Source organism: Peromyscus maniculatus, chromosome 1 (genome assembly GCF_049852395.1).
Source record: "Peromyscus maniculatus bairdii isolate BWxNUB_F1_BW_parent chromosome 1, HU_Pman_BW_mat_3.1, whole genome shotgun sequence".
NCBI classification, from domain to species: Eukaryota; Metazoa; Chordata; class Mammalia; order Rodentia; family Cricetidae; genus Peromyscus; species Peromyscus maniculatus.
The window spans coordinates 16,870,222-17,014,400 of NC_134852.1; the positions used below are offsets into that span (position 1 = coordinate 16,870,222).

The window sequence follows — 144,179 nt, forward strand, 5'->3', positions numbered from 1 at the left end:
ATGTGTTTCTTGTATGCAGCAGAAAGATGGGTCCTGCTTTCGTATCCATTCTGTAAGTCTATGTCTTTTTATAGGTGAATTAAGTCCGTTGATATTAAGGGATATTAATGACCAGTGATTCTTCATCCCTGTTATTTTTGGTGGTAGAGTGTGTGTACTTCTCTTCTTTGGGGTTTACTGTTGTGGCTTTATCTATTGCCTGTGTTTTCAAGTGTGTATCTGACTTCCCTCAGTTGGAATTTTCCTTCTAGTGCTTTCTGTAGGGCTGGGTTTGTGGATAGGTATTGTTTAAATCTGGCTTTGTCTTCGAATGTCTTGTTCCTTCCGTCTATGATGATTGAAAGTTTTGCTGGGTATATTAGTCTGGGCTGACATCCATGGTCTCTTAGTGTCTGCATTACATCTGTCCAGGTCCTTCTGGCTTTCAAAGTCTCCATTGAGAAATCGGGTGTTATTCTGATGGGTTTACCTTTATAGGTCACTTGGCCTTTTTCCTTGGCTGCTCTTAATATTCTTTCTTTATTCTGTACATTTAGTTGTTTAATTATTATGTGTCGAGGTGACTTTTTTTGGGGGTCTAGTCTGTTTGGTGTTCTATAGGCTTCTTGTATCTTCATAGGCATTTCCTTCTTTAAGTTGGGAAAGTTTTCTTCTATAATTTTGTTGAATATATTTTCTGTGCCTTTGAGTTGGTATTCTTCACCTTCTTCTATCCCTATAATTCGTAAGTTTGGTCTTTTTATGGTGTCCCAGATTTCTTGGACATTTTGGTTCATGACTTTGTTGGCTTTAGTGTTTCCTTCGACTGATGGAACTATTTCTTCTACTGTATCTTCAATGCCAGAAATCCTCTCTTCCATCTCTTGCATTCTGTTGGTTATACTTGCATCCGAAGTTCCTGATCTTTTACTCAGGTTTTCTATTTCCAGCATTCCCTCTGTTTGTGTCTTTTTTATTTTTTCAATTTCCTTTTTCAGTTCTTGGACTGTTTCCTTTGTTTGTTTCATTGCTTTTTCATGATTTTCTTTCAGTGCTTTATTGTTTTCTTCCAGGACTTTAATGTTTTCTTCCAGGACTTTATTGTTTTCTTGGAGGGCTTTATTGTTTTCTTCTAATTTGTTTGCCCTTTCCTCTAGTTGTTTACATCGTTCTTCCAATTTTCTTGTCTTTTCCTCTACACAAGCCTCTACCTTCTTCATGAAGTTACTCATAAGGCTACTTTCTTCTGCTTCTTCCAATTTTTGGTGTTCAGGTCTAGATGTTGGAGGCGAGCTAGGTTCTGGTGATGCTGTATTGCTCTTCATTTTGCTGTATGTACTTCTGCCTTGACGTCTGCCCATCTCCTTGTGGTTCCTTCTTGGTCTTATCGGTGTACTTGTTTCACAAAGAGCTGACAGACTCAGGAAGACTCTCTTGTCCAAAAGGGAGTTCTCTTGTCCAACTCTTTGGTCCAGAAGGGAAGTCAGGGGCAAGCTCTGGTCCAGAATGGCAGTCGGGGACAGGCTGGGAGCTGGGGGCCGGTCTCTAAGTCTCAGGAAGTGGCTGGGGTCTTGGGCAGATGGGCATGGGGGCAGGGCGCGGAGATTGCAGGGGCTTCGGGGGGGGGGCTGGAAAAGGGGATCCCTCCCGGTGGGGCTAGAAGGGGAGCTGCCCAGTGGCCAGAACCCGGCACCAAGCTGTGCAGGCCTCCCTGCAGTGGCTGGTGGCCAGGGATGGGGTCCGGGCTGGACCCGGGTACTCACCTCTGGGCCAGAAGGGAAGTCGGGGGCAGGCTGGGAGTTGGGGGCCGGTCTCTAAGTCTCAGGAAGTGGCTGGGGTCTCGGGCAGATGGGCGTGGGGGCAGGGCGCGGAGACTGCAGGGGTTGCTGGGGGCTTGGAAAAGGGGATCCCTCCCGGTGGGGCTAGAAGGGGAGCTGCCCGGTGGACAGAACCCGGCGCCAAGCTGTGCAGGCCTCCCCGGAGTGGCTGGTGCCCAGGGATGGGGTTCGGGTGGACCCGGGGACTCACCTCTGGTCCAGAAGGGAAGTCAGGGGCAGGCTGGGAGCTGGGGGCCGGTCTCTAAGTCTCAGGAAGTGGCTGGGGTCTCGGGCAGATGGGCGTGGGGGCAGGGCGCGGAGACTGCAGGGGCTGTCAGGGGGCTTGGAAAAGGGGATCCCTCCCGGTGGGGCTAGAAGGGGAGCTGTCCGGTGGCCAGAACCCAGCGCCAAGCTGTGCAGGCCTCCCCGCAGTGGCTGGTGCCCAGGGATGGGGTCCGAGCTGGACCCGGGGACTCACCTCTGGTCCAGAAGGGAAGTTGGGGGCAGGCTGGGAGCTGGGGGCCGGTCTCTAAGTCTCAGGAAGTGGCTGGAGTTTCGGGCAGATGGGCGTGGGGGCAGGGCGCGGAGACTGCAGGGGCCGTCGGGGGGCTTGGAAAAGGGGATCCCTCCCGGTGGGGCTAGAAGGGGAGCTGCCCAGTGGCCAGAACCCGGCGCCAAGCTGTGCAGGCCTCCCCGGGGTGGCTGGTGCCCAGGGATGGGGTCCGGGCTGGACCCGGGGACTCACTTCTGGTCCTGTTTGGTGTTTTTATCCAGGACAGTAAGAATATGTTAGTTACCAGTAAGTTGGGATCCTGGTGACTGAAATTGCTTGTGGCTGTTTCTCAGAATTCACCTGCAATGGTTTTTCTTTAGGGAAACAATGACCTTGTTCACTGTTTTTGTAAAACCTTTCCCAGAATTTAGTTAGTTATAGGATCAATTTGAGAGGTGTTTGATGGCCTCTGCATATTTACACCTCAAATTTTGCTTTCCACTAGGGCTGTATGTGAATGAGGATTTTTTTTCTCTTTATTAGAAATGTTTGAGTCGAGTGTCATATTGACAACATAATATCCTCCTCAGAGGGCATCAAGTCCAGCATTGTGAAAAGAGGAGCAAGTGTTAAACTGATGTTTCACTACCCATATTTCAAGTCCATGGATATTTGACTAACTGAGGGAAGGCAACTTTATGTTACTCAGGTCTGAGACCCCTGTTATTTCAACTTCCTCAAGACACATATGCCCATGTTCTGAAAACTTACTTTTTGTTTACTTGGTTTTTGAAACAGGCTCTTCTTACATAGTCCTGGCTTATCTGCAGCTTGTTGCATGGATCAGGCTAGCCTGAAAATTATACAATCCTCTTGATTCTACATAATATATGCTGAGATTAAAGGCAAGTGTCGCAATTATCAGCCCTGATACTGCTTTTGAATCAAATATTTCAGTTATTTTTGTGGTATCCCTTAGATCTACTGCATCAGTGGGTGACAATATAGTAATATCAGTCAGTTTTTGTAACATTTATAGTATCATTAGTTTATTTTTATATAAAGGTATGGTACTATTGTTCAATATTTCCATGTACTATATATTGTGCTTTAATTTTATTACAAACAGTTTAAGACTCTCAGCAGTAATCGTCCTTTGGAATTAATATATTATATGATCCTGCATTAAACACTACACAACTAATTGCTATTTACATTTTGTATCCATGATTATTTTCAATGAGTTTGTAAAAACAATACACAACAATTTAAGGATTAGGAAGTAACTTTGAAAATATTTAAAAGCAAACATAGATCAGCTATGTACTCAGATCTGTGTAAATGCAATTACATGTGACTGTGCTGACAAAGGAGAATTCAAATGTTTTCTCTCCTGATATCTGATGGTCATTCTCTTAGTTTGAGTTTTATTGCTGTGAAGAGACAAACCTTGTCCATGGCAATTCATACAAAGGAAAACACTTCATTGAGGCTTGCCATAGTTTCAGAGTTTTATTCCATTATTGCCACAGCTTAAAGCACGCCAACATGCAGCATGAAGGCAGACATACTACTGAAGAAGGAGATGAGAGTTCTACATCTTGATCTGCAGGCAACAAAATGATACTGTGCCACACCAACCAGATTTGAGCTTATAATACTTAAATCTCACTCACACAGTGACACTCTTCCTCCATTAAGATCACACCTATTCAAACAAGGGTAGCCCTCTTAATAGTATTATTCCTTATAGTCCAAGTATTCAAACATATGAGTCTATGGGGGGCATAGATTTTCAAATCAATGTAGTCACTATTTTCTTTTCTCATTTTTTATTACTCTGTATTTTTCTTCTCAAATTTGATTGTTTTTATTTTTCCCTACTGTTTATTTCCTTTTCATATAACTATGAGAAAATTGTGTCATGTATTTTGATCATGTTTATACCTCCTCAACTCCACCCAGATTTGCAATCTTTCTATACTCACCAACATTTGTGTCTCTTTAATTTTTTAATTCATGAATCACAGATTGTGCTTACCATGTGATATTGTGTGTATGACCATACACTACATCATTTTCAACCTATTAGTAATCACATTTTAAAGGAAGCTGACTCAAACTGTCCTAGTAGCTATCAGTTGTCAAAAGCATCTTAGTTATAGGTTACTACTTCCTCTGGAGCCACAGAGTGTCCTCTCTGGTAAGTCTCTGCCTTTTAATAGTTGCTGGATCCTTGGACACTTGAGTGTGTCTGCAACCAGGACTCTCATCTGAATGTAGCTTGATCATTGAACCCTATCACCATTGGATTTTGGATTTTAAAACTGCAATTACCTGTAATTATTTTGGAAAATATTAACCCCTATTAATGACAATATAAATTTTAACTTTTACCACAATATCCCAGTTAATTATCTGTGATTGAAACAACTGATGTTCGTTGAGATCTAGGTAACTTCCTCTTAGAGAGACACAATTTAACATTACTTATGAACATGAGTTGACAATGTCTATGCAGTGCATTGTTTGACTTGCTAAGAAGAAAATAGTCAAACTTGTTTCACGGGTGGCCTCTGGCCCTGATGTGCATTGACTCAGAACCATGACAGAATGACCTCCAGAGACATGGCTGTGGGGATCTTTTTCCTGTTCCTGACTTCACTGGGAATGCTGGGAAACTCAGTCTTGCTTTGTGGTTTTATCATTGCTGACTTCTCTGGAATCAGGGTGAAGAAGCCCACAGACCTGATTGTCAAACACCTGACCTCAGCCAACTTTGTAGTTCTCTTCAGAGGAGTTCAACAGACAGTGGCTGCTTTTAGTCACAGTTACTATCTAGATTCTGTTTCATGTAAACTTACCTTATATTTTCATAGAGTTTCCAGAGGAGTATCCCTTGGCTCCACATGCCTGCTGAGTGTCTTTCAGGCCATCACCATCAGCCCCAGTAATTCCAAGTGGGCACAGATCAAGATCAGAGCCCCCGGGATCATTGGTCCTTCCCTGGGCCTGTGCTGGGCCTCCCAGCTGTTGTTATATGGCTTCATTCCTGTATACACAACTGACTTATGGGGTGGGAGAAATGTTACTGGGATAAAAAATCTTGAATACTGTGTTTTTATGAATCCTGGGAGACTAATCAGCATACTAACTGTAATCCTGTACACATGCAATGATTTCATGTTTTTGGGAATGATGATGTGGGCCAGTGGCTACATGGTGTTTATCCTGCTCAACCACAAGCAAATGGTCAAACACATCCACAGATCACTGTCTCCCAGGTCATCACCTGAGAATAGAGCAACCCAAAGCATCCTCGCCCTAGTGAGCAGCTTTGTCATCTTCTATGTAGTCTCTATTGTCTTTACATCTTACCTGTCTGTCTTAGATATAACAACTAGGTGGCTGTCCAACACTGGTGTGGCTATGACAGCATGTTTTCCAGCATTCTGCCCCTTTCTGCTCCTCAGACACTACACCTCCATTTTCAGGCTCCACTGTACCTGTTCTTACAAGACAACAATCTTTACTCATGTATTCTGAAAGGTCTAAAAGTTGTGGTGTCTGCATGCTTATTTCCATTTTTTTTTCTTTGAAGTTCTCCTTTGTGTACACACTATCAATATTAACCTTCACAGTAGATGTGGAATATCTACAAACTTTCTTCCAAATACCGTTTGAAACCTAGGTTGGGACATAGGCAATACACAATGTATTTTGTGAGAGCTGAAATAATAACTAGTTATTATATCTATAGAAACTGTCACAGTAGGTGAGATAATTAAGCTGTGTAGATATGTGGATTATAGTGATTTAGGTGAGTTTCAATGATTATCGGGTGCCTATCATCATTCCTGATCCACCCAAAGTTAAGCATTGCAGGTCTGCTTCTAGATATGCTTCCTAAATTGCAAAGTCAGTGTTGGTGGATATCAGCAGAAAAGAACAAGTTAAAAAAGTTGAAAATCTTCAGAACAGTTTTGGGATGGTAATGAGCACAAGCAAGTTTTGGGCACTGAAGAGAATGTAGACTCAATAGATTCTGTGTTTCTAAAATCTAAAATATATTCACTACACTGGAAAGATTTTACATGGGACACAAATACATTTTTAAAAGTCAGCTTTAGATAAACTTTCAAATGAAAAGATTCACATTATAACTGCAGAAACTGCATATAAAATAATAAGCACTGGAGATATTTACTTATTTAAGTATCAGATTGATAGTTTGTTAAGTTGAATGACAGATGGGAGATTACATGCAGATTAGTGCATAGCACATACTTTGTTATCCTTGTTTTTGGGAGAGAGAAGGGGGAAGACTATATATTTGAGTCCACCCAAGGTGACATAGTGAACCTCTGAAACCAAAATACAAAGTAGAAATATTCTGGAGTCTAATATGAGCAAAATCTGGGTAAATAATTTAAAGACAACATTTATACCAACAATAGTTTTATAAAGTCTCTCTGAGGGAGTAACAGCAATAGTTTTATTTTAGGATTTTTGTTGTTATTGCCCATTAAATTCCAAAGCTAACTGAAGGAGAACACAACCTGGTCTGAAGAGAAGGGATTTCTGCCTGCACATGTCATGATTGCACAGAATACAGCATTGCTGTTTCTGTGGCCTCTAAGCTACCAGAACATTCCACAGAAATTTTACTTCCAGGCTCAGTCAAATGTTCCAGTTACTTAATCAACCTCTCCTTTCTCCCCATTTATTTATAGAATGTATGATTAACTGTAAAATATTAACTCCTCCACCCACAATCCATTTTTTAGGACTTACCCTGGGTCCATGAACTGGCTTTTTAGACCCCATTCCCTATGGTACAATGCCTTACTCTGTCTTGATACAGGAGGGAGGGGCTAGGTCTAGCCCCAACATGGTATAACAGCCTGCGTTGACTACCCAAGGAAGGCCTTACTCTCTATGGGGAAGGGATGGGGGTGGGATGGGGATGGAGGTGGGGAGTGAGAGAAGAGGAGGGAGGGGGAATGTGTTGGTATGTAAAAGAAAAGAAAATAGTTTTTTAATAAAAAATATATTGCCGGGCGGTGGTGGTGCACGCCTTTAATCCCAGCACTCGGGAGGCAGAGCCAGGCGGATCTCTGTGAGTTCAAGGCCAGCCTGGGCTACCAAGTGAGTTCCAGGAAAGGCGCAAAGCTACACAGAGAAACCCTGTCTCAAAAAAACCAAAACAAACAAACAAACAAATAAAAATATATTAAAAAGAATATTCTGGAATACACAGAAGAAACACCATCCATATAAAAATTAGTTAAATTTAACATAAAATAACTTTCTTGACTTGACTAAAATCTTATTATTAGGCAAATGTTTAAATTTTGCCCTTGAATTTGGATTCTGATGAAATGTTGGTAGTTTTGTCTATGTTATATAGTATAATGTTACACAAATCTGAAAGTGTTTGTAGAATATTTCCATAAACATAATGTATACTGTGGTATTCCAAACATTAAAACTATGAAAGAAATGCAAATATGCCTGCTTCTGTCTCTCTATTTGGTCTTTGTTCCTCTATTTCACTGAGTTTGTAGTTTTGCATATTTTTTCATAACTGTGAACTCACAAATACATATTTGCAGCTTGATGTGTTTTGTGGCATCTTTTCATATTTATTTATAATCTTATTTCTTCATAATCAGAAAAATAATAGCATGCTATGTTTCTTGTTTTCTGTTTTCTTTTTACATAAGGTTTATCTTTATGTTAACTTCATTTGTTGGGAGAGATAGAATGCTGTCACTAATCTTGTAGTTCTGGTGATTTACATTTTATAAGAGACCCCTATAGATATCACTTAAATAATTCCACTCTAAGATGTTATTCTTTTCACCCACAAGTATTTCACTTAAAACTTTTTCAAAACAAGAAAAGAAGGGGATGGAGCAACATCTCACTGGATATGAGCACTTGCTGTTCTTGTAGAGAACCTGGATTTGGTTCTCAGCACCCACATATTAGCTCATAACCATCAACAGTTTCTGATGCCTTCTGTCCTCTGCAGGCATTGATTGCACATGATTCACAGCCATACATTGAGGCCAACCCTAATACACATAAAATGCATGTTAAAAGAAGAATAGAAAATATGTCTTATAGAAACAGGAGAAATATATCTTTTAATGAGCCATATAAATTATGGGCTTGAAGAAACTAACATTTATTTCAAATTCCCTCTGTCTCAGTTAAAATATGTATCCCCATAATGTGCAAGTGATGAGTGGCATCAGCTTGGAAGTGGGGATTATGTTCTTTTATCCAGAATGGAGAGGAAATCATGGGAAACTCCTTGCTTTGAAAGAGCTCCCCTCAAAATAAAAAATAATCCCATGGCACTTCAGGAGAGGACTGTGAGGGGGCCTTTTGAAGAGTGATAATGGAAGTTAATCACAATATTTGAGTTTTGAGTATATTCATGAGTGGATTTCTAACCACTAATTTTTAGTTTAGTTATATTGGTCTCACTATGTATTCCTGGATGTTCTGGATCTCTATGTAGAACAGGCTTTTCTTTAACTAATAAAGATTTTCCTTCCTTTGTCTCTACAGTGCTGGGATTATAGTTATGCACCACTCTAGTTGACCATCCCCTTCTATTTAGAACACCAGAAAAAGTGAGGTGGGCCAAAAATTGGTAACATGGGAATGACAGTCATTTGCTGTATCTGGATAGGTGTGGTGTATGTTCATTCTTTAGGAAAGGGTGGATTTGGAAGCACAGATCTGTTGACCCAATCTTGAAGGGAGTTTATGGAATGAAACATCTCAGATACAGACATGGGTACATTTGTATGTGGGAATGTATATTCCATGCATGGAGAAAGTACAGAGGGTATACTGCAGGGATGCCTCAAATATGTTTAACTATTGAGGATACATTAGAAATGAAAACAGAAGCAAATAATAAAAATATTCTGAGTATTTCAAAAGGTCTGTAAAAAGTTAACATCGTGGTTTCATACTCAGAAATTTACTGTACTGAAATATTAAAATGAAAATAATTTTCTCCCAAGTTAAAAAAAATGTCCTACATATTACCATAGTGACTCTTTGATTACTTCTGTACAAAATGTTTTACATTCCTCATGACATACATGATATTAGAGAAACAGCTATTGTTCCCAGGTAAATACATGTTGTTGGATTATATGTGACAAAATAATGATTCATGTTGATAGTAATAGTCAATTCAAATACCTTGATTGCAACAGACTATCAGCATAGCATGTGAATTATGAAAAAGCTTTATTCCTTGGTCTGAGAGGAAAAGAGATCTGGAAGACTCAAATGTCACTGAGAATGATCTGATATGGGCTGAATGCTGGAAAACAAGATGCCAGAAGTACAGAGCTGCCCACTACACACTGCTCACATAATTCTTCAAGAATCATCCAAATGGTCAAACAAATGTAGACTGAATAGACGGCAGTAATGAAACTCATGAGGACCAGGGAGCTATATGTGTCTTTATTTTCATGAAAACTAATAGAGGAGGGGCTGTATCTTTGAATGTGCTGGACACCTTGCTTGTGTCTGTGAAGAACAATGGTCACAATACATGGTCACAGACCAACAGAATCAAATTCATCATTTAAAGGAAAAGTATAAAATAGTGCATACTGAAGTGCATGTATCTGGCATTGTCCCAGAGCAATACATATTATTACTTTCTAAACTGAAATTTTTGTCATTCAATGAACCATTCACTACAAATGGAAGAAATGAATTCATCAGGAGATGTAGGAACCAGGTGAATCGACAGCAGTAGACAATCAACTCTAGGGACTGAATCAGGTTCATCCACGTGACTTCCTGAGGAAGTAACATCTATATGTCATCCCTTATCAGATGGAGCAGAATATGAAGTTAAAAATGGTGAAACTTTACATAGGGTTTTTAAACTTTTCCCCAATTATGAATTAGGGAAATTCCAGATTCTTAACACACTATGCAATTAAGAAATGCTTGGCACACCAGAAAGACCTGATATAGCAGTTTAGAATATTCAGGTGCACACTCATATTCCTCCATTGTCACCAGGCTCTGAATGGTTATAGAATATTGAAAAGATGAATTAAGGATCATAAAAGAAATGAAGTCATATGACTGAAGTGAGGTAGAGAAGTAACCTGAGAGGAAGGGAAAGACTGAGGGACATATGGCAAGTAAATTCTGAAATAAATATAAATAAAGACAGCTGACTCAGGAAAGGAATTTTGAATTAAGGTTTGTTGTAAAACCTGTTCTGCAAGACAAACCTAAAATCTCTTTGTGGACTTGACTCCTTTTCATAATTCAGTGCAGAAATTCACACACAAGTGGAAGACTCAGAACTCTTGCTGATCACAGGAATGTGAAGAACAGAAGGGATGAGTGATATCAGTGCCATGGGCCTCACACAGAGATCAGAACATACTCACCTTGCAGAGTTTTTCATTTAAGTAATGTTTTGCTTTCCATGAAAAGTTTCCAGAAGTGCTAAGAGTAACATTAGTAGTATATTAAAAAAGCACCTCACTGAGTGAACCTTGTTACAAAGCAAGGTAATGTTTAACTTCAGCATTGACATGTTAAAATCCCTCGTTGGATTCTCTTTCTTCCCACCATCTCACTGCCACCAAATACTCATTAACCATATGTGTCTTTATGTAATCCTTTCTTCTTTACCACAAAGAACTGAAGGAGCTTTCTTGACCTATGCATACATGTTTCCTTTTTTAAAAAAATACCATAAAGTTTAAAAATATAATTACAGTCTCCCTTGGGACCATATATACTCCCTACATCTTAAGAAGAAATAAAGGAAAAGCCAAAGCCCAAACATAGCAGCTCCTCCCATTCAGGGTCAGTTGACTGCTTAGCATGTAAGTACTTATCTTCTTTCTCATGGCTTCATTACAAAAAACTTAGTATCAGTGGAGTAATTATGGTGTCTTTAGTCTTGGAATAATGAAGAAATTTAAGGAAGGACTGTAACAAGGAAGAGAAGAGAGATATCATTTTGACCCTGTGCAGGAATTTTCTAAAAGATGTCTATCCTGTATCTCTTTCTCTCTTCCCAACACCATCTACGCATATGTCCATGAACTTCTTGACACTTTGTGTATGTGTTCTTGTCCATAATACTTTATTATAAGTCACAAACAAAGACTTACATTACTGTTTTCAAAGACACACAGCCTTACAGTTTTGTTTGTGTGCTGAGAGGTTTTTGCTCCCTTTTAAACCAAATAAAAATTTTCTTCAACTGAATGGTGTGTACATGTTGGCCACAGAAGAAAGGCCTGGAAACCTACTTGTGATAGGAATATTGCTGGGATTAGGGACCAAACATCAGTTTATTCTGTTGTTTTGATCTTTATTGTGCAAACTCAATGAACATGAACCAGTTTCACAAGAGGATTTTTCATAGGCACATGGGGTTTTATTTACAACAATATATTTTCCTGAATATTTCCCTCATATTCTCCAGCTTCCTTTTTCTGTTTGCCCTCATTATTTCCCTTGACAGCTTCTTCCATGTGTTTATGAAAAGTATATGCCTCAATAATTTTAAGTACTTTAATAACATTTCTGAACAACAAACAAGGAAAGAACACCAGTAACTACATTTTCTTATTCTTTCTTTCTTTTATGTTATTTTATATTTCCTCTGGGATAGGGTCTCTCTACAAAGCAGTGGCTGTCCTAGAACTCACAACATAGAACAAGCTGATCTAGATAATACAAATCTGCCTGTTTTCCTCAAGAGTGCTGGGATTAAAGAATGCACTACCACACCAGGACTGTAATTGTTTTTCCTATGGCTAGTTTTGTTTACTTAATACAATTCTCTCTTTTTCTATGGCTGGCTTTAATCACTTAACATAATTACTTCTCTGCATCCACTTCCCTAAAAGCAACACGACTTTCTCCTACTTAGTGATAGAAAAGGAAGTCTTTTATACATTTATATCACATTTTTCTGGATTTTGTCTGTGTTTGTTTAAAGGCTAATAATGACTGAATAAAGCCAATTTGGAAATGCTTCTTCGTTAGGCAGGGAAAAATGCCTGATGCTGGAAACCTACCTGATTACCAAAGACAGGTGAGGTCATGGATTTTCCAGGAGAATCTGATACTGCTATGTTACTAAACCTGCATGATTCCTAGCCACATTGTAAATATATATCATTAAATGACAGGGAAGTATAGGTCTCAACCCTTGTCAAATAAATGTGACTTGCAACAGATGGAGACCATTACAGACAGCAAAAACAAATCAAATTGCTGAGAACAAGCATCCACTTGGTGGTCAGCCCCATCAGATATGTCTAAACCCAACAGCATTAAAGGCTCAGGGATCATAGTGGAAGTGAGATTGGAAAGATTGCAAGAGCCACAAGAACAGGGAGCTTGTTGTGAGAATGCATCCCCTGCAATTGTCAGAAATGTTATATGGATAAATTCTCACCAATGTGGCTTCCTAAACAAAACCTCAATAAGAATAATACTGATAGACATGCTAACATTGAAGAGCTAAATGTCCTGAGGCCTCAACTATAGACAGAGAACTACACTACAGAAAACCAAGGAATGATGAGATTTGGAGAAATAGTCTTGCAAAGTGATGAAACTCCCAATTGGTTTGCATTACCATATCCTCTGCAATGAAATTTTATAGATAAAAGTTACACTGTATGTACTAAGCAGGTTGTAATTACATATATGTGAGGGTGTGACTGTGTGTGGATAAAGTGAGTGTAGTTTAAGAAATACAGCCCATGCATTTAAATGAAAGTATGGTGTATGTATTGGAGGGCTTGGAGGGAGGAATAAGAAGGGGAAATGATGTGATTATATATAATTTAAATAGTAAAGAATATTTCTTAGAATTAAAAGATTTTGTTTCACAAGTACAATATTTTTTCATTTTCTCAGAATATTTAGTGACATTATGATAATGTTAATTTGTATTGTACTTACTAAGTGTTCTAATGATCTCCTATCTTATATGTGACATCATGTTTCCCCCTTTCCTTGCCCGTTTGGAGGAGTGGATGGGGAACAGGTTGGGTGGGAAGCTGGTGAGGTAGTGGGAGGAGAGAGGGGAAGGGGAACTATGATTGGTATATGTAATATGAATATTTGTATATGTAATATGAATAAAATATTTTTTAAAAAATTAAATTAAAACAATAAATAGAGGCCATGTATTTAAATGAGATTATGGTGTATGCATGAGAAGAATTGGAGGGAGGTATGAGAAGGGGAAATGATATGATTACATTTAAATAAGTAATAAAGAATACTTATTAAAATTAAAAATGTTTGTTTCACAAGGACTATATTTTTTCATTTTCTCCAAATATTTTAATGCCATTATGATAACATTAGTTTGTATTATATTTTACTATGTGATCTCCAATGCTAATTGTAACATGTTTTCACCTTTTCTACCATATCTCTAGATATTTTTCTCACATTGGCTGACTTTGTTACTCTGCCTAATACTATAAAATGGGGCTATTATATGCTTGAAAGTTAAAAAAATACATTGAGGAGAAATAAGCAAAATATCAATAGCTTGTAGTCTGTAGAGGCCTATGTTTGCAAGATGGTAAGACCACATTGCAAAAGATACCATACACTTGAGTCAAAGAACATGAAGAAATCAAAGTGTGAGTTCCATCTCTACTACATAATTTTTCCAGTGGTGGAGGTAATAATAAATATTACCCAGGTATGAACTCTGAGAGTTATAACAGCAAGCATGGTGCAATAGTTCATGAATATTATGGGTGTAATAACTACTTCTTTATAAAAATGAAGGCTCAATTCACAAGATGGAAACATTTTCTGGTATAATTATTAGGATCAATAATATGGGCTTCATATAGACCCTGGAGAAGAATATACTTCTTCATACTATTACTCAGCTAAAAGGACATAGTAATGAACTGCCCAATAAACACTTACTTTTTATACCGGGGATTAGTCTATCCCTCAACCCTCATCAGAGCAACTTCTTTTTTGCAGTCTATGGTGATTAACACAGAATCCCACAATCATTCAAGTTGCTGAAAATAAGAGACTCTGGAGGGCCCAGAAAAATTGGGACATCTATATCACAGCTCTTCCTCTCAAGACTTAGGGGTCATCATCGAAGAAGAGGTCGAAAGTGTGTAAGAACTAGAGGTGGTAGATGATTCCAAGAAAACAGGATTTGTTCAGAAAGAACAGGGCACTTGCACTTGTGAGTTCACTTGTTACAACCGAACACACAAATCCTGCTCAGGAAGGCATAACTCAAGCAGAGTAGAGGTCATCAGGAAGTCCCACTTCCAGCTGAAGAGTTGTTGCTCATTTCTGACTTCTGTTAGAGGAAGTGTCAGGTTCCAGGATCCAATCTTTGTGTGAGAGAGAGAGGCTACCCTTGCTTTCATGGATGCCCAGGCACTGAACATCAATATGCAGACTGTTTTCCTTCCTTCCTTCCTTCCTTCCTTCCTTCCTTCCTTCCTTCCTTCCTTCCTTCCTTCCTTCCTTCCTTCCTTCTTAGCGAGCACTTGATATTGGGAGGGAAGAGCTTTGTAGGATGAGGAAAAATTGGAAAGTAGATGATGAGTAGACTTGTCTCAAACACACATGCAGGAATAAAATGCATCAAGAAATATTTAAGTAGCAAATGTTATAACTCTTTTCTTTTGGTTTTTCGAGACAGGGTTTCTCTGTGTAGCTTTGTGCCTCTCCTGGAACTCACTTGGTAGCCCAGGCTGACCTCGCCTACCAAGTGCTGGGATTAAAGGTGTGTGCCACCACCGCCCAGCATAACTCTTTTAAAAAGCAAAGAAAACCAGATAGATTTGTTTGGTACAATTCAGAGAAACTGAGATCCAATGGGACATAGAGATTTCTCTAACTTTCTCACAAATTTTACATCAAAGTTTCGAGCACCTTCGACACTTCAGAGATTATGAAAATTCAATACCTCTTCAAAACAGCATGTCTCTTTGGAGACAGTCACAGGAAGATCTTAAGTATCTTTGTTAATTATCAACTGGAAAAAATTTCATAAACTATTTTGATCCCACAGCCAGTGCTGTCTTTGCAACTGCATGTAAAATGAAAATTGCAGTTCTGGAGGGAGGTGAGGTCACAGGGTCACAGTCCTCTACCTCAGGCTTGAGCTGACTGCCACACAACCCTGGTTATTAAAAGTCAGGATCTGCCCAATGAACCCCCAATCCTGCAGAGACAAGACGCCAGGTGAGTACTTTGTATTTCATTCTGAGTGGCAAATCCAGCAAAGAAGGGAAGCCTGTACAGTTGCTCATGTTTAATAATGGGAATATTTGTTAGAAGCAGATCTAAGGAACACATGGAAAAGTGACATGAATAGTTCCATAGTAAGAAAGAAAGAAATATTCATAACAGCGAGTCAGTCTCTGTTGGTTCTGACTATAAGTCCACTGCTAAGGGTGACTGCAGGTAACACCAGGGTAATACATGCCTGTGAAGGTGCTTAAGGATTATGGTAAAAACTCAATGTGATAATTCACTTTACATTACATGATATGTTGACTTATGTACGTGATATGCAGTACTATTGTTTCAGGTCAACTTACCATAGTTTCAAACTCATAGCAAAAACTTGAATGAAAAGATAAGAAGCACTCAATCCTGGACAATATAGTTGTAATTCTTTTTTTTTTCTGGAGTAAAAGGCATTCTTATATAACACAACTGTTATTAATTAGAAGCAATAACTGAGTCTGTGTTGAATGACCAGTGGTAAAATGAATGGCTTGGAGCCTCTCTTGTACTTGGGATTGAGTTATCTTCCCTGTTTCAGTTATACTCTAATGATAAGCATAAAGGGATGCCATGAATTCCCTTACAGTTTATCATTGTTGCGAACAGAACATAGGCTTTATGAGTTCCTCTATGATTTACCATTATAGCATTTACCCCTAAAATGAAAACAAATCATATTTCCAGTGGCATCATAAACATTAGGTCCATCTTGTGCTTTGGAAATCAAATTTGGGTAATAGAACAGTTTTCTGTCATGACAGACCACACTTAGAGAACATCCCATTTTAGAAGATTCTCCAAAGCCTTATTTGCACTTTGCATTTGCCTATGGGAAAAAAATCTTTATTTAAAAAATAAAAACTCTTTTTAAAATATTTCTTTTTTTAGTCTATTTTTGAATTGTGTACATGAATGTTTTGCCTCTATGTACATATGTGCACTATGAGACTGTGGTGCCTGCAGAGTCATGAAGTTGTCTGAACCTCCTTAAACTGCAGTTACAGGCAGTTTTGATCCACCATGTAGGTCCTGGAAACCAAGACAGCTCTTCTCCAACAGCAAGAAGTGTTGCTTATGACTGGTCCATCTGTATAGTCCTCCCAAACCAAAACTTTTTAAAATCAAAAGCATACAATAAATATCAACAAAGTGAAAAATGTTACTTGGGGAAGACAAAGTGCTTTTAAGACTGGAGTATATTGTAAATGTATCTCGTTGCTTCATAATCAGGAAACAAGGGTATATGTTTGCACCATTCTGGCTGTGTGCAAGACCTACTAGATCCACTGTGACTCACACACAGCTTTTGAACTGAAAGAGTCACTTACCCTTTGAGTTACTAAGGTCAGGTATTGACAGTGGAAATAACGCTCCTGTCCACAAGAGACAGTGATAAAGTAAAAAAGATATCAACCTGACAGGACAGCAGTGCTGCATAAATTGCTACTGCTGTTGGGCAATTATACACATAACTAATAAAAAAGCTACATCTGCCATTTCCTGTAACTTTAAGGATGCAAGAGGAGAGAATACCAAAAAAAGCAGTAGAAAACAACCAGGAAGTCCAATTTGTAATGCACAGAAAGAGATTTACATGTGAGTATGGAGATAGGTTATTTATCAGTACAGGATACTAGGGAATTAAGGAAAACTCTTATCTGAACTACACTGGGGAGTCTTCAGAACAAGAAAGGAAAGAATCTCTTATAGCCTGGCTAATGAGGTCACTGAAAATGAATCTGATGTGATGAGTGTGAGAGCTTTGGAAGCACAGAAATTGAAGAGTGCATCTCACCACCTCTCCTTGAGACAAAGGATGCACATAGGAGTCAATATAAGAAAAATAATTCCCTGAGTGTCTGGCTCTTATGAGTTACTAGGGACATGTTTTTATTTCTTGGTGATATTTCGGTGAATATGAGTGACTGGAAGATGATAAAAGATTGTCAGGCATGATTGGGGGAACTGGACACCTGAGAGGAAGCTTTGTTGTCCAGTTCACTTTGTGGAACAGGACTATGTTCACTGTTGAGTTAGAGAGAAATCAAAGCAGTGGGGGCCTCAGCTCTGGCTTTGGTCTTCAGGTCTGTATTGATCCACAGCATGAGACGTGATCTGGTAAGGAAGGCTGTAGGACTGGAGTAACACAGATCTTTACACATTCAATAAAAATAAATATATCTATAGAAGTTGTTTTTCCATTATACATTTAACTCTTATCAAAAATAGAATGAAGTGAATATTTAAACATGAGAATGATATTAACGGATGTGACCAGTATCACACACAGAACTTTCTTGTGCAGATTCCTGTGGCTAGGAAGAAGCACTTTCCCTGGACATTTACAAAGAGAGATAGCCATGATTTGAGTTCTCTACTTCACTCTTCCTGTGTCTTCTGTCATTCTCTGTCTGTCATGTGAACCTCTGTCTAGCTGAATGATAACTTGTGGATCTGTCTTACCTGACTCTTTCTGGCTCTGTGTTTGCCCCACAAAAGACTATGCTTTGTATTTATTGGCATGAAGGCTTCACATGGATGAAGTAATGAGGGATAGTTTACAAAAATCTTTAAAAGGGTTTTACAAGAGAGTAAATCTCTGACCCCAATTGCACCCAGCTAACCCACATAACAAACATCACTGCACACAGATTTATCAGCCTATATCCATGTCATTTCCATAATTTTTGGTGGCTGTTTGTTTCATAAGGTAGTTTTCTAATTACTTGCTGTTTTAAGCATTTAATACCATGACATACACCCACCCCTGTGCTACTCCTGGGTCAGGGCCATGGAAGACTGCAAGTGTTAACATTCAATCTATGCATTACCTTAGGTTTCAAAAGCTGATTACACGGTGAGTCCAGTCCAAGACAAGTAAGGTTGATTGTTACATGACTGTATTAAAAGCAGGTTGAACAAAGTGGCTGAGTGCACAGTTGGAAGGCAGTCTTACATCTTAAATGAACTCATGGTTCATTAATTCTGGCTGGGTGGTCCAGGAACTTCCAGTCTCTTAAAATGTAAGAGATACTTTCATAAAGATTCATCCCCACATAAAAGCACACTTTCAACTTCACACTTTGTCCTTGGTCCCTGCTCCCTAGAAGGCAAAGCCTGTCTGGTTCTCCTACCTAGGCATCAGCTTATGACATCACAGGAGGAAAGAGTCATTTTAAAATTCTACCTTGTGCCTCTAAGAAATCCACTGCTCACCTAAAGGTTTTTCTTGCTGGTTGATGGACAAAAAGTGTTTTTCAAAGGTGATGTCCTCATCCTCAGCATAACTATCATTGTGTCCTCCTGTGCCATGGTACTGTCATCCCTTGTGGGGAAGAGCTTGGAGTACACTCTGTCATAATCTTTTGGATTGCAGCCAACTTTATAGTCATATGAGGTTTGTAGGTTTCACATGGCAACTGAGCCCATATCTAGCACTCATCATCACAGATGCATCCTACATTGACAGGTGAGTGTGTTTCCTTCAGGTATCCTGTCTTCAGAGGACAGGGCAATCTCTGGAAGGTGGGTGAGTGCAGAGCTCTGAACTGATCCTCCTCTTTCAGGGAACACCTTCTGCACAGTTCAAAGACTCATATGAAGGATCAGACTGAGTCCTGAACTCAACATCATTTGATGGAGGCTACAGGTGAGAGACACTAACCTGGATTCCTATTGTTTGGTGTTCTTATCCAGGACAGTGAGAGTGTGTCAGCTCTCAGGAAGGTGAAATCCTGGTAACTTATACAGTTTGTGACTGTTTCTCAGAATTCACCTGCAATTATTTATGAACCTTATCACTGTGTTGGTAAAACCTTTCCCAGTATTTAGTTAGTTACAGGAGCAATTTGAGAGCTGTTTGATGGCCTCTGCATATTTACACCTAACATTCTCCTTTCCACTAGGGCTTCACCTGGATGAGGATTTTCTCTTTATTAGAAATGATTGAGTAAAGTACCATACTGAGAACATAATATCCTTCTTAGGGGGCTTCCAATTCAGGGTTGCAAAAAGAGAAGTAAGTGCTAAACTGATGTTTCACTATCCAAATTTCAAGTCCATGGGCATTTGACTAACTGAGGAAATGCACCTTCATGTCACTCAGGTCTGAAACCCCTCAACTTTCAACTTCCCCAAGACACATTCTTCCATGTCCCCCAAACTTAGTTTTTACTCATTTGGTTTTGAAACAGGCTTTCTTTACATACTCCTGGCTGTTTTGCAGGTTGTTACTTAGAGCAGGCTAGCCTGAAACTCACTGGATTCTCCTGCTTCTACCTAATAATTAAAGGCATGTGTCAAGATTATCAGCCCAGATATTGCTTTTGAATTAAACAGATATGGCGGTTAATATTGTGCTATGTGTTAGGTGTCCATTGCATCATTTGGTGACAGTATACTAGTAACAGTCAATTTCTGTTACATTTAGTTTTATAATTTTATTTTTTTATATAGTGGTATACTGTTAATGTTCAGTATTTCCATTTAGTCTATACTGTGCTTTTTCTAGAATCTCCCCATCAATCCTCCTATGGAATAAATGTATTATAATTCTGCCCCAAACACTTCACAACTAAGTGCTAGTCACATTTTTGTAGACATGATTATATTTGATGTGTTTTTAAAAATAATACACGGCAATTTAAAGCTTAGGAAGCAATTTTGAAAATATTTAAAAGCAAACATATCACATATATGTACACAGACATATGTAAATGCAATTACATGTGGGTGTGCTGACAAAGGAGAATTTAAATGTTTTCTCTCCTGATATCTGATGGTCATTCTCTTCATTTGGGTTTTATTGCTGTGAAGAGACAAACCTTATCCACAGAAACTCATACAAAGGAAAACATTTCATTGAGGCTTGCCATAGTTCTAGAGTTTTATTCCATTATTGCTGTGGCTTGAAGCATGCCAGCATGCAGCATGAAGGCAGACATACTGCTGAAGAAGGAGATGAGATTTCTACATCTTGATCTGCAGGCAGCAAAAGGATACTGTGCCACACAAGCCATACTTGAGCTTACAATACTTAAATCCTACCCCCATAGTGACACACTTCCTTCATTAAGGTCTCATCTATTCAAACAAGGCTAGCCCTCTTAAAAATGTTATTCCTTATGGGCCAAGCATTCAAATACATGAGTCTATGGGGGACATACCCATTCAAACCACCACAGTCCCTATTTTCTTTTCTTTTATTACCCCCTATTTTTATTCTCAAATTTGATTGTTTTTATTTTTCTCTATTATCTATTTCCTTTTTATATAAGTATTATGAATTTGCATCATATATTTTTATCGTTTAAACCTCCCCAACTCCACTGAGATTTACCATCATTCTATACTCACCCACATTTATGTCCTTTTAATTATTTTAACTCACAACCTCAGAGTATGGTGCCCATATGATCTTGGGTGTGTGACCATCTACTATGTCATTGTCAACCATTTGAGGCCATATTTTAAAGGAAGCTGATTCAAAGTATCCTAGTAGTTATCAGTTGTCAATAGCATCTTAGTTAGGCATTACTATTTCCTCTGGTTCCAGACAGTTTCCTTTCTGACAAGTCTCTGCCTTTTAGCAGTTGCTGGTTCCTTGGAAACCTGAGTATGTCGCACCCAGGATACTCATGTGAATGTAGCTTTATCATTGGACGCTATCAACAGTGGATTTTTGGATTTTTAAACTGCAATTAACTGTAAAGCATTTGGAAAGTATTAATCCCTATTAATGACAATATAAATTTTAACTTTTACCACAATGTCCCAGTTAATTCTCTCCAATTGAAACAATTTATGTTCATTGAGATCTAGGAAACTTCTTCCTAGAGAGACACACTTTAACATTACAATGAAAATGAATTGATAGTGTCTATGCAGTACATTGTTTGACTTGCTAAGAAGAAAATAGTCCAAATTGTTTCATAAGTGGCTTCTGGACTTGATGTATATTGACCCAAAACCATGACAGAATGACCTCCAGAGACATGGCTGTGGTGACCTTCTTTCTCTTCCAGACTGTACTGGGAATGCTGGGGAACTCAGCCTTGCTTTGTGGTTTTATCATTGCTTACTTCTCTGGAATCAGGGTGAAGAAGCCCACAGACCTGATTGTCAAACAGCCTACCTCAGCTAACTTTGTAGTTCTCTTCAGAGGAGTCCAACAGACAGTGGCTGCTTTTAGTCAGAGTTACTATCTAGATTCTGTTTCATGTAAACTCACCTTATACTTTCATAGAGTGGCTAGAGGAGTATCCCTTGGCTCCACATCCCTTCTGAGTGTCTTTCAGGCCATCACCATCAGTCCCAGTGATTCCAAGTTGGCACAGATCAAGATCAGAGCCCCCGGGATCATTGGTCCTTCCCTGGGCCTGTGCTGGGCCTCCCAGCTGTTGTTACATGGCTTCATTCCTGTATATGTAACTGACATAAGTGGTGAAAACAATGTTACTGGAATAAAAAATCTTGAATACTGTGTTTTTATGAATCCTGGGAGACTAATCAGCACACTAACTGTAATCCTGTATACATGCAATGATTTCATGTTTTTGGGAATGATGATGTGGGCCAGTGGCTACATGGTATTTATCCTGCTCAATCACAAGCAAAAGGTCAAAGGATCATTGCCTGAGACCAGAGCCACCCAAAGCATTCTCACCCTAGTGAGCAGCTTTGTGGTCTTCTATATAATTTCTATTGTCTTTACATTATGCCTGTCTCTCCTAGATATAACCACCAGGTTGCTGTACAGCACTGCTGTGGCTATGTCAGCATGCTTCCCAGCATTCAGCCCCTTTCTGCTCATTAGACACTACACCCCCCTTTTCAGACTCTGCTGTACCTCTTCTTACTAGACAACACTCTGTGTTTTTGTGTTCTGAGAGTTCTAAAAGCCCTGGTGTCTGCATCCCTCTTTCCATTTCTTCTATGAAGTTCTCTTTTGTGTACACACTATCAACATGAACCTTCACTGTAGCTGCTGATTATCTACAAATGTTCTTCCAAATACTGATTGTAATTTAGCCTGGGACACAGGCAATCAATGCTGCATTTTGTGAGTGCTGAAACAGTCACCACTTATTATTTCCATGGAGAATATCACAGTGGGTGTGATAAATAAGCTCTGGGGATATGTGAATTACAGTGATGTAGGTGAGCTTCTGTGAGAATGGGATGCCAAACAGTATTCCACTTTCCATCCAAAAGTTAACCAGTGCAGATCTGCATCTAGATCTGCCTCCTAAATTACAAGTCAGTGTTGGTAGATGTGAGTAGAAAAGACCAAGTTTAAAAAGATGAACATTTTCAGAACAGTTCTGGGATAGTAATGGACACATGCAAGTTTTGGGCACTGAAGGGAATGTTGACTCTCTATAAGTTGTATTTCTTAAATCTAACATATATTCACATGACTGCAGATATTATTCATGGGACACACACATATTTTTAAAAGTTAGAGTTATATAAATTTTCAAGTGACAGTGTTTAGAATTGAACAATAGAAACTGAATACAAAATAATAAGCCCCAGCAATATTTGGTTAGGTAAGCATAAAATTGACAGTTTAAGTTAGGTTTAAGGACAAATTGGAGATTACAAGTAGATTAGCGGGTAGCATATACTTTGTTATCCCTATTCTTGGAAAAGAGAAGTTGAAAGATTATGTATTTGAGTCCAGCTTAGGTGATATAGTGAAACTCTGAAACCAAAAAACTAACAAAACAAATACAAACCAAAGTTGGAATTTTGTGGAGTCTGATCTGAGGAAAATCAGGATACATAATTTAAAGAAAACATTTAAACCAATTATGGTGCTATAAAGTGTCTCTGGGTGAGTAACATCACTAGTTTTATGTTAAGATTTTTGTTGTGATTGACCATTAACTTCCAAAATTAACTGAAGTAAAACATTAACCTGGTCTGAAGACAAGAGAATTCTGTTTGCACTTCCCTAGGGCACAGAATGCAGCATGGTTGTTTCCAAGGCTCCTAGACTACCAGCACACTCCACAGAAATTGTACTTTCAAGCTCAGTCAAATATTTCAGTTTTTTATCACCCCTTTCTCTCTTCCCATTTATTTTAAAGTATATAATATTAAGTGTAAGAGATTAAATCATCATGCGCAATCCCTTTTTTAATGTAAATTTATATTTCACTTTATCTATATCTTTGTTTCATATGGGAAATGATCCACAGTTACCATGCTTCCAGTTTTGAAAAGTGAATTTATTAAGCACAAACCCAAGAGCACTGAAAGAACAACTCCATAAGTAGCTGGAAAGCTGTAACATTCAAGATAAGACAGGTGCTCACAGCATCCAGGGTACCCTGACACAGATGGCCCATGAAACATAAGAATCAGTGGGAGGAGGGGAATGGTGGGGCAGGAGAACATGGAGGAGTGTTAGGGAGGAGAAGCTACCCTCAGGATGTAATATATGAGAGAAGAATTCAAAAAATGTTTTTGGTAAATAAGTCAGACATACACATTGGAAAAAGAAATGCATTAATGAATACTGCTGATCTGGATATCAAGATGTACAATTATCCAGCCTGATCCATATTTGTCACCTTGTGCAAAACTCAAGCCCAAATGGATCAAAGACCTCAACATAAAATGAAACACTGCACTTGACAGAACAGAAAGTAGGGAAAACCGTTAAATGCATCAGCACTAGAGACAAGATCCTAAACAGAACACTGATATTACAGATACTAGGATTGACAATTAACAAATGGAATGTCATAAATTCAAAAAGTATCTATACAGCAAAGGACAACTTCAATAGGACAAATGTCATCCTACAGATGGAAAACAGTTTTCATCAATAGAGGACTGATATCCAAAATATGAATAGAACTCAAGAAACCAGACTTCAACTGCCCAGTCCTGCCCCACCAGAAACTTAGGTCACCTCTGAAGAGGTGACCTGGAGCAGAGGAAAGGTAAGTGCACTGCTCACCCGTTTCCCAGCCTTCCTCTTACCTGGAGACAATCAGATGCAGTGGGGAGTCAAGTCAAGCAAGAACTCGTTTATTGATAGGCAGTAAGCTTCTTTTATACCAGAAAACCTCAGAACCCTTGGAGGGGTAGAAGGAACCAACCAATCATTTTAAAGATTACCCTATACTCATTTTCTTATTTACGAGTTGTTTATGCACTGACATCATCTCCTGATCTTTATATCTTGTCTCAGCTTAAGCAACTTGAGTTAACTTCCTCTGGGCATCATTTGTATCTAATCTCTGCTAAATAACTTGAGCTAACTTCCTCTCAACCCCATTTGTATCTAATTTCTGTGTGAACAATTTAGTAGGCTAACTTCCTCTCATCACTGTGTTTGTAGCTCATGTATGCCCTAAAGATTCCCCCTTTTTGTTTTTTAACTAAGTCCACCTTATTTTCACGCTCAGGCTTAGGGCACCTCTTTATGAAGTTTACCCATTTGTCAACCCCCCTCCTCTTTTTTTCATGTCAAACCTAATATTTGTTGAGAACACAGGAAATCAGTTGGCAGATCAGCCCTACTTCAATTCAGCAAAGTGAGGCCTGGCTCAGTGAAGTGTGACCAGCCCTGAAGTCATACTACTCCCAGTGCGAAACCAGCTCTGGGAGAAGGGCTGTTGACCTTCTAGGCCTAACTGAGGTCTCTGATGGAAGAATCTCTAAAAGCCAGTGCTTCAGCCTGGATTTTAAGGGGTCCGCAGGTGTTTATAGGGGGCAAAGAACTGAGCTCAGGCAACAAGTCAGGGTGGGTGTCCAGACAAGCCAGGTGACTCTGCTCCAGGCCAATGGCCTCAGGTGAGTGCTTGTAATTTTCAGAGCCACACTGGCAGGTGAAATACTTGCTCTTGATATCCTAGAATCGGTCACCATAGTCAAACCCCAGCTCTTCCCCAGTCTGGATGTCCCTGGAATTGAAGAAGGTAATGCATGGAGACTGTAGGTCTTGGTGCATCATGAAGCCCTGGACAGAAATGAAGTTGGGGTCACACAGGTGGTTGATGAAGTAGCTGATGTTGCTATAATCCTCAGGGCATGGCTTGCCATCCACACCATTGACTCAGGGAATGGACACATTCTTGTATCCTCTTGCAATGTCCTGGCAGATGACCTTTTCAGTATGGACAGCCTGGTTCCCTACCCTGAGCCTAAGCCTATGGTTGAGCTGCAGTGTAAACCATACATCAGGACACCCTGGGGTCAGGTCCCATGCTGTGTCTCCTTTCTTGTTTTGAAGCTCAGGGTTGGCTCTACGAGACATGAACAACAGACCATAGTCATGGTGGCTATCCATGGCAGTGATGTGTAGGGATTTGTCCCCATGGTAGTTGACAGCATGGAGGTCGCACTGGGCATTCAGGAGGACCTCAGCAATGGCAGCACTGCCAGTAAAGGAGGTACAGTGCTGGCAGACGTTTTCCTCATTGTCAGTTAGGGTGACATCAGTACCCTGGGTCAGCAGCATCCAGATCATGTCAATATATTTGCGCTCGGCTGCCCAGATGATGGGCATTCATCCCCTACTGTCCTGCGCATTCACATGTCTTGTGTTCAGCAGTAGGCTAACAATCTCCAAGTTTCCAATTTTGGCTGAATGATAGAGATAGGTGGAGCCATCCTCTTCCTTGCTATAGACACAGCTACCTAGCTGCACCATGTAATGCACCACCTCCAGGTGGTTGTTCACCATGGCCTCCATCAGTGGTGAATGTTGTTGCTGATTTATGGCATTGATGTTGGCTCTTGCCTGCAGCAGCGCATGACAGATCTCCATGGAGCCCTTTTGCATAGCTGCATGCAGGGGTGTGTACTTGCTCTGTTGATCACTCTGGAAGTTGGGGTCCAGGTTGTCTAGCAGCACAAGGATCACCTTCTGTAGCTCTCCCTGCTTCACTGACAGGTACAGCTGCTGTGGGTGGAAATGGAGCTTCTTCTGCCTCTCTGACTCCTGAATGACCAAAGCCTTCTTCAGGGCTTCATGGCCTGGCCATGGGGTCAGACTCACAGCTGAGAGGCAGCCCCCATTAGACAGGGTTAGTGTAGGCCCTCAGCTGTCGATGGTATCTGTCAGGAGATCACAGGGCAGTTGCCAGGGGCTCTCCATGCCCTCACATTTGTGCACTGGGCTAAGAGGTATCTGCTCGCCCTGGGGTCCCTCTGAGCTGCAGGGTGCTGAGGGAAGTGTGAGTCTCCAAGGAAAAGAAATCAAGGGAACCATTAAGCCTAGCAGCTAAAATCCTCCTGTCCAGGAAGACAAGGGCTGTGATGCCTGAGGAGACCGCCTTGTTGCTGCAGCAGAGCACCCCTTCAATGGCATTCCACACCTCCAGCAGGCCACTGCTTCATCCAACTATGATGAGGTGGTCTTGCAGCTCCAAGCTCCAGATAGAGCTGGCTGTGCTGGGAGACCCAGTAAGAGGAGGGGAGCTCTTCATGGGTGCAGCCCCCTCTTCTTGAGAAGCCTGGGCCATTGGAGATCCTGAGAGGGTGGGCGCATGGGTGGCACATGGCAGCCTGGCCCTCCTCCTTGTATATACATTGCACTAGCCAACTGAAATTATAGCTAGAGTCCCTAGAGCTGCCACAGCCTGCCTGGTGCCAAGGTTTGGGTTGAGTAGGCTTTGGGGTTAGCTGCACTGAGAAGTTGGTGTTGATCAGGTGAGGTCTGACTTGTGCCTGAAGAGGGAAAGTGGTGGAGGCCCTCAGGGGCAGTGTCACAGCAGAGGGCTGTCCCTAGGCTCCTCAGGGCTAGTTTTGCCACCATCTGACAGCTTTTCCCAGGTCTCCTGGGCTTCAAAAGCTCTGCCTCTGCAGCTGTCCTGGCATGGCCCTGGGTGCAGGATGTACGTAAGGCAGTCCACAGTCTGTGCGTCCCACATGCAGACTTGGCCTGCCAGGCAGCAGCATCCCATCACTAGCCAGACATTCCATGTCCAAAAGGTACCCTCATAGCACCAGTGGTGTAATCTCCCTCTCAGGCAATGCATAGTTGTAGTAATCACAGGGCATCTCTCCCCATCTTCACATGCTGTGACCACCACTGGGTTGCTCATAGTTCCATGGGCAGAGCACCCGGTAGAGGCAGAGCAAGAGCAGCATGAGGACAATGCCTGCTGCCAGGCCAAGCACTGCTGCCATGGGCTTGTGTTCCACCTGGCCCCTTAGGTCTGGCCTTTCACCAGTACCATTTTTGTGGTCTATTAGAGCCAGGGGACATATTAACAAGAAATGCCTGGGGTTTCTGTTCTCAAGGCCCTTGCCTTGTCTCCCTTGGGGGCCCAATCTGGGTAATATAGGCCTCTGCATAAGTTGGTTCATTGGCTCCGTGATCCCCAGCTAATGGCCCGTCATAGGTATCCCAGTCATGTACGTCCCTTCTGAGGGTAGTGTATGGAGAGGAGCATTTCCCTGTTTCAGGGATGTAAGAGGGGGCTGCTCCTTCAGGGCGCATGACTCACAAGGTGCAGAGGGCATGACTTTTACTTTTGTGTAACACTTGGTCTCTTCACCCTCATGGTCCTCTTTGTCTTCTTTGGCCTCCCATAGCTCTTGGGGATCTTTTGGAAAATTTGCATTACCCACACTGACGGCTTCACTTACACTGGATGACCACTTGGCCTTGGGCAAATGTACTTTCAAGCTCCATGTTGACATGCCATTTGTGGGGTCCTGCCCCACCAGGAATTTAGGTCACCTCTGAAGAGGTGACCTGACCTGGAGCAGAGGAAAGGTAAGTGCACTGATCACCCGTTTCCCAGCCTTTCTCTTACCTGGGGACAATCAGACGCAGCAGGGAGTCAAGTCAAGCAAGAACTCGTTTATTGTTAGGCAGTAAGCCTCTTTTATAGCAAAAACCTCAGAACCCTAGGAACGGCTGAAGGAACCAAGCAATCCTTTTCAATGTTACACTATACTCATTTTCTTGTTTATGAGTTGTTGTTTATACACTGACATCATCTCCTGATCTTTGTATCTTATCTCAGTTTAAGCAAGTTGAGCTAACTTCCTCTGGGTACCATTTGCATCTAATATCTGTTAAACAACTTGAGCTAACTTCCTTTCAGCCCCATTTGTGTCTAATCTCTGTGTAAAAAACTTAGTAGGCTAACTTCCTCTCAGCACCATCTTTGTAGATCATGTATGCCCCACAATCAACAAACACAATAATACAATTTAAAAATAGTGTACAGATGTAACAGAAAATTCAACATAGAGGAATGTCAGCGTAAAACATCTCTTAAACAAATATTCATCATTCTTAGCCATCAGGGAAACACAAATCAAAACTGTTTTGAGATTCCATCTTACACCTATCAGAATTGCTAAGAACAATAACAAATTGAAAGTTTATGCTGGGATGGATGTGGATTGAGGGGGACACTCTTCCAATGTTTGTGGAAGTGTGAAAACTTGTATATCCACTATAGAAATCAATATGGCAGTTCCTCAGAATATTGGGAAACAATTTGCCTCAAGATACTACCACTCTTGGAAATAACCTAAATGACTCCCCATTCTAGCAAAGTACATTTGCTCTGCTAGGTTCAGAATAGCTTTATTCATAATACCCAGAAACAGGAAAAAACCTGATGTCCCTAAAAAAAGAATGAATAAAGAAACTGTGGTATATTTTCACAATGGAATATTACTCAGCTGTTAGACAAAATGACATCATGAAATTTGTAGACAGATGGAAGGAACTAGAAAAAAAATCATCCTGAAAAAGGCAACCCAGACAAAAGAAGACAAACATGATATGTATTCATTTATAAGTAGATGTTAGCTGTTAAGTAATGGATAATCACATTACAATAAACAGACCCAGATAAGTTAGAAAAAGAAAAGAGTTCTAGGAGGGATGCATGGACCATCATAGGAAGGGGAAATAGAATAGATTTTGTGGGTGGACTGTGTCTTGGAACAGAAGAGATCAGATAGGGAAGGAGGGAGATAGTATGGAGACAGATGACAAAAACAAATGAGTGTTAGGTGCAATACTACATTTGCAGTGTTTCACCCAAACCTAGAATTGGAAATGTATTTCAAATACATTAGTTACTTAGTGAGAAAAGGTTTTTTAAATGTTTTATTAATTCCTGAGTATTTCATGCATAACAATTTGATGATTTTTACCTCCCACTTCTCGAACTTTTCAAAGATCCACTGCTACTCCCTTATTCCCAACTGTGAGTCCTCTTTAAAAAATATACACCTAGGTGTGGGCAGTCCAAAAGTGTGTTGTCAACTTACCAGGTCCCACAACATTGAAGAAAACTGACTCTCCACCAGAAGTTGTCAAATAAGCAATCATAGGTCCTCAGATAGACATGGAGGTGAGAAATTGCATGTTAAGAGCATGACTTGGGTGACAGGGATGATAATTACTCAAGACAGGGTTGTTATACTTAGATATTTTTATTGAAACATGAAATAGTATGCACGCCAGTGTCAGAACTTCTTGAGTACTATAAAAGAAATACAAATATGTGCTTCCATCTCTCTACACCATTTGATCTTTGTTTCCTTATGTTCCTGAGTTTATAGTTCTGCATATATTTATCATAACTGTGCACTCACAAATACATATTTGCAGCTTGATGTGTTTGGGTCATCTTTTCTTTTCTTTTTCTTTTTAGTTTTTTTGAGACAGGGTTTCTCTGTGTAGTTTTTGTGCCTGTCCTGGATATCACTCTGTAGACCAGGCTGCCCTCAAACTCACAGAGATCCACCTGGCTCTGCATCCTGAGTGCTGGGATTAAAGGCATGCACCACTGCCGCCTGGCTGGGTCATCTTTTCATACTGATTTATATTTTTACTTCCTCATAATCATAAGAAAATCATAGTAAACTATGGTTCTTGTTTTCTGTTATCTTTTTTTTAATTATGGTTTATCTTCAGGGTGACTTTGTTGTTTGGGAGAGATGCATATTTTCACTTAATTTTGTAGCTCTGGGGACTTACATTGTCAAAGATAATCCTATAGATATCACTTAAATTGATTGTCAGATCTTATTTAAACCACAAATATTTATGTTGGAGACCGACTCTGGACAGCTGTGTCTTGAACCTTGTGTTACCTGCCACGATTTATCAAGCCTCGTGTAAATAGGAGGCTTTTAGTCTAACCTAGGAATGTAGGATTAAATAAACCTCTTTAAATCAGCTAGCTGCAGGGGCCTGGGACCAAAGAGACCTCCTGCTGACCCTCCTTAGGAATTTTCTTTGTCCTCTCCTCACTCCTGCTCCCCCTCCCTACCTGAAGCCCTGTTTATAAGCTCTAACACCAGTCAATAAAGTGAGGCCTTGACGCAACTCAGACTGCTTTGTCTTTCTTCACGCGCTTGGTCTCCTTTCCCTCTCACCCCCCATTGATTCACAGGTGGTCCCTCCTCGAGACCCTCGAATAACCTGGCCTGCTGGACGGGTCAAGTGGCGCCCGAACGTGGGGCTCGAGGCACGGCGGCTCACTACTGGACGGCGAAGAGAAAACGTGGTCTGGCCAGACTCACTAGGGTAGAGGTGCCCCAACAGCATCACTCGTGCGCCGTGGGCAGCCTTGAGGTAAGTGCCGTTCATCAATCAATGGGTAAAGCACTCTCTAAAGAGGCTCTCTTCATTAAGGAAATGAAGAAATCAGGGAGAGGGGAATAAGAGTCAAAAAGAAAGAAAGAAAAAAAAGATTTAATTAAGTTTTTCTATTTTGTGGAAGAAAAATGTCCCTGGCTGGTTATTAATGGCCCGGGCATCCACACTTTGACGTGGAATAAAGTTGGAAAGGCTATCAATAACTTGCTTAAGGATGGAGAGTACGTCCCCGATGCATTCTTTAGTTTCTATGGAGTAATCAGAGATGTTTTAAAGGATTCAGAAAAGGATAGTAGGGTGTCACATCTTCTGGCACTTGCTGAGGACCTATTAAACGATGTGTCCATCCCAGAAGACGGTAAGAGTGAGGTTGTCACAAATCACATTGAACAAAAGACCAAAAGACCCACAGGGACCCTCAAGGGTCCAGAGGTTTATTGACATCTACCGGTAAGAGCGCTCTCTGTCTTGTCTCTGTCTCTGTCTTGTCTCGTTAAGTTTTGTGCCAGTCGACTGATTTATACTTTGCAGGCTCTCACTGGGACAGACGTGTCCGGACAGTGATCCTGGGAGGGAAAGAGAGACGTCTCATTCCCTGATTTGGGCAAGGGACCCCCTAGTCCCGAGCCATTTGGGGCCACCTCAGAGGTGACCATTTGATTTTAGGAGTCTCCTCCAGGGAGTGCTCAGGAGAGGAGCATTTTTGGGTACCTTTCCCCATGGTGGGAGGAAGTGCCACTTTGTATTTTGTTCCGGGAAATTGTTAGAGCCATTTTGTGGGGGATTTTTTTTGTTGTTGTATGTTTTATTGTGGTCATTGTTACTTTACACTCTGTTTCTCTTCCAAGAAATAAGGTACATGTCTGACTGACAGGGATGTGAAAGCCCCCTGATGTCTGTTTGATCTGGATTGTTTTTGGTGTGATTGAGCCTGGAGGGTCACTCTCCACAGAGCACATCAGGCTGTCATTGTTCTTGGAGCTTTGTTGGTTGTGTCGTTGGGGCAAAGTTTTTCTTTCATGTGCCCTTGGTCTTGTGTGTAGTGTGTTAACTGTTTTCATTGTTGACTTGACTGTGACGGACGCTATGGGACAGTCCCCTTCTTCTCCACTAGACCTTTGCCTAGCCCACCAGAAGGATGTGCGAGCCACAATCGAGGGGCTTGCTTGCTGTGAGTGAGGCCATCATCATCTCAGTGCTGATGTGCTGGCACTTGGATTGTCTGTGTAAATGTCATCTGTTTCTACTACTCATCTCTCTTATTTTCCTGCGGGGAGGAGAGAGAGGCACAGCGAGGGCCACCTCCCTCCCTCCCTAGCTCTCTTGCTATCAGGACTGCAGGCAGCTGGCTGCTCTCACGAAGGTGGGGGTGCGTGCTCTGGGTACAGGTGGGCTAAGAGTCTCATGTCCTGCTCTGGACAGGGCAATGGCTGCCTGCAACTGACAAAACTGTGTGAACACTGAACAGAGAATCTGACTTTAGTCAGAGGAGTTAACAAAAACTTTTTTTCAGGAACACTGGCAGCCAAGGAGATACTTTATGACCACTGCTCCCCCTCCCTTCCTTTACTGTGATAACTTCAAAGTCTCTTCTGCCAGCTAGGAATTTCTCTTGTTAACCCTTCTCTGTCCTGATTGTGAAACCTCAGTAACCTCCCCCCCCACAACTTCATCCCCTACAGACAAAGAGAAGCTAAAACCAGGATTCTTAAATGTAGATAAGAACTTAGACGCCTTTTTCCAGGTGGCTTTATCAACTACAGAAACTTAAGAAAATACAGAGTTAGGATATATGACCATCTGACAGAGACTAAGTGGTCATAAAACATCCCAAACTCCCCAAACTCCCCAAACCCGGGAGACAGCTCATAAAACTCCTAAACACGGTTGCTAAACAAATGAAAAATAAAGATAACATGAAAAACTACTGATATGAACCTAAAGAGGGACACGGGCAGTGGGAGATGAATTATGTGGTCTGTATTAGCCTCACAAAGAAAGGCGTGTGCTCCTTCCAACCTCCCTGCTGTGTGTGAGAGGTTTGGAACTAGCCCCCCTGCCAAGGCTTGTAAACTTCATTTGTATAAACCTTGTTTTTGCATTCTGTACCTGAGGTCTCCAGTGGCTTCTTTGGGGATGTGATCTGTGCATAACACTGATATTGCTTGATAAAAAAATGTTAAATTATCAGTTCAAGATACTAGGAAAATTATGCTTTTGTTTCCACAGGAAAAGTAAAAATTTACATGGGTTTTGGTCATTTGAGTTCAATGTGTTACAAATACTTGCCATCATTTAAGAAAATTGGTTTCAAATTATTGTTGGTTAAAATAAAAGTTTAGATAAATGATTTTTGATATGAGGAAGCAGTTTAAGATATAAAAATTTAAAGGCTTAAGCATGTCGTGAGGGTTTGAAAAAAAATATAATAAAACTTTAAGGTCTAACTTTAAACTTTAAGTAAACATGTTTCAGATTTCTTTCTCTTGCTATTCTGCTGCTTCATGGAGACTCCAAAGGGTCATTTTTTTAAAAATGTCTGTCTATTCTACAGGTATGAATGAAAATGTGGCCACATGTATGTTTGGTTTTGAATGTCTGAGTTTGCATGCATGTCCTTCTGTGTTAAGGAATACAAGTTAATACTAGTCATCTGGCTATCCAGATACTAGTTTAAAGCATAAACGGTTCTATTTAAATAAAAACAAACTGAGAGGTATATTTGACTAATGTATCTATAGGAGAAAAAATTAGCCTGGTCATTATTACCAAACTTAGAGATATTTTCAAGATTAGGCCTAGATTTGTTTGGCTCAGATACATTTAATAGATAATGGTCCTCAAACCTGTCAATGACCTGATGAATATGACATTTAAATTATTTGATTAAAAACTTACTATCGGAAACAGAGACTCCCAGCTCTCCAGCTCCTAGCAATGACTTCCAAGGTCTCCAAAAAAGATATTGGATGACAAAAGATGCCACCTGAATTGTGAACAACACTGACCACAGGACAAGATGCCCCAATTCAATGCCTGCCTCCAGGACCCAGCCCAGACTATGGACAAGTAGTAGGACACTGTCAGTCTTCCGTGTCTCTATTCCACAGAAAAGGTACTCTGCCTTATGGGCTTGATGGTGATAGAAGATTGATGTTGTTCTGACTGGTACCTCCAACACTATAGAGACCTGGGTGGGGATTGATCACTGTAATTTATAGGATTGGAAGCTTCTTGGTCTGCACTCAGATATAGTTTATCTTTCTCAGATTTCTGATAGTACTGATGGCTAGCTCTAACTTTGTCAGCATGGCAGCGTCAACCAGATCCTTCTGCAAGGCCATAGCTAGCCTTTTAGCTCACTTTAAAAGAAAATGTTCTAAGATGTAAAAATTTAAATAAATCATAAAGGTTCGGGTATGAGTCTAAAATAAGATATGTTTCAGATTACTCTCCTGTTCTATGGTTCAGAGCTTAACATTTAGGAGTCCTGATGAGCTGATAGAGCAATGACCACTTACTGTCCAGTCACAAGCTCAACATTTTGGATTTGTTTTAGATGTCATATAGATATGTCTAATGTAAGCCTAAAAGTGCTTTTCACCAGGCTTAAAATCTCTGTCCAACTTACACCTGGCTTTCTGGACAGAAGTAAAATGCCCAAATCTGTAGTTCTTGTTGGGACTCAAAGGTATAAGTCTACTTCTGCTGTTTTACAGATACCCTTTATCTGCTTTGTCTACAATATGGATTTCAGTACAGATTGGTAATACTAATGTATCTAAAACTTTTATGTCATTCTACAAAAAGGCCTCAAAGGATTAAAAGAGTCATAAAAACATAGACCCACTTCACAGAGGTCGAAAGGACCCCAGATAAGTAGTCCTAAAGATGGTATTTTTCCTTTCTCCTGGTCTTGGGATTAGTGCTTTCCCCATTACTAAGGATATGGACCTAAGGTTTCAAATAAGTTCATAAATTTTAACCTCTGTTCCTAGTTTAAATCTGTCTCAACAGATTTCTACTTGGCTGGCAGACACCTCCAAGTTTCAGTTGCTGACTGCACCACTCCAGACGACTGTGGACTCCGGACGTGCTAAAGGCTAACGTGGACCAGCCCAGCTAACATGATTCTTCTCTGTCACTATGGTGTCAGGCAGCTACATGCTACTGACAAATGCCCCCTGCCCAGTCTTTGACCAGCTTTTCAGCCTTTTGGGGGAGGGGCCCTGATAACGACGCCCCAATGCCAGCTTGAAGCAGTTCCAGAAAGAAAATACATCGTCCCATTTTCCTTGTTCAAAAAAGGCTGAAATGCTGGGTCAAAAGAAAACTCCCTGGCATAGAGACCAGATGGCTAATTATACATGAACTATGCATGGCCATTACAGGCCATGAGTTACTAAAATAGGCCATGAGGTACCAAATGTAATGCCATAATTTTAAGATTAAAATTTGCCAAAAAGAAATGGGGGAGTGAAAGACCCTAGCCCTTCAGGCTTACACCCCCAAGCCTCAGGAAAAGAGAAAACTTCAAGCACCAGGAAATGAGAAACTAAAAATCTAGTTCCAAGAGCAACCTGACTTAGCCATTGTTCAATCTCCCCTGCAACCATATAACAATGTAAAGAGATTTCTGTTAAGAGATGTGCTCAACTGTGACTGGGATAGTTGCAAGTGTTCCAGGAAGGACCACTGTGACCTTTGTGTAAGCTCCACTCCCACCTTGATACCCCCCCCCTTGAGGTTTCAGGAAAAATGTACCTGTTGACACAAATTACCCGCCTGTGATCACTCTGTACCCAGACCATGATCTTGTGAAATGAAATTGTATGGGAATTGTAATCTTATGGGTTTTTCCTTTATTATCCTTTATGGGGCTTCAGTAAGATGCGGCTCTTGCTCTTAGGAGCAGGGTTTGCCCTTCTATATAGAAGCTTTAAAGAATCCCCTTGGCCTTCTACCCTGATCCCCACCCTCCTGGCCCCCCTGATTATTTTCCTTCTCCTTCTCATTACCTTTGGTCCCTGGGCCTTTCAGCAGTTGACTCGGTTTATCAAAAATCAGATTGATTCGGCCTTACCACGACACGTCTCAATTCATTATCACAGAGTAGATTCCAAGGAGGCTGGCCAGGAGCCCCATCAAGGACTCAGATTCAGTGTCCTAAAGCCCTAACATCCCCACGGTCTTGCTAGAGAGTACTCAATGACGGGAATAGTACAGGGCCCACGCAGGAGACAACAGCGTACAGAGGTCGTTGAGACTGGCTCAACATGGCACCTGCCATGCGTGGGAGTCCCCCTGTATAGCCTAAGACAGAGGCTCTCTCGGACCTCCGCAACCCCGATCACATGGACTTGGTCCATTTTTGAGAAAAGAGGGGGAACTGTTGGAGACCGACTCTGGACAGCTGTGTCTTGAACCTTGTGTTACCTGCCACGATTTATCAAGCCTCGTGTAAATAGGAGGCTTTTAGTCTAACCTAGGAATGTAGGATTAAATAAACCTCTTTAAATCAGCTAGCTGCAGGGGCCTGGGACCAAAGCGACCTCCTGCTGACCCTCCTTAGGAATTTTCTTTGTCCTCTCCTCACTCCTGCTCCCCCTCCCTACCTGAAGCCCTGTTTATAAGCTCTAACACCAGTCAATAAAGTGAGGCCTTGACGCAACTCAGACTGCTTTGTCTTTCTTCACGCGCTTGGTCTCCTTTCCCTCTCGCCCCCCATTGATTCACAGGTGGTCCCTCCTCGAGACCCTCGAATAACCTGGCCTGCTGGATGGGTCATATTTACTTTAAAACCTATTCAAAACCAGAAAAGAATGGGATAGAAAGATGCATCAATGATTAGGAGCACTTGCTGCTCTTACAGAGAATCTGGGTTTAGCTCTCAGGACCCACATAGTAGCTCATAACTATCCAGGACATCTGATGCCTTCTCATCTCTGCAGGCACTGATTGCACATGGTGCACAGACACAGACACACACAGGCAAATACTAATGCACATAAAATAAATACTAAAAAACAGAAAATATATCTTAGAAAAACAGGAGAAACATGTCATTTCTTCTGTCTCAAGTTAAAAATCTGTATCTGCTGATGTGGAAGTGATGAGTGACATCAGTTTGGATGTGGGGACTATCTTCTTTACACAGACTGGAGAGGGCATTATGGAAAACTCCTTGTGTTTCTTTCTGTATAGCTTCACTTTTCTCACTGGACGAGATAAACCCACAGACCTGATCCTCAAACAACTGGCCTTTGCCAACATCTTAGTTTTGTTTTATAGAAGGATCCATCAGACAATTTCAGCCTTTGGATGGAAGGATTTCCTGGGTGATGCTGAGTGTCAAGTTGTTTTATACCTTCAGTGAATAGCCTGGAGTATTCTTCTTACCACCATCTGCCTTCTTAGTGGATTTCAGGCCAACAAGCTTTGTCTCAGTTTCTCTTGTAGCTCAGAAAGAGATGCCCATGGTGTTTTGGTCTGTGGCTTCTATTTTTGGATATTGCAAGTCATGGTGAATATCTATATTCCTATATGAGTAATTGGCCAAAGGACAGTCAAAATATAAATATAAACACAGATTATGTGTACTGTTTCTTATCATACCACAAAAAAATTACAATTTTATCATAAGAAGTCTTGTTTTTTGCCATTGATGTTATTTGGTGTTCATGGCTTATTCTGGCAGTTCCATGATCCCTGTCCTTAACAGAAACAAGGAGCAAGTTTAACACATACACAGCCATAGCCTTTCCCTGAGACCTGCTCCTTGGGACAGAAGCCCATGTACATCTTGAGCCTGTTGACCTTGTTTGCTTTCTTCTTCTGTATCTCTTCCACTTCAACTCTTTGTCTTTTCTTATCAGGAACCCAAACCAGTGCCTGATTGATGCTGCTGTCTTACTGCCTGCATGATCCCCTGCATTTAGCCTTCCCACCCCCTTTTTTTCATCAGCAGTGAGACCCATGTCTCCTAAATCTTTGATTTCTGCAGAAGATGGAAAAAAAACCTCTCCTAATCTGGGCAATTAGCTATCTTTTTGCTAGTTTCTAATGTTGGAACATTACTTGATTTCATTTTTACATTTAATTTTTAATATATTAGTGTTTCTGTGTATGTGCATCTGTGCACCACCTCTGTGCTGGTGATTTAGAGGCAAGAAGAAGTTAGTGGATCCCCTTGGACTGGAATTACAGACTGTTGTGAACTGCTATGTGTATACCAGAAGTTGAACCCAGGTTCCTAGGAAGAGCTGCCTGTACTTTTGACTACTGACATCTCTCCATCCTCCCATTTTATTTTATGTATATGGTTGCTATGACTGCTTATTTGGCTATGCACCACATGCATTCAGTGCCAATGGATGTCATAAGAAGGCATCAGATCCCCTGATCTGGAGGTACAAATGGCTGTTATCTGACATGTGGGTGCTGGGAATTGAATTCAGTTCTTCTGAAAGAGCAGACAGTACTCATAACCACTGTGCTATTTATCCAGTTCCTGTTTTTTTTTTTACACAGATTCTATCATTCTAATTCTAGGAATCTTTGGTAAAACTGAGAGTGGTAGATAACTTTCTGTCATGTGCAGGGCCCATACAGAAAACAAAATAGAATAAAAAAATTAAAAATCATGTTTGTCTAAAAATTAATAGCCAGAACACAAACAGTTTTAGCACAATCATACAATATTTCATGTTTGTTATTTTCATTTCTTTTTAATAATATATATATATATTTTTATTTATGTGCATGTGTGTGTTGGTATATATGTGTTGGCACACATAGAGCCTTGAACTGGGTGTCAGATACCCTAGACCTTAGAAATGGAGTTCCATGTGCTTGTCAGCTTCCTGCCATTGGTGTTGGGAAGTGAACTTGGGCCCACTAGAGGAGCAACAAGTGCCCTTAACCACTGAACTATATCTCACATCCTTTTTTTCTTTTGTAGACAAACACATGTAGTCAAGACTACTTTTGAGCTCACTGTGTAGCCAAGTCTAGCCTTGAACTCATGATCCTTTTGCTTCCAATTGCTGAGCATAAGGACTTCAGTCATGTGTCAGCATATTTAGCTATGTGAGATTAATATAATTTTATACATTATATAATATTCAGCACTGAGAAAGTTTTTAATGAATATAATGAATCAAACCAAACTGAAATATGCAAGACAGAGTTAAAATAGAAAATCAATTAGATTTAAGTCCTCTTTCAGGACCAAAGTGTCCATTTTCCAACCTTTAGCAATTCCTCATCCCCTAATATTCATGTTTTTTTTCATTCTCCTTTTTACATGATAAATATACATATTTTCCTGCTTTTTATGTAATGCATTTTGATCATATTTATCTCTGTCATACCCATGACATTCTCCTTGCACTTCCTCTGGACCATTTATCAATACATCTCTCTCTTACTTTCATAATTATTGAAGATAACTCACCAGTTTTAGGTATGACTGCTGTATGTGCATGGATGTGGCCTTATCCACTGGGTCACAGCTGATGTAAGAGGAGACACACACGTGTCCTCTGTGCCTTAAGAGTTGACGTATTGTCATACAGAAGACAGGAAAACACTTGTTTAGGTTTCAGCACAGAGCAGTGTTGGTCCTGAACACTGTTTCTGTTGCTGTTAACTGGAAACAGTTTGTCAGGTAGAAGTTGGGCAACTCTTTAACACTTTTACCAAAAATAATGATAGTAAACTGAGAGGTGTTTAAAGTAATTTCCACAGTTTACACATAGGTCAAAACACTACATTGTAGACCAGAAATACACACATTACTATTGATCAATTATCCAATCACTTGAAAAAGCAAATGTATTTAAATGAAAACAAAAGCAAACAGAATAAAAACTTCCAAGAATTCCACAAGGCTTCAAGTGAAAGATATTCCCAAATTTGAACTCAGAAATTTCATACAATGAAATTATAAAGATGAGAAATTTCTGCAAGGGAAATAAATGCAAGCATTAACATGAATACACTCTGTTTTATTGTGGACATTTTTCAACACTCCTTTATAACATGAGCAACATTAGATAAACAGATTTTTCCCCTATGACATCCATATTATGGGTGCAAAAATATTAATATTTCTTATAGTAATATTCAAGTACCTGAAAAGCAGTAGGCTTCTAGAAGATGATCAGGAAAATTTATTGCTTCATGTTATACAGAAAAAAAACAGACCCAAGAGACTCTGGTATGTAGTCAGAAGTTTTCCTGTGTCTCGTCTAGTCCCACAGCTGCTCAGATCCAAGTAAACACACAGAGGCTTATATTAATTACAAACTGGATAGCCTATGGCTCAAGCTTCTTTTTAGCTAGCTCTTATAACTGAACCCATTTCTATTAATCTATAAGTTGTCATGTGGCTGTGGCAATACCAGATGCTTGCATCTTGCTACTCCTTTGGTGGTGGGTGCAATCTCTCTTTTCTCTCCTTCCTCCTCTCACTGTGATGTCACTGAGGATGAGCACATGGGGACTGAGTGCTAGAAAACAAGATGCCGGAAGGACATAGCTGTTCAGTACACACTGGCCCTGTTTTTTTTTGTTTATTTGTTTGTTTACCAAGATCACCAAAGGGTCAAACTAATGTAGATAGAATAGAAGGCTTTAAAGAAGCACACCAGGATCAGGATTTTACATATGGTCTGTCTTCATGGGAAACACTAGAGGAGAAGCCATGGCTCTGAATGTGCTAGACTCTCTGCTTGTATCTGTGAAGCACAATGATCACCAATATGCTGGCCCTGGTCATAAAAATCAAACCCAGCATATCCAGAAAAAGAAATGAATTCAGGAGATGTAGGAACCAAGTCATGTGATAGCAGTAGCCCATGAACTCCAGTGATTGAATGTTGAGCTCAATCCACCTACACATCCTGAGTTTTATTTTAATAGCCTGGAAGTGATTGAGAGTGACAGTGCTAAAGGACACCAAAGTGGCAACTCTATAACAATAGAAGACAAATTTGCAACTTATATCATTCATGAAACATTTTCATCCCAATTTTATCATTTTCTGTGTTGTATCTTTACACAAGAAAATACCATTAAGTTGGTCAGAAGTAGTTGACTGAGAACCAGATCTATAGGTCTCATGTGATGTTCAGTGAGTAGAGGGAAGATATACAGGGAGGGAGGGAGGGATTTCCCATGATGTCAATGACAGTTTGTATGAGGAGTGTAAGCCCAATATTCAAACTCACCAAATAGATTTTATCATCACCAAGAGGATACTGATTTTGATAGAGTCAGAAGAATGAAGGAGTTAAACCAATAACACTTGACCATCATATTTCTTTCAGTATTTATTCTTGTTTGTGTGTTCTTACTTTAAATAGTCATAGAATATTTCTTGTGTGTACAGATTCAACTTAATGAAGATGGGTATTTTAGGTTCCCTCAATATGTATAGATAGGGTTAATTAGTGCAGAGCACTGAGGTCCACAGCTGAAGGAATGCTTTCACAGGAGAGGGAATCTTTTTGCACAGATATAGGTGTTACTACTTAGGAGATATGCTGTGTGGCAAGGGCAAGATTCGGGACCTGAGCACCAAATACTTCCTTCTTGGGTTAAAGTTTGTAGCTGTAAATATAAGGGCAAGGTTTTACTGGTTGGAAGGGTAGAAATATAAGCTTCATATTATAGTATAATGTATTATTTGAATGCATAAAATATTCATACAGTCCCCCTAGAATCTTTGATCACATCAGATGAAAATGAACAACTTTAAAATGTAAATGAAATACTAGTGGAATCAAGTCTTACAAATTTAATGTATATGACCTTAGAATATGTAATTCCAATAATTTCAGACCCACAATTATACAAAAAACTGTAAACTATTGCCCACAGACATACTTGCAACTACAACAGTTAGTAATATATAGTATACTATTCGTGAATTTGGTGAAGAAAATTTTTGAGAATAATCTAAAGGACAATGTAAGAATATGAGCCTACATAACTCAAAGAATAATAAATATTCTTTGTGAATATAGGTTCAACTATTTTTAAGGTAACATTTGATATTTATCTTCAGTGAAGCAGAATAGAAATAGAAAGTATTGGCAGAGCTATGTCAAGTACAGAGAAAGTAAACATTATCCATTCCCAAAATGGTGTTGAATATGAAGATAAAAAAGGAACTTAACCAAGTATTGTTAAAACTTTTTCCATAATTAAGAAATTGGAAAAGCTCCAGATCATGAAATTGAGAAATGAAGTTACCCCAGAAGAACTGGCATATCATGTCAGAGCATTCATATGCATGTTCACATTCCTCTTTTATTATAAGGACTTTTCAGACTGTGTGATGTGCCTTTTGTCATTCTGAAGGGCTACAGAGTATTGAAAAGATAATTGAAGATGCAGAGGAAAGTGAAGTCAAGTGACAGAAACAAAGCCAGAAGAAAATGAGAAGAAGGAGAAGAGCGTGGGACATCAGTGAGGCAAATTGGAAATGAAAATGAGTAAAGGCAGCTGGATCTTGAGAGGAATTTCAAAGTTTGTTATGAAGTCTGTTCTGGAAGACAGAACTGGAGTCATACATTTTCTACTCATAATACAGAAATTCACAGTAAGTGTCAGGATTTCTACTAATCCCAGGAATCTAGAGAGAGCAGGGGATGTGTGACATCAGTGCCCTGGGCCTCACACAGCATGGGAACCTGCTGAACCAGTGAGGTCTTGTGTTGAAATAATGTTTTTATTTTCTGAAAAATTTCCAGAAGATCTAAGAGTAACATTCATAGCAGAAAGAAAATAGAACCACACTGCCCAAATTTGGTTACAAACCAACATAAATGGTTAATTCTAGCACTGACTTGTCAAAATCCCTCCTTGGATTCTCTCATTTTCCCCACAACATCACTTCCACCAAACAACCATTAACAATTTGGCTTTTATAGAAGTCTTTTTTCCTATTTATCATGGAGAAATGAATGACCTTTCTTGACCTATGCATAAATGTTATCTTTCTTTTAAAGCAACATAAACTTTAGAAATACAATAGCAGGATCCCTCAGGCACATATATTCACCTTAAAGGTTTTGTTTTGTTTTGTTGCTGTTGATGTTTTGAGACAGGGTTTCTCTGTGTAGTTTTGGTGCCTGTCCTAGATCTCACTCTGTAGACCAGGCTGGCTTGAACTCACCGACATCAGCCTAGTTCTGCCTCCCATAAAGTTGAAGAAGAAAGGGGGTAGGTGGTGGTGGAACATGGCCTTAATCCCAGCAATCAGGATGCAGAGCCAGGTGGATTTTTTGAGTTTGAGGCCAGAGTGGTCCACAGAGTGAGTTCCAGGACAGACAGGAAAGCCACACAGAGGAACCCTGTTTCAAAAAACAAAACCAAAAAGAAGAAGGAGGAGGAGGAGGAAAAAGAGGAGGAGAAGAAGAAGAGGAGAAAAGAAGAAGAAGAAGAAGAAGAAGAAGAAGAAGAAGAAGAAGAAGAAGAAGAAAGCAAAAGCAGGAACACATACCAGCCACTTCCACTCACACACAGTTGAATGCTTAGCATGTAAGAGCTTATCTTCTGTATCATGACTCCACCCATGTATAAGCTATGAAACCTTAGTGTGGATGGAGTGATGAGGGCATCTTTAGTCTTGGATAAAAGATAAAAATTTTGGCACGGCTATAAAAAGGAAGATAAGGAAGTTGCTGTTCTGACCCTGTGCAGGGAGCAAGTTGATAAAACAACAGGGATTTTCTAAAAGATGTTTATCTAGTCTCTCTTCCCAACACCTCTATCTATCTGTGCCTCCATCCCTCTTCTTTTTCTTTGTGTTTTCTTGTTCACAATTCTATATTCTAAGTCACAGATTTATATTACTATAGTCTAAGCCACACAGACTTACAGCTTCTTGCACCTGCTTGAACCAAATGAAACCTCTACAACAGAAGAGTGGACAAAGTGTAACCATGGAAGCTAGGTACTCAGGGCACCATCATATTTCATGTACAGTTATTGTATGATTTTGGAATTGGTGTTATGCCTGTGATTCTGCCTTTCCTGATGGGTACTTTTATGAATCAGTTTGAACAACTGTGAAAAAATGTGTACAGCCTGTGAATTTTTTTGCAGTCAGGTATATGTTCTGTTCATAGTAGACAGACAATAACAGGTTTTACAAATTTACACAAAAGTCATAAAGGACCTGCAGATGTTTGTTTATATCATTAACGGAAGCTGGTGAGGGAGATTATTAAAGCTAAGCAAAAGTGTGAAAGGCTCACTTTACACACACAGACATATACACACAGACACACAGACACACAGACACACACACACACACACACACACACACACACACACACCACTTGAATAAACTCCCTAACTTCAATTCTGAAGATTCCAAATCTACAACAAACAAAACACAGAGGGCAGAATGAATAATGGAAGATAAATTTCATAATTTCCATGAACCAGTTATGCAAGATTTAGAAATATCAGATTAAAATTTATCACACTGCCAGGCCCACTAAATACCTACTTTTGAGTGCATGATATCCAGGCATTGCTTGCTGGATTGCTGTATGCAGGTATGGAATGGAGCCTCTGATATATGTTTGTGATGGAATGATCTCACCTCCTTAGTGGGAAATTATCATAATTTCCTCTACAAATTCCTTGACAGAATCTGTATGGGGACTTAAGATTATCTGCAGAGGACTCTGTGCATTGTGCAAGTCCCCAATTGCTACTGAAAATGGTCAATAGTGATACCAGTCAGAAGGTGCAGAACTGGTTTCCTGAGATAAAATCTCAAAATACACAATACTGACACAGATTTCATGAAGAACTTGGGGAATCATCTCATGAGTACTACAAGAAGTTGAGCAGCTGCCCCCGACAACTTCCCTTCTGGACCAGAGACCCCAGCCACTTCCTGAGACTTAGAGACCGGGCCCCCAGCTCCCAGCCTGCCCCCGACAACTTCCCTTCTTGACCAGAGGTGAGTACCCGGGTCCAACCCGGACCCCATTCCTGGGCACCAGCCACTCCTGAGAGGCCTGCCCAGCTTGGCACCGGGTTCTGGCCACCAGGCAGCTCCCCTTCTAGCCCCACCGGGAGGGATCCCCTTTTCCAAGCCCCCGGCAGCCCCTGCAGTCTCCGCGCCCTGCCCCCACGCCCATCTGCCCAAGACCCCAGCCACTTCCTGAGACTTAGAGACCGGCCCCCAGCTCCCAGCCTGCCCCCGACAACTTCCCTTCTGGACCAGAGGTGAGTGCCTGGATCCAGCCCGGGCCCCATCCCTGGCCACCAGCCACCCGGGAGGACCTGCCCAACTTGGCACCAGGTTCTGGCCACCGGGCAGCTCCCCTTCTAGCCCCACCGGGAGGGATCCCCATTTCCAAGCCCCCGGCAGCCCCTGCAGTCTCCGCGCCCTGCCCCCACGCCCATCTGCCCAAGACCCCAGCCACTTCCTGAGACTTAGAGACCGGCCCCCAGCTCCCAGCCTGCCCCCGACAACTTCCCTTCTGGACCAGAGGTGAGTGCCTGGGTCCAGCCCGGGCCCCATCCCTGGCCACCAGCCACCCCGGGAGGACCTGCCCAACTTGGCACCAGGTTCTGGCCACCGGGCAGCTCCCCTTCTAGCCCCACCGGGAGGGATCCCCATTTCCAAGCCCCCTGCAGCCCCTGCAGTCTCCGCGCCCTGCCCCCACGCCCATCTGCCCAAGACCCCAGCCACTTCCTGAGACTTAGAGACCGGCCCCCAGCTCCCAGCCTGTCCCCGACTGCCATTCTGGACCAGAGCTTGCCCCTGACTTCCCTTCTGGACCAAAGAGTTGGACAAGAGAACTCCCTTTTGGACAAGAGAGAGAGTCTTCCTGAGTCTGTCAGCTCTTTGTGAAACAAGTCCACTGATAAGACCAAGAAGGAACCACAAGGAGATGGGCAGACCTCAAAGCAGAAGTACATACAGCAAAATGAAGAGCAATACAGCATCACCAGAACCTAGCTCGCCTCCAACATCTAGACCTGAACACCAAAAATTGGAAGAAGCAGAAGAAAGTAGCCTTATGAGTAACTTCATGAAGAAGGTAGAGGCTTGTGTAGAGGAAAAGACAAGAAAATTGGAAGAACGCTGTAAACAACTAGAGGAAAGGGCAAACAAATTAGAAGAAAACAATAAAGCCCTCCAAGAAAACAATAAAGTCCTGGAAGAAAACATTAAAATCCTGGAAGAAAACAATAAAGCACTGAAAGAAAATCATGAAAAAGCAATGAAACAAACAAAGGAAACAGTCCAAGAACTGAAAAGGGAAATTGAAAAAATGAAAAAGACACAAACAGAGGGAATGCTGGAAATAGAAAACCTGAGTAAAAGATCAGGAACTTCGGATGCAAGTATAACCAACAGAATGCAAGAGATGGAAGAGAGGATTTCTGGCATTGAAGATACAGTAGAAGAAATAGTTCCATCAGTCGAAGGAAACACTAAAGCCAACAAAGTCATGAACCTAAATGTCCAAGAAATCTGGGACACCATAAAAAGACCAAACCTACGAATTATAGGGATAGAAGAAGGTGAAGAATACCAACTCAAAAGCACAGAAAATATATTCAACAAAATTATAGAAGAAAACTTTCCCAACTTAAAGAAGGAAATGCCTATGAAGATACAAGAAGCCTATAGAACACCAAACAGACTAGACCCCCCAAAAAAGTCCCCTCGACACATAATAATTAAACAACTAAATGTACAGAATAAAGAAAGAATATTAAGAGCAGCCAAGGAAAAAGGCCAAGTGACCTATAAAGGTAAACCCATCAGAATAACACCCGATTTCTCAATGGAGACTTTGAAAGCCAGAAGGACCTGGACAGATGTAATGCAGACACTAAGAGACCATGGATGTCAGCCCAGACTAATATACCCAGCAAAACTTTCAATCATCATAGACGGAAGGAACAAGACATTCGAAGACAAAGCCAGATTTAAACAATACCTATCCACAAACCCAGCCCTACAGAAAGCACTAGAAGGAAAATTCCAACCGAGGGAAGTCAGATACACACTTGAAAACACAGGCAATAGATAAAGCCACAACAGTAAACCCAAAGAAGAGAAGTACACACACACTACCACCAAAAATAACAGAGATGAAGAATCACTGGTCATTAATATCCCTTAATATCAACGGACTTAATTCACCTATAAAAAGACATAGACTTAAAGAATGGATACGAAAGCAGGACCCATCTTTCTGCTGCATACAAGAAACACATCTCAAATTCAAAGATAGACACTACCTAAGAATAAAAGGCTGGGAAAAGACTTTTCAATCAAATGGTCTTAAGAAACAAGCAGGGGTAGCCATCCTGATATCCAACAAAATAGACTTCAAACTAAAATCAATCAAAAGAGATCAAGAAGGACATTACATCCTCGTCACAGGAAAGATCGACCAAGATGAAGTTTCAATTCTGAACATATATGCCCCAAACATAAGGGTACCCACATATGTAAAAGAAACATTACTAAAGCTTAAACCACATATAAAACCCCACACATTAATAGTGGGAGATCTCAACACCCCACTTTCACCACTGGACAGATCTCCCAAATCGAAACTTAACAGAGAAATAAAGGACTTAACCGATGTCATGACCCAATTGGACCTAATAGATATCTACAGAACATTCCATCCTAACAAGAAAGAATATAATTTCTTCTCAGCACCCCATGGAACTTTCTCTAAAATCGACCACATACTTGGCCACAAAGCGAATCTCAACAGATACAAAACAATCAGAATAACCTCCTGTGTTCTATCAGATCACCATGGTTTAAAGCTAGATTTCAACAACAACAAAAACTACAGAAAACCTACAACCTCATGGAAACTGAATAATGCTCAACTGAATCACCAATGCGTTAAGGAAGAAATAAAGAAAGAAATTAAAGACTTCCTAGAGATCAATGAAAATGAAGACACCACATACCCAAACTTATGGGACACTATGAAAGCAGTGTTAAGAGGGAAATTCATAGCACTAAATGCCCACATAAAGAAGTTGGAGAAATCGCACACTAGTGAATTAACAGCACATCTGAAAGCTCTAGAACAAGAAGAAGCAAAGTCTCCCAGGAAGAATAGACGCCAGGAAATTATCAAAGTGAGAGGTGAAATTAATAAATTAGAAACTAAGAGAATAATACAAAAAATTAATGAAACAAAGAGTTGGTTCTTTGAGAAAATCAACAAGATAGACAAGCCCTTATCCAAACTAACCAAAAGACAGAGAGAGAGAATCCAAATCAACAAAATCAGAAATGAAAAGGGGGACATAACAACAGACATTGAGGAAATCCAGAGAATTATAAGGTCATATTTCAAAAACCTCTACTCCACAAAACTGGAAAACCTAAAAGAAATGGACATTTTTCTGGATAGATACCACATACCTAAGTTTAATCAAGACCAGATAAACTATTTAAATAGTCCAATAACCCCTAAGGAAATAGAAACAGTCATTAAAGGTCTCCCAACCAAAAAAAGCCCAGGACCAGATGGTTTCAGCGCAGAATTCTACCAGATCTTCAAAGAAGAGTTAATACCAATACTCTCTAAATTGTTCCACATAATAGAAACAGAAGGAACATTACCAAACTCCTTCTATGAGGCTACAATTACCCTGATTCCTAAACCAAACAAGGATGCAACAAAGAAAGAGGACTACAGACCGATCTCCCTCATGAACATTGATGCAAAAATACTCAATAAAATACTGGCAAACAGACTCCAAGAACACATCAGAACAATTATCCACCATGATCAAGTAGGCTTCATCCCAGGGATGCAAGGGTGGTTCAACATACGAAAGTCCATTAATGTAATACACCATATAAACAAACTCAAAGAAAAAAACCACATGATCATCTCACTAGATGCAGAAAAGGCATTTGACAAAATCCAACACCCCTTCATGATAAAAGTCTTGGAGCGATCAGGAATACAGGGAACATACCTAAACATAATAAAGGCAATATATAGCAAACCAACAGCCAACATCAAATTAAATGGAGAGAAACTCAAAGCAATTCCACTAAAATCAGGAACGAGACAAGGCTGTCCACTCTCCCCATACTTATTCAATATAGTACTTGAAGTTCTAGCCAGAGCAATAAGACAACATAAGGAGATTAAGGGGATTCAAATTGGAAAGGAAGAAGTCAAGCTTTCCCTATTTGCAGATGACATGATAGTATACTTGAGTGACCCCAAAGATTCCACCCAGGAATTGATAAAGCTTATAAACACCTTCAGCAACATAGCAGGATACAAAATCAACTCAAAAAAATCAGTAGCCCTCCTATATACAATGGACAAAGAAGCTGAGAAGGCAATTAGAGATACATCACCCTTTACAATAGCCAAAAATGACATAAAATACCTTGGGGTAACACTAACCAAGCAAGTGAAGGACCTATATGACAAGAACTTTAAGTCCCTGAAAAAAGAAATTGAAGAAGATCTCAGAAAATGGAAAGATCTCCCATGCTCATGGATAGGCAGGGTTAACATAGTAAAAATGGCAATCTTACCAAAAGCAATCTACAGATTCAATGCAATCCCCATCAAAATACCAACACAATTCTTCACAGATCTGGAAAGAACAATACTCAACTTCATATGGAAAAACAAAAAACCCAGGATAGCTAAAAGAAACCTGTACAATAAAACAACTTCTGGAGGCATCACAATCCCCGACTTCAAGCTCTACTATAGAGCTACAGTAATAAAAACAGCCTGGTATTGGCATAAAAACCGACATGTGGACCAATGGAATCGAATTGAAGACCCTGACATTAACCCACACACCTATGGACATATAATTTTTGACAAAGAAGCCAAAAGTGTACAATGGAAAAAAGAAAGCATCTTCAACAAATGGTGCTGGCATAACTGGATATCAGCGTGTAGAAGGCTGCAAATAGATCCATATCTGTCACCGTGCACAAAACTTAAGTCCAAGTGGATCAAAGACCTCAACATAAATCCAGCTACTCTGAACCTGCTAGAAGAGAAAGTAGGAAATAGTCTTGAACGCCTTGGCATAGGAGATCACTTCCTAAATATAACACCAGTAGCGCAGACACTGAGACAAACAATCAATCAATGGGACCTCTTGAAACTGAGAAGCTTTTGTAGAGCAAAGGATATGGTCAACAAGGCAAAGCGACAGCCTACAGAATGGGAAAAGATCTTCACCAACCCCACATCTGACAGAGGACTGATATCCAGAATATATAAGGAACTCAAGAAATTAGACATCAAAAGGACCAACAGTCCAATTGAGAAATGGGCTTTAGAACTAAACAGAGAATTCTCAACAGAGGAATCCCAAATGGCTGAAAGACATTTAAGGAATTGCTCAACTTCCCTAATCATCAGGGAAATGCAAATCAAGACAACTCTGAGATACCACCTTACGCCTGTCAGAGTGGCTAAGATCAAAAACACTGAAGACACTTTATGCTGGAGAGGATGTGGAACTAGGGGAACTCTCCTCCACTGCTGGTGGGAATGCAAGCTTGTACAACCACTTTGGAAATCAATATGGCGCTTTCTTAGAAAATTGGGAATCAATCTCCCCCAAGATCCAGCTATACCACTCCTGGGCATATACCCAAGAAATGCTCAATCATACCACAAGAGCACTTGCTCAGCTATGTTCATATCAGCATTGTTTGTAATAGCCAAAACCTGGAAACAACCTAGATGCCCTTCAACTGAAGAATGGATAAATAAATTGTGGCACATATACACAATGGAATACTACTCAGCAGAGAAAAACAACGACATCACACGGTTTGCAGGCAAATGGATGGATCTAGAAAAAATCATCCTGAGTGAGGTAACCCAGACTCAGAAAGACAAATATGGTATGTACTCACTCATAGGAAGATGCTAGATGTGGAACAAGGATGACTAGACTGCTACTCACATCACCAGTGAGGCTACCTGGAAAACGGGACCCCAAAAAAAGACACGGAGAAATGGACGAGATCTACATGAAGAGCCTGGTCATGAGTGGGAACAATGAAGGGCGACAGTCGAGGGAAAGAGTGGGAGATCCTAGCTGGATCAAGAAAAGAGAGGGAGAACAAGGAATAGGAGACCATGGTAAATGAAGACCACATGAGAAGGTGAGAAGGGGAGGAAGCAGAGAGCTAGGGAGGCCCACGGAGATTCACAAAGATACCCCCTCAAAAGACTGCTGGCAATGGTCGCGAGACGGCAGGAACTGACCTACTCTGGTGATGGGATGGCCAGACACCCAGATAGTGGTGCCATAAACCCCATCCAAGGACTGAGGAATCTGAAGGCAGACATCCACGGCTGGGCCCCTGGTGGAGCACTGGGAGTCTAATTAGTGAGTAAGAAGAGGGTTTATATGAGCGAGAATTGTTGAAGCCAAGGTTGGATAAAGCACCGGGACAAATAACCAAATGAATGGAAGCACAGGATCTATGAACCAAAGGCTGAGGGGCCCCCAACTGGATCAGGCCACCTGAACGGGTGAGACAGTCATTTGGCTTGATCTGTTTGGGAGGCAGCTGTGCATTGGTGCCAGGTCCTGGGCTCGTTGCATGAGTTGGCTGTTTGAATCCTGGGACTTATGCAGGGACACTTGGCTCGGTCTGGGAGGGGGGAATGGACCTGCCTGGACTGAGTCTACCAGGTCAACCCCGGTCCTCGGGGGAGACCTTGATCTGGAGGAGGTGGGAATGGGGGGTGTGCTGGGGGGAGGGGTGGGCGAGAGGGGGAGAACAGGGGATTCTGTGGCTATTATGTTGAACTGAATGGTGTTGTAAAATAATAATAATAATAATAATAATAAAAAAAAACCAAAAAAAAAGAAGTTGAGCACACGGCAATCACTGAGTTTTAATTATCTTGGTAATTGGAGCTTCAAGACAATTTTGAGAATGCCAAAACCATGCTATCTCTCTTCAGTTTCCTGAAGTCACACCATATCAGTGATTCTTCCTGGAGTGTGGTGGCTAATGAAGACTTGTGTAAGCAGGGTGACTTCCAAGGTATCTGTCTGCTATGGAGATATTTGCATATTGTTTCAGAATGCTGCCTTTATGACATCATGGGGTTCCATACTGAGAGAAGGGAGCATTGTCAAATGGATTATAGAAACTTTGCATCTGTGGGTTGTAGAGGTACCTAATGTGAAACAAAGAAAATAAAGAAGAATTTACCTGATATGTGAGTGTTGAACTGCATCTTGGACATAATCAAGCTTGAAGAGGAATCTAAAGGTATATGGGTCAGTTTAGAACTCAGTTTGATGATGATAATGATGATGATTATGATGATGATGATGATGATTATGATAAATGAGAGAAAGAACACAGTTCTCAAAGATATAGGTCTTGCAATACCAGTTTCACAAGAGTATTAGGATTTGGCTTCTGATAAGAAAGAAAAGACAATGGTGACAACATATATAAGCCACTAGAGGCACACAAGTCTCCTGGACACTCCCCTGAGAACCTCCAACTGCCATGTTGCACTCAGAGGACACTCTAACTGCCCTAGAGGCTAGAACCAGACCCTACTATACAAAGTAAAAAGCACAAGGTCTGGACATGAAATCCCAACTACGTTGGTCTTTGGTGGTATCCATACTTAGGTGTGTCATGGCATTCCTATCTTTGATGAGAAGACATGTCTTTCATATCTCCCCAGGAAAAATTTGTTACACTACAACTGGCATTTTGTTAGTCTACCATAATCCCTTACCACGTCAGACCCACAGATAAATATAAGTGATATTCCTCATCAAATGAGCTTCTCCTTTCCCTCAAACAGGACCATCACAGAAAAACTACAACTGTACACAATGCAGAGATCAACAAATTGTGGAAAGCCCAGCTCCAGTGGGTACATCTACACCACAGGTCCTGCATGTAGGACTCAGGGAGCACCACAGGAAAGGGAACAGAAAGAGCCAGAACACCAGAAAGACTGCTGTGAGGCTGGGTCTCCCCAAATGGTTGTTCTTAACAATGGCAATATCAGTAGACATAAATGTGGAAGAGAGATTTTTTGCAGCCACACCCATGGACAAGGAGCTGCAGGCTACTGATAACTACAGAAGGTGGTAGAGCTTGCCTCTCCCCAGGGACAAGCTCTCTGATTGTCTAATAGAAAGTGGTCAGTTCTGGAATCATATACACAGAAATGCGAAAATAGACTTAGTAAGATGTATTTTTATATTTGTTTATATATACACATATAGGTATGTACATGTAACATTAGTAATTGGGGAAGAAGAAAGTATCAATTTTTGAAAGGCAGGGCATGGAAGGAGTTGAAGAGGGGAAACTTGAAAAAGTCTGGAGCAGGGAAGCAAAGAGGAAGTGACAAAATTATTTTAGTTCAAATGTATTAAAAAAGACCAAAAATAGTGATATTTTTATTCAACATGAAAGCACATTGGATCCAAGTATTTCTTGTCTTCAATATGGATCTGTTGTTCAGAAATAAATGATAATTGTAACTAATAAAGATAGAGCATCAAGAATCTACCAGGTTGAACTCAATCCTTGAGGGAGTCCTTGCCATGGAGGAGATGGGAATGGGGGTGGGCTGGGGGGAAGGTGGGGGGTGGGGGGTAGGAGGGGGGAGAACAAGGGAATCTGTGGCTGATTTGTAAAATTAAATTTCATAAATAAATTTTAAAAAATGAAAAAAAGATAGAGCATCAAGTAGGTTAAAGAAAATGATACCATTGACATATTTGAACCATTTAGAATATTTGAAAGTATGTGACATGTTTAAAAATCAAATAATGAGATTTAATTCTATTTATTAGTGTTGAAATTACATGTAAGTTAGGAGGATTAGATATCCATTATGGTATCCCTAAGCTCTGTCTTTCGTAAGCCATGCTCTTGATTTTTTTTCAGGAAATGAATATATAGAGATGTTTGTGCTGCAAGGTAATATATAAAATTTGCACATAGTAGGATAGTACCATATTATTTATTACATTTTAATATGTTTTTCTTTATCTGTCTTATGTGCATGTTGGAGAAATTCATGTTGTATGTGTGCATGTCATAAGAAAATTGGTAAGAGTTGATTCTCTGCTTTCACCAAGTAGTTCTTGGTAGTCAATCCAAATATTCAGACTTTACAGCAAGCACCTTTATCTCTAGTCCATCATTATTAAATTTTATATGTATTATGTTAGTGTATGTTATCTATACATGATTCTAAATAAGTCTTCTGTTCAAATCTAGTGCTTTGAACTTAACATTGAACTAAATAAATTAAATATGTGGACAGAGGTCAGAAAACTTGTTCAGTTAATTAAAAATCTATGTGTGCTGTGAGAAGTAAAGGATCCCAGCACTCTGGTGGCAGAGGTAGGTGGATCTCTGTGAGTTCAAGGCCAGGTTTGTCTACAGAGCAAATTCCAGGACAGAATTCAAAACTACACAGAGAAATCTTGTCTCACAAAAATTAAAAAATGAAGTAAATTGAACACCTTTTTGCTAAGTTTTAATCTCTCTCTCTCTCTCTCTCTCTCTCTCTCTATATATATATATATATATATATATATATATATATATATATATAAATTTTCAATAGACAGGAATTTGCCTTCACTAATATCTTCACCTCAGGCAAGATAGTAAATGGTGAGGGAAGAAAAAATATGTACTCCTCATGTCTCCTAGGAAACAAAGTGAGGAAAGGGAGAATGGCCAGGATTCTAATTTCTTCAAATGTCTGTCCTAAATGGCCCAAGTTCCCACTAATAATCTGTACCTTCAGAAGTTTCCAGTACCTCCAAGTACAGCACTGCAGGGTGGTGACTAAGGCTTTATCACACAGGATTTTGGATCACACTGAGTGGGAAGACAGGGGATTGTGCAGAGGGACTGGGAAGGGAAGAGGGAGAGGAATCAGTAGCTGTGATGAAAACAAACAAACAAACAAACAAATAAATATATAAATAATTTTTTAGAAAATAAACAAATGAATTTTGAAAAGAGCAGCCCATGCTGTGGCATAGTGCTTAGTTCTTGTGCAGTGTATCAAGATGCTGGCATCAATTTCCAAAACTTCAAAATTAAATGAAGGCAAAATTGAAATTGCCTTGGTTGCACAAGACAGTTGCTGAAGAGTATGAAGAAGAAGGACCAAGGAATCAAGGGCATTTGGGTCTGCACTGACTTCCTTTGATTCTGGAAACACTGTGACAGACATAAGGGTACCATTAGCTTCTATCTATGGCAAATGATTGAAGAGAGTTGACCAACAACTATCAAACTATGGGAGTAACAGCCAAAAACCTACTTTATTAGCAATGTAAAATAAGAAATGTTACAAAGCAGAACTAGGAAAAAATTCAGAATATATGGATTAAACAGGTTGTCTTTATGCATTTGATAACACATATGTATACATATGTATGTATGCACATATGTGAGTGTATGTATGTGTGCCCATGTGTGCCTTGTAACACCAATTAAATGAAGCTAGACTGATAATTTGAGGAAGATTGAAGATGTCCACAGGAAGGAGTTGAGGGAGGAAACTGGAAGGGGAAATAATATAATTACATTTACATTTCAAAAATAAAAAAAGATCTTTTTAATGATTTAAAAAGTTTGTTTCCCAGCATAGTCCATATTTTTTTATTTTTCCCATTATATTTTCATACCATCACTATACAATCCATTTGTATTTCATTGTCCTAAGAGTTCTAATTGATCTGCATTACTCACTGTGACTTCATGCTTTTCCTTTTATTCCTACTTCATTGGATAGTCTCCCCAGAACTGACTATTTCCTCTGCTGAGTACTCTAAACTGGATCAGTGTCAGAGCTTGAAAGTTAAGAAATCAATTGAAGATAAACAAGAAGATTGTCAATAGCCTGTAATGTTTAGTAGTCTATTGTCCATAGGAAGTAAGACCCTATTGCAGAAGGTACCATATACTTGAGTCATAGAACATGGAGAAGTCAAGATGGCAGCTTTAAACCTACTGAATAGATTTCACAGAGCTGGAAGCAATCATCAATAGTACCCAAATATGAACTCTGAGAGCTGAAACAACAACAAGCTTGGTGCAATTGTGTCATGAACGTCATAGGATTAACCAACCACTTGATTGAATTGAAGCCCCACATCACAACATGGAACACATGAAAGGACCATCATCATGGACTAGAATATGTAGCTAGAGAGTTATATAGACTCTAGGGAAGAACTTAATATTATAATTTTACTAAATGAATGCATTAGTAAACTGTCCAATAAGCTCCTGTTTTTGTACTTAGAGATTTACTCTCTCCCTCAATCCTCATCAGAAAAGTTTCTTTTTTTTCAGTCGGTGATGATTAACACACAGGCCCACAATAATTCAAGGTGCTAAGAATAAGAGACTCTGTAGATCCAAGCTAAAAATGATACATCCATACCACAACTTTCCCTCTAATACTCAGGGATCATCATGGAAGAAGAGGCAGAAAGAATGTAAGAACCAGCAGTGGTAGATGATTCCAACGAAAAAGGGTTTGTTCAGAAAGAACAGAGCACTTACACATGTGAATTTACACGTTAGGACAGAGGGCAGAAAACCTGCACAAAATCAAGTTAGACAAAATCCAAGCTGAGTGGAGGTGGTCATGAAGTCTCACACCTAGCTGAAGAGGTATTGGGAACAGAAGACCTCAGGAAAGAAAGTGTCACATTTCAGTAAGGATTTCACTTTTGAGAGTCTACAAATGCTTTCAAAGATGCCCATACACTAATCACATATTACCTTCATTAAATATTCTCAGTGTTTTTCCCTTTGTTTGTTTGTTTTGTTTTTTGAATGGATACATGATATTTAGAGGGAATAGTGGGGTGGGGGTAAATTTTAGAAAGGAGATAATGTGGAGTGGGGTTGACTAAAACACAAATGCATGTATATTAACACTTAAGGAAACATTAAGTAGTAAATATTCTAAAATTTTAAAAAGCAATTAAGTTGACTGTGGTGGAAGAAGTCAGAGAAACCTGGGTCCAATGGGACATAGAGACTTCTGTAACTTTGCCATGAATCTGACCTCCAACTCTCTAGCACCTTCCATAGGACACCAGTCAACCCTCAGAGGTGATGAAAACTCAATGCCCTTCAAAACACCTTGCCTCTTTGGAGATATTCACAAAAAAAGTCTCAAGTGCCTTTGTTAATTACCAACTGGAAAATGGTTTGCCTAAACAAATGATTTGGTCTCCCAAAGCCAGTCTGTCATTCCCACTGTAGGTGAACTGAAAATTGTAGTCCTATAGGGAGGTGAGGTCACAGAGTCACAGACCTCTACTTCTGGCTTGAGGTGACTCTCACACAGCTCTGCTTATTAAGAGTCAGGCTCTGCCAAATGAACCCACCATGCTGCAGAGGTCCAAAGTCAGGTGAGTACTTTGAATTTCAGTCTGTGCAGCAGACCTAGCAAAGGAAAGAAGCTCAAGTATGTGCTCATGTCTGGCAATGGGAATCTAGGGCAGAGAATTTTCTTTGCTGATGGGTGAGACCTACAGCATGGATGGATTGCTGAGAATAGAAGGAAATAATCTTCTCCAGGGAAGAATCCCCTAATTTGTTATCCAGTACCAATGGGTGAACCCTGAAATCAGACAAATACAATTGACATTAAATAGACAACATGCACACAGACACACACAAACACACATATTAATGTGAAAACAATAAGCAAATGTCTGAGGTCATGAATATGAGAGGAAGTTTATGTGTTATTACTTGGAAGGAGATGGAGGAAAAAATGGTAAAATTATGTTTCCAAAAACTAAAGACATTGATCTATAGATTAAAAATATTACTTATATTTGAACCACAAATTAAATTGTAATCATATATTTCTCAGAAAAAAAATTAAGAAATGAATAGAGCATTGTAAAAAATAAAAAGGAGTATGAATACTGGTGTGTAGAATTACATTAGCTCAACTTAAGTGGATATAACCTATTTTCAAACTTCTGTCACAGGACATTCACATACATTGCCATGGCATATGATCTCTAGTTCATCCAAATGCACACCAAAATTTAGTAATTTTAATATTTTCTTCATTATTTTTAATTGATGATTATTATGTTTGGTTTGTTTTTTTATTCTCTATGCTTTATTTGTTTAAAAAGTAGCAATTTTCCTTAAGGCATTTTCTTACTTCCTGTTTTTTATTGGCCCCAAATTCTCCCCTTCTGCCATTCCACAGTTCTCTTCTCTTGTATAATATTAGAGGGACCAGCCATAATATTATACATCCTAGGGGCTCAGGAGAGAGAACTACTAACGGCAAGGACTATTTTCAGGAAATAGAATCTTGCCTCACCGAGCTCTATAGTCCATTTGCTTTAAATTCCTCTAGCATAATATCCTTTATACACAGCTTCAGTTCTGTTCTTGTGCCTAGCCCCTTTCTTGCCTGATTTCTCTCTACACTTATCTAAGTTCTATCTTAATTCTCTCATCTTAATTCTGCCTCACCTAGGTCCTTTTCAGCTTGTTCTTACCCAGCTAGTACTTCCCCATCTGGCTTTTCCTCATCTTCCATCTCATTCCTCTAGTACTCTCTTCTGGTCCTTCAATCTAGTTCTTCCCCATCTCAGTTTGTTCCTCACAAGTTCTTACCCATCTAGTTCTTTCATACCCTTTTCTCTTCTCCATCCCTTGTGCCCTGGAAGTCCTGGTATATAAATCCAGGCTTCCAGGGTCAAATGGAGGGATGATAAGAATCACACTGAGAGGCAATAACAGTTCATTATCATTTACAACCCCAAAGGGAAGTGACCAATGGGGAAATGAATTAACTAAAGGCTAAATTTGGGTAATATCTAAGAAGAGGGAATCTTATGTGCTCAACTATAGTCTTAAACGTGATTAGTAGAAACTGTTAAGAATCTATAAGTTGCTAGGTCAATGGGAGAAAATAAAACTGTCTGCTTTGTTCCTGTGGCTCCTATTAGTCCAAGCTATCTGACATTTTTCTGCACGGTGGGGGCAAGTGTGCTCAGTCGCTAGGCAACCTGTGTACAGCTAGATGCCTCTGGTGATAGTTAAAGGGAGATCTGGAACTAAAGGTAAGGTTTGGGAAAGGAGGAAGCAATGCTTAATTGGCACATCCCCCAGGCCTTCTCAAATGGGTAGCCTGGATGCTTAAGTCTGTTCTTAGAGAGTACAGAGGTATCTCTGATAAGGTACTTCCCTCCAACGGGGGATGTACCTGGCTGGATGCTGTCAATTATGATAATTACAGGGAGGTTTGAACTGGGGCTCTGGCTGAGTATAGGTGTTAACACACAGTTTATCTAAATATTCCTAGAAGTGGTTAGGTAAGGAGTTAGAAGTCTATAAAGTTAGTAAGGAGTAAGAAAGGAGGGTCCGAGCTAAATTGTGTAAAGCTATTACTGAGCATCCACCTGACCTAGGCGGTGTCTCTTTGTGGAATTTACCTTAAATTAGGAGACTTTCATGTGGATTGTTATTACTGCTAGTCATTGAAAATGGCTAAAGGAGGTATCTGATTCTAGAGAAAGGCTTTCCTGAGGCTGTTCTCCAAATACCTGGAATGTGATCAGTCCACACTGTTAGTCCTTCTTAGGGAAAAATCAATTGGGAAAACTATGAAGGCACACATGATTTTCATAACAGAAGGCAGCTGATATATAACAAGCCAAGTACACCAAAAGCTTCTTGGAATTTGGCTTCCTCTGAAGGAATTCCTTGATCTCTCCAGGTAGTGACATTGCCATAACCAGCAGAGTTCTTATGATATATTTCTGTGGCCAGCAGCACACTTCCAAGCTTATAATGTCCTCTGTCCATTATTCCTTCTTTCCCTTCCAGAATACACGTACTGTTTACCCTCCTCATCCCACACTGAAACCCTCTAATGTCTCAATTTTTCTGCCCTCTACACACACTCACTTTTACATAAGCACACCTATCCAAAAGTTAGAAGCTGTGAAATCACACTTGGCACAGTGATATCTGTTTTTATGAACTTGGATTATATCACCTAATAGAGTGGTTTCTATTTCTTCTGTAACCATTTCCTAGGGTGTTCAACAATGCCAGTGAATGGGGAAGGGGAGACTGTAATTATCTGGTAGTTTCTTAGGATCTCAGCTCATTTTCCCACTCTGCTTAAACTACTCAATTTCCACTGTTAGTTCTTTCCCAGCTCTAGCTGTCTGTCTCTGAATGATTGTTGAGTGTGAAAAGGCAAAAGTGTCCATCCTGGGGATGCTTGGTTCAGCCTGGTACTAATTCACAAATGCACTGCCTGCTTCTGCAGTGGACCTTATCTGACTAGAGAAGGGTTAACAGACTCCTTCTTTTACAGGAACAGTGTATGGTATCCTGATAATTTTCTCCTTCTGCACTGATGGGCTGTCTGACCCACTGCCTGTCTTCCTTTAATTTCTACCCTAGATTTTGGAGAGATGCATGATTATCCCAGACACCGTTTCAATAGATCAGTATGACTCTATTACCCCAGTAGCTATCATTTATCAGATATTATCTTTATCTGTGACTCTTTTCCTGGAATATTTTGTCTATGTTTGTTCTGTTATACATTTTTTGAGATTTCATAAACTTAGATGTCCCCTCCTCTCTAAGATACCTAACCAGATGTGCACATATGCATGTGTTGTCTATGTGCTGTGAATTTTCATAATAGATAGCTCTTAAATTATTTGGATGTAAGTTTTCACTTGAACACTCATTCCTATGTTTTGTGTTCTTAGTAATTTTTTTCATACATAAGACAATTACAAGTTTGAGACCCGAAGACCATTCAGGAACATCAAAGTTTAAATTGAGAGTCAACAGTAAGAAACTGCGTGAAGAGAAGCATTCCTCACATAGCTGCCTCAAATGCATTTTACAATGAGCTTTAAAAGACAAAGAACTAAGAAAATGTATATCCTCATTAGCAATTGGCAGGGGGAATTAAAGCTAACTAGCAGTTTAACATAATTCAAACACATACAGTTAACTACACATTATGACTGCCAATTTTTAGAAAAGGGTTGGATACTTTCCCAAGAGATGATGAAGGTTGTGAGAAAGGGAAGTTCAGTGTGGGTGAAATAAAAAATGCCTCCACCTTAGAAAAGAGGGAGGAATCTTTGCCCTGTAACAGGACCATAGATACATTCTAATTGGTATTTTAAATTTCTCATTACTTTTGTTTTAATTTTAGTTAAGCTATACAATAATAATCAATATAATTAAATTATGTAGGCTTTATTGAATTTGTATTCTTTTACATAATGATTAGCAAATATCAGTATTTTCCAGAATAATGTGTGTTTATATGGGCTTTAACTTTTCTTTGTTTCTCACAGGCAAAAATCATATTGTCCTGAATTTTGGATTTTCTATGAAAACTAATGTTTCTTCTTCCATTAATATGTGCATTCTGAGGTATTGAGCAAATTCATAGTGACATACACAGAAAGTGATGACTTCTATCAAAACTTTTGGGATGAGATCTTTTTATGTGCTCTAGGCTGGCCATGAATTTCTTACTTTAAATGGCCCTCTGCTTAAGCTAATCAGAAGCTCCATGGTTTAAAGGTGCTTTCTTTTTACCACAAGCTATAAGCATTTGTTTTTATTCATTTTGACCAGAGAACTAGCTGGGACATAAACTAAAGGACATTGTTCTGAATCACAGAATGGACTTCTGGATTCTGGTAATCAGAATTATTTTCTTATCACAAACTACAATTGGAATTCTGGGAAATGTTTCTCTTATGTTCTACTATCTAGTCCTTTACTATAGAGAATGCACATTAAAGCCCACAGATTTGATTCTCCTACACCTAATGACAGCCAATTCTATGACCATAATCTCTTTAGGAGTGCCCCACACAATGGCAGCTTTTGGGTTGATGCAGTTCTTCAATGATTTGGTGTGCAGGATCCTAATATACATTCAAACAGTTGGCCGGAGTGTGTCCATTGGCACCACCTGTCTCTTAAGCGTCTTCCAGGCCATGACTGTCAGACCCAGGGAATTATGTTGGAAAGATTATAAAGTCAAAGCTGAAAATGTTATTGGCTGTTCCATTTCCCTCCTCTGGGGCTTCTACATGTTAATACATTTCGTTTTATTTGTGTACCCATTTATCAAACTTAATAGCAAAAATATAACAGGAAAACGAGATTTTGGATACTGCTCTACTATAGGGAGTGATGAGATCAGTGACTCATTATATGCAGCAATGGTGGTGTCTCTTGAAGTTTTCTTTTCTGTGCTGATTACCTGGTCCAGCAGCTCCATGATTGTTATTCTGTACAGACACAAGAAAAGGGTTCAACATATCCGCAGCTCTCATGGTTACAATAGAACATCACCTGAGTCCAGAGCCACCCAGAAGATTCTGGTCTTGGTGTCTACCTTTCTTGCATTTTATAGTCTCTCCTTGATCTTACGAGGCTGCATTGCTCTTTTGTATAATCACAGTTGGTGGCTGGTGAACATCACTCCCTTCATTTCTCTGTGTTTTCCATCTTTTGGACCCTTTGTTCTTATGAATCCTTGCTCCATTATCTACAGGCTTACCTTGATATGAATTAGGAAGAAAAATAATTTAATCTTCTTTAAAGTACATGAATAATGATATTTCTGTGGGAGATCCAGTTTTCTACATAACATCACCCTCAGAAGATCAATACAGAAACTTAAGTAGGTAGCACCTTGTCTTTCTAAGATTAATCAAAGTGAACATGCAATTTTTGTCAGCTGGTTAAATTAGGAGCCTCCATGAGAGTTACAGCTACTAGATTATTCCTGTCGCCCACCTGACATGCACATGAGCTAGCCAATCAGATAATAAAACCAATCAAACTGCACTTCTTGAGGCTTTCATTCTGTCAGGGCATCTTGACTGCTTGGTGATTCCACAGACACCTTCATAGATGCACATTCTAACTGCAAGGAAGACTGAAACCATGATTGGCCATAAACTTGTGTTCTAGAGACCCTGGTCCATCCACTACTTCCTCATACACCAGTATCAGAAAAATTATTTAGCCTTTTCTTCTCTGAAAGACAGCTTGCAGTTCTTCTGCAGAAATACCTGTTGAGTTATTCTGAACATCCAAAGAATTTAGAATATGCCTTTTCATGTTTGTTTGTTTCTTCACTCATTTGAGCAGTATTTGTAGCACTTAAAAATACCTTTAAAATTCTGCTATGGATCTACGAAAATAAAAGATCTTTTTAGCTGAAACATTTTGTAAAATTACTACTTCAGTTTTTCTCATAAATTGGGTTGCTATAGCTTTGCTAGTTCATGTCCAGGTTCTCCATACTGTTCTCCAGGTTTGACTGGTTTTATGCCATGCCAAACTGTCATTTTCACTTTGACTCTGTAGTATAATTTGATGTCAAGTTTTGTGATTTTCTAGCTTGTTTTAGCTCCATTTGATTGCCTTAGGTATTTAAAGTGTTTTGTGACTTCTTAAAAATTGTGGTAGTTTATTTTCTATATGTGTATTATGTCAGCAGAACTTTGATTGGCATTATCTTAAAATAATAGGTTAACATTTTTTGAAAAAAATCCTTGTATTGAAAACAGATTATTTTTTGTTAAATAATATATCCCTTATATATTTACTTCCCTATACTTTTAACAGTTTCCCTCACTTCCCCTCTAATCTGGATCCACTTCTGTTCTAACTCTCAATAGAAAAAACAGGTTTCTAAGGCATAATAATAAATAAAATGAGATAAAATGAACCTAACATATTGTGATTAGAGAAGACAAACATACAGAAAAAAAAAACAGCCAATGAGCACACATAAGAATCAGAGACCCACTTGTTCCTACACTCAGGAATCCAACAAAAACATAAAACTGAAAGTTATAAAATACAGTAAAATACCAGGTTCAGACACATTCACTTCTTGTGCATACCCCTAAGTCTCTGTGAGTTCATATGAACTCTTTTCTTGGTGTGCTCCTACTCCTTCGGCTCATATACTTTCTCAGTCTCTTTGTTTGAAGGGTTCCATGAGCCTTCAGAGAAGGCATTTGCTAGAGACATCCCCTTTAGGGATGTAAGGTCCAAGGTCTGTCTGTCTGTCTGTCTGTCTCTGTCTCTGTCTCTGTCTCTGTCTCTGTCTCTGTCTCTGTCTCTGTCTCTCTCTCTCTCCCTCTCTCTTCATAATATTGGGCTGTGGGTATTTGTTTCCTTTTTTTCAAGAGGAAGCTCCTATGATAAGATAAAGATAGATCAAGGTACTGGACTATAATTATAGCAGAATTTCCTCAGAAGTAATTTTATTGCTACTTTTCTTTAAAGCAATATTGCTGGATTTTACCTAGGTCTATTTAGCTTCTGGAATTAGCATCAAAATAAATGTTGTATATGGGTTCTATCTGGCAGAATTGGCCTTAGGTTAAATCTGATATTAGTTGATTACACCCCAAGCTTTGTACTACTATGGCCCTAGCATAATTTGCAGATAGATCATTATTGTATATCAAAGATTTTGTAGCTGACTGGTGATTTCCTTCCTCATTTGGTAGCCTTTTGTGTATTTCTCTGTATCAATGACACTATATCATGAATGTGAAGGCTCTGTTCAAGTACTAGCTCAACTTCTCCATATTCAAAGTGATGTGTATATGTTCTCTTCATAAATGGGTCCTTACCATAATCTTGTGTAGAATTGCCTATATACTTGGCAGAATCCTGGTTTGTTTGGGAATTCCTCTGGAATCCTTTTGGCCACCAACTCAAATAGATGCAATCTAATCATAGTACAGGAGGCTTCATTTGGTCACAAGTGTGATCATGTGAGACTCTGTCTTCTCTATTATTTGGTTATTTCACTTAGATCATCTTCAAATATATAAACTGTTTCCCTCAAAAGGCCTTTATTCCAGGTGACTTTCACTATATTCCCTCTATTGCTCTGCTCATCTTTCTCTATTCAAACTTGTTCCTTATGTCCCATATCCCTATCCATCCCTAATGATATATTGTGTTTCTATTTGCTAATGAGTTATATCTTTACCCTCTGGTCCATTTTGTTATACCATACTTAACCTCTATGTATCTATGGATTGTAGCCTTTGTTTCATTGGCTTAAAAGGTAATATCCTCATGTAAAATAATGCATACCATATCTTCTTTCTGCAATGGAATACGCCACTCAGGATGAATTTTTGTGGAATCGTTCTTTTTACCTGTGATTTACATGATATCTTTTTTGGCTGAATAATACTGAATTGTGTAAATAAATCACATTTTCTTCATCCTTTATTCTGTTGAGGGAATTCTAAGATTTTTTTCTATTAAAAACAGAGCAGTAATGAATTTGGTTGCAGAGGCATCTCTGTGGTTTGATGAAGTATATTCTGGTTATATGCCCATGAGTTGTATGCAGTATTTTGAAAGTAATTTGCTCCCATAATCTCACAGGGAGTGGCACTATTAGGAGGTGTGGCATTGTTGGAGTGGGTATGGCATTGTGGGAGGAAGTGTATCACTGTGGGGCTGGCCATTGAGTTTTTCTATGCACAGGATACTGTCTAGTGAGTCAGTCAAATTCCTGTTGCCTGAAAGATGTAGGACTCTCAGCTATTTCTCCAGCCTCACATATCTATGCCTGAATGCTACCCTGCTCTCCACCATGATAATAATGGACTGAATCTCTGAAACTGTAAGCAAGCAACCACAATTAAATGTTTCATTTGTATGGGTTGCTATGATCAAGTTGTCTCTTAACAGCAATACAAAGTTTAATTAAGACAGAAGTTGGTACCAGGAGTGGGGTACTGTTGTCAAATGCCTGTTCATGCATTTGTTTGGTCTGTGAATAGAAAAGCAGTTGAACATTTTAAGTGCTGCTTAATTAGACATATTATCAGCTTGAAATACAGTGGTGCTGGGTGTGGTTTGATGCACTATCTTGGGTTCACACAAATATTTTCAGAAGAGAAAAATTCAGTGTGTTTCCCAGAGATCAATAGTGATATTTTGATGAAGAATGTCACTGCCTTTTGCCATTGTCTAAGGAGTCTGCCTGAGACTTAATTGAAGAGTTTTGGAGTAATTCTGTAGGCAGAAGAAATCTCAAAAACCCCTTGTATAGACTCCATTGTGTGGATATTAGTGGTAACTCTAATGAAGATGTATAAAAAAAGGAGCAAGCTGGGCAGGATACAGTATAAAAAGTAAAATTTTAGGAGAAAAAGACTACCAGGAAGTTGGATGGAGCTAATTCCTGTGTTCAAGGAGGTAAATGGATTAGGAAATTGAACAAAGGGAGTTGTGATCTCAGGTCAACATCCTCCTCAGCTAAGTTGTCAGTTTGTAGAAAGAAACTGAAGAGTATCTTAGAGCTGAGTGTGGTGAGACACAATTTTAATCTCCACATTGGGAAGTCAGAGACTTGCGAATCTCTTAGCTTAAGGTTATGGTTGTCCACAGATCAATATTTAGGAGAGCTAAGCTCAGGCAGTGAAAGACAGAAAGCTGGAGATGATGCAATTGAATGAGGGGGTCATGTTGAGCCATGACAAGCACAAGAATTTGGCAGATATGGACACATTGTTCTGGGTTTAGAATTCAGGATAAAACAAAGGAGTTATGGAACAAAGTCACTGAAGCCATGGGTGTCCAGTAATGGAGGCTCAGAGAGGCCATTGGGCAAAGCTGTGAAGATGAAGCCTGGTTTGCTTTGGAGACCCTAAGATGTTAGAGATGCCAGAGTCTTAGAATACCTGCCAAGAATAGGAGTGGAACCAGGCCAAAAGAAAGAAGTGTGTTGCAGGCACAAAGCTGAATGGAGTTGTAAATCTGATGAATATTTTGACATCAGACATGGAGTTTCATTGACGAGATTATCCAGCTGGTTTTTGGTCGATCTTTAGGCCAATAATTCCTGACTTGGTTCCCTCGTCTAAGTTTTGGAATAGTAATACATATACTGGGCTATAATATTGTGGAATTATGTGATCTGTTTATTGTATTTAGATTTTATAGGGAATAAATGTTAAGAGAGTGCATAAATCTCAAAAGTGATTTTGAACATTAAACTTTTTTTAAATTTTATTCTGTAATTTAATTTAATTTTACATATCTGCCATGGATTCCCATGTTCTCCTCCCTCCCGTACCCCCCCCTTGTTTTCCCCCCAGACCACACCCCATTCCCACCTACTCCATGGCAAAGACTCCCCTGAGGATTGAGTTCAACTTGGTAGATTCAGTCCAGGCAGGTCCAGTCCCCTCCACCCAGGCTGAGCCAAGTATCCCTGTATAAGCCCCAGGTTCCAAACAGCCAGTTCATACACTGAGGACAGGTCTCTGTCCCACTGCCTGGATGCCTCCCAAACTGATCAAGCTAATTAACTGTCTCACTTATCCAGAGAGTCTGATCCAGTTGGGGGTTCCTCAGCCATTGGTTCATAGGTCATGTGTTTCAATTCGTTTGGCTATTTGTCCTTGTTCTTTTTCCATCCTTGGTCTCAACAATTCTCACTCATACAAACCCTCCTTTTTCTCACCAATTGGACCCCTGTAGCTCCACCTGGGGCCTGACCATGGATCTCTGCATCCAGTTCCCTCAGTCATTGGATGAGGTTTCTAGAACAACAATTATGGTGTTTGGCCAGTCTGTCACCAGAGCAGGTCATTTCGGGCTGTCTCTCAATCATTGCCAGCAGTCTATTGTGGGGGTATCTTTGTGGATTTCTGTGGGCCTCTCTAGCACCCTGCTTCTTCCTATTTTCATGTGGTCTCCATTTACCATGGTCTTTTATTCCTTGTTCTCCCCCTCTGTTCTTGATCCAGCTGGGATCTCCCGCTACCCCAAGCTCTCTTTCCCTCAACCCTTGCCCTTCATTACCCCCACTCATGTCCAGGTTGTCCGTGTAGATCTCATCCATTTCTCTGTCATTCTCTGGTGATCCCAGTGTCTTTCTCAGGGTCCTGCTCTCTAGGTAGCCTCCCTGGAGTTGTGAGTAGCAGTCTAGTCATCCCTGCTTGACATCTAGTATCCTCCTATGAGTGAGTACATACCATGTTTGTCTTTCTGAGTCTGGGTGACCTCACTCAGGATGATTTTTTTCTAGATCCATCCATTTGCCTACAAACCTCATGATGTTATTGTTTTTCCCTGCTAAGTAGTATTCCATTGTGTATATGTACTACATTTTATTTATCCATTCTTTAGTTGATGGGCATCTAGGTTGTTTCCAGGTTCTGGCTATTACAAACAATGCTGATATCAACATAGCTGAGCAAGGGTCCTAGTGGTGAGATTGAGCATTCCTTGGGTATATGCCCAAGAGTGGTATAACTAGATCTTGGAGGAGATTGATTCCCAATTTTCTAAGAAAGCACCATATTGATTTCCAAAGTGGTTGTACAGGCTTGCTTTCCCACCAGCAGTGAAGGAGAGTTCCCCTAGCTCCACATCCTCTCCAGCATAAGCTGTCTTCAGTGTTTTTGATCTTAGCCATTCTGACAGGCGTAAGGTGGTATCTCAGAGTTTTTTTGATTTGCATTTCCCTGATGATTAGGGATGTTGAACAATTCCTTAAATGTCTTTCAGCCATTTGAGTTTCCTCTGTTGAGAATTCTCTGTTTAGTTCTATAGCCCATTTTTAATTGGACTGCTGAGCATTTTGATGTCTAATTTCTTGAGTTCTTTATAAATTCTGGATATCAGTCCTCTGTCAGATGTGGGGTTGGTGAAGGCCTTTTCCCATTCTGGAGGCTTCTGTCGCTTTGCCTTGTTGACCGTATCCTTTGCTCTATAAAAGCTTCTCAGTTTCAAGAGGTCCCATTGATTGATTGTTTCTCTCAGTGTCTGTGCTACTGGTGTTATATTTAGGAAGTGATCTCTTATGCCAATGCGTTCAAGACTACTTCCTACTTTCTCTTCTAGCAGGTTCAGAGTAGCTGGATATATGTTGAGGTCTTTGATCCACTTGGACTTAAGTTTTGTGCACAGTGACAGATATGGATCTATTTGCAGCCTTCTACACTTTGATATCCAGTTATGCCAGCACTATTTGTTGAAGATGCTTTCTTTTTTCCAGTGTATAGGTTTGTCTTCTTTGTCAATAATTATATGTTCATAGGTGTGCAGATTAATGTCAGGGTCTTCCTCTCAGAGGTGAGTGCCTGTGCTCAGACCTAGAGAGGAACATGAAACTTTTAAACATTATTGAGACTATTATAGAACATGGGAACTTTAGAATTGGCCTAAATGCAATTTTCATTGTGATATTGTTACAGTCTTTGGCAGTCAGGGAGTGGAATGTGGTAGATTGAATGTAATTGGCATAATCTCATAGAGAGTAGCATTATTAAGATGCTTGGGTTTACTGAAGTGTGTATGAGCTTGTTGGAGGAAGTATGTTACTATGGGACGAATTTTGATGTTTCCTATGTTTAGAATACCACCCAGGGATTCAGTTGATTTCCCGTTGCCTGCAAGATGCAAGACTTTCAGCTACTGCTCCAACACCAGGTCTGTCTGTATGCCACCATGTTCGCTGTCATGATGATAATGGACTGAACCACTGAAACTGTAAATGAGCCACCCCAAATAAATATTTTCTTTTTAAGAGTTGCACTGGGCCGGGCGGTGGTGGCGCACGCCTTTAATCCCAGCACTCGGGAGGCAGAGGCAGGCGGATCTCTGTGAGTTCGAGGCCAGCCTGGGCTACCAAGTGAGTCCCAGGAAAGGCACAAAGCTACACAGAGAAACCCTGTCTCGAAAAACCAAAAAAAAAAAAAAAAAAAAAAAAGAGTTGCACTGATCATGGTGTCTCTTCACAGCAATAACACCTTAACTTAGACAGTGGTATAAACTGATATTTTGGCAGATAGATTTAGTCTTTCCTAGAATTATCACACTGATTTCCATATTGGTTCTGGAAGTTTGCACTCTCAATAGCAATGGATGAAGTTTTCTCTTATTCTAAAACCTCCTGTACATGAGCTCTTATTGGTTTCATTGACTTTAGCCATTCTGACAGGTATATGGTAAAATCTCAAAATAGTTTTGATTTGCAGAACTGAATTCTGCCAGCACAGCACATACAGAATACAGACTTAGTAACTCCTGGGTCTTCAATCTACCAGCCCATTCCACAGAAATTGTACTTCCAGCCTCAGTCAAACCATCTGTCTCCCCTTAAGACCTCTCCTTTTATCCCCATTCTTTAAAGTTGCAGAAAATTGTCACTGCAAGTGTGTAATTCATCAACATACAACTCCTGTTTGCAATCTAAATTTGTGTTTGAGTTTGTATATATGCATATTTTGTATGGGGAATACTTCACAATTGCTGATATTTTTGTTTGAAGAATTGAATTTACTAAATATGCACTGAGCAGTGAAAGAATAAAAAATCAAACAAGGAATGCAGTAAAGTTTCATATCAGACAGATGTTCATGACATCCAGTGGCCACTGACCAGGAAAGCCCAGAGCATAAAGCACTATGAATAGGATCCTGTGTATCTGACTTCAAAATGAAACAAGAGTTTCAGTGTTATAACAACCATGCTATTAATGTACAGGAAGGAGTAATTTCTTTTTCTTCTTTCTCTTTTAATTTTTTGTCTTCATTCTCCTCTTCCTCCTTTATTACTTCCAGAAGGGGTATTTCTGTATAGGCCTGGCTGGCCTGAAACTCACTTCACAGAAGAGGCTGGGTGCAACTCACAGACCTGCCTACTTTAGGCACTTGAGAGCAGGGATTAAATATTATCATCATTCCCAGCTTGGGTAAAACTTCCTTATAGGTAGTTATTGTAGTTTTCATTGTTCAGAGTTGGGTAAGAATATTGATACCTTTTCCTCCATAGAAGCCTGCCCTAAAATCTATGAAAGTTAACATGGAGGGAGGAGTTTTTTGGCTTAATTACATCTTGATATTTCTATATTTAGCAATGAACATGCATCTAAATACTCTGTCCAGACCTCATGTTAAAACAGTGATTACTTCTAGTAGATAAATGATGTTACTCCATATTTGTTTCCTTTAAGTTGATGTGTTTGTAGAAAATTACAGCAAATTTTTATTCACATCTTCAAAGTTTTACACTTTTTACCTGTTTTTAAATAACAAGTTGTGTTGCAAATCAAGTTTATTTAAAATATTTTATCTCTATTTACAAAGTTTTCATCTATGCAATTTACTCTTGTTATTATTCAGTCTTATAAAACAGATAGTACAGAATTATTATAATTAAAATATGTATATAATCTATATATAAACATATATGCAGTACATGTGTGTTTGTGTTTGTGTGTGTGTGTGTGTGTGTGTGTGTGTGTGTGTGTGTGTGTAATTTCTATATGCCATAGAACATGTGGAGGTAAGAGGACATTGTGTGTCTAGGTTGGTTCTGTCCTTCTATCCTTTAGGTTCTAGGAGATTGAACTCCACATCTACACCTGCTGAACAATCTTGCTCACCTTAGAAATCTAAATTTAATGCATTTACCCTCACAACACAAGAACATTTAAAATAATCTTATGAAACCTCTGTATGTGGATATGGAGAACATGTGTCTACCACGGTTAGAGAAAATTTCTAAGATTCATTTATTTTTATTTGATGCCTATTAATGGTTTGCCTCCATGTTATGTCTTTGTAGCACATGTTTGATATGCACAGCTGGAAGAGAAGAGGGAGTTGGAACATCTAGAACTGGAGTTCCACACTGCTGTTATCTGGACTTTTTGCTGGGAACTGAACACAGGTCTTCTAAAAGAGCAGCCAAGGCTCGCAACCTCTGAGCCATCTCTCCATCCACAGAAAAAAAATTCCTTTACAGCTGCCCAAGTTCGTTCACATCACTAATTGACTGATAAGTAAGATGTTTTCCTCATATAAATTTTGTGAACAAAGGACATAATAAATGCACCTACTTAGAATATTCACTTCATGTAAGTATCATTATCCAATTTTCCCTTCATTCTACTCACTTCATCACTGCCCTCTGTGCTAACCAAGTTCTAATATTTTCTGTCACTTAATATTTACTCTTTCTTAGTTCTACTCTGTGGTTAATTTGTCTTTTTGATACGAGGTCTTTCTATATTATCCTGGATGTCCTGGAACTCACTATGTAGATCTGACCTAGCCTTAAACTCAGATGTCCTCCTGCCTCTTTCTCCTGAGTGCTGAGGTTAAATGTGTGTGCCACCACACTTGGCCTTAAAGTTTTCTAATTTCATTTAGTTCATGTGTGTGGTCACGTGTAGATCAGCTTCCAACTCACTTTATTGAGGTCTCTCCCTCTAGGATGTGGCTCCTCAGTATATAATTCAAGTCATCAGGCCTGATGGTAGGTGCCTTTACTCACTGAGTTTGCTGATCAACCCTCTGTCTTTCTTGAATACAACTTTTGTGAATACAAGCATGTTTTTGTTTGGCATTTTAATTTTTTTTCTTGAGACAGGATCTCACACAGTAGCCAAATCTGGCTTACAATTCTCTATGTAACTCAGATTGGCATTGAACTCAAGTCTATCCTCCACTTTCAACCTCTGAGCACTAGAACTAAAGCCATGAGTTATTATATTCTGCTTCTGTTCCATTTCTTTCTTGAAATAAAAAAAAATGATTTTATTGTTTCAAATTTTGTGCGTTCTTGCTTTGCCTGAATGTATGTTTGTGCATCACATGGACAGAGAGTGCTTGCATAGTCCAAAAGCTGGCATCAGATCCCTGAAACTGGAGCTACAGAGGGTTGTTATTCTCAGAATAGGTGCTGGGAATCCAACTCAGATCTTCTAGAAGAGCAGCCAGTGTCCCTAAATGATGAGTTGTCTCTGTAACTCCTTTCTCCCATTGCTTAATAAGATTTGTACAACTATGAACTTGTTTAAAACTGACTGATGATAGTAATTGGCTAAAGCAGTGAGTGTCCACCACATTATAGATATTCTGGGGGTTTGGGCCATATTTTAACTTTTTGGAAACAATCTGTCCTTAACTGAGTAGTATTCACAAATAAACACTTGGGGTTTTTTATTTTTTATTTTTTTAGACAGTTTTATGCTCTGTACCCAACACTCGTCTTGAATTTATGATTCTGCAGCCTTTGGTCCTCGTTACAGAGAATACAGGCATGTAACACCAGCTTTGACTAAAAAATAACAATCATGTTTGGAAGACAAACAAGGTGGCAAGTTTTCAGACAGCAAGTCTTTAGCTTCATTATCACGTTAAAACTTATTTCTTCTGTTCAGTTTTCAGTGGTATTTCCTCAAATGTGTGTGTGTGTGTGTGTGTGTGTGTGTGTGTGTGTATGTGTGTGTCTTTGTGCAGACATAGGCATGCACACTCCTGTAGAGGCCAGAGGTGCTGTCCAGTGTCTTCGTCATTCACTTTCCAACTTAAGTTTGGGACAGGGTTGTTCGATGAACTCAGATCTCTCTATTTAAGCTAGGCTGGCTGGTTACTGAGCCTTTGGGATCCCATTATTTCTGTCATGGCATACCAGAAGAAGAACATTTTGTACAAACATTTTGTGGGAGTGCTTGGGATCCTAACTCAGGGTCTGCTGCTTACCCAGTGATCTCTTTGTCCCCTAAGACTCCTCCCCAGCCCACAAATGCCATTTTCAATGCACCTATGGAATAGTTTCAGGTAATGTTTGGGGTGACATACTCTGCAGGCAGGCAGAGTCTATTTGCATGCACTTCCTTGGCTCTTAGTTTTAGCATGAATCTTAAAGAGTCTTTATTAATAAAACAAACCTGGAGCCAAGTATTGGGGTGAACAGTGGAAAATCAGAGAGACAGAACAAACCACAGCTAATCTCATCTGGCCAACTTCTCAGTTGATCTTGTTTCCTCAGAATGGAAGCCTTTTTTGTCCTCATATCCAAATGGCTCTCAGCTGAATTGTGCTGCTCAAAACCTAAACGCTTAACCAGCCAAAATGCTTAATCAGCCAAATGCTTCTAGTTTCTCTTCCTCACGCCTTATATACCTTTCTGCTTTCTACCATCACTCCCTGGGATTAAAGGCTTGCTTTCTGGGATTAAAGGCATGAGTCACCATGCTTGGCTGTATCCTTGAACAGATGGATTTCTGCCTCTGGAATGCTAGGATTAAAGACGTGTGCTACCACTGCCTATCCTAAGTATCTAGTGGCTTTTCTGTTCCTGACCCCAGATAAATTTATTAGGGTACACAATATTTTGGGGAACACAATACCAACATACTTAGTCCCTTTCCCCTAGAATACAAGCTTTTTCTAGTCCCATCCAAGGATGTCCTCAGCCCTTCATAGAACAAGAGAGAAGAGTCATTTCCACAATTCTATTCTGCCCCACCTCATCCTATGTGATGCTCATCATTCAATTAAAGGATTTTATTATTTACTGATGGTTATAAGGCTTTCTCAGGGCTCATATTGACTCCCTCAGGAGACACCTCTTGGAGCCAGCCAATTAGTCGACTATGGCAGCTAAGTGGGGCATGAGGCTGAGGCAAAAACAAAGAATGAAGAATAGTTGGAGACAAAAAATTATTGTTGGGAGGGCTTCTGGTCAATAGAAGCAAGGCCTGAGTTTATTTCACAGCCCACCTATATAGAAACTGAAAGGCTAAAGTGGAACAAAGCACAGCACAGGCATTCTAGCCTGTCCTTGAATCAAACATATGCCACCTGCTAACATCAGCAGCCTGCCAGAATTGGGCATTTGCTAAATGATTAGTTCTTTCCCACAAAGCTAATCAGGTCTTTAGCTCCTGTATGTTTTCCAGGAGCCTTTTCAGAACTTTCTCACAGCCTGTAAAGAGGTTGGAGCAAGCAAGCTTTGAACTCTTTTCAGTCAGAAAGTACTTCAACTTCAAGCTGAATCACAGTGGGGAAACTAAGTCACTGTGGGTTCCCACAGGCAACCCCTGACAAGATTCTGTCATTGTCTCGGGGAATTATCTCTGAGAATATTCAGGCTTCATCTTAGGGGTTGCCATAAAATTCATAGACATATAAGGTTTGTAGGTCTCACTAACCTCTGATCCACATCCAGCAGTATTAGAGATGCATCTGAGACACATGGCTGAGTTTCGTTCTTTTAGGCACCCTGTTTCAGAGGACAGGACAATGTTCAGGAGTCTGGTTCAGTACAGACTTCTTAGTTAGCCTCTTACTCTCTGCAGCTATTAGATGTCCATTTCATTTAACTTAGGGTTTACTGTTTTCTTTGGAACAAGTCTAAGTATTGCTTAATATCTGTCTTTCCAATGTGGGAGGCGAGTTCCTACTTTTTGTAGGTTCTTATCAGGAGGAGAGAGGGATAAGAAAATATTAGATAGAAAGATAGTGAAGAAGTGAAAGAAACACAGGTAGCTTTGGGAGGGCCTGGCTCAATGCCCAATGGCTTTTTCCATTTATTCAAAAGAGCTTTTTATAACAATGCCTAGGTGCAAGGGAAAAGACCTCCCTCTTGCTAGATCGAAGAACACTGCACAGTCAAGGTAGACCCTTCCAAACACCTGCTAACCATGCCCATGTTCAAATCATCCCCTTCTGCAGCCTTGCTGGGTAAAACAAGCTCAGATTCCCAGACACCGAGTAAGTTCTCACTGGGAAACCATTGTATGTCTCTGTAGCTTTCAATTATTATTATTTTTAAAAGGCCCTTCAGACCCCTCAGATACAGTGTGTCTATCTTATGTCATCTACTTCACTAATTAGCCTTACTCATTATGGAGATACACTTACCATCATGTGTACTCTGTCTTAGGTTGCAAGCTAGCAAGGACTCTAAATCAAGTCCCCAGTAAGAGATTACATGTAGCAGGAATAATCACAGCAATTCCTATGGCTGCCACACCCCCTTAGTAAAGAAGTAGAGGATGACAAAGATGGAACGTCCTTTTTGAATGGGTCCAAGTTGTCTATAGCAGCCTCAGCTGCACCAAGCCCATTTTTAAGTCAAAAAACTCTTGATGCAACAATATCAAATAAATAAATAATCTCCTGATGCAACTGCATCAAACCTAAAAACTCCCTTAGCTTCACCAAACCATTGTTCACCAATAGAAATAGCTTAACATAATTCTAACATAAATATTACTATACATGTTTACAATTCTTACAAACTTACATCAAAAGCAAACTCTCAATATGACTACACTTTACAAACTTTAGCAAACATCTAAAAGTGATCTCTCAACAAAACTATTTACATTTTCTTCTATCAAGATTGAAGGTAAATGAATTGTGAGTAACCATGATTAAAATTGCAGGTGACATCAAAATTGTCCCATTGCAATTGAATCATTCCTGTCTATCTCATTTCTTATGTCTGAAAATTTAAAAAAGAAAGTTCTAGTACCAGTCTTAATGTTCCATTGGAAGCTTTCTGATATCAGTCTTAAAGTTCCAAATACAAAGACAACCACAACCAAAGCCTTTTTGCAGTTCCCCTGAATACAACAATTCAGTTCAAACAATCTCTGAAACTTTCATTCTCAGCTCTTGTCTGGGCTTTGCAGTCCATAGCCTTACCCTAAGGCAATTTTACTCCATGGCAAAAGCTATTAACTCCACAATATCTGGCTTGTGCAGAGTCCTCACAAAAGATACCTTTTCACAGCTAGCAAACAGAAACTGCATGTCTTAAAAAAAACATCCAAGTCTATCTGTGCCTCCTATTTCTAGAAGTTCCAACCTAGAGAACCAGTACATCCTGAAGCCCTAAGAGCTCTCTTATGCCTCATGCTGCACAGCTAAATGCCACCATGCTGCTACAAACCATGGTACTCAAGAAGCCCTCCTGGGTCTGGGAGGAAACCCAGTTGGGAAGAAAACTAGTTGTGGCCAGTAATGGCTGCTGCACCCTGGCTCTGTTATATGGTTTGCTGGAGATTTCTGCTCTGCCCACTGAGCTGCTTGCATGACTGAATGCTGGCCCCAGGGTAGCTGCACAGCTCTCCCTCATTCTGTGAACGTAGATTGCTCTAGGTTCCAGCATCACTGCCATTCAGACTGGAGCATGGCTTTGCATCAACTCAGCATTTCTTGCTGACATTCCACTCAGGGGCATGTCTCTGCTGCCCCATCCAGCTGCTGCTACTCCTGCAGAATCTCTGCTGTGTGCTCACTGCCAGGGTCTGCTCTTTATGCTGCATTCCAAGCTGCCGCTGCAGCTGCCTGACATTCACCTCTCTTGTGGCATGGTGTTTCTGCTTTGTTCCTCAGTGCAGCCGCTTCTGGGCACGAAACTTATAGAACCCTTCTGCTTTCACTGGTTCTTGGTTTCTGCTCCCTGGGAAACTATAACACCCCATAGGTTTCAGATGAAAATACCTGGCTGGGGCAACCATGTTCTGCTGCTGCTGCTGCTGCTGCTGCTGCTGCTGCTGCTGCTGCTTTCTGACACTGGCAGTCTCTGAAGTGGCTTTTCAGTTTTAGACTGCCAGGTTTGCAGTGTCTGTTCAGTCCTGGATGTTGCTCTGTTCACCCCAGGTCCTACTCAGGAAAATCTGCTCTTACCCTAAGTGGCTTCCTTATAAAACATTCACAATATCCCTAGAGCTAAAACTTTTTCTACCCTAATATACCTAAGCCTACATTTCTCAAATTAAACCTCACAAAACTTTTTTACAACTTTAGAGATAGAGAAACATAGACAGAGACTGTGACAGGGACAGAGAGAGATACTACTTGCTGTAACTTAACTTTATATTTACAATTTTACTCCCAAAGAATATAATACCACCACTTAACCTTTAATTTATAACGAGACATGTCCAACTGCTTCTGCTATGCCCTGTTTTCTCCCTTACTTATCTCCTGTGTACCCAAGTCCCAAGTTCTGGGAGGTCAGCTCCTACTTTTTCATGGGTTCTTATGAGGAGGAGAGAGGGATAAGGAAATATTAGATAGAAAGCTAGTGAAAAGGAGAAAGACAGAAACACAGGATAATTTCAGGAGGACTTGGATCATTACCTAATGGCATTTTCTGTTTATTCAAGGGGTCTTTTTATAACAATGCCAAAGGGCAGGGCCAAAGACATCTCTATTGCTAGATCAAAGAACACCACACAGCCAAGTGTAGACACATTCAAACATCTTGTCAAATTATCCCCTTTCCAGCCCTGTTGTGTTAAGAAAGCTCAGATACCCAGACCCTCAGTAAATTCTCACTAGGAAACCTGTATGGGTCTCTAAATTCCAGTGGTTAGATCTTGGGAACCTGTAGTGTGTGTGAACACAGGACCCTCATCTGAATGTAATTGATCAAACCCACTCACAGGGATGTTGTGGGTTTTAAAATCAGCTACTGATTTAAAACATTGTGAATAATGCTGACACCTACTAATGGCAATACAAAGTTTTGATTTTACCACAATGTCATGGCTAATTACCTGTAACTCAAATAATAGGAAATCCATTGAGACTTGGAAACACCTTAGTAAAAAGACATATTTTATCATTACCAATGAATTGAAACTTGTGATCACTATGCAGCATAGTATTTGGTGTACTATGAAGAATGTATTCATGCATGTCTACCAAGATTTTCTGGGTCTTATTTGGAGTGACCAAGGGACATGGCAGAATGTCATCAAGAGACTTGGCCCTAAGAATCTTCTTCCCTGACTGATTCTGTGGAATCATAGCTGCAGGATATTAATGACTTAGGGCAACAGGAGAATATCTAAGAGAAGTTTCAGTTATGGTCAGTATCAATAGTGTAGCAGAAGCCTGAAGCGCTGACCCAGACCAACAAGTCATAGCAATGTACATTTACAAGGAAAGCTGAGTGGACACAAGGTATACTGTGTGACATACCTCATCTCTCAATACCCCTAAGATGAATGAAGAGATGTTGAGAGGAGGTAAAGATACAGGGGCAAAATGGGTTGTTTTTGTTTTGTTTTGTTTTTAAATAATATTTTATATTTTCTTTTGGGAGAAAACTATAAGGGTGATGGAAGATATGGAGGGAAAAGGAAATAAATAGGATTGGGGTACATTATGAGAAATACTTGGAGAATCAATAAAGTTATGTTAAAATTTTTAACCATAAATTAAGGGGTGGTGTCTGTCAATACAGATTGATACCATCATTGTTCATGAATATATACTCTTAGTCATATGGATAGACTACTTCAATATTTCTTGGCTGAGACACATGTATTATTTAGGTTATTTCTAATGTTTATGGCTGTTATAATCAAACTACAAAAGAAATATTACAGTGATTTTTTTTTTTTTTGGTTTTTCGAGACAGGGTTTCTCTGTGTAGCTTTGCGCCTTTCCTGGAACTCACTTGGTAGTCCAGGCTGGCCTCGAACTCACAGAGATCCGCCTGCCTCTGCCTCCCAAGTGCTGGGATTAAAGGCGTGCGCCACCACGCCCGGCTACAGTGATATTTGTAATAGGATTTCCCCCAATGTTAATATTTAGAAGCAGATTATTGAGTCTATTAAATTTCACATTTTATATTCTATTTAAAAAAGAATTCTCTTCTTGTCTCAGACTATACTAGAAATGCTGGGGAACTAGGCCATGCTTTGTTGCCTTATACTTGTTGAGTTCACTGGGATTAGGGCAAATTCTATAAATACCATTTTCAAATGTCAAATTTAGCCTTACTTCATGGTCTGTTCTGTGAAGGAATACCACAGAAATGGCTGCTAAGTAACCCAACAGATTCCAGAGGTTCTTTGGTCTTCACTTCTCATCCTGCCAATGGAGCAGTGCAGTTCTACACATGAAGCACTACATCTGGGTTTTCATGGGTTCTGGCAATCTGCAAGCAGATCCTCTTGTTTGTGCAACAAGCAATGTATCCCCTGAGCAGACTCCCCAGAGTCAGAATGCCAAACAAGCTGAGAGTTTCTTTCTAAACACCATTTAAAATACTAATTTAATCTCCAATTCACTATCAGTGTAACAAAGCATTATTATCATATAATTCCAGAAATATCATTATAGCCATACCCTATAATGTGTCACACACATGACTGCATCACTGATGACATCACTAATTTGGGAAGTGATCTCAGGTTGGTTTTGCTCATAATCATCAAAAAAAAAATCTTTAAACACCTATCCCCCATCTTTCCAGTTTTATCACCTTTTCTAGGGAGTTGAGTAATGTGAATCACTACCCACTTTATATCAGTTGCAGTGCAGCTAATATTCTTCATTAAAGCATGTCTCTCCTTTTTTCCCTACTTTTGATCTTTTTCAAAAATGAACTGGATCATATGTTTGGGGGTAATTTCCAACATTCTGCTAGCTCATAGAGCCCTTACAGCCTTCCTTGACTTGTAAAAACTGATCAGCAAGTCTAAATACTTTTTAAAATCCATATTTCACCTGACAGCCATCCCGTTGTGTCAGCTCTCCCCCATGACCATTAAGCGGATCTTTTCATGTTCTGTTTGTATTTCTAAATTTTCACATGTAATCTTTATTGGGGAATTTTTTATTTTATATTTGGTTACTACAAAATATTGTCTATACTGTTAAGAAAGGAGAAAGAGGTAGGGCAGGGCTAGTTACAGAGGGGATGATCAGTTGCTTGGTGTTGGGTGGTGGACTGGCTCTTGGGGGACATGAATCCAGTGCTGGTGGTGCTGCAGTCTTGAGGCAGGTCTTTCATGTGATTGCTGGCTGCTGGGGACTATCTAGAGCAGTGGAGTTCTACCCGGGTTGATGGCAGGACCCAACTGCCTTATTGGTGCTGAAATGGGCATGTGAGGTTCACAGGACATGCCCTGGAGTTTAGGGTCTGGATGTTGGGACATTTTATATGGGAGGTCAGACACTTACCTGTTCTTATAACTGGTTTGGGTTGTGCCTGCAACTGTGTAGTCTGCTGTGGTTGCAGGGGAGGGCTAGCCACCTGGATAATTACCAGGTAGGTGGGATAGGATAGAAGAGGATGTCTTGAAGGAACAGAATTAAGGGGGTAGCAGGAGTGGTGATGCAGCCTGGAGACAGGTCTCTCATCTGCTTGCTGGCTGCTGGGGACTGCCTCTACATCATTTTTAATTTAATTATTTGGTTTATTGATGTCAAGTTTCTTGAATTTATATATTTAAATATTAAACACTTTCCTGGATGAGAAGTTGAGCGAAATCTTTTTCAATCTGTAGGCTGCTGTTTGTTCTATTGACAGTGTCCTTTTCATTACAGATACTTGTTAAGTTCATGGGTTCCCATTTATAATTGTGCCTGTGATTTTGGTGTTCTGTTTAGGAAACTGTCCTTAGTGTAGATCCATTTAATGCTATTCCCTACATTTTCTTCCATCATGTTCAGTGTCTCGTTTTATGTTGAGGTCTTTGATGTACTTGGGCCTGATTTTGGTTCACATTAATGAATAAGAATCTATTTGCATTCCTCTACAAGCAGGCATACAGATAGACCAACAATATTTATAGAAGATGCCTTTCCTCCAAATGTGTATTTCTGATATATTTATAAAAATTATTTTAGCCGGATGGTGGTGGCTCACGCCTTTAATCCCAGCACTTGGGAGGCAGAGGCAGGCGGATCTCTGTGTGAGTTCGAGGCCAGCCTGGGCTACCAAGTGAGTTCCAGGAAAGGTGCAAAGCTACACAGAGAAACCCTGTTTCGAAAAACCAAAAACAACAAAAAAAATTATTTTAAAAATCCTGTCTTAAACATTGCATTCCAAGGGCAGTTTCCCATTGTTAACTTCTCATGGTTCCCTCCCAAGCATTCTGCTCCTTCCTCCTACTGATTGTATGTTTCATATGCTATTTTATTGGGTCAGTGTACCCTGGACACTGTGATCATCTGTCTTATCTGGAACTTCACTGCCTTCCAGGTATTTGCTGTTTTGTTCTTTCACTGCTGATGACCCTGTACTTAATAAACCAAGATTTTAAACCTGAAAGCATGACAGTTTTCAGTCATTCCCCACACAAAACTTAGAAATACATGAAACAAAATATAAATGTAGATTAGAAAAGGAATTGTAGATTGATGAGTTAAGACTTTACAGTAACAACTACATACTGCTTTAAATCAATGTGGGTGGGAGGGGAGAATGGTTAAAGAGCAACACATTTTGACTGAGTATAGAAGTGTAATTTCTGTGGAATGTGCTAGTAGCTGAGAGACCATAGAAGCACCAATGCTGCATTCTCCAACCCTATGCAATGTGCTGTCTGAATTCCCTTCGCTTTTTTTTATTTTATTTTACAATACTATTCAGTTCTACATAACAGCCACAGATTCCCTTGTTCTTCCCTTTCCTGCTCCCCTCCCCTTCCCCCGAGCCTACCCCCCCTTCCCACCTCCTCCAGAGCAAGGTCTCCCCCGAGGACTGAGACTGACCTGATAGACTCAGTCCAGGCAGGTCCAGTCCCCTCCTTCCAGATTGAGCCAAGCGTCCCTGCATAAGTCCCAGGTTTCAAACAGCTAACTCATGCATCGAGTCCAGGACCTGATACCACTGCCTAGATGCCTCATAAACAGATCAAGCCAGTCAACTGTCTCACCTATTCAGAGGGCCTGATCCAGTTGGGGGCCCCTCAGCCTTTGGTTCATAGTTCATGTGTTTCCATGCATTTGGTTATTTGTCCCTGTGCTTTATCCAACCTTGGTTTCAACAGTTCTCGCTCATATATACTCTCCTCTTTCTCACTAATTAGACTCCCAGCACTCCACCCGGGGCCTAGCCATGGATGTCTGCATCCAGATTCCTCAAAATTCCCTTCTCTTATAAGCAAGTCCTTGTTTTAGGTCACACAACTTTGGAAGTTAATGGACTGTAATAAGAACAATCTTAAAGTAAAACAAAGGAAGTTACTCACCCAGAGATATTTTATATCAATATAATAGGCTTAAGTGTTCTCATTAAATTATGTATCCCAGTTTTCTTCAGATCAGACCCCAGAACAGTTCACCACTTTTATTTTATTTTAGTTTATTATTTTATTTGTGATGGAGTTCCACTATGTCACCTAGGTTGAACACAAACACAATCTTTCTACTCCTTTCTCTCAAGAATAGGGACAACAAAGTGTGTGCTACCCAATAACCCACTTGTGGTCTCCTCTGTCATTCATCTTAATTTAAACTAGCAATCTGGTGATTACAAATGTAAATGTATCCAGCATTTATTATTTTGTATGCATATTCTACAGATCGATTTGAACACTTCATTTGAAACTTTATAGAAATATGTGTTTTAACCATGTTTTCATATTTCATGGTTAATCTTTCCTGAATTCTGAATATACTTTATGCTTAAGAAATATAGCATCTACTGAGTCTACATTCTTTCCAGTGCCCAACACTTTCATGCCTTCATTACTATCCCCAAGCTGTTCTTATCATTTTCATATTTTTCTTTTTTCCCCCTGAATTCAGTAGATTTAATTTGATCTGACCAGTTAATTATAAATACAGTGATCACAAGGCTGAATCAACTGGGAAGAAAAATCGACTAGAAGGATCCTATACACTGTATATATTCTCAGCCATGTTCTAACACGGAGTTTCTCATCAGTCACCAAGGAGTTGTACAAGGCCTTTCATATGGCATTCATATTTTAAAATAATTTAATTTAGCAAATTTATTTAAGAATATGGATTTATTGTTTGGACAGTCTTAAATATTTTTTTTCCATTTTTCTTTTTAAGAAACTTTTGACTCAACATACCACCCACAGATCCCACCTTCTCCTCCTCCCACTTCTCAGCCTTTTGTCAGAATCCTTCCCACATCCCAACATCCGCCAAATCAAAGTCTCCCATGGGGATTCAGCAGAGTCTGGCACACAGACCCTAGGCAGGTCCTATCCCCTTCCCACTGCACCAAGACTGCACAAGGCGTCACATCATAGGCACTGGATACCCAAAAGCTTGTCCATGCACCAGGGATGGATCCTGATCCCCCTGCCTGGGTTCCCCCAAAACAGTTTGAGCCAAACAACCATCTTCCATATCCAGAGGGCCTAGTCTAGTCCCATGGGGGCTCCACAGCCACTAGTCTACAGTTTATTGGCTTCCACTAGTGTGGCTGGTCATCTCTGCATGTCTTCCCATCATGATCTCAATGTCCCCCACCTGCAGAATCCCTCCTACCTCTCATGGATTGGATTTCTGGAGCTCAGCCAGGTGCCTGGCCATAGATCTCTGCATCTGCCTCCATCAGTTACTGGACAAGGGTTCTATGATGACAGTAGGGTATTTGCTAGACTGGCCACCAGAGTAGACCTGTCCAGGGACCCTCTGGACCACTGCCAGCAGACCAATGTGGGGTCATCCTTGTGGATTCCTGAGAGCCTCCCCAGCACCCTGCCTCTTCCTATTCCCATGATGTCCTCATCTCTCACTGTATCTTTCTCCCTACCCATCCCACTCTGTCCTTGCTTCACCTAGACCCTCCAATTTTCCTATGTTCTCATCCACCACACCTTGCACTCCAGAGAGAGAGAGAGAGAGAGAGAGAGAGAGAGAGAGAGAGAGAGAGAGAGAGAGAGGGAGGGGAGAGGGAGGGGGAGGGGGAGGGAGAGGGGAGGGGGAGGGAGAGGGAGAGGGAGAGGGAGAGAGAGAGAGAGAGAGAGAGAGAGAGAGAGAGAGAGAGAGAGAGAGAGAGACTGCTCATGTAGATCTCATCCACTTCTCATTCACAGGGTCATCCTTGTGTCCCTCCTAGTGTCTTTCCCTGTTAGCTAGGCTCTCTGGAACTGTGGGTTACAGTCTGGCCATCCCTTCCCTCACATCTAGTGTCCACTTATCAGTGAGTACATACTATGTTTGTCCTTTTGAGTCTGGGTTACCTCACTCAGGGTGATATTTTCTAGTTCCATCTATTTGTCTGCAAATTTCATGATATCATTTTTTTAACTGCTGAGTAGTACTCCATTGTGTATATGTGCCATATTTTCTATATCCATTCTTCAGTTTAGGGCCATCTAGGTTGTTTCCAGGTTCTTGCTATTATGAATAATGCTGATATGACCATAGTTGAGCAAGTGTGCTAGTGGTGAGATTGACCATTCCTGGGGTATACGCCCAAGAGTAGTATAACTGGGTCTGAGGAACTGCCATATTGATTTCCAGAGTGGCTGTACAAGTTTGCATTCCCACCAACAGTGGAACAACAGAGTGTTCCCCTTTTCTCCACATCCTCTCCAGCATAAGCTGTCTTCAGTGTTTTTGATCTTAGCCATTCTGACAGGTGTAAGATTGTATGTCAGCGTTGTTTTGATTTGCATTTCCCCGATGACTAAGGATGTTATGCAATTCCTTAAATGTTTTTCAGGCATTTGAGATTCTTCTGTTGAGAATTCTCTGTTAAGCTCTGTAGCCCATTTTTAATCGGATTGTTCAGTATTTTGAATTCTAGCTTTTTGAGTTATTTTTATATTTTGGAGATCAACCCTCTGTCAGATAAGGGGTTGGTGAATATCTTTTCCCATTCTGTAGGCTGTTTTTTGTTTTTTACTTATTTACTGTGTGCTTTGCATTACAGAAGCTTCTCAGTTTCATGAGAACCCATCAATTAATTTTTGCTTTCAGTGTCTGTGCTACTGGTGTTATATTTAGGAAGTGGTCTCCTGTGCCAATGCATTCAAGACTACTTCCTCCTTTCTTTTCTATCAAGTTCAGTTTAACTGGATTTATGTTGAGGTCTTTGATCCACTTGGACTTTAATATTCTGCATGGCAACAAATATAGATCTATTTGCAATCTTCTGCATGTTGACATCCAATTATGCCAGCACCAAGTAGAGCTTGAAGTCAGGTATCATGATGCTTCCAGAGGTTGCTTTATTACACAGTGTTCTTTTAGCTATCCTAGATTTTTTGTTTTTCATTATAAAGTTAAGTCTTGTTCTTTCCAAGTCTATGAAGAATTGTGTTGGGATTTTGATGAGGATTGCTTTGAATATGTAAATTGCTTTTGATATGATTGCCATTTTTACTATTTTAAATTTTTTACTATCCATCAGCATGGGTGATCTTTCCATTTTCTGATATCTTCTTCAATTTCTTTCTTCAGAGAATTAAAGTTCGTATCATACAGGTCTCTCACTTGCTTAGTTTGAGTTACCCCAAGGTATTTTATATTACTTGTGGCTATTGTAAAGGGTGGCATTTCTCTGATTTGTTCCTCATCCCATTTATCATTTGTATATAGGAGGGCTACTGATTTTTTTGAGTTAATCTTGTATCCTGCCACCTTAATGAAGGAATTTCTCAGCTTTAGGTGTTCCCTGATAGAATTTTTGGGGTCACTTATGTATATTATCATCTCATCTGCAAATAGTGAAAGTTTGACTTCTTCCTTTAAAATTTGTATCCTCTTTATCTCCTATTGTTTTCTTATTGCTCTAGCTAGAATTTTGAGTACTATATTGAATAGATATAAGGAGAGTGGACAACCTTGTCTTGTTCCTGATTTTAGTGGAATTGCTTTGAGTTTTTCTCCATTTAATTTGATATTGACTGTTGGCTTGCTGTAAATTGCCTTTATTATGTTAAATATGTTCCTTGTATTCCTGATCTCTCTAGAACCTTTATCATGAAGGGGTGTTGGATTTTGTCAAAGGCTTTTTCAGCATCCAATGAGATGATGATGTAATTTTCTTTCAGTTTTTTTATTTGGTGTATTACATTTACAGATTTTCATATGTTGAACCATACTTGCATCCCTGGGATGAAGCCTACTTGGTCATGGTGGATAATTTCTTTGATGTCTTCCTAGATTCATTTAGCCAGTATTTTATTGAGTATTTTTGTATCAATGTTCATGAGGGAGATTGGTCTGTAATTCTCTTTCTTTGTTGCATCTTTGTGTGGCTTGGGTATTTGGGTAACTGTGGCCTCATAAAAAGTATTTGGTAATATTCTTTCTGTTACTGCTATGTGGAACAATTTGAAGAATATTTGTATTAGTTCTTCATTGAAAATCTGGAGGAATTTTATGCTGAAACCATCTGGTTGTGGGCGTTTTTTTTTGTTTGTTTTGTTTGTTTGTTTGTTTGTTTTTGGTTGGAAGACTTTTAATGACCATTTCTATTTCCTTAAGGGTTATTGGCCTATTTTAATAGTTTATCTGGTCTTGATTTAACTTTGGTATATGGTACCTATCCAGAAAATCATCCATTTCTTTCACATTTTCCAATTTTGTGGAGTACAGGTTTTTGAAGTATGACCTGATGATTCTTTGGATTTACTCATTGTCTCTTGTTATATTTCCCTTTTTATTTCTGATTTTGTTAATTTGGATGCTTTCTCTCTGCTTTTTGGTTAGTTTGGATAAGGGCTTGTCTATGTTGTTTATTTTCTCAAACAACCAACTCTTTGTTTCATTGATTCTTTGTATTGTTCTCTTTGTTTACTTTTTTATTGATATCAGCCCTCAATTTGATTATTTCCTGGCATATATTTCTCCTGGGTGAGTTTACTTCTTCTTGTTCCAGAGTTTTAAGTTGTGCTGTTAAGTCACTAGTGGGAGATTTTTATAACTTCTTTATGTGGACATTTGGTGTTTTGGATTTTCCTCTTAGGACTGCTTTCATATTGTGCCATAGGTTTGGATATGTTGTACATTCATTTTCACTGAATTCTAGGAAATTGATGATTCAATTGGAAATTATTCAGTTTCCATGAGATTGCAGACTTTCTGTAATTTTTGCTGTTGAAATCTAACTTTAAGGCATGAGTCTGATAAGATACAGGAGGGTATTTCAAATTTTTTTGTATCTGTTGAGATTTGCTTTGTAGCCAAACATGTGGTCAGTTTTTGATAAGGTTCCATGGGGTGCTCAAAAGAAAGTATATTCTTTTGTATTAGGGTGCAATATTAGGTGCAATAGATTCTGTAGATATCTATTAATTCCATTTGAGTCAAAATATCTGTTAGTTCCCTTATTTCTCTGTGAAGTTTTCTGTCTGGCAGACCTGTCCATTGGTGAGGGTGGGGTGTTTAAGTCTCCCACTACTAGTGTATGGGATTTGATATGTGATTTTACCTTTAGTAATGTTTCTTTTACAAATATAGGTGCCCTTGTATTCAGGGCATAAATATTCAGAATTGAGACTTTATCTTGTCAGATTTTCCCTGTGATAAATATATAATGTCATTCCTGATCTCTTTTGATTTTAGTTTGAAGTCTATTTTATTAGATATTAGGATAGCTACACCAGCTTACTTCTTATATCCATTTGATTGGAAAGTCTTTCCTAGTCTTTTATTCTGAGGTAGCTTTAAATTTGAGGTGTGTTTCTTGTATGCAGCAAATGCATGGATCTTGTTTTAATATCCATTCTGTTAGCCTGTGTCTTTTTATAGGTGAATTGAGGCCATTGATGTTAATGGAAATTAATGACCAGTTATTGTTAATCCCTGTTCTTTTTAGGCGGTAATGTTATATGTTTCCCTTCTTTGGTATTTGTTGGTGTGGAACTATCTATTGCCTCTATTTTCATGGCTGTATCTAATTTCCTTATGTTGCATTTTGCTTTCAAATGCTTTCTGTAGGGCTGGATTTATGAAGAGATATTGTTTAAATTTGGTTTTATTATGGAATATTTTCTTTACGCTGTCTATGTTGATTTAGAGTTTTGCTGGGTATAATAGTCTGGGTTGGCATCCATGGTCTCTTAGTGTTTGCATAATGTCTGTCCAGAACCTTCTGGCTTTTAGAGTCTCCATTGAGAAGTCAGGTGTTATTCTTATTGGTCTGCCTTTATATGTTACTTGGTCTTTTCCCTTTGCAGCTCTTAATATTTTTTCTTTATTCTGTATGTTTAGTGTTTTGATTATTATGTGGTGAGGGGACTTTTTTTTGGATCCAGTCTATTTGGTGTTCTGTAACCTTCTTCGATCTTTATGGGCATTACTTTAGGTTGGGAAAGTTTTCTTCTATGATTTTGTTGAATATATTTTCTGTGCCTTTGAGATGGTATTCTTTTCCTTCTTCCATCCCTATTATTCTTAGTTTTGGTCTTTTCATGGCGTCTCAAATTTCCTGAACATTTTGAATCATGATTTTTTGGGCTTTAGTGTTTTCTTTGACTGATGATTCTATTTCCTTTATCCTATCTTCAATGCCAGAGAGATCTGTTCTTCCATCTCTTGCATTCTGTTGGTTATGCTTGCATCTGTAGTTCCTGTTCATTTACTCAGATTTTCCACTTCTAGCATTATCTCAGTTTGTGTCTTCTTTATTGTCTCAACTTTAGTTTTCAAATCTGAAATGTTTCCCTCACTTGTTTAATTGCTTTCTCTTATTTTTCAATGGATTTACTGATTTCTTCCCATTTTTTGTTTGACTTTTCCTCCAATTCTTTAAGGGAATTTTTCATTTCCTCTTTAAAGATCTCTATTATATTCTTTAGGTCATTTTTAAGGTTGATTTCTTCTGTCTTTTGTGTTGTGATGTTCAGGTCTTGCTGATGTAACTTCTGATGTAGCCATATTGGTTTCTTTGTTGACAACTGCATTTTTGCACTGGCATCTACCCATCTCTTTCTCCACTTGGTTCAAGTGGTGTCTGTGTCTGAGGGAGCCTCTCTTGGACGGATTGTTACTCTTGGTCCAGTGGGAGCTCTTGTGCTAGTCGATGTTGATGGACTCTTTGTCTCAGGGAGCAGCTCTTAGCCCAATTGGTGCTCATGGGCTCTGTCTCAGAGAACAATTGCAGTCTCAGAGGGTGGGTTGGATTTGGGGGAGGTGGTGTTTGGATTACAGGGTCTGATGGGGAATGGTGGTAGTGTGACCTGTCTGCAGGAGGTGTGCCTACGGGCTGGCCTGAAACTGGGACTGCAATTGGTGGTGGTGTATGGGCACAAGGTTGTGGCCATGGGTCCAAAGTCTAGAGGCTGGGGTGTTCAGGAATGAGGATAAGGATTCACCTCTTAGTCTAATCAAGTGCAGGTGTGCTCTGTCTCCCATGTTTACATTTTTTGATAGTTCTCTTTCGCTGATAGACACCTACACTGAATTTTCAAATCAGCATGCAGATATAGGTGCAGTTCTACACTGGTTAACTTTGCATGGAATCTGAGGATGTTGATCCTCATGGAAGCCTACTTAAATTATTACAACCCACATAGCCCCACATCTTATTTATCTCTGCTACTGTGATATTCTTCATGGAAACAGCAAGTGGTGATTGTTTAAGCACTCATAACATACAGTATCGATTGCCTGCAACTCAGACTTAATTGCAAACAGCATTTGAGGAATCTTTATAGATATTCTATGTCTGCTCTGAAGGTTCATGTTGACTGTGTTCACAGAACAGAACTTATTAGAATAAATTGAAAGAGAGATGCAGACAGCACAGCTTTAGAACTCTCTGGCTACACAAGTACAGAATGTTGCCTGATGAGAACAGGTACAACAGAGACTGAAAAAGGAGATGTGGTATTGCCAGAACAGGAAAGGGCATACTTTAGGGAAGCATGCACCTGTAGTTAAAGAGGCATTGGACAGCCACCTACTGGTTCCTTCATAGACAGACAGATAAGATGTAAAGTCCATAGAGGTTACATGGAAGAACACAAAGCTGCTCACTAGGATGAGGATGATTTGAGTAACTCTGGTCACAGGTGATGACCAAAGATACAGTGATTTGTGAATGTCTGGATCCTCTGCTTTTTTTTTAAACAGGATCAACACCATGTACCCACTGGTCCACATCATCAGCCCCCAGAAGATGACATCATATAATGCCAATGGGACTACAGGAAATTTGACTATTAGTCTTCCAGGATAAAAAACTGAACAGTATCTATAATCATTTATCCCAGTAACATTTCTTCTACAAGATATACCATTTGTGTACACAGAAAAGAAGACATATCTCAAGAGTTGGAGGGCCCAACAAGGCTTAGGGAAGGGCCAAAAATCCTGGGGTTCTGACCTGGAACTTTAACCACTTGTAAATACTGGGGCTGATTGTGATGGCCTGAAAGATGCTCAGCAGGGCTGTGGAGCTAAGGGATACTCCTCTGGCAATTCTATGAAAATATAAGACATGAAGTATAAACTAGATAGTAAGTCTGACCAAAAACAGCCATGTCTGCAAGATTCCTTTACAGAGAAAGATGTAGTTGGCCTAGGTTATGTATGTTTTGACAATCAGGTCTTTGGGCTTCTCTGTACAAAGATAAAATAAGAAAAGCAAGACTGAGTTCCCCAACACTCCTAGTATAGTCTGGGACAAGAAGAAGATCCCCACTGCCAGGTCTCTGGAGGTGATTCTGTCATGGTCCTGGTTAACAGCATAACAGATCCAGAGAACACTGGTTAAACAAGTTGGATTATCTTCCTAGATTGTCAAATAATGTACTGAATAGGCACTATTTCTTTACACTCATAATTTATATTAAAGCATATCTTTCTAGTGGGAATGAAAATGGGTATAGCCACTTTGGAAATCAATATTGTGGTAAGAATATTAGTCTAAAAACCTCAAAGAATAATAAATATTCTTGGTGAATATAATTTCAAATATTATTTTAAAAGAATATCTGATATTTATCTTCGGTGAAGTAGAATAGAAAGAGAAAGAATTGACAGCTCCATGTTAAGTACAGAGAAAATAACATCTAGACATCATCCCTTCCCAAGATGGTACTGAATATGAAGATTTAAAAACAAAGGTGAAACCTGATCAAAATGTTGGGTTTTTTTCAATAATTAAATCTGAAAAGGTCCAAAAGCTGGGCATCAGTGGATAACATCTTTTTTAAAAAAAATAGTTTTTTAAACTTTATTTTATATGCATTGGTGTGAAGGTGTCAAATCCCCAGGAACTAGAATTACAGACAGTTTTGAGCTGCCATGTGGGTGCTGGGAATTGAACCCAGGTCCTCTGGAAGAGTAGCCAGTTCTCTTAACCACTGGGGCATCTCTCCAGCCCAGTGGATCACATCTTTAATCCCAGGACTAGGAAGGCAAAATCAGGCAGATCTATGTGAGCTCAAGGCCAGCCTGTTCTAAATAGTGAGATCCTGGACAGGCACCAAAATTACATAAAGAAACCATCTCTTGAAAAACAAACAAACAAACAAACAAACAAATAAATAAATAAATAAATAAATAAATAAATAAAAGCTCCAGATCATGTAGTTGAAAGATGAAATCACCCCCAAATAACTAGTATTGCTAGTCAGAGTACTCATATGCATATTCACCTTTCTCTGTTGTTACCATGACTTTTTCGGCTATGTGATGAGCCTTTTATCATTCTGAAGGGTCACAGTGTATTGAAAAGATAATTGAAGATGCAGAGGAAATTGAAGTCAAGCCTCATAAAAAAAGCAAGACATGTTCAAAGGAAAGGAAAGAGTGGGGTACAAGAGGGAGGCAAATTCTGAAATAAACATCAGTAAAAAAAGGTACTTAGGAGAGGGATTTTAAAGTTTGTTATAACCTGAAAGACAAACCTGGAGTGATAAAGATATGGACTTGACTCATTCTGTTCATAATTCAGGGCAGAAGTTCACAGTGTGTAAGAGTCAGGATTTTTGCTGATCATAGGAATCTAAGGAACAAGGGATGAGTGACATCCATGATACTGTTCTCACACAAGGATGGAAACTTGCTCACCCAGTGTTATCTTGGGTTGAAATAATGTTTTTTTTTAATTTGAAAATATCTAGAAGACCTAAGTTTAACTTCTACAGTAGAAAGACAATAAAAAACTACCCACATTTAGTTACAAACCAACATATATTATTAATGCTACCACTGACTTGTTAAAATTCCTCATTGTATTCTCTCTTTGTCCCCATGACACCTCCACCAAATCACCATTAACAACCTGCATTTTTATTGAACTCTTTCTTCTTTAACATGGAGAACTGAATGAACTTTCTTAACCTATGCATAAATATTACCTTTCCCATAGGCAGAAATGGTATTCAAGAAAGAGCCGAGAGTGCCAGTCTGGATTGGAATGTAGCAGGAAGAAAAAGACACACAATGCATGGCTTGATCATCTAAAACCTCAAAAAATACCCAGTGACATGTTTCTTCCAACTCAGTCTCACCTACTCAAACACATCTATTCTAACAAGACCACACATATCTCATAATATTGTCACTGTCCCCAAAGGGGGGGTTCATGCAGGATTCAACAAGAAGGAAATTTAACAACTCAAAACAGCCTCAGAAAGTCCAAGACACTTTTAAGATTCATTATGTTCTTTTTTTTCAGAGTAAGCAATAAAAACTGAGAGTCTCTCTTGGAAATGTCAAGATGCAAAGAAGATCCTTGAAATCACACCAGCGTCTGGAAGAAAGACTCAGAAGAGTTGAATTGAGGAGGTTTGGTCCACCTGAGTCACTTGAAAAGAATACTCTCTAACATTGAACTATATAAAGGCCATGTCTTGTTTTCCAGGTGTCTAACTTTTGTGAGTTGTCACCAATGCTATGATAGGCCACCATGATGCAGCTGTCTTTGAATCATTTCTGCTTCTGTAAATATCCACTCACTTATAATTCTGTAATTAAACCCAATAAAAATCAAAGTTCACCAGGTTGGCATTTGGTCATATCCATATTTATGTGTGTTATGGCATTCCTACCTGGGATAAGTAGACATTTCTATCATATCTCCCCAGGAAAATATTTGTCACACTACAACTACCACCTTATCAGATCATCATAATCCGTTACTAAGTCTTACCTTTAGACACAGATAGATATAGGTAACACCTCTTATTAACTAAGCTTCTGCTTTCCTAATAAGAAACCATCACAGAAAAACCACAACTGGGCACAATGTTGAAATCAACATTTTGTGAAGTGCCAAGTTGCAGTGGTTATATCTACATCACAGGTCTTGCATGTAAGGCTCAATGAACTTTTCAGAAAAGGAAGAGAGAAGGTTGTAAGAGCCAGAATACCAGAAAGACTGCTCTGAGGCTGTGTCTCTCAGAAATAGCTGTATAATAAGGTTCTGAAGAATGGAAATATCAATAGACATGTAATGTGAAGGAGAGATGATCTCATGCAGTCACACTCCTGGACAAGGAACTACAGACTACTGATAAATACAGTAAGAGGGAGAGTTTACCTCTTCCAGGGATGACCCGTCCAGCAGGCCAGGTTATTCGAGGGTCTCGAGGAGGGACCACCTGTGAATTAATGGGGGGTGAGAGGGAAAGGAGACCAAGCGCGTGAAGAAAGACAAAGTCAGTCTGAGTTGCATCAAGGTCTCCTTTATTGACTGGGTGTTAGAGCTTATAAACAGGGCTTCAGGTAGGGAGGGGGAGCAGGAGTGAGGAGAGGACAAAGAAAATTCCTAAGGAGGGTCAGCAGGAGGTCGCTTTGGTCCCAGGCCCCTGCAGCTAGCTGATTTAAAGAGGTTTATTAATCCTACATTCCTAGGTTAGACTAAGAGCCTCCTATTTACACGAGGCTTGATAAATCATGGAAGGTTACACAGGTTCAAGACACAGCTGTCCGGAGTCGGTCCCCAACAGTTCCCCCTCTTTTCTCAAAAATGGACCAAGTCCATGTGATCGGGGTTGCGGAGGTCCGAGAGAGCCTCTGTCTTAGGCTATACAGGGGGACTCCCACGCATGGCAGGTACCATGTTGAGCCGCTCTCAACCACCTCTGTACGCTGTTGACTCTGGCGTGGGCCCTGTACTATTCCCGTCATTGAGTACTCTCTAGCAAGACCGTGGGGATGTTAGGGCTTTAGGACACTGAATCTGAGTCCTTGATGGGGCTCCTGGCCGGCCTCCTCAGAATCTACTCTGTGATAATGAATCGAGATGTGTCGTGGTAAGGCCGAATCAATCTGATTTTTGATAAACCGAGTCAACTGCTGAGAAGGAGAAGGAAAATAATCAGGGGGGCCAGGAGGGTGGGGATCAGGGTAGAAAGCCAAGGGGATTCTTTAAAGCTTCTATATAGAAGGGCAAACCCTGCTCCTAAGAGCAAGAGCCGCATCTTACTGAAGCCCCATAAAGGATAATAAAGGAAAAACCCACAAGATTTTCAATTCCCATACAATTTCATTTCACAAGATCATGGTCTGGGTACAGAGTGATCACAGACGGGTAATTTGCATCAACAGGTACATTTTTCCTGAAACCTCAAGGGAGGGGGGGTATCAAGGAAGGAGTGGAGTTTACACAAAGGTCACAGTGGTCCTTCCTGGAACACCTGCAACTATCCCAGTCACAGTTGAGCACATCTCTTAACAGAAATCTCTTTACATTGTTATATGGTTGCAGGGGAGATTGAACAATGGCTAAGTCAGGTTGCTCTTGGAACTAGATTTTTAGTTTCTCATTTCCTAGTGCTTGAAGTTTTCTCTTTTCCTGAGGCTTGGGGGTGTAAGCCTGAAGGGCTAGAGTCTTTCATTCCCCCATTTTTTTTTTGGCAAATTTTAATCTTAAGATTATGGTATTACATTTGGTAACTCATGGCCTATTTTAGTAACTCATGGCCTGTTTTAGTAACTCATGGCCTGTAATGGCCAAGCATAGTTCATGTATAATTAGCCATCTTGTCTCTATGCCAGGGAGTTTTTTTGACCCAGCATTTCAGCCTCTTGAACAAGGAATTGGGACGACGTATTCTCTTCTGGAACTGCTTCAAGCTGGCATTGGGGCGTCATTATCAGGGCCCCTCCCCCAAAAGGCTGAAAAGCTGGTCAAAGACTGGGCAGGGGGCATTTGGCAGTAGCATGTAGCTGCCTGACCCCATAGGGACAGAGAAGAATCATGTTAGCTAGGCTGGTCCACGTTAGCCTTTAGCACGTCTGGAGTCCACAGTCGTCTGGAGTGGTGGAGTCAGCAACTGAAACTTGGAGGTGTCTGCCAGCCAAGTAGAAATCTGTTGAGACAGATTTAAACTAGGAACAGAGGTTAAAATTTATGAACTTGTTTGAAACCTTAGGTCCATACCCTTAGTAATGGGGAAAGCACTAATCCCAAGACCAGGAGAGAGGAAAAATACCATCTCTAGGAATACTTATCTGGGGTTCTTTCTACCTCTGTGGAGTGGGTCTATGTTTTTATGACTCTTTTGATCCTTTGAGGCCTACTTACAAAATGACATAAAAGTTTTAGATACATTAGTATTACCAATCTGTACTGAAATCCATATTGTAGACAAAGCAGATAATGGGTATCTGTAAAACAGCAGAAGTAGACTTATACCTTTGAGTCCCAACAAGAACTACAGATTTGGGCATTTTTCTTCTGTCCAGAATGCCAGGTATAAATTAGACAGAGATTTTTGGCCTGGTGAGAAGCACTTTTAGGTTTACATTTAGACATATCTAGATCACATCTAAAACAAATCTAAAATGTTGAGCTTGAGACTGAACAGTAAGTGGTCATTGCTCTATCAGCTCATCAGGACTCCTAAATGTTAAGCTCTGAACCATAGAACAGGAGAGTAATCTGAAACATATCTTATTTTAGACTCATATCTGAACCTTTATGATTTATTTAAATTTTTATATCTTAGAACATTTTTTTAAAGTGAGCTTACAAGCTAGCTATGGCCTTGCAGAAAGATCTGGTTGTCTGATGCTGCCATGCTGACAAAGTTAGAGCTAGCCTAGCCATCAGTACTGTCAGAAATCTGAGAAGGATAAACTATATCTGAGTGCAGACCAAGAAGCTTCCAATCCTATAAATTACAGTGATCAATCCCTACCCATGTCTCTATAGCGTTGGAGGTACCAGTCAGAACATCAATCTTCTACCACCATCAAGCCCATAAGGCAGAGTACCTTTTCTGTGGAATAGGGACACGGAAGACTGACAGTGTCCTACTACTTGTCCACAGTCTGGGCTGGGTCCTGGAGGCAGGCGTTGCATTGGGGCATCTTGCCCTGTGGTCAGTGTCGTTCGCAATTCAGGTGGCATCTTCTTGTCATTCCATATCTTCTTTGGAGACCTTGGGAGTCATTGCTAGGAGCTGGGGAGCTGGGAGTCTCTGTTTCCAATAGTAGGTTTTTAATCAAGTAATTTAAATGTCATATTCATCAGATCATTGACAGGTTTGAGGACCATTATCTATTAAATGTATCTGAGCCAAACAAATCTAGGCCTAATCTTGAAAATATCTCTAAGTTTGGTAACAATGACCAGGCTAATTTGTTTTCCTATAGATATATTAGTCAAATATACCTTTCAGTTTGTTTTTATTTAAATAGAAACATTTATGCTTTAAACTAGTATCTGGATAGCCAGATGACTAGTATTAACTTGTATTCCTTAACACAGAAGGACATGCATGCAAACTCAGACATTCAAAACCAAACATACATGTGGCCACATTTTCATTCATACCTGCAGAATAGACAGACATTTTTAAAACTATGACCCTTTGGAGTCTCCATGTAACAGCAGAATAGCAAGAGAAAGAAATCTGAAACATGTTTACTTAAACTTTAAAGTTAGACCTTAAAGTTTCATTATATTTTTTAAACACTCATGACATGCTTAAGCCTTTAAATTTTTACATCTTAAACTGCTTCCTCAAGTCAAAAAATCATTTATTTAAACTTTTATTTTAACCAACAATAATTTGAAACCAATTTTCTTAAATGATGACAAGTATTTGTAACACATTGAACTCAAATGACCAAAACCCATGTAAATTTTTACTTTTCCTGTGGAAACAAAAGCATAATTTTCCTAGTATCTTGAACTGGTAATTTAACATTTTTTTATCAAGCAATATCAGTGTTATGCCCAGATCACATCCCCAAAGAAGCCACTGGAGACCTCAGGTACAGAATGCAAAAGCAAGGTTTATACAAATGAAGTTTACAAGCCTAGGCAGGGGGGCTAGTTCCAAACATCTCACACACAGCAGGGAGGTTGGAAGGAGCACACGCCTTTCTTTGTGACGCTAATACAGACCACATAATTCATCTCCCACTGCCCGAGTCCCTCTTTAGGTTCATATCAGTAGTTTTTCATGTTATCTTTATTTTTCATTTGTTTAGCAACCGTGTTTAGGAGTTTTATGAGCTGTCTCCCGGGTTTGGGGAGTTTGGGGAGTTTGGGGAGTTTGGGATGTTTTATGACCACTTAGTCTCTGTCAGATGGTCATATATCCTAACTCTGTTTTCTTAAGTTTCTGTAGTTGATAAAGCCACCTGGAAAAAGGCGTCTAAGTTCTTATCTACATTTAAGAATCCTGGTTTTAACTTCTCTTTGTCTGTAGGGGATGAAGTTGGGGAGGTGGTTACCGAGGTTTCGCAATCAGGACAGAGAAGGGTTAACAAGAGAAATTCCTGGCTGGCAGAAGAGACTTTGAAGTTATCACAGTAAAGGAAGGGAGGGGGAGCAGTGGTCATAAAGTATGTCCTTGGCTGCCAGTGTTCCTGAAAAAAAGTTTTTGTTAACTCCTCTGACTAAAGTCAGATTCTCTGTTCAGTGTTCACACAGTTTTGTCAGTTGCAGGCAGCCATTGCCCTGTCCAGAGCAGGATATGAGAATCTTAGCCCGCCTGTACTGAGAGCACAAACCCCCACCCTCGTGAGAGCGGCCAGCTGCCTGCAGTCCTGATAGCAAGAGAGCTAGGGAGGGAGCAAGGTGGCCCTCGCTGTGCCTCTCTCTCCTCCCCCCAGGAAAATAAGGGAGATGAGTAGCAGAAACAGATGACATTTACACAGACAATCCAAGTACCAGCACATCAGCACTGAGATGATGATGGCCTCACTCACAGCAAGCAAGCCCCTCGATTGTGGCTCGCACATCCTTCTGGTGGGCTAGGCAAAGGTCTAGTGGAGAAGAAGGGGACTGTCCCATAGAGTCCGTCACAGTCAAGTCAACAATGAGAACAGTTAACACACTATACACAAGACCAAGGGCACACGAAAGAAAAACTTTGCCCCAATGAGACAACCAACAAAGCTCCAAGAACAATGACAGCCTGATGTGCTCTGTGGAGAGTTACCCTCCAGTCTCAATCACACCAAAAACAATCCAGACTCGAGGATATCTGCCCTTGATCAAACAGACATCAGGGGGCTTTCACATCCCTGTCAGTCAGACATGCACCTTATTTCTTGGAAGAGAAACAGAGTGTAAAGTAACAATGACCACAATAAAACATACAAAAAAATCCCCCACAAAATGGCTCTAACAATGTCTTCCCAGGACAAAATACAAAGTGGCACTTCCTCCCACCATGGGGAAAGGTACCCAAAGATGCTCCTCTCCTGAGCACTCCCTGGAGGAGACACCTAAAATCAAATGGTCACTACTGAGGTGGCCTCAAATGGCTCGGGACTAGGGGGTCCCTTGCCCAAATCAGGGAATGAGACGTCTCTCTTTCCCTCCCAGGATCACTGTCCGGACACGTCTGTCCCAGTGAGAGCCTGCAAAGTACAAATCAAGCTTGCAAAGTACAAATCAGATGACTGGCACAAAACGTAACGAGACAAGACAGAGACAGAGACAAGACAGAGAGCGCTCTTACCTGTAGATGTCAATAAACCTCTGGACCCTTGAGGGTTACGGTGGGGTCTTTTGGTCTCTTGTTCAATGTGATTTGTGACAACCTCACTCTTACCGTCTTCTGGGATGGACACATCGTTTAATAGGTCCTCAGCAAGTGTCAGAAGATGTGACACCCTACTATCCTTTTCTGAATCCTTTAAAACATCTCTGATTACTCCATAGAAACTAAAGAATGCATCAGGGACATACTCTCCATCCTTAAGCAAGTTATTGATATCCTTTCCAACTTTATTCCACGTCAAAGGGTGGATGCCTGGGCCATTAATAACCAGCCAGGGACATTTTTCTTACACGAAACAGAAAAACTTAGTTAAATCTTTTTTTCTTTCTTTATTTTTGACTCTTATTCCCCTCTCCCTGATTTCTTCATTTCCTTAATGAAGAGAGCCTCTTTAGAGAGTGCTTTACCCATTGATTGATGAACGGCACTTACCTCAAGGCTGCCCGCGGCGCACGAGTGATGCTGTTGGGGCACCTCTACCCTAGTGAGTCTGGCCAGACCACGTTTTCTCTTCGCCGTCCAGTAGTGAGCCGCCGTGCCTCAAGCCCCACGTTCGGGCGCCACTTGACCCGTCCAGCAGGCCAGGTTATTCGAGGGTCTCGAGGAGGGACCACCTGTGAATCAATGGGGGGTGAGAGGGAAAGGAGACCAAGCGCGTGAAGAAAGACAAAGTCAGTCTGAGTTGCGTCAAGGTCTCGTTTATTGACTGGGTGTTAGAGCTTATAAACAGGGCTTCAGGTAGGCAGGGGGAGCAGGAGTGAGGAGAGGACAAAGAAAATTCCTAAGGAGGGTCAGCAGGAGGTCGCTTTGGTCCCAGGCCCCTGCAGCTAGCTGATTTAAAGAGGTTTATTTAATCCTACATTCCTAGGTTAGACTAAAAGCCTCTTATTTACACGAGGCTTGATAAATCGTGGCAGGTAACACAAGGTTCAAGACACAGCTGTCCAGAGTCGGTCTCCAACACAGGGACAAGCCCCCTAACTGATTGTTTAATAGAAAGTGTTTAACCCTGGAGTCATATACACAGAAACTACAAAAACAGACTGAGGAGATTGTATTTATATACCTGTGTATATACACCTACATATGTATATACATGTAACAATAGTAATTGGGGATGAAGAAACTACCAATACTTGAAAGATGGGGCATGGAAGGAATGGAAGAGAGGAGTATTGGGGGCTGCTGGTAGCAAAAGGCCATGGGAGTATACAGCAGGTGACAACTAGTGTTCAAAACGTCAACCTATTAGATCCAACACTTCTGGTAGAAAACTAAGCCTTCACTTAAGGCATGTTGGAGTTACTGCCTTTTGCATGAATTGACTGTTTCTTATTGTAAACTTCTTCTGGAATTACAGCTATTAGACCAAGAGTGGCTTTCTGAGAAGCAGAATCTGTCATCTCTCATTAGACCAAGAGAGGCTTTCTGAAACACTCACTCTGTCAGCTCTGACTGGACCAAGAGAGCTGATAAGACCAAGAATGAATCTACTAGGAGATGGGCAGATGTCAAGGAAGAAGTACATACAACAACATAAAGAGCAATATAGCATCACCAGAAGCTAGCCCTCCTCCAATATCACAAATGGGAAGAAGCAGAAGAAAGCAACCTTAAGAATAACATCTTGAAGATGCTAGAGGCTTTTAAAGAAAAAAAATCAAAAATGAAATAGAGGAAAATATAAATAAAAAAGTAGAGGAAATCAATAAATAAAATGAAAAGTCAAACAAAAAGTGGGAAGAACTCTATAAAAAACCAGAGGAAAAGACAAATAAAACAGAAGAAAACAATAAATCCCTTAAAGAAAACCATGAAAAAGCAATGAAACTGATGAGGGAAACAGTCCAAGACCTGAAAAGGGAAATAGAAACAGTGATGAAGACACAAAGAGAGGGAATTCTGGAAATAGAAAATATGAGAAAACGAACAGGAAAAACAGATGCAAACATAACTAACAGAATACAAGAGGATCTCTGGTATAGAGGATACAATAGAGGAAATGGATTCGTCAGTCAAATAAATACCAATGCCAAAAATATTATAACACAAAATGTCCAAGAAATCTGGGAGACCATGAAAAGACCAAACCTATGAATAATAGGGATAGAGGAAGGAGAAGAATACCAATGTAAAGGCACAGAAAATATATTCAACAAGATCATAGAAGAAAACTTTCCCAACTTAAAGAAGGAAATGCCTATGAAGATACAAGAAGCTTATAGAACACCGAACAGACTAGCCCCTCAAATAAAGTTCCCTCATCAAATCATAACTAAACACCTAAATGTACAGAATAAAGAAAGAATATTAAGAGCATCTAAGGAAAAAGGCCAAGTGACTTATAAATGCAAACCCATCAGAATAACACCCAATTTCTCAATGGAGACTTTGAAAGCCAGAAGGAGCTGGACAGATGTAATGCAGACACTAAGAGACCATGGATGTGAGCCTAGACTAATATACCCAGCAAAACTTTCAATCATCATAGACGGAGTGAACAAGACATTCCAAGACAAAGCCAGATTTAAACAACTTATTTACAAACCCAGCCTAACAAAAAGTACTAGAAGGAAAACTCCAACCTAAGAAAGTCAGATATACCCACAAAAACACAGGCAACAGATAACCTCACAGCAGTAAATGCCAAAGAAGAGAAGTACACACAAACTATTTCATTACAAAAGTAAAGAAAAAATATTTTCAACGATCTAAAAGTTTTGTTTACTGGTATGGATCATATTTCTTCATTTTCCCATTATATTTTCATACCATTATTAAACAATCCATTTGTATTTCATTGTACTAAGTGTTCTAATGATGTGCACTGCTCATTGTGACTTCATGCTTTTCCTTTCATTCCTAATTCATTGGATCGTTTCCCCAGAATTAATTATTTCCTCTTCTGATTCTAAACTGGATCAGTGTAAGGACTTGAGAGTTATGAAATCAATTGAAGATAACCAAGAACAATGTCAATAGCCTGTAATACTTAGTAGTCTATTGTCATTAAGAAATATAACCTTTTTGCAGACCATGCTACTGCATGCTACCACTACTTGAGTCATGGAACATGGAGAAATCACACTGGTCCATTTAACCTTACTGGATAGATTTTCCAAAGCTAAAGGCAATCATTAATAGTGCCCAGATATGAACGCTGAGAACTATAAGAGAAACAAGCCTGGTACAATTATGTCATGAACATCATGGGAGTAACGAATCACTTGATAATTGAATTGTAGGTCCACATCACAAGATGGAACCCATGAAAGCACCTTTATATTGGAAAATAACATGTGACTAGAGAGTTACATATTCTAGAGAAGTTAATATTACTATTTTACTAAATGAAAATAGTAATAAACTGGCCAATAAACTCCTATTTTTTATACTTAGAGATTACTTATAATCTACCCTCATCAGAAAAGTTTTTTTTGTTGTTTGTTTGTTTTATTGCAGTCTATTGTGATTAACACACAGTCCCACAATCATTCATGGTACTGAAAATAAGATCCTCTTCTCAGGTGGTGGTGCCACACACTTTTAATCCCAGCACTTGGGAGGCAGAGCCAGGAAGATGTCAGTGAGTTCAAGGCCAGCCTGGTCTACAAAGTGAGAGCCAGGACAGACACCAAAACTACACAAAGAAACCTGTCTCAAAACAAAACCAAACACAACACAACACAACAAAACAAAACAAAAAACAAAACAGATACTCTGGGTCCAAGCTAAAAATTGTATACCATATTACACATTTCCCCCTCAATACTCAGGGGTCATCACGGAAGAAAAGGCAGAAAGAGTGGAAGAATCAGAGGTAATAGATAATTCTAAGGAAACATGTTTGGTCCAGACAGAACTGAGTACTTGCACATGTGAATTAGCATCATAAAACAATATGCATAAAATCTGCAAAAGGTGAAAGCAGACAAAATCCAAGCCAAATGGAAGTGTGCAGGAACTATCACTCCTACCTGAAAATGTTGGCTACAGAAGGATTTGGGAAGCAAAGTGTCACATTTAATGAAGGAATTGACCTTTGAGAATCTACCCATGATTTCAAAGATGCCAAAACACTAGGTACATGCCAGTATCCTTAAGTAATCTCAGTGTTTTTTCTTTTGTTTGTTTGTTTTGGTTTTTTAAATAAACATATGACACTTAGAGGAAATAGTGGTGATGGATAAGATTTTATAAAGGAGATAATGTAGGGTGGGCTTGACTAAAACACATATGCGTACATGTAACAGTAAAAGAAACATTTAAGTAGTAAGTATCATAATTTTTTTTTAAAGCAGCTAACATTATTTGTGTTGAAAGGAATCAGAGAACACTAGATCCAATGGGACATAGAAACTTCCACAACTTTCTCATGAATCTGAACTCAAACTCCCTAGAACCTTCTGTGTGACCTCAGTCAACCTTCAAGGATGATGAAAACTTAATGCCCCTTCAAAACACCTTTCCTCTTTGGAGATATTCACAAACTGACTTAAGTATCTTTGATAATTAGCAACTAGAATATGTTTTTTTTCCTCCCAAAATGATTTGAGTTCCCAAAGCCAGTCTGTCATTCCTACTGTAGGTGAAATGAAAATTGCAGTGCTGGAGGGAGGTGAGGTCACAGACCTCTACCTCAGGCTTGAGCTCACTGTCACACAGCACTGCTTATTAAGAGTTAGGATCTGCCTAATGAACACACTACTCTGCAGAAGCCAAAAGCCAGGTGAGTACTTTGTAATTCAGTCTTAGCAGAAGATCCAGGAAAAGAAGAAAAGTCTGAGTAAGTGCCAATATATAGGAATGGGAATCTGAGGTAAAAATAGATCTGTGGAACAGACAGAATTTGGAGAAAACCAATTCCATATCTAAGAGGTTTTTCAAAATTAGGCACAACTAACTTTGTGCTGGTCCCTGTCAGTACTTACTGTAATATAAATCTCTGATTGAGAGGGACGTTGGGTACAACCAGGGTGATGTAATCCATCTGTGAGAGTGCTGAAGGACTGTGGTAACATGTCAATGTGATAATTCACTTTCCTCTACATGATGTATAGACTGTCTTTGCAGTGTCTTTGCAGTGGGATTATCATAGTTGAATTTAGTATAGTTTTATGCCCATAGTAAACATTCTAATAGAAATTTAAAAATCACACAGCCCTGGAAGATATAGCTTGTGAATTTGTTTCTGGACTGAAGGGTATTCTTATGCAACACTGGATGAATAAGTCTTAGGTCAGGAACGGTGTCTGTATATAATGACAGTGGTATAATGACATGCTTAAAACTTGCCTCTTAAACTTGAGACAGTAACACTGAAGGGAATCTATGAGTTATATGTCAATAATATGAGCATTGGAAATGACAGCCAGGAACAAATATGTCTTGGGTTATCTCCCCTGGTTGAATCATATTCTATTGTTAAGTAACAAAGTGCTGACATGTCTTCCCTCACTGTTTTTTTCCTCATTGATATTAGAACAAATAAGTACCATATGCCATGGTAGGTGAGGACTCTACCCATCAGCTATGTTTGTATGCACACTCAGCTTATTTTTATTTCATATTGGCCAATGTTTCAGTTCTGGCATTATTTAGGTTCATTATTATCTCTCATGAAACCTTTCTATTTGAGTAGATTACAATATTTAATATAATGGATTCATCAATATAAGAATTAGTAAGCAAATACAAGATTTAAAGGAAACATTTTAGCATTTTAATTTTCATCTTAGTAATTTCAGCACACATTAGCATCTTATGTCACATTTATACAGAGTAATGATGTTAGTGATTCATCGCAACTTACCACTCTAGCCTCCCCGTTCCTTTAGAAACAATGCAGATTTACAGTGGTATCATAACATCAAGTTTCATTTTGTACTTGTGCAATCAAACTGGGAGTTAGGACAGCTGTCACCACAGGTCACTGTTAGAATACTGCATTTTATTAAAATCCCAAAAGCCTTTTGTCTGTGAAAGAAACATTTATTCCAAAATGAAAACTATTTTTTAAAAGATTTATTTACTTATCTACTTTTATTTTGTGTGTATGAATGTTTTTCTTGTACTTGTAAAAGTGCACAATGAGAGTACAGTAACTCCAGAGGCCAATAGAGCTGATCAGAATTCCCTGGACCTCAATTTAGAGCCAGTTTTGAACTAGAATGTCAGTGCTGAGATTCAAGCTCAGGTCCATTGCAATAGCATCAAGAGTTTTGTATGACTGAGCTATCTGTCTACTCTCCCAAAGAAAACTTCTTCCCACAAAAACATACAATAAAATATCAACAACATGAAAGACATGTCATGTGTGGCACACCAACTACATAAAAGACTGCGGTGTGTCTGAAAATATTTCTCATGGTTTTATGATCAGGAGCTCAGGTGACCCTGTTTAAGCCTTACTAGCCATGTTTTAGACCTTCCTGTATGCACTCTGACAAAAATGCTTTATATTTAGGAGAGGCACTAACTGATTCTATTTTTATATTCATGTCTTAACAGTTGAAATAAAGTTATGGTTCACATCAGACAGATATAATAAAACCTAAAGAAAATGTTAAACTAAACTGGCAAGCAGTGACTCATAAACTGTTACTGCTGTATCTGATTTCTACACTTAATTAAGAAAAATAACACCTATTTCTCATAATGTTCAGGGTGCAAGAGGAGACAGTAGAGATGAAGCAGTAGGAAATAACCATTATGTCTAAGCTTTGATGCATAGAAAGCAAAAGATTTAAGACTGTTTATGGACATGGAGTCTTTATCACTGAACTGTGTGAACTGTGGAGTCCTCTGAACTACGAATCTATCAACCATCATGCCCAGCTCATCCTTGCCTCATGAACTCCTTTTTCCTCTCTGGGACATGGCCAGTGCTGGGGTCGGCCTCCAAAAAGGTGGTACTAGGGATATGTTATCATTTCTGCCTGAAATGGCAGTGAATATAAGGTTCTGGAACATAATAGGAGATGATAGGAAATGATTGAGAGTCCTGGACTCCTGAGATGTACTTTTGTTGTTGTCCAGTTCACTGAGTGGAGTAGGACTGTGTTCACTATTAATGGACCGATCACATCAGTGGGACCTCAGCACTGGGATTGATTTTTAGGTTTGTGTTAATCCAGATCATTGGAGATGATCAGGTGAGAAATGCTATTGGTTTTGTATTGTACATGGTGATATACATTCAATAAAATAAAACTTTTTTAAAAGTTAGATTTTCCATTATACATTTAACTCTTCACAAAACAAAGTGAATTTTTATAAGTGGATTTCTGTGCACACGACCTGTGTAACTGCAACACAGTTTTTTTTTTTGTTTTTGCTGATGCTATTGTTGTGAATACAAGCATGCATTTCAGAATCCAGCTGACGGACTTCACAGATCTGAACACAGAAGTGCTCTCACACTGTGATGGATGGTGGTCACTCTATCTTTAAAATTTTCTTCTCAGTTCACTACACTGAATGAAGATGGATACCAAATACTCAATTCTCAAGTAGTTGGTATAGATACTCCTTAGTAATTGTCATTCAAGCAGTCCAAAAGTCCACAGCAACTCTTAGGATGAAGCGTTACATCAATAATTTAAAAAATTTTCCATTCTCACAGATGTGGCAGGATTGGTTCACTGGAATCGTCTTCCTGGGAATTTGCCTGTCCTCTTAGTAAGGACAATTCCAAGTAGGTAGAACATTAAACAGTTCCAGTAATGTTGCAATTTTACTTCTTCCCTGATGGACAGGATATCGCTTAAATGATATTGTATTTCCTATGTATATATTGTTGTTATATGAAGTAGCAAACACATAATTTAAAAACATATTTTTATAGAGATCTGAGGAATATTTCAGCAAATTCACACCACAGTATCAACATTCACAAACATTGCATGATGTTTGCTTGAATCATGGTTGGGAAAAATGATTTGCTAAGTTTAATGTACAGACAACAGCTCCACACAACCAAATTTAACTAAAACTCACATCTATTTTTTTCTTCCATCCTTCTTTCTTTCCTTCCTTCCTTCCCTTCTCCCCTTCTCTCCTTCTTTACATCCTTCCTTCATTCCTCCTTTCCATTATCCTTTGCAGGTGTTTTCTCAATTAATGAAACAAAAATCATATCTATACATCTAATAGGAACTTTATAAGTGAAGCACAACTTGGGAAAAAAACTATTGTGTAAAATGACACAAATTTCCTTTAACTAATTAATTAAAACAGATTTCAGTGGCACTGTTGAAGGGAAGAAACTTATTGGTAAATATTACAGAGGTTTAACCACACTGTGATTGTGTAGGACTTTGGTAAATGGAGTACTCCATTAACAACTATGGTACATTTTGATGTTTGTCTTAGTCCATATAATTTTGGGAATCTATTATTGTCTTCTTCAGTACAGTCATGTGGAATTCTGTTTGAAAAAATGATCTAAAATTGTTTATAATTAGAAAAATGCTTAAGAGTAACTCTTCAGAATGCCAGCATAAAGACAAACTACCAATGTGCAATGAATTGTTTGTCATATAGTAATATTTGTTAGAGCAAGATCAGTTTCAAGGCAGATACTTTAATTACTATTTGTTATGGAATCCTTTATGAGAAGACTCTGATTTTTTTTTTTTTTTTGGTTTTTCGAGACAGGGTTTCTCTGTGTAGCTTTGCGCCTTTCCTGGGACTCACTTGGTAGCCCAGGCTGGCCTCGAACTCACAAAGATCCGCCTGCCTCTGCCTCCCGAGTGCTGGGATTAAAGGCGTGCGCCACCACCGCCCGGCCAAGAAGACTCTGATTTTGAGAAATGGCAATTGACACTATGCTTATTTGTAAAATGGCTGTCATCCAGATACACAGGGTCTATTGTTTTATTTGGTGAGATTAGAGAGGGCCTGTCAATTCTATAAAATCATGCTCATCACCATGTTTTGATGCTGAGTATGTTGACTTAGCTACTTTTGCTTGCACCTACACTCATATTTTCTTTTGTCCAAGGATGACTTTTCACACTCCTGTGGTATCTTTTAAGCTTTCTTTTCTTCAGTCATCAGAAATAGAACAATTTAATACAATTTCTTTAACTTCTGAGCAATTTCACCATTATACAAACCTGATCCCTGTGGGTCACCTGTGATAGAGTAGAGGCAGCTTCTTTCATCACTCTTGGTTCTACTCCTCCATCCTCTCCATAGTAACTGCTGTCTCCAGACAACTCTGGAAGCTTCTTTTTCCTTTACCTGTAACCTACTCCCCTTTTGTAAAAGATGCACTGTGTCCTCATTTGTCCTTTCTCAAAAGCCTCACCTCAGCCTCAACCACCAGCTTCTCCTGATTCCCTTTGTAGTTTCTAAATCTTTTAGTTCACAATTCTTGTAGTACTCCTGACACTGAGTTTGGGTTTTTAGTTTTTCTTCTTGGAGTTGCTTGACCACTTGCAGATGATTCTGGAATAAATTATTTTGCTGAATGTTTGATGCCAAATGATGCACAACTTCTAATTTGCAACGTGTTATGAGCCCTGGCTTGGCTCTCCTTCACTGCAAAATCTCCATACACTTTCTTTGTGCTGTGGAACTATCAAAGCCAAAATTAGTCATGGTCTTTGTTGTTTCTCTTCTCTTTGGTGACCTCAGTGCGCTGTCATCCCCCTGCTCAGTAGCAGCCTTTGTGGAGCCACCAGCAAAAATGTTAGTGATTCCTGTCAGACCAGAATTGTCATGTAAAAATCTATTTTGTGAGTATTCATTAATAGATCATAGGTTGCCACTAGGCATTCTTGGGTGTTCAGCAAATTGAAACTCCTATGATTGTTACTGGATGATGTGAAAAGAAAATTTTGTTGTGTGGTTATTCTTGTAATTATGATTATTAGGACACAGTTTTAGATTTCCCTTCCATATTACCACATGTATTGATGTCCTTTTATTAGGTAGCCATGTGGAAACTTCATGGGTGTAGCCTCCCTGACATTTTCAGTAGCTGCAGTTTCACAGATGATATCTGTTCTATGGTGATATTTTATTTGTATTAAAATATTATTTGTATGTTAATAAATAAAGTTGCCCAGGGGTCAGAGCTATTAGCAAGCCATAGGAAAGCAGGTCAGTGGTGGTGTACACTTGTAATCCCAGCACTTGATTGACAGAGCTAGGTAAGTCTCTGTGTGTTCAGGGATACAGCCAGTACTGGATACACATGCCTTTAATCTCAATACCAATCATAGAAAACCTGGAGATCTATAGAGACAGGCCCTTACGAGGAGGTCATGTGGTTGGGTTTACAACTAATGAGAAGGCAGAACAGAAACACTACAAAAAGACAGACACACAGAAAGTAGCTCTGGTTCAGAGAGGTAGGACCACTGCAGGAGGAAGGGTAAGGTTTTAGCTCTTAGCTCTGACCTTTAGGCTTTCTTCTTTGCATTGGTTCTGTGTTTCTTATTTAATAAGACGGTTGGTTACATCTACACTGTTCCTTTGGCTTTTACAAACTTTCTACCTGCTCTTACAAAAATTTCCTTGAGCCTAGAGGTTGGGACTTGTACAGTAGATAGATCAATTTTTGCTCGGCACCACAGCATCATTCTTAGCTGGTTGTTGATCAGTTGTGTTTTTTGTAAGGTTTCCTTTTTCAAAAAGAATTTTCTTTGCCGAGGGGTGAGACCTACAGCAAGGGTGGATTGTTGAGAATGGAAGAAAGTAGTCTTCTCCACGGAGGATTCCTCTAATTTGTTATCAGTACTAATGTGTGAACCCTGAAACCAGGCAAATACGATTAACATTAAACAGACAACATGCACACAGACACAAACACACATATGAAAGTAAAAACAATTAAAGAAAAGGTCTGAGGTCATGAATTTGAGAGGAAGTTTATGTGTTATTACTTGGAAGGGGATGGAGGAAAGAAAAAAATGATAAAATTATGTTAGTTTCCAAACACTAAATACATTGGTCTATAGCCAAAATATATTATTTATATTTGTACCACAAATTAAATTGTAATTGTATAATATATTTCTCAGAAAAATTAAGAAAAGAATAGAGTATTGTAAAAATAAAAAAAGAATGTGACTACTAGTGTGTAGAGTAACGTTAGCTCAACTTCAGCAGATATAACCCATTTTCAAACATTAGTTGTGGGACATTCACAGACTTTGCCATGGCTTATGATTTTTAGTTCACCCAAATGCATACCAAAATTTAATAATTTTAATATTTTCTTCATTATTTTTAAGTGATGATTATTGTGTTTGGTTTGCTTTTTATTCTCTATACTTTATTTGTTTACAATTAGCAAGTTTCCTTAAGGCATTGTCTTACTTCCTGTTTTTTATTGGTCCCAAATTCCCCTTCTAATATTTCATTGTCCTCTTCCAAGCTTATACTGTCCTATGTCCATTATTCCTTCTTTCCCCTCCAAAATATATTCTGTTTACCCTCCCTATCCCACACTGAGACCCTCTAATGGGCTTGGGCTCCTTTCAAGTTTCCTGGACTCTACACACTCTCACTCATAAACACACATTTCTAAAAGTTATAAGTTTTGAAATTACACTTGGCCCTCTGATATCTGTCTTTATGAACCTGGATTACATCACCCAATAGAGTAGCTTCTGTTTCTTCTGTAACCATTCCCTAGTGTGTTCTAAAATGCCAGTGAATGGGGAAGGGGAGACAGTAAATATCTGGTAGTTCCTTAGGATCTCAACTTATTTTCCCACTCTGCTTAAACTACTTTAGATCCCAAGTTCCACTGTTAGTTCTTTCCCAGCTCTAGCTGGCTGTCTCTGAATGACTGTTGTGTGTGAAAAGGCAACAGTGCCCATCCTGGGGATGCTTGTTTCAGCCTGGTGCTAATTCACAAATGCACTGCCTGCTTCTGCAGAGGACCTTATCTGATTAGAGAAGGGTTAACAGACTCCTTCTTTTACAGGAACAGTGTATGGTATCCTGATAATTTTCTCCTTCTGCACTGATGGGCTGTCTGACCCACTGCCTGCCTTCCTTTAATTTCTACTCTAGATTTTGGAGAGGTGCATGATTATCCCAGACACCGTTTCAATAGATCAGTATGACTCTATTACCCCAGTAGCTATCATTTATCAGATATTATCTGTCTCTCTGAATCTTTTCCTGGAATACTTTGTCTATTTTTGTTCTGTTATACATTTTGTGAGAATTCATAAAATTAGCTGTCCCTACCTCTCCATGAGCCCTGACCAGTTGGGCAAATATGCATGTACTATTTATGTGCTGTGAATTTTCATAATAACTAGCTCTTAAATTATTTGATGTAAGTTTTCACTTGAAATCTCATTCCTACTTTTTGTGTTCTTAATAATTTTTTTCTTATATAAGAAAATTGCAAGTTAGAGATCTAAAGACCATCCAGGAACATCAAAGTTTAAATTGAGAGTCTGCATCAGGCAACTGCCTGAAGAGAAGGGCTTCTCACATAGCTGCCTCAAATGCATTTTCCAGTGAGCTTTAAAAGACAAAGAACTCAGACAATCTATATCCTCACTGGCAATTGGCAGGGGAAAGTAAAGCTAATTAGCAGTTTAACAAAATACAAAAACATGAAATATTATGACTGCCAGTTTTTAGTAAGGGTTGGTTGCTTTCCCAAGTGATTATGAAGGAGGTAGGAAAGGGAAGGCCAGTGTGGGTGAAATAAAAAAATGCCTCCAGCTTAGACAAGATGGAAAATCTTTGCTTTGTAATAAGACCATAGATTCATGCCAAGTGGTATTATAAATTTCTCATTACTTTTGTTTTAATTTTAGTTAAACTATACAATAATAATCAATATATTTAAATTACGTAGGATTGATTGAATTTGGATTCTTTTACATAAAGATTAGCAAATATCCGTATTTTCTGGAATAATGTTTGTTTATATGGACTTTAACTTTTCTTTGTTTTTCACAGGTCAACATCATATTGTCATAAATGTTGGATTTTCTATGAAAACTAAAGTGTTTTCTTCCATTAATATGTGCATTCTGAGGTACTGAGCAAATTCATAGTGACATACACACAAAGTGATGACATCTATCAAAATTTTTGCAGTGAAATCTTTTTATGTGCTCTATGCTGGCCGTGAATTCCTCACTTTAAATGACCCTTGCTTAAGCTAATCAGAAGCTCCATGGTTTAAAGGTGCCCTCTTGACTGGACCTGCCTGGACTGAGTCTATCAGGTCGATCCCAGTCCTCGGGGGAGACCTTGATCTGGAGGAGGTGGGAATGGGAGGTGTGCTGGGGGGAAAGGGGGGCAGGAAGGGAGAAAACAAGGGAATCTGTGGCTATTATGTAGAACTGAATAGTATTGTAAAATAAGTAATAATAAAAAAAGAAAGAAAAAAGGTGCCCTCTTTTTACCACAAGCTATGAGCATTTATTTTTATTCATTTTGATCAGAAAACTAGCTGTTACATAAACTAAAGGAATCACAGTATGGATTTCTGGATTCTGGCAATCAGAATTATTTTCTTATCACAAACTACAATTGGAATTCTGGGAAATTTTTCTCTTATGTTTTGCTATCTAGTCCTTTACTGTAGAGAATGCACATTAAAGCCCACAGATTTGATTCTCGTGCACCTAATGACAGCCAATGCCATGATCATTCTCTCTTTAGGAGTGCCTCACACAATGGCAGCTTTTGGGCTGATGCGGTTCTTGAATGATTTGGAGTGCAGGATTGTAATATACATTCAAACAGTTGGCCGGAGTGTGTCCATTGGCACCACCTGTCTCTTGAGTGTCTTCCAGGTCATGACCATCAGACCCAGAGAATTCTGCTGGAAAGATCATAAAGTCAAAGCTGAAAATTTTATTGGTTGCTCCATTTTCTTCCTCTGGGGCCTCTACATGTTAATACATTTCATTTTCTTTGTGTATCCATTTATCAAACTTAATAGCAAAAATATGACAAGAAAACGAGATTTTGGATACTGTTCTATTGTAGGGAGTGATGAGATCAGTAACTCACTCTATGCAGCAATGGTGGTGTGTCCTGAAGTTTTCTTTTCTTTGTGCATTGTCTTGTCTAGTGGCTCCATGATTGTCACTCTGTACAGACACAAGAAGAGGGTTCAACACATCCGCAGCTCTCATGGTTACGATAGAACATCACCTGAGTCCAGAGCCACCCAGAGCATACTGGTCTTGGTATCTACCTTTCTGGTGTTTTATAGTCTCTCCTCAATCTTACGAGGCAACATTGCTCTTTTGTATAATCACAATTGGTGGCTGGTGAATATCACTCCTCTCACTTCTCTGTGTTTTCCATCTTTTGGACCCTTTATTCTTATGAATTGTTGCTCCATTGCCTACAGGCTTACCTTGATATGGTAATTTAAAATAAATTAAAAATAATTCAATTCTATTTGAAGTACATGAATGATGACATTTCTGTGGGAAGTCAAGTTTTCTACATAAAATCACCCTCAGAAGGTCAATACAGAAAATTAAGTAGGTAGCACCTTGTGTTTCTAAGCTTAACCAAAATGAATATGAAAGTTTTGTCAGCTGGTTTAATTAGTAGCCTCTATGAGAGTTACAGCTGCTAGATTATTCCCATTGCCCACCTGACATGCCCAGGAGCTAGCTAACCAGATAACAAAACCAATCAAACTGTACTTCTTGGGGTTTTCATCCTGTCAGGTCATCTGGACTGCTTGGTGATTTCACAGACAACTTGACAGACCCACATTCTAACTGCAAGGAAGACTGAAACCTTAATTGGCCATAAACTTGTGTTCTAGAGACCCTGGTCCACCCACAACTACTTCCTCCTATATCACTATTAGAAAACTTCTTTAGCCTTTTCTTCTCTGAAAGACTGCTGGCAGTTGTTCTGCAGAAATTTCTTTTCAGTTCTTCTGAACATCCAAAGAATTTGGAAGATGCCTGTCCTTGTTTTTTTTTTATTTCACAGATTAGATTAGTATTTGTGGCACTTCTTAGAATACCTTCCAGAATTCTGCTATGCATCTATGCAAATAGAAGATCTTTTTAGTTGAAAATTGTTTTAAATTACTACTTCAATCATTTTCATAAATTACGATGCTATAGCTTTGGTAGTTTATATCCAGGTTCTCTGTTCTGTTCTCCAGGTTTGACTGTTTGGTTTTATGCCATGCCAAGCTGTCATTTTCACATTGCCTCTGTAGTGTAATTTGATGTCACATTTTGTGAATTTCCAGCTTGTTTTCACTCCTTAGGATTGCCTTAGCTATTTAAAGTGTTTTGTGGCTTCATAAAAATTGTGTTAGTTTATTTTCTATATGTGTATTATGTCAGCAGAACTTTGATAGCATTTTCTTAAAATAATAGGTTAATATTTTTTTAAAAATCCTTTTATTGAAAATACTTTATTTTTTGTTACGTAATATATCTAAATTATGATTTCCCTTCCCTATGCTTTTAACAGTTTTCCTCACTTCCCTTCTCTTCTGGATCCAATTCTGATCTAACTCTCATTAGAAAAAAACAGGCTTCTAAGGGATAATAATAAAACAAAATGAGATAAAATTAACCTAACATATTGTGGTTAGAGAAGACAAACAAACAGAAAACAAACAGTCAAAGAGCAGGCATAAGATTCAGAGACCCAGTTGTTCCTACACTCAAGAATCCAACAAAAATATAAAACTGAAAGTATAAAATATACTCAAATACCAGGTTCAGACTCATGCACTTCTTGTGCATTCCCCCTCAGTCTCTGTGAGTTCATATCAGCTATTTTCTTGATGTGCTCTAACTCCTGTGGATCATATCCTTTTTCCACCTCCTCTTTTGTAGGGTTTAATAAGCCTTGAGAGAAGGCATTTTCTAGAGACATTCCATTTATGGCTGTAAGTTCCAAGGTCTCTCTTTGTCTCTCTCTGTCTCTGTCTCTCTCTCTTCTCTCTCTCTCTGCATAATATCTGGCTGTAGTTATTTGTTTTCTTTTTCTGCATGAGGAACCTCCTATGATAAAGATTTAGCAAGGCTCTGGACTATAATTATAGCAGAATTTCCTTCGGAGTAATTTTATGGCTACATTTCTTTAAAGCAATATTACTGGATTTTACCCTAGAACCCAGGTCTGTTTTAGTCTCTGGTCCTTGGCATCAAAATAAGTCGTGTATATGGGTTCTTTCTGGCAGAATTGGCCCTAGGTTAAATCTGATATTAGTTGGTTACACCCCAAGCTTTGTACCACCATGGCCCTAGCATATATTGGCTGGCTTGGTGATTTCATTTCTCATTTGGTAGCCTTCTGTGTATGTTCCTGTACCAAACACACTATATCATGAATGTGAAGGCTCTGTTTAAGCACTAGCTCAACTTCTTCATATTCAAAGTCATGTGTATGTGTTCTCTTTATAAGTGGGTCCTTACCATAATCTTGTGGAGAAAAACCTATATCCCTGGAAAAATTCTGGTTTGTTTGGGAATTCCTGTGGGATCATTTGGCCACCAACTCAAATAGATGCAATCTAATCATAGTACAGGAGGCTTCATTTGGTCACAAGAGATGTTCAGGTGGGACTCTGTCTTCTCTATTACTTGGTTATTTCTCTTAAATCATCTTCAAATATATAAAATATTTCCCTCATATGGTTCTTATTACAGCGGACTTTCCCTACATTTCCTTCATTGCTCATGCTCATCCTTCTCTATCCAAACTTGTTCCTCATGTCCAATATCCCTATCCATCCTTAATGAGCTATTATGTTTTCATTTCCTAATGAGGTATATCTTTACCCTCTGGTCCATTAGGTTATACCACACCTAACCTCTGTGTATCTATGGATTGTAGTTTCATTGGCTTAGAAGATAATATCCTCCTGTAATTACTGCATACCATTTCTTTTGTCTTCTATGGGATCAATTTTTGTAGTACCATTTCCTTTACCTGTGATTTACATGATTTCATCTGTTGGCTGAATAATATTGCATTGTGTAAATATATCACATTTTCTTCATCCTTTTTTCTGTTGAGGGAATTCTAAGATTTTTCTTCTAATTTATTTCTAATAAATACAGAGCAGTAATGAATTTGGTTGAAGAAGCGTCTCTCTGGTTGGATGAAGTATCTTCTGGTTGTATGCCCATGAGTTGTATGTGGTATTTTGAAAGTAATTTGCTCCCATAATCTCACAGTGAGTGGCACTATTAGGAGGTGTGGCTTTGTTGGAGTGGGTATGGCATTGTTAGAGGAAGTGTATCACTGTGGGCCTGGCCTTTGAGGTTTCCTTTGCACAGGATCCTGTCCAGTGAGTCAGTCAAATTCCTATTGCCTGAAAGATGTAGGACTCTCAGCTATTCCTCCAGACTCACATAGGCCTGAATGCTGTCCTGTTCTCCACCCTGTTGATAATGGACTGAATCTCTGAAACTGTAAGCAAGCAACCACTATTAAATGTTTCCTTTGTAAGTGTTGCTGTGACCATAGCATCACTTACAAGCAATAAAACTTTAATTAAGACAGATACCAGGTACCAGGAATGCAGTATTCTTGTGAAATGCCTCTTACGACATTTGTTAGGAGTAATATTCACTTTTGGTCTGTGAGTAGAAAAGCTGTTGAACATTTTAAGTGCTGCTTAATTAGACATACCAGCAGCATGAAATACGTTGGTGCTGTGTGTGGTTTGATAAACTTTCTGGGGCTCACCCAAGAGTTTTCAGAAGGGAAAAAAATTAGTGTGTTTCCCAGAGATCATTATTGATATTTTGGTGAAGAATGTTGCTGCTTTTTGCCATTGTCTGAGGAGTCTACCTGAGACTTAATTGAAGAGTTTTGGAGTAATTCTGTAGGCAGAAGAAATCTCAAAACTGCCTAGTATAAACTCCATTGTGTGGATACGAAGGTGTATAGAGAAAAGGAGCAAGCTGAGTAGGGTAAATTATAAAAAGTAAATTTTGAGGAAAAAAGACCACTAGGAAGTGGGATGGAGCTAAATCCTGTGTTCAAGGAGGTAAATGGATTAAGAAATGGAACAAAGGGAGTTGGGATCTCAGGGCAACATCCTCCCCAGTAAATTGTCAGTTTTTGGAAAGAAACTGAAGAGTATTTTAGAGCTGAGTGTATTGAGACACAACTTTAATCTCCACCCTGGGAAGTCAGAGGCTTGTGAATCTCTGGGCTTAAGGCTATAATGGTCTACAGATCAAGATTCAGGAGAGCCAAGCTCAGGCAGTGAAGGACAGAAAGCTGGAAATGAAATAACTAAATGAGGGGGCCATGTTGAGCCATGGCAAGCAGAATAATTTGGCAGGTGTGGCCACATAGATCTGAGTTTAGAGTTCAGGATAAAACAAAGGAGTTATGGAACAAAGTCACGGAGGCCATGGGTGTCCTGGAATGGAGGCTCAGAGAGGCCATTGGGCAAAGCTATGAACGTGAAGACTGGTTTGCTCTGGAGACCCTAAGATGTTAGAGATGCCAGAGTCATAGAATACCTGCCAAGTATAGCTGCTAACACGAGTGTACCAGCCCAAAAGAAAGAATTGTGTTGCAGTCAACAAAGCTGAATGGAGTTGGAAATCTGAAGAATGTTATGACTTCAGACATGGAGTTTCATGGTTTGGAGATTGTCCAGCTGATTTTTGGTCTATCTATCTTTCAATATTTCCTCACTATGCTCCCTCCTCTATGTTTTGCAACAGTAATGCACATATTGTGCCATAATATTGTGGAATTATGTGGTCTGTATATTTTATTTGGATTTTATAGGGAACTACAGTTAAGAGATAGCATGAATTTCAGAAGAGACTTTGACCATGAAACTTTTAAACATTATTGAGTCTATTATAGATCATTGGGACTTTAAAATTGGACTAAATTCAATTTTCATTATGATATTGTTACAGTCTTTGGCAGTCAGGGAGTGGAATGTGGTAGATTGAATGTAATTGGCTACCATACTCTCATAGGGAGTAGCACTATTAAGATGCTTGGGTTTACTGAAGTATGTATGTGCTTTTTGGAGGAAGTGTGCTACTGTGGGGACGATTTTTGATGTTTCCTATGTTTAGAATACCACTCAGGGAATCAGTTGATTTCCTGTTGCCTGCAAGATGCAAGACTTTCAGCTATTCCTCCAGCATCAGGTCTGCATGCATGCCACCATGTTCCCTGTCATGATGATAATGGGCTGAACCACTGAAACTGTAAGTGAGCCACCCAAATTAAATGTTTTCATTTTAAGAGTTGTGCTGATCATTGTGTCTCTTCACAGCAATAACACCTTAACTTAGACAGTAGTATAAATTGATATTTGGTAGACAGATTTAGTCTTCCATAGAATTACTACATTGATTTCCATATTGGCTGTGGAAGTTTGCACTCTCAACAGCAATGGATGAGTGCTTCTCTTACTTTAAAACCTTCTGTACATGAGCTCTTATTGGTTTCATTGACTTTAGCCATTTTGACAGGTGCATGATGAAATCTCAGGATAGTTTTGATTTGTAGAAGTGAATTCTACCAGCACACCACATGATGGTACAGAATGCAGCCTTGGAAACTCCAGGGTCTTCAACATACCAGCCCATTCCACAGAAATTGTACTTCTAGCATCAGTCAAACCATCTGTCTTCCCTAAAGTCCTCTCCTTTTAACCCCATTTCTTTATGTGGGTGAAAACTGTCACTGCAAGTATGTAATTCATCAACATACAACTCCTATTTGCAATCTAAATTTGTGTTTGAGTTTGTATATGTGCATATTTTGTATGGGAATTGAAGAAGTGAATTTACTAAATATGTATTGGGCAGTAGTGAAAGAATAAACAAAATCCAACAGCAGGAATGCAGTAAAATTCCTGACAGATGTTCATGGCATCCAGTGCACACTGACCAGGAAAGCCCAGAGCATAAAGCACTAGGAATAGGATCCTGTGTATCTGGCTTCAAAATGAAACAAGAGTAGCTGGTTAGTGTTATAAAAATGATGCCATTAATGAACCAGTAAGGGTAATTTCTTTTCTTTTTCCTTTTTTGATATTTTTCTTTTCATACTTACAGAATCATTCATATGGATGGAGAGTGCCTGAATCCTCCAAAAGCCAGCACCAGGTCACCTGAAGCTAGAGTTACAGAGGGTTGTTAGTCTCAGAACAGGTACTGGAAACCCAACTCAATGCCTCTAAAAGAACAACCAGTGTCCTTAATTAATGAATCTTCTCTGTAGCCCCTTTCTCCCATTGCTTGATGAAGCTTGTACAACTATGAACATATTTAAAGCTCACTACAATAATGTATTAACTAACGCAGTGAGGGTCCACTGCATTATAGACACTCTGGGGGCTTGGGCCATATTTTTATTTTTGCAAACTGTCCTTAACTGAGTAGTACTCACAAATAATCACTTATTTTTTGAGACAGTTTTGTGTTCTGTACCTAACACTGGTCTAGTACTTATGATTTTTCAGTCTTTGGTCCTGGTAACAGAGATTACAGGCATGTACCACCATCTTGGACTCAAAAAACATTTATGTTTTGAAGACAAACAAGGTGGCAAGTTTTCAGACAACAAGTCTTTAGCTTCATTATCACATTAAAACTTATTTCTCCTGTTCAGTTTTCAGTGGTATTTCTTGAAATCTCTCCTTGTGTGTGTGTGTGTGTGTGTGTGTGTGTGTCTTTGTGTAGATATATGCATGCACACTCATGTAGAGGAAAGAAGTTGTTGTTCAATGACTTCCTGATTCATTTTCCAACTTGTTAGAGACAGGGTCTTTTGATGAACTCAGATCTCTCCATTTAAGCTAGGCTGGCTGCCTACTGAGCCTGTGGGATCCCATTATTTCTGTTATGGCATACCAGAAAAACATTGTGTACCAACATTTTGTGGAAGTGCTTGGAATCCCAACTCAGGGTCTCCTGCTTCCCCAGTGATTTCTTGTCTTCTGAGACTCCTCACCAGCCCACAAATGCAAGTTTCAAGGCATGTATGGAATAATTGTCAGGTAAAGTCTAGGGAGATATACTCTGCAGGCATGCAGAGTCTATTTGCATCCACACCCTTGGACATTAGTCTGTTTTCTCTAGAATGCAAGATTTGTGTGGTCTCAATCCAATACTTCCTCTGCTCTTCATAGAAGAAGAGGGAAGAGTCACTTCCACAACTTTATTATGCCCACATCATCCTATGTGATGCTCATTATTCAGTTAAATATTTTTCCTATTTATTCATGGGAACAAGGCTTTCTCAGGGTTTATGTTGACTCCCTAAGGAGATACCTATTGCAGCCAGCCAATCTGTTGAATTGGGTAGCTGAGTAGGACAAGAGGCTGAGAAAAAAAAACAGAGAAAGAAGAATAGATGGAGACAGAAAATTAGTTCCAATATGACTTCTGGTCAATAGCAAGCAAGCCCTGAAATTATTTCATAGACAGCTTATATAGAAACTGAAAGGCTAAAGTGGAACAAAGCACAGCACAGACAATCTAGCCTGTCTTTGAATCAAACATATGCCACCTGCTAACATAAGCAGCCTGCCTAGAATTGGGCATTTGCTAAATGATTAGTTCTTTCCCACAAAGCTAATCAGGAGTTTCTCACAAAGCTAATCAGGACTTTTTCACAAAGCTAATCAGGACTTTTTCACAACCCCTTTCCTTTTCACAGGAGCCTTCTCAGAGCATTCCCACAGCTTTTAAAAAGTTTAGAGCAAGCAAGCTTTGAACTCTTTGGGGTCATAATGGGCTTCACATTCATTCTGAGTCACAGTGGGAAACTAAGTCACTGAGGGCTCCCATATAAAACCCCGACAAGATCCTGTCACTGTCTAGGGGTATAATCTTTGACAACATTCAGACTTCATTTTGGGGCTTTGCCATCAAATTCATAGACATACAAGGTTTGTATGTCACACTGACCTCTGAGTCCTCATCCAGCACTATCAGAGATGCATCTTACCTGCACAGATAAGTTGCTTTCTTTTAGGCACCCTGTTTCAGAGGACAGGATATTCTCCAAGGGTCTGGTTCAGTACAGACTTCTGAGTTGGCCTCTTACTCTTTGCAGCTATCAGATGTCAATTGCACTTTATTTAGGGAGGCCAGACACTTACCTGTTCTTACAATGGTGTGGATTGTGCATGTAATTATGTAGTCTGCTGTGGTTGCAGGGGAAGGCTAGCCACTCAGATGATTACCAGGTATTGTGGGATAGGATAGCAGAGTGGGTCTTGAGGGAATAGAATCCAGGTGGTAGCAAAATAGCAAGAATAGTGATGCAGCCTGGAGACAGGTCTCTCATCTGCTTGCTGGCTGCAGACTGCCTCTACGTCACTTTTAAATTGGATTTATTTGGTTTATTGTGGTCTAGTTTTTTGGTTTCTTTATATTTTTAAATATTAAACCCTGTATTGGATGAGGAGCTGAGGGAAATATTTTCCAATATGTAGGCTGTCATTTAGTTCTGTTGGCAGTGTCCTTTGCCTTACAGATACTTTTTTAGTTCATAGGGTCCCCTATATTAATTGTGCCTGTGATATCAGTGTTCTGTTTAGGAAATTGTCCTCAGTGTGGATCCATTTAATGCCATTCCCTACATTTTCTCCCATCGTGATCATTGTCTGGTTTTATGTTGAGGTCTTTGATGTACTTGGGCCTGAGTTTTGTTCAGGATGATGAATATGGATCTATTTCCATTCTTCTACAAGCAGACATACAGATAGACCAACACAATTTACTGAAGATGCTTTTTCCCCCTGTGTGTATTTCTGAAATATTATAAATAAAAATCATTTAAAAAATTCCTCTCTTATACATTACATTCCAAGGGCAATGTCCCTTCCTTCACCTATCTCTGTTCAACATCCACCATCTTATTCCTACTGATTCTTATGTTTCATGTGGTGGTTTATTGGGTCAGTGTATCCTGGACACTATCATTATCTGTCTTATTTAGAACTTACCGCTGTCCAAGTATTTGCTGTTTTGTTCTTTCACTACTTCAGAGTTAGTACTTAAAAAACCCAGGTTCCAAACCTGAAATCATGGCAATTACATTACAAATTGTAAATGTATCCAGAATTTATTATTTTGTATTCAGATTCTACAGATCAATTTGAACATTTCAATTGGTTGGTCATTCCACATACAAAACTTGGAAATAAATGAAACCAAATATAAACATTGATTAAAAAAGAAATTGGGATTGATGAGTTAAACTTTTACAGTGACAACTACGAACTGCTTTAAATCAAAATGGGTGGGAAGGGAGAATGGATCAGGAGCAGGACATTTTGACTGAGTCTAGTGGTATAATTTCTGTGGAATCTGCTGTAAGCTGGAAGACCATCGAAGCAACATTGCTGCATTCTCCAGCCCCATGCAATGTGCTGGCAGGATTCCCTTCTCTTCTAAGCAAGTCAATGTTTTACTTCACACAACTTCAGAAGTTAATGTACTATACGAAGAATAATCATAAAAGAAAACAAAAGAACTTACTCCTCCAGAGAAATTTTATGTCAATGTAGTAGGCTTAAATGTTCTCATTAAATTATGTATCCTGATTTTCCTCAAATCAGACTCCGGAACAGTCCACTGTTTTTATTTTACTTATTGTATCTTATTATATTATTTGTGATGGAGTTTCACTGTGTCACCTAGGTTGAACACAAACACACAATCTTTCCACTCCTTCCTCTCAAGAACAAGGACAACAATGTGTGTGTTACCCACTAACCCACTTGTGGTCTCTCTCTCTCATTCTTCTTAATTTAAACTAGCAATCTGCTGATTACAAATTGTAAATGTATCCAGCATTTATTATTTTGTATTCAGATTCTACAGATCAATTTGAACATTTCATTTTAAACTTTATAGAAAACTGTATTTTAACCATGTTTTCATATCTCATGGTTAATCATTCCTGATTCATGAATATATTTTATATTTAAGAAATACAGCATGTACTGAGTCTACATTCTTTTCAGTGCCCAACACTTCCATGTCTTCATTACTAACCCCAAGATGTTCTTACTATTTTCATATTTCTCTTTTGCTGACAGACACCTACACTGACTTTCCAATTCAGGATGCAGAACTTTCCAATTCATGATGCAGATCTTGGTGCAGACCTGCACTGGTTAACTTTGGCATCAATTCTGAGGATGTTGATTGACATCCCATCCTCATGGAAGCCCACCTAAACCGTAATAACCCACATAGCCCCACAGATTAATTATCTCTTCTACTGTAGTATTCTCCATGAAAACAGCAAGTGGTGATTGTTTCAGCACTCACAACATACAACAGGGATTGCCTGTGTCTCAGGCTTAATTACAAACAGCATTTGAAGAATCTTTAAAGATACTCATTGTCTACTCTGAAGGTTCATATTGACAGTATATTTACAGAACAGAACTTAGCAGAAGAAATGGTAAGAGAGATGCAGACAGAACAGCTTTTAGAACTTTCTGGCTACACAAGTGTAGGGCCCTGGCCCACCATTTTGGGTAGCTGCCACCTTGCTTGCCAACCTTGATCAGATGTCCTTCCTATGCTGATTCCCTTAACAGAGAGTCAAACTTATAGTAATAAGTTTCCTATGTATGCAAAGATAAATTTCAGTTAGATAGGTAATCTTCAAATACTTCAAAGACCTACAGAATATGGCATTTTAAATGTTTTAAAAATTTAGACTTTCTGGACAGTGAGACATGTCTGCTCCTGGCAGCACTGATTTACTTCAGAGATGAGGATGGACATCAAAAACACTCTATATAGAGTTTATCTCCTTTTTGTCAAAAATAGCCATTTGGGGCAAGAAGTTGTTCTTTCCTGGACTGCTTGATCAGCTGGACATGCAGGACCCATTTGAAGGTGACCACTGAATTTTGCATATCTAAATGGTGCTTCAGGTTCCTGTTTTATAGAGGAAACTGCCAGACAGTCTACAGGACACAGAGAGAAGTGACTGAGAGACTCTAGGCCTGTGGGCTGAAGACAGATGTCCCAATTTTACAGAGGAAATTTGGATGACTGTCCAGGCTCCTAGCTGTCTCTGTCTAGTCTTGCAAGACTACCAAAAGCTGCTTTTGTCCTTTTCCCATTTCTCCAGTAATGTTATATCCTTCTGAGTTCTTTGATGTAGTTGAAGACTAGAGAGATATAATTTTCCTTAGTTATGATAAAGGGTAACTTATATATAAAACCTTAGACTTCCAAATATAGAATAGATAGGTTAACTTCTTTAATTTTGCCAAATACAAATAGACTAGATGTTATAAAAAGACTAGATATTGTAACTATAATTTTTGCTTGATTTTGTTTTTGCTATATGTGATTTTACTATGTTAAAGTTAAAACATTCCTTTGAGAAAAAGAAAAGGGGAAGAGCTGGGAATGTCTTTCTGTATATTGTGAAGGCGTTGCTCTGATTGATTGATAAATAAAACACTGATCACCCAGTAGCAAGGCAGGAAGTATAGTGTAAGCAGGATAATGAGAGAGGAGAATTCTGGGAAGTGGAAGGCTGAGTCAGGAGATGCTGCCTGCCACCACCGCCATGAGAAGTAAGATGTAAAGTACCAGTAAACCACAAGCCACATGGAAACTTATAGATTAATAGAAATGGATTAATTTAAGATATAAGAACTAGATAGCAAGAAGCCTGCCACAGATATACAGTATAGAAGTAATATGTCTCTGTGTGTTTACTTGGGTCTGAATGGCTACAGGCCCTGGCAAGACTGGAAAAATCTCCAGCTACAATCTCATGATTACATCTCAATCTTAGGGGCACATATATCTGTAGGTATTCAAGTAGATGGCCTTTCATTTTTCTGTATAGTTTATATATATAGAAAATATACGAGGACATACTTCATAGCCAGATCCATTTTCACTTGATACTGTATCACTTAAAGTCTGCTTTGTTCCTTTTGCTCAGACTAACACAGAAAATAATATTCTCTCCTCAGTCTAACACAAACTGCATACATTTATCTCATTTTTACCATAGAGCAAGTTCAAAATAGACTAAAGGCCTGTGTAGATAGATCATAATTTTAAGACTTTATGGTTATGAGCAAGGTCTGAGTAGCAGGTGTCTCACCAAGGCTACTAACACAAACATCCTAAGAAAACCCTGCCAAATCTACAATTACCAAGTCTGCTGATAAAAAGCTATGTCTCACTGTTTGTCACATTGGGCCCTGTGTCCCCTCTCTCTGGTCCTAAGACTTTGGGACCTTGTGTTATTATGTGAATGGATCTGTTCCTTATTGACTATTCTAGGAAAGTGCTATGGCCTTGTGGGTTTTAAAACTTTTTCAAGATTGCAAGGAGTCTCTTATAGAAATGTAAGGAGTCATGCAAGAGAGGAGCTGAGAATGAGAGCTGAATAGAAGCTATAGACTTAGAGATACAGTAGAAATAAGGTAGAACAATGAGAGAAGAGCAGAGAAATCAGAGGCAAAGAATTATCTTACTTAGAATAATAAAGTGATGGACTGCAAGAGCATGGTGTATGTAGATTTGTTTGATATTCATAAAATTAAAAATCCCACCACTTGTAAGGGCTTTCCCCAGACTCAAAGATAAAGGTTTTTGGGGCATACAGCCAAATAGATTTTGATAGAGGAAATCTGAAAGAGTTTGAGACTGAGAAGGGAAAAGAGGAAGTGACAAAATTATATTTTAGTTAAATGTATTAAAAATTTTAAGACCAAAAAGTGGTTATATGTGTATTTAAGATGAAAGTACATTTGATCCAAGTAGACTTTGTCTTCAGTTTGTATATGTTGTTCAGTAATAAATTATAATTATAGCTAATAAGGCAGAAGAATGTTAATAATGTAAATTAAAGCAAAAGATACCATTGACTTATTTGATACATTTTAGTATATTAGAAAATATGTGACTTGTATCATAATCAGAAAATGAGATGCAATTCTATTCATTAGTGTTGAAATTACATGCAAGTTAGGTGGATTAGCTGTCCATTACTGTATCTCTAAGGTCTGTCTTTCATAAGCCATGCTCTTGATATTCTTCATGAATTGATACATAGAGGTGCTTATTCTATAAGGTAGTATATAAAATTACAATACTAAGTATTATACTATTTTAGTTATTTAATTTTGATCTGTTTTTATTTATTTCTCTTATGTAATTAGGAGAGAATATCATGTGTAATATGTATGTGTCATAAGACTACCAGCAGGAGTTGGTTCCCTCCTTCCACCAAGTGGGTCTTGGTGCTCAAACCAAGTTTTCAGGCTTGGTAGCAAGTGCCTTTATCTCTAGTCTATCACTACTAAATTTTTATATGTATAATGTTAGTGTACATTATCTACATGTATTTCTAAATCAGTATTCTGTTCAACTCTCTCATGCTATGTAATTAAAGGAAAGAAAATAAAATTATTGAAAGCGGCCAAAAAACTAGTTTGGTTAATAAAAAATCTAGGTTGAAATTCTGTACTTTCAAAAGTGAAGAGGACAGCTTATTGCTGAGTTGTAACATATGTATTAAAATTTTCAATAGACAGAAATTTGCCTTCTTTAGTCTCTGGGACTCTGGCAATGGTCAGGGAAGAGAGAACCTATAAATCTCATGTCTTCTAGGAAACCAAGCAAAGAGAGGGGCAGAGGCCAGGATCCTAATGTCTGCTTCAAATATTCATCCTAAATGTCCCAAGTTCCCACTAATAGACATACCTTGTGAAGTTTCCACTATCTCCAAATAGCACTGCAGGCTGTTTAGCACATGGTGAGTGGGATCATGAGAGTGGGGAAAGAGGGGTTTGGGGGAGTGACTAGAAAGAGACCAGGGACAGGAAAGTGTGGCTGGGATGAAATATTTTTTAATGATAAATAATGGAACAAATGCATTTTTTAAAAGAAGCAACCCAAGGTTATGCAAGAACTAGAGTTCTTGCCCAGTGTATTCAAGACCCCGACCTTGATGTCTAACACTTCAAAATAAAATGAGGGCAAAATTGCCATTGCCTTGGTGGCACAAGACAGATGCAAATGCTGAGGAGATTGTGAAAGGAGAACCAAGAGATCAAGAGCATTGGTGTCTGCACCTATACTCTTTGAAACACCCTGAACCACTTAAGGCTATATTAGCCATTATCAGTGGGGAATTAGATGAAGACAGTTGGAAAACAATCATCAAACTAGGGGAGTAATGGCCAAAGATCTACTTTATAACAATGTAAAATAATGAATGTTCCATAGCATAACTAGGAAAATATTCAGAATGTATTGATTAAGGAAGTTATATTTATGCATTGAGGAACATATTTATATACATATGTATTTATGTATACATACATATATATGTATGTATATATGTGAGTGTGTATGTGCCTGTCTGTATGAGTGCTGTAACAATAAGTATATAAAACCAGACCAATAATTTGAGGAATATGGAGGGTGGCCATGGGAAGGAGGTGGGGGGAGGAAAATGGAAGGGGAAATAATACTTACATTTGAAAATTAAAAAAATATTTTTTAATGATTTAATAATTTTGTTTTCCAGCATAGTCCCTATTTCTTCAATTTCCATTATATTTTCATACCATCATTATACAATCCATTTGTATTTCATTGTACTATGTATTCTAATATTCTGCATTACTCACTGTGACTTCATGCTTTCCCTTTTATTCCTACTTCATTGGATAGTTTCCCCAAAATTGACAATTTCCTCTGCTGAGTACTCTAAAGTGGATCAGGGTAAGGACTTGAGAGTTAAGAAATCAACTGAAGATAACCAAGAACAGTGTCAATAGCCTGTAATATTAAGTAGTCTATGGTCCTTAGGAAGTACAACCATATTGCAGACCATACCATATACTTGAGTCATGTACCATGGAGAAATCACACTGGCCCCTTTACCCTTACTGGATAGATTTTACAGAGCTAGAAGCAATCATCAAGAGTACCCAGATATGAACACTGAGAGCCATGGAAAAATAGTGTCATGAACATCATGGGAGTAACCAATTACTTGGCCTCAAACTCCCTAGCACTTTCCTTACTACCTCAGTTAACCTTCAGTGAGGTTGAAAACTCAATGCCCCTTCAACACACCGTGACTCTTTGGAGATATTGAGAAAACCTCTTAAGTATCTTGCTTAATTAGCAAATGGAATACTTTTTTCTAACAAAACAATTTGGTCTCCCAAAGCCAGGTCTGTCATTCCTACTGTAGGTGAAATGAAAATTAGAGTTCTGGATGGAGGTGAGGTCACAGAGTCACACTTCAGACTTGAGCTGACTGTCACATAGCACTGCTTATTAAGAGTTAGGATCTGCATTGTGAAACCACCACTCTGCAGAAGCCAAAAGCCAGGTGAGTACTTTGTAATTCAGTCTTAGCAGCAGATCCAGCAAAGAAGAGAAGCCTGAGTAAGTGCCAATGTCTAGCAATGGGAATCTGTGGCAAAAACTGATCTGTGGAACAGACAGAAGGTGCAGGAGAATAATTCCGTATCTAGGAGGTTAGTCAAAATTAGGCACACCTAACTTTGCGCTGGTCCCTGTCAGTACTTACTGTAATATAAATCTCTGACTGAGGGTGACTTTGGGTATCACTAGTGTAATGCAATCTATCTGTGAGAGTGATGAAGGATTGTGGTAACAGGTAAATGTGATAATTAACCTTCCTCTACATGATGTGTCGACTATCTTTGCAGTAGGATTATTACACTTGAACTAAGCATAGTTTTATGCCCATAGTAAACATTCTAATAGAAATGCAAAAATCACACAGCTCTGAAAGACATAGCTTGTGAATTTGTTTCTGGACTAAAGGATATTCTTATTCAACACGACATGAATAAGTCAGAGTCAGGAACAGAGTCTGTATAGAATGACAGTGGTATAATGACATGCTTAAAACCTGCCTCTTAAACTTGAGAAAGTAACACAAAAGGGAATTTATGACTTATATGTCAATAATATGAGCATTGAAAATGACAGCCAGGAACAAATAGGTCTTGGTTTATCTCCTCTGGTTGAATCATATTCTAATGTAAAAACAAAATGCTGCCATGCCTTCCCTCACTGTTTTATCCTTGTTGATATTAGAACAAATAAGTGCCATGTGCCACATTTGGCCAGGACTCTACCCATCAGCTAATCTTGCATCCACACTCAGCTTATTTTTATTTCATATTGGTCAATATTTCAGTTCTGGCATTATTCAGGTTCATTATTATCTCTCATAAATCCTGTTTGAGAGTGGATTACAATATTTTGTATAATGGATTTATCAATATAAGAATTAGTAAGCAAATACAAGATTTAAAGAAAACTTTTTAGTATTTTAATTTTCTTCTTAGTAATTTCAGCACACATTAGCATTTTATGTCACATTTACAGAGAGTAATGATGTTACTAATTCAACTCAACTTACCACTCTAGCCTTCCTCCCTCATTAGAAACAATGCAGATTTACAGTGGTATCATAACATCAGGTTTCATCTTGTACTTGTGCAATCAAACTGAGAGTTAGGACAGCTGTCACCACAGGTCACTGTTAGAAGACTGCATTTTATTAAAGTCCCCAAAGCCTTTTGTCTGTGAAAGAAACATTTATTTGAAAATGAAAACTAATTTTCAAAAATATTTACTTACTTATCTACTTTTATTTTGTGTGTATGAATATATTGCCTGTACATATAAAAGTGCACTATGAGACTACAGTAACTGCAGTGGCCATAAGAGCTGATCAGAATCCCCTGGACCTGAATTTAGAGTCAGTTCGGAGCCAGCATGTCAGTGCTGAGATTCACACTCAGGTCCACCGAAATACTATCAAGTGTTTTGTATAATTGAGCTTTCTGTCTACTCTCCCAAAGAAAACTTCTTCCCACAAGAACATCCAATAAAATATCAACAACATGAAAGACATGTCATGTGTGGCACACAAACTACATAAAACACTGCAGTGTGTCTGAAAATATTTTTCATGGTTTTATGATGAGGAACTCAGGTGACCCTGTTTAAGCCTTACTAGCCATGTTTTAGACCTTCCTGTATGCACTCTGACAAAAATGCTTTATATATAGGAGAGGCACTAACCTTTTCTGTTTCTATGTTCACGTCTTAGCCTTTGAAATAAAGCTACAGTACACATCAGACAGTTATAAAAAAACTAAAAATGTTAAACTAACAGGCAAGAAGTGACTCATAAACTGTTAAGGCTGTTGCTGATTTCTACACTTAATTGAGAAAAATAACACCTTCTATTTCTTGTAATGTTCAGGGTGCAAGAGGAGAGAGTGGAAATAAAGCAGTAGGAAATAACCATTATGTCTAAGCTTTGATGCATAGAAAGCAAAAGATTTAAGACTGATTATGGACATGGAGTCTTTATCACTGAACTGCCTGCACCTTGGAGTTTTCTGAACTACAAATCACTCAATCATCATGCCCAGCTCATCCTTGCCTTATCAACTCCTTTCTCCTCTCTGGGACATTGCCAGTGCTGGGGCTGTCCTCCAGAAATGTGGTACTAGGGGTATGTTATCATTTCTGGCTGAAATGTCAGTGAATATAAGGTACTGGAAGATAAGAGGATGTGATTGGGCATGATTGAGGGTCCTGGACTCCTGAGATGCACTTTTGTTATTCAGTTCACTGAGTAGAATAGGACTGTGTTCAATATTAATGGACCAATCCCATCAGTGGGACCTGAGCACTGGCATTATTTTTTAGGTTTGTGTTATTCCAGACCATTGGAGATGATCAAGTAAGAAAGGCTGCAGGTTTTGAATTGTACAGGATGATATACATTCAATAAAATAAAATTTTTTAAAAGTTAGATTTGCCATTATACATTTAACTCTTCAAAAAATGAAATGAAGTGAATTTTTATAAGTGGATTTCTGTGTACATGACCTGTGTAACTGCAACACAGTTTTTTTTTTTTTGCTATTGCTGTGAATACAAGCCTGCATTTCAGAATCCACCTACAGCAAGGTTGGATTGCTGAGAATGGAAGAAAGCAGTCTTCTCCAGGGAGGAATCCCCTAATTTGTTTTCCAGTACTAATATGTGAACCCTGAAATCAATTAATATTAAACAGACACACAGACACACAAAAAAACACATAGGAATGTAAAAACAATTAAAGAATAAGTCTGAGGTCATGAATATGAGAGGAAGTTTATGTGTTAATACTTAGGAGGGGATGGAGGAAAGAAAAAATGGTTAAATTATGATAGTTTCCAAAAACTAAAGACATTGGTCTATAGCCTAAACATATTATTTATATTTGTAACACAAATTAAATAGTAATCATATAATGTATTTCTCAGAAAAATTAAGAAATGAATAGAGTATTTAAAAATAAAAAAGAATGTGACTACTAGTGTGTAGAGTAACGTTAGCTTAACTTAAGCAGATAAACCCATTTTCAAACATTAGTTGTGGGACATTCACAGACTTTGCCATAGTTTATGATTTTTAATTCACCCAAATGCATACCAAAATTTAATAATTTTAATATACTCTTCATTATTTTTAATTGATGATCATTATGTTTGGTTTGTTTTTTATTCTCTATGCTTTATTTGTTTAAAAAGCAGCCAGTTTCCTTAAGGCATTGTCTTACTTCCTGTTTTTTATTGGCTCCAAAGTCTCCCTTCCACTATTCCATTGTTCTCCTCCAAGCTTATACTGTCCCGTGTACATTATTCTTTTTTCACTTCCCAAAACCATGTATTGTTTTACACTCCCCATCCCACAATGAGACCCTCTAATGGGACCCTTTCAAGTTTCCTGGCCTCTATACACACTCGCTCTTACATAAGCACACATTTCTAAAAGTTAGAAGCTATGAAATTACACTTGGCCCAGTGATATCTGTCTTTATGAACCTGGATTACATCACCTAATAGAGTAGCTTCTGTTTCTTCTGTAACTATTTCCTAGTGTGTTCTACAATGCCAGTGAATAGGGAAGGGAGACTGTAAATATCTGGTAGTTCCTTAAGTCTCAGCTCCTTTCCCTACTCTGCTTAAACTACTTTAGATCCCAAGTTCCACTGTCGGTTCATTCCCAGTTCTAGCTGGTGTCTCTGCATGACTGTGTAGTGTGAAAAGGCAACAGTGCTCATCCTGGGGATGCTTGGTGCAGCCTGGCACTAATTCACAAATGCACTACCTGCTTCTGCAGGGGACCTTATCTGATTAGAGACTCCTTCCTTTATATGTGTGTCCTGAGTGTATGGTGTCCTGAGAGTTTTGTCCTACTGCACTGATGGGCTGTCTGACCCACTGCATTCCTTCCTTTAATTTCCACTCTAGACTTTGGAGAGGTGCATTATTAATCCAGACACAGTTTCAAAAGAAATAAGAATCATTAACCTATTAGCTATCATTTATCAGATGTTATATTTATCTGTAACTCTTTTCCTCACATGTTTTGTCTATTTTTGTTCATTTATACATTCTGTGTGATTTCGTAAAACCAGATGTCCCCACCTCTCTAAAATCCCTGGGCAGATGTGCACATATGTGTATATTTGGCTCTGTGCTGTGAATTTTCTCATAGATAGCTCTTAAATTAAGTTTTCACCTGAACCCACATTCCTATGATTTGTGTTCTTTGTGTGTGTATTTAGACTTTGTCTTTATTTTACATTTCTTTTTCCTTACTTTTTTTTATTAAGAAAACTTTTTGTTCATTATGCACACCAATCAAACATAACCCTCTTCCTTCTTTCCACCCCCAAATCCTTCCCCTCCCAATACAACCCCCTCTCTCACCCACAAGAAGTTCTGGCCTCCCCTGGGGAGGTACATCCAGTAGAGGCAAGTCCAAGATGTTTTGAGTTCTTAATAATTTTTCTTATATAAGACAATTGCGGTTTTGAGACCCAAAGACCTTTCAAGAACATCAAAGTTTAAATAGAGAGTCAACAATAAGCAACTGCCTGAAGAGAAGGGCTTCTCACATAGCTGCCTCAAATGTATTTTCCAGTGAGCTTTAAAAGACAAAGAACTCAGACAATCTATATCCTCACTGGCAATTGGCAGGGGCAAGTAAACTAACTAGCAGTTTAATGTAATACAACAGCATTCAGGTACCTGCACAATATGACCATTTTTTTAGAAAAAGGTTGGCTTCTTTCCCAAGAGACTATATAAGAAGGTGGTAGGAAACAGAAGGTCAGTTTTGGGTTAAACCAAAAAATGCCTCTACCTTAGACAAGGTGAACTAATCTTTGCTCTGTCACAAGACCATAGATGTATTCCAAGTGGTATTATAAATATCTCATTATTTTTGTTTTAATTTTAGTTAAACCACACAATAAGAATCAATATATTTAAATTATATAGTCTTTATTGAATTTATAATCTTTTACATAAAAACTAGCAAATATCAGTATTTTCTGGAATAGTGTATGTTTGTTTGTTTGGGCTATAACTTTTCTTTGTTTCTCTTCTTTTCTTTCTCTTTTTGTTTTTTTGTTTTTTTTCAAGACAGTGTTTCTCAGTGTTGTATTGGTGCTTTTCCTGGATCTTGCTTTGTGTATGAGGCTGGCCTCAAACTCACTGAGATGCACCTGGCTCTTCCTCCCCAGTGCTTGGATTAAAGGTGTGGGCCATGACCACCCAGGTCTTTTCTTTGTTGATCACAGGCCAACATCATATTTTCCTGAATGTTGGATTTTCTATGAAAACTAATGTTTCTTCTTCCATTAATATGAGCATTGTGAGGTACTGAGCAAATTCATAGTGACATACACAGAAAGCGATCACTTCTATCAAAACTTTTGGGATGAGATCTTTTTATGTGATCTAGGCTGGCCTCGAATTCCTCATTTTAAATGACCCTCTGCTTAAGCTAATTGGAAGCTCCATGGATTAAAGGTGTCCTGTATTTACCACAAGTTATGAGCATTTATTTTGTCAATTTGACCAGAGAACTAGCTGGAACATAAACTAAAGGAAGTTTTTCTGAATCAGAGAATGGACTTCTGGATTCTGGCAAAGAGAATTATTTTCTTATCACAAACTACAATAGGAATTCTGGGAAATTTTTCTCTTATCTTCTATTATCTAGTTCTTTACTATAAAGAATGCGTATTAAAGCCCACAGATTTGATTCTTGTGCAACTAATGACAGCCAATGTCCTGATAATAATCTCTTTAGGAGTGCCCCACACAATGGCAGCTTTTGGGCTGAAGAAGTTCTTAAATAATTTTGGATGCAGGCTCTTACTCTACATTCAAGCATTCAGTCGGAGTGTGTCCATTGGCACCACCTGTCTCTTGAGTGTCTTCCAGATCATGATCATCAGACCCAGGGAATTCTGTTGGAAGGGTCATAAATTCACAAGAGTAAATTATATTTGCTGCTCCATTTCCCTCCTCTGGGTCTTCTCCATGTTAATACATTTCATTTCATTTGTGTACTCATTTATCAAATTTAACAGCGAAAACATGACAAGAATACTAGATTTTGGATACTGCAATAGTGTAGGGGGCGATGAAATCATTGAGTTATTTCATGTAGCATTTGTCATGTGCCCTGAAGCTTTTTACTTAAACATCACCCTCAGATGGTCAATACAGAAACTTAATTAGGTAGCATCTTGTCTTTCTAAGCTTAACCAAAATGAATATGCAAGTTTTGTCAGCTGGTTGAATTAGGAGCCTCCATGAGAGTAACAGCTACTACATTATTCCCATTGCCCACCTGACATGCACATGAGCTAAGCAAACAAGAAATAAAACCAATCAAACTGCAGTTCTTGGGGATTTTAATCCTTTCAGGTCATCTTGATTGCTTGGTGATTTCACAGACAACTTGATAGACCCACATTCTAACTGCAATGAAGACTGAAACCATGACTGGCCATATACTTGTGCTTCTAAAGACCCCGGTCCGTCCACAACTACTTCCTCCTACACCAGTACCAGAAAACTTCTTTAGCCTTTTCTTCTCTGAAAGACTGCTTGTAGCTGTTTTACAGAAATACTTGTTGAGTTCTTTTGAACAACCAAAGCAATTGGAAGAGGCCTTTCCTTGTCTGTTTGTTCTTTCACTGATTAGAGTAGTACTTGTGGAACTTCTTAAAGTACCTTCCAGAATTCTGATATGGATCTGTGCAAATAGGTGAACTTTTTAGTTGAAAAAAATGTTTAAATTACTACTTCAATCATTTTCATAAATTTGGATGCTATAGCTTTGGTAGTTTATGTCGAGGTTCTCTGTTCTGTTCTCCAGGTTTGACTGTTTGGTTTTATGCCATTCCAAGCTGTCATTTTTCACTTTGACTCTGTAGTGTAATTTGATGTCAAGTTTTGTGATTTTCCAGCTTGTTTTAACTCCTTAGGATTGCCTTAGGTATTTAAAGTGTTTTGTGACTTCATAAAAATTGTGTTAGTTTTTTTCCTATATGTGTATTATGGCAGCAGAACTTTGATTGTAATTATCTTAAAATAATAGGTTAACCTTTTTTGAAAAAAATCCTTTTATTGAAAACAGATTTTTTGTTACATAATATATACCTTATATAGTCCCTTCCTTATGCTTTTAACAGTTTTCCTACTTGCCCTCCCATCTGGATCCACTTCTGTTCTAACTCATTAGAAAAACACAGGCTTCTAAGGCATTATAATAAAATAAATGAGATAAAATCAACCTAACATATTGTGGTTAGGGAAGACAAACAAACAGAAAAAATGCCAAAGAACATACATAAGAATCAGAGACTCACTTGTTCCTACACTCAGAAATCCAACAAAAACCTAAAACTGAAAGTTATAAAATATACTCAAATACTGGGATCAGACCCATGCACTTCTTATGCATACCCCTAAGTCTCTGAGAGTTCATATCAGGTATTTTCTTGGTGTGCTTGTCCAATTTTCCCTTCATTCTACTCACTTAATCAATGCCCTCTGTGATAACCAACTTCTAATCTTTTATGTCACTTAATATTTACTCTTTCTTCATCCCCTTCTTGTCCACATCCCTCTATTAAATGCCAGTCTACTATTGAGAGGCGTGAGCCTTCAGTTGCTGTTCCATTGCACAACAGATGCCATCGGCCCTTCGAAGAAAAGGGCACTGTACCTTTTCCAGATTTCGAAGGCCACTTCAGGGATGGTGCCATATTGTTTTTTTTTTTAAATTTATTTTTTACTTTTTTAAAGTTTTTATTATTATTATTATTTATTTTACAATACTATTCAGTTCTACATAATAGCCACAGATTCCCTTGTTCTCTCCCTTCCTGCCCCCCTCCCGTTCCCCCCAGCACACCTCTCATTCACACCTCCTCCAGATCAAGGTCTCCCCCGAGGACTGGGATCGACCTGATAGACTCAGTCCAGGCAGGTCCAGTCCCCTCCTCCCAGATTGAGCCAAGCATCTCTGCATAAGTCCTAGGTTTCAAACAGCTAACTCTTGCAACGAGCCCAGGACCTGGTACCACTGCCTAGATGCCTCCCAAACAGATCAAGCCAATCAACTGTCTCACCTATTCAGAGGGCCTGATGCAGTTGGTGGCCCCTCAGCCTTTGGTTCATAGATCATGTGTTTCCATTCATTTGGTTATTTGAAATGAAACCATATATACACAGCCAAGAAGAATGGACACCTGAATTAAAAAACCGTCAACAATTTCCAGAATTTAAAATCATGAATCATGACATGACACTAGTGGAATTCAGGTGTTTCTGGTACATGGACTGCTCTCACCCAATGTGAGGTTGGACTGTTGACCTTGTGTACATCCTACTTCACAAATGAGTCTGCCAGATTCACTAAGCCTATAGGCAGAAGATGATGCCCCAACACTGCAGAGAAACCTCAGATGACTGTCCAGGCAGCTGGCTGTTTCTGTCAACTCACAAATTTTTTTGAAGTTGCTTGCATGCACTTCCTGTTTTTATTTTTGTGAGCTAATATTATTTCCTTCTTGGGTCTCTGAGGGAGTTGAAGGTTAGTTAGTTATAGTTGAAGATTAATTAGGATAGAAAGTGAATTAGATACATTTTGGACTTACCAAAATAGGATAGATAAGGGAATTGTTTTTTCTGATTTGTCAAATAAAAATGGACTAGACATCGTTTAGATATTTGTTACTTGTATATATTGTATATAGTTATTGAATTTTGTATATAGTTTTTCTTTTGTTAGTTATAACCTTTTGCTTTTTTTCTTTTTATTAAAATAGAAAAGGGGAAATATGGTGGTATTTTATTTGTACTGAAATGTGATTTTAATTGTATGTTAATAAATAAAGTTCCCCAGGGGTCATAGCTATTAGAGCCATAGCAAGAGTGTGGCGGTGGTGGCACACGCCTTTAATCCCAGCACTTGGTAGAAGAGCTAGGTAGATCTCTGTGTGTTCAGGGATACAGCCAGCATTGGAGACATATGCCTTTAAGACCTGGAGGGCGGTACTTACAGGCAGTGACGAGGCAGTCATGTGTTTGACTTTACAACCAATGAGAACAGAAAGAACTATTTAAAGACAGACACACAGGAAGTAGCTCTCTTTCGGGGAAGCTAGGAGCACTGCAGGAGGTAAGATTTTAGCTCTGAGCTCTGGCCTCTTGGCTTTCTCTTTAAAAAAAAAATATTTACTCATTCTTAATTCTACTCTGTAGTTAATTGTTCTTTTTGATACTAGGGTTTTCTATATTATCCTGGTTGTCCTTGAATTCACTATGCAGATCTGAGCTAGCCTCAAACTCAGTCCTTCTTGCCTCTCTCTCCTGAGTGCTGGGGTCAAATGTGTGTGCCACCACACTTGGCCTAAATTTTTTAAAATCATTTAGTATGTAGGTGTGGTCACGTGTAGATCAGCATCAAACTTAATTTATTCAGGTCTCTCCCTCTAGGGTGTGGCTTCTCAGGATATAATTCAAGTCATCAGGCTTGCTGGTAAGTATCATTACTCACTAGTTTGCTGATCAACCCTGTATTTAACTTTACTACAACTTTTGTGAATACTAGCTTGTTTTTGTTTCACATTTTAATTTTTTCTTGAGACAGGATCTTACACTGTAGTCCAACCTGCCTTATAACTCTCTATGTAACTCAGACTGGTTTTGAACTCAACTCTATCCTACACCTTCAAATTCTGACCACTAGAATTAAAGCCATGAGTTATTCTGCTTCTTTTCCATTTCTTACTTTAAATTTAAAACAAGATTTATTATTTGAAATCATAATTATTCTTGCTTTGCCTGAATGTATGTCTGTGCACCACATGGATGGAGTGCCTGCATAGTCCAAAGCCAGCATCAGATCTCCTGACACTGGAATTACAGAGGGTTGTTAGTCTCTGAATCGGTGCTGGTAATCCAACTATTATCTGCTAGAAGAGCAGGCCATGTCCTTAATTGATGACTCATCTCTGTAGTCCCTTTCTCCCATTGCTTGATGAGGTTTCTACAACTATGACAATGTTTAAAACTTACTGATGATAGTGTATTTGCTAAAGCAGTGAGGGTCATTATACCTACTCTGAGGGTTTAGACCATATTTTAACTTTTAGCAAACACTCTGTCCTTAACTGAGTAGTACTCACAAATAATCTATTAGGTTGTTTTTGAGACAGTTTTGTGCTCTGTACCCTACACTGGTCTTGAACTTATGGTTCTTCAGACTTTGGTTCTGGTTACAGAGATTACAGGCATGTACCACCAGCTTTGACTCAAAAAACAATCATGTTTGGAAGACAAACAAGGTGGAAAGTTTTCAGACAGCAAGTTTTTAGCTTCATTATCACGTTAAAACTTATTTCTCCTGTTCAGTTTTCCATGATATTTATTCAAGTGTGTGTCTGTGTGTGTGTGTGTGTGTGTGTGTGTGTGTGTGTGTGTGTGTGTGTGTGTGTGTGTGTGTAGACATATGCATGCACAGTCCTGTAGAGGCCAGAGGTTTCTGTCCAATGTCTTTCTCATTCACTTTCCAACATACGTTTGGAACTGGGTTTTTCAATGAACTCAGATCTCTCCATTTAAGATAGGCTGGCTGGCTACTGAGCCTTTGGGATCCCATTATTTCTGTCACGGCATACCAGAAGATCATTGTGTACAAACCTTTTTTGGGAGTAGTTAAGGTCCCAACTCAGGGCTTGCTGCTTACCCATTAAACTTTTTGTCCCCTAAGACTCCTCCTCAGCCCACAAATGCCATTTTCAAGGCATCTATGGAATAATTGTCAGGTAAAGTTGGAGAGACATGCTCTGCAGGAAGGCAGAGTCTATTTGCATCCACATCCTTGGACCTTAGTGCACTGGACCCAGAACACTAGCTTTGTCAGGTCCTATTCCAGGACATTCTCTGCTCTTCATAGAACAAGAGAGAAAAGTCACTTCCACACTTTTGTTCTGCCCCACATCACCCTATGTTATACTCATTACTCAGTTAAAAGTTTTTCTTATTTATTGATGGGAACAAGGCTTTCTCAGGGTTCATATTGACTCCCTCTGGAGATATGTGTTAGAGCCAGCCAGTGAGTCGCCTAGAGTAGCTGAGTAGGGCATGAAGCTGAGGAAAAAACAGAGAGAGTAGAATAGATGGAGACAGGAATTTAGTGCCAGGAGGGATTCTGGTCAACAACCAGCCAGTCCTGAGTTTATTTCACAGTCCACCTATATAGAAACTGAAAGGCTAAAGTGGAACAAAGCACAGCACAGGCAATCTAGCCTGTTCTTGAATCAAACATATGCCACCTGCTAACATCAGCAGCCTACCAGAATTGGTTCTTCCCCACAAAGCTAATCAGGACTTTCTCACAAGCCATGTACTTTTAACAGGAGCCTTATCAGAGTTTTCTCACACTTCTAAAGAGGTAAGAACAAGCAAGCTTTGAACTCTTTTGGGTCATAATTGCAGCTTCACGCTGAGTCACAGTGCAAAGCTGAGTGACTGTGGGCCCCCACAGACAACCCCTGACAAGATCCTGGGTTTATCGTTGTCTAGTGGGATAATCTCTGAAAACATTGTGACTTCATCTTGGGTTTGCCATCAAATTCACAGACATATAAGGATGTCAGTTGCACTGACCTCTGAGTCCCCATTCAGCAGTATCAGAGTTGCATCTTACCTGCACAGGTGAGTTGCTTTTTTTGGGCACCCTGTTTCAGAGAAAAAGACAGTCTCCAGGTGTCTGGTACATTACAGACTTCTGAGGTGGCCTCTTACTCTCTGTAGCTACCAGATGTCCATTGCATCTTACTTAGGGAGGCCAGACACTTACCTCTTCTTACAACTGTTGTGGGTTGTGCCTGTGATTATGTATTCTGTTGTGGTTGCAGGGGAGGCCTAGCCACCTGGATAATTACCAGGTAGGTGGGATAGGATAGCAGAGTGGGTCTTGAGGGAACAGAATCCAGGGGGTAGCAAGATAGCAGGAGTAGTGATACAGCCTGGAGACAGGTCTCTCATCTGCTTTCTGGCTGCTAGAGACTGTCTCTAAATCATTTATAAATTGGATTATTTGGTTTATTGATGTTTACTTTCCTGAATTCTTTATATATTTAAATATTAAACCCTTTATTGAATGAGGAGCTGAGGAAAATCTTTTATAATCTGTAGGTTGTCAATTTGTTCTGTTGAGAGTGTCCTTTGCCTGAACGATATATTTTAAGTTCATGGGGTCCCATTTATTAATTGTGCCTGTGATATCAGTGTTCTGTTTATGAAACTATCCTCAGTCTGGATTCATTTAATATTATTCCCTATATTTTCTTCCATCATGTGGCTGTTTTATGTTGAGTTCGTTGACGTACTTGGGGCTGAGTTTTGTGCAGGATGATGAATATGGCTCTATTTGCCTTCTTCTACAGGCAAACATACACATAGACCAACAGTATTCAAAGAAGATGCCTTTTCCCCCAGTGTAGTTCTGATATATTTATACAAATCATTAAAAAATTCCTCTTTTATACATTACATTCCAAGGGCAATGTCCCTTTTTTCACTTCTCCCGGTTCCCCTCACTATCCTACTCCCCCTGCTGATTCTTACATGGCATGTGCTATTTTTGGGGGTTGATGTATCCTGGACACTGTGATCATCTGTCTTATCTGGAACTTTACTGCCTTCCAGGTATTTGCTGTTTTGTTCTTTCACTGCTGCTGATTGTGAACTTAATAAACCCAGATTTCAAACCTGAAAGCATGCCAATTGTCTGTCATTCAACATACAAAACTCAGAAATAAATTAAATGAAATATAAACATGGGTTAAAAAACAGATTGTGGATTGATGAGTTTAATCTTTACAGTGGCAACTATGTACTGCTTTAAATCAGTGTGGGTGGGAGGGGAAAATGGTTAAGGAGCAGGACATTTTCACTGAGGATAGAAATATAATTTCTGAGGAATGTACTGATAGATTAGAGACCATAGAAGCAGCAATTCTTTATTCTCTAGCCCCATGCAATGTGCTGGCAGAATTCCCTTCTCTTATAAGCAAGTCATTATTTTAGGTCATACAACATTGGAAGTTAGTGGACTATAATAAGAACAGTCTTAAAGTAAAACAAAGGAAGTTACTCCCCCAGAGATATTTTATATCAATATAGTAGGTTTAAGTGTTCTCATTAAATTATGTATTCCAGTTTTCCTCAGATAAGACTCCACAACAGTCCACCATTTTTGTTTTCATTATTTTTTTTATTATTTCATTTGTGATGGAGTTTCACTATGTCACCTAGGTTGAACACAAACACACAATCTTTCCACTCCTTCCTCTCAAGAACAGGGACAACAATGTGTGTGCTACCCACTAACCCAGTTGTGGTCTCCTCTGTCTTTCTTCTTAATTTAAACTAGTAATCTGTTGATTACAAATGTAAATGTATCCAGAATTTATTATTTTGTATGCAGATTCTACAGATCAATTTGAACACTTCATCTGAAACTTTATAGAAAGGTGTGTTTTAACCATGTTTTCATATCTCATGGTTAATCTTTTTTGAACTCTTAATATACTTTATGTTTAAGAAATACAGCATGTACTGAGTCTACATTTTTTTCAGTGGCCAACACTTCCATGTCTTCATTACTAACCCCAAGCTGTTCTTACCATTTTCATATTTTTCAATTGTTCTCTTTTGCTGATAGACACCTACACTAAATTTCCAATTCAAGATGCAGATCTAAGTGCAGACTTGCACTGGTTAACTTTTGCATGGAATCTTAGGATGTTGATTGACATCCCATCCTCATGGAAGCCCACCTATATCATAATAACCCACATAGTCCCACAGCTTAACTGTCTCTTCTACTGTGATATTCTCCATAGAAACAGTAAGTGGTGATTGTTTTAGCACTAACAACACACAGTAGAAATTGCCTGTGTTTCAGTCTTAGTTACAAACAGCATTTAAGAACCTTTATAAATATTCTGTGTCTACTCTGAAGTTTCATATTGACAGTGTGTTCACAGAACAGAACATAGCAGTAGAAATCGAAAGAATGATACAGACAGTACAGCTTTTAGAACTCTCTGACTACACAAGTACAGTGTGTTGCCTAGTGAGAACAGGTACAACAGAGACTGATTAAGGTGATGTGGTATGAGATGAGCAGAAAAGAGCACACTGCAGGGAAGCATGCACCCATAGCTACAGAGGGATTGGACAGCCACCTACTGGTTCCTTCATGGACAGAACGATAAGATGGAAAGACAATAGAGGTTACATGGAAGAACATAATGCTGCTCACTAGGATGAGGATGCTTTGGGTGGCTCTGGTCAGAGGTGATGACCTAGGATACAATGATTTGTCAATGTGATGGATCCTCTGCTTGTTTTTGAGTAGGATCAACACCATGTAGCCAATGGTCCACATTATCAGTTCCCAAAAGACAATTATATAATGCCAATAGGATTGATTACAAGAAGCTTGACTATTAGTCTTCCAGTATCAATAACTGAACAGTATCCATAATCTTTTATCCCAGTAAAATTCTTCTACAAATATACCATTTGTGTGTATAGATATGAACATGTATCTCAAGAGTTGGAGAGCCCAAAACAGGCCTAGGCAAAGGCCAAAGATCCTGGGATTTTGACCTGGAACTTTGACCACTTGGAATTACTTGGTCTGATGGAGATGTCCTGAAAGATACTCAGCAGGGATGTGGGGTAATCTGGTAATTCTGTGAAAATATGAGGCAAGTTTACATGAAATATAATCTAGATAGTAAGTCTGACAAAAAGCCGCCATTGTCTCCAGGATTCCTTTACAGATCAATCAAGTTGGCCCAGGTCAGGCATTTGATAATCAGGACTTTAGGCTTCTCCATGATTCCAGAGAAGTCAGCAAAGATAAAATATCAGCAAGGCTGAGTTTCCCAACATTCCTAGTACAGTCTTGGACAGGAAGAAGATCCCCACTGCCAGGTCTCCAGAGGTCATTCTGTCA

The 144,179-nt window shown here is 39.3% G+C and overlaps 3 protein-coding genes, 2 long non-coding RNA genes and 1 pseudogene across 8 annotated transcripts; 4 read left to right on the forward strand and 2 right to left on the reverse strand.

The window, feature by feature from the left end:
- The first annotated feature begins 4,902 nt into the window (after positions 1 to 4,902).
- Positions 4,903 to 5,835, forward strand: LOC143273998 (vomeronasal type-1 receptor 4-like). The gene has a single exon (XM_076575058.1). It carries the CDS (start codon positions 4,903 to 4,905, stop codon positions 5,833 to 5,835), a length of 933 nt encoding a protein of 310 aa, XP_076431173.1.
- An 8,308-nt stretch (positions 5,836 to 14,143) lies between these two features.
- LOC121825802 (uncharacterized) lies at positions 14,144 to 18,814 on the reverse strand. Its single transcript, XR_006068163.2, has 2 exons — positions 18,450 to 18,814; positions 14,144 to 14,890 (listed from the first exon to the last, which is right to left on the reverse strand). It is a non-coding gene; the product is annotated as an uncharacterized LOC121825802 (long non-coding RNA).
- Positions 18,814 to 72,228, forward strand: LOC121825092 (uncharacterized). Of its 4 annotated transcripts, XR_013050851.1 has the most exons (5): positions 18,814 to 19,087; positions 19,185 to 19,267; positions 24,435 to 24,572; positions 42,584 to 42,824; positions 71,949 to 72,228. It is a non-coding gene; the product is annotated as an uncharacterized LOC121825092 (long non-coding RNA). The 4 variants fall into 4 exon arrangements; XR_013050850.1 differs by lacking the exon at positions 42,584 to 42,824; XR_013050849.1 differs by lacking the exons at positions 42,584 to 42,824; positions 71,949 to 72,228 and adding an exon at positions 28,177 to 28,336.
- LOC102924637 (uncharacterized) lies at positions 25,487 to 28,081 on the reverse strand (annotated as a pseudogene).
- On the forward strand, positions 53,972 to 64,636 carry LOC102924956 (vomeronasal type-1 receptor 2-like). The gene has a single exon (XM_076570815.1). It carries the CDS (start codon positions 61,988 to 61,990, stop codon positions 62,885 to 62,887), a length of 900 nt encoding a protein of 299 aa, XP_076426930.1. The 5' UTR covers positions 53,972 to 61,987; the 3' UTR covers positions 62,888 to 64,636.
- Positions 72,229 to 113,255: 41,027 nt separating the features above from the next.
- Positions 113,256 to 114,158, forward strand: LOC102918788 (vomeronasal type-1 receptor 4-like). The gene has a single exon (XM_006980007.1). The coding sequence runs from the start codon at positions 113,256 to 113,258 to the stop codon at positions 114,156 to 114,158; it is 903 nt and encodes a 300-aa protein (XP_006980069.1).
- Positions 114,159 to 144,179: the final 30,021 nt, after the last annotated feature.

What these genes read in the sequence shown, in the direction of transcription:
- LOC143273998 (XM_076575058.1), top strand. Translation starts at nt 4,903, where the DNA reads ATGACCTCCAGAGACATGGCTGTGGGGATCTTTTTCCTGTTCCTGACT.
- LOC102924956 (XM_076570815.1), top strand. Translation starts at nt 61,988, where the DNA reads ATGGACTTCTGGATTCTGGTAATCAGAATTATTTTCTTATCACAAACT.
- LOC102918788 (XM_006980007.1), top strand. Translation starts at nt 113,256, where the DNA reads ATGGATTTCTGGATTCTGGCAATCAGAATTATTTTCTTATCACAAACT.